The 144,179-nt window shown below is 36.4% G+C and overlaps 9 protein-coding genes and 1 long non-coding RNA gene across 17 annotated transcripts; 4 read left to right on the top strand and 6 right to left on the bottom strand.

The window, feature by feature from the left end:
• Positions 1-22,510: 22,510 nt before the first annotated feature.
• LOC126728636 (uncharacterized) lies at positions 22,511-23,128 on the top strand. Its single transcript, XM_050434431.1, has one exon. It carries the CDS (start codon positions 22,511-22,513, stop codon positions 23,126-23,128), a length of 618 nt encoding a protein of 205 aa, XP_050290388.1.
• A 5,718-nt stretch (positions 23,129-28,846) lies between these two features.
• LOC126726906 (putative protein FAR1-RELATED SEQUENCE 10) lies at positions 28,847-32,087 on the bottom strand. 2 transcript variants are annotated; one of them, XM_050432322.1, is made up of 4 exons: positions 31,940-32,087; positions 30,451-31,531; positions 29,921-30,364; positions 28,847-29,822 (listed from the first exon to the last, which is right to left on the bottom strand). In XM_050432322.1, exons 2-4 carry the CDS (start codon positions 31,468-31,470, stop codon positions 29,211-29,213), a joined length of 2,076 nt encoding a protein of 691 aa, XP_050288279.1. In that variant the 5' UTR covers positions 31,471-31,531; positions 31,940-32,087; the 3' UTR covers positions 28,847-29,210. The 2 variants fall into 2 exon arrangements, with proteins under 2 accessions (XP_050288279.1, XP_050288280.1); XM_050432323.1 differs by having other exon boundaries at positions 28,847-29,669.
• A 2,215-nt stretch (positions 32,088-34,302) lies between these two features.
• LOC126729168 (two-pore potassium channel 1-like) lies at positions 34,303-37,193 on the top strand. The gene is made up of 3 exons (XM_050434858.1): positions 34,303-34,439; positions 35,896-36,821; positions 37,023-37,193. Exons 2-3 carry the CDS (start codon positions 35,932-35,934, stop codon positions 37,171-37,173), a joined length of 1,041 nt encoding a protein of 346 aa, XP_050290815.1. The 5' UTR covers positions 34,303-34,439; positions 35,896-35,931; the 3' UTR covers positions 37,174-37,193.
• A 4,583-nt stretch (positions 37,194-41,776) lies between these two features.
• LOC126726905 (uncharacterized) lies at positions 41,777-44,147 on the top strand. Its single transcript, XR_007656093.1, has 3 exons — positions 41,777-41,959; positions 42,561-43,708; positions 43,841-44,147. It is a non-coding gene; the product is annotated as an uncharacterized LOC126726905 (long non-coding RNA).
• A 3,753-nt stretch (positions 44,148-47,900) lies between these two features.
• Positions 47,901-51,867, top strand: LOC126726904 (microtubule-associated protein 70-5). Its single transcript, XM_050432321.1, has 11 exons — positions 47,901-48,281; positions 48,797-48,882; positions 49,098-49,163; positions 49,253-49,423; positions 49,533-49,703; positions 49,784-49,939; positions 50,066-50,212; positions 50,488-50,559; positions 50,643-51,200; positions 51,273-51,421; positions 51,569-51,867. Exons 1-11 carry the CDS (start codon positions 48,182-48,184, stop codon positions 51,585-51,587), a joined length of 1,695 nt encoding a protein of 564 aa, XP_050288278.1. The 5' UTR covers positions 47,901-48,181; the 3' UTR covers positions 51,588-51,867.
• Positions 51,868-55,570: 3,703 nt separating this feature from the next.
• LOC126726903 (pentatricopeptide repeat-containing protein At4g16390, chloroplastic) lies at positions 55,571-57,954 on the bottom strand. Its single transcript, XM_050432320.1, has one exon. It carries the CDS (start codon positions 57,873-57,875, stop codon positions 55,755-55,757), a length of 2,121 nt encoding a protein of 706 aa, XP_050288277.1. The 5' UTR covers positions 57,876-57,954; the 3' UTR covers positions 55,571-55,754.
• A 14,567-nt stretch (positions 57,955-72,521) lies between these two features.
• LOC126726901 (RNA polymerase II degradation factor 1-like) lies at positions 72,522-87,527 on the bottom strand. 4 transcript variants are annotated; one of them, XR_007656092.1, is made up of 4 exons: positions 87,299-87,464; positions 86,898-86,982; positions 86,046-86,764; positions 72,522-72,631 (listed from the first exon to the last, which is right to left on the bottom strand). XR_007656092.1 is itself a non-coding variant. In XM_050432316.1 (4 exons), exons 1-3 carry the CDS (start codon positions 87,311-87,313, stop codon positions 86,109-86,111), a joined length of 756 nt encoding a protein of 251 aa, XP_050288273.1. In that variant the 5' UTR covers positions 87,314-87,465; the 3' UTR covers positions 72,522-72,686; positions 86,095-86,108. The 4 variants fall into 4 exon arrangements, 3 of the variants coding, with proteins under 3 accessions (XP_050288273.1, XP_050288275.1, XP_050288272.1); XM_050432316.1 differs by having other exon boundaries at positions 72,522-72,686; positions 86,095-86,764; positions 87,299-87,465; XM_050432318.1 differs by lacking the exon at positions 72,522-72,631 and having other exon boundaries at positions 85,932-86,455; positions 86,516-86,764; positions 87,299-87,527.
• Positions 72,629-74,218, bottom strand: LOC126726902 (uncharacterized). The gene is made up of 3 exons (XM_050432319.1): positions 73,870-74,218; positions 73,461-73,545; positions 72,629-73,317 (listed from the first exon to the last, which is right to left on the bottom strand). Exons 1-3 carry the CDS (start codon positions 73,882-73,884, stop codon positions 72,701-72,703), a joined length of 717 nt encoding a protein of 238 aa, XP_050288276.1. The 5' UTR covers positions 73,885-74,218; the 3' UTR covers positions 72,629-72,700.
• A 3,037-nt stretch (positions 87,528-90,564) lies between the features above and the next one.
• On the bottom strand, positions 90,565-124,386 carry LOC126726899 (early nodulin-75-like). 3 transcript variants are annotated; one of them, XM_050432312.1, is made up of 4 exons: positions 124,232-124,386; positions 123,771-123,855; positions 123,473-123,628; positions 90,565-91,355 (listed from the first exon to the last, which is right to left on the bottom strand). In XM_050432312.1, the coding sequence occupies exons 1-4, from the start codon at positions 124,244-124,246 to the stop codon at positions 90,856-90,858; spliced, it is 756 nt and encodes a 251-aa protein (XP_050288269.1). In that variant the 5' UTR covers positions 124,247-124,386; the 3' UTR covers positions 90,565-90,855. The 3 variants fall into 3 exon arrangements, with proteins under 3 accessions (XP_050288269.1, XP_050288270.1, XP_050288271.1); XM_050432313.1 differs by lacking the exons at positions 123,473-123,628; positions 123,771-123,855; positions 124,232-124,386 and adding exons at positions 91,644-91,728; positions 92,027-92,186 and having other exon boundaries at positions 90,565-91,508; XM_050432314.1 differs by lacking the exons at positions 123,473-123,628; positions 123,771-123,855; positions 124,232-124,386 and adding exons at positions 91,644-91,728; positions 92,027-92,186 and having other exon boundaries at positions 90,565-91,411.
• LOC126726898 (protein PYRICULARIA ORYZAE RESISTANCE 21-like) lies at positions 106,111-107,706 on the bottom strand. 2 transcript variants are annotated; one of them, XM_050432310.1, is made up of 3 exons: positions 107,533-107,706; positions 107,105-107,189; positions 106,111-106,969 (listed from the first exon to the last, which is right to left on the bottom strand). In XM_050432310.1, exons 1-3 carry the CDS (start codon positions 107,545-107,547, stop codon positions 106,254-106,256), a joined length of 816 nt encoding a protein of 271 aa, XP_050288267.1. In that variant the 5' UTR covers positions 107,548-107,706; the 3' UTR covers positions 106,111-106,253. The 2 variants fall into 2 exon arrangements, with proteins under 2 accessions (XP_050288267.1, XP_050288268.1); XM_050432311.1 differs by lacking the exon at positions 107,533-107,706 and adding an exon at positions 107,283-107,516.
• Positions 124,387-144,179: the final 19,793 nt, after the last annotated feature.

The raw sequence follows: 144,179 nt of genomic DNA, 5'->3' as shown, positions 1-144,179 counted from the left end.
ATGTGGAGGTGGTGATTACTTTATCGGGAAAGATTCCCTTCCATAGTGCCTGTGAAAGCTCAAATTTGTGTGAAAACATAAAAGCTGTTTAAACCCCAAATTAATAATTATGGCTCGGTTGATTTCACTCTAACTTAAACTAAGTGCGAAATAGAGTAAATGTGAGTGAACAAACAATATAACTACTCTAAGCTATATTCATCAAATATCAACAATAAAATGAAAGCTAAAAGAGTAGGGAAGAAGAATGTAAATACAAGATAACACTCCGATGTGTTATTGAAGAGGAAACCAAATAACTCAGCGAAAGACCTCTTCGCCACCCTCCAAGCAGTAAATCGATCCACTAGAGAATGAGTTGGAGTACACAAATAATAAAAGACCCTCTAAGCCTAGTCTACCCCTTGTACTTGAGCCCTTCAAGCTCTTGCTACCAACTGACTTGATGAAACCTTGTCTTCTCTAGCTCTCTGAATCATGCAATTCAACCAGATTGCATCTACCAAACAAATGGCTTCTTCCAATACTTCCCAGAAGCACCAAAATCTCACTTTACACTCAGGATGGATGTGGTAAGTGTTTGGGCTATCAACCTCTCAAGAATTTGGATATGGAGAGGTAGGAGTTGAGGAAAACCACAATGGATTGTGTAGAGGATTATGGTTATGACAATCTTGAACTCTCAAGGGTTATGGCTAGGGTTTTCTCTTTGAAAAACACTTCTCACAATATGTAGGTAATATGGGTATATATAGTGTGGGTAAAGACATAGTATTTCAGATATGACAAAATAACAAAATAGAATTTTTCGTGCGTATCTCGTGGGAAGGCCTTACTCATGAAATGCTCACGAATACCAGCTATCACCATCGGTCATAACTCTTTATATTCCAGTCATGTGCTGAGCACATGGCTTCACTTTGCGGGAAGTCTTCTCGCGAGCTACCTGTGAAAACTCCTTTGATCTTCAATTTTGTCTTAAGTCTTCACACTTTCTCTCACACACAACTAATACAATTAAATCCCACATAAAATGTAAGGTACATAAGATTGAACAAAATTACAATCAAATTTGGCACGGAATTACCGCCTGTATCAAACATTATGGCCTTCTTCGGCTCTTTGGTCTTCTATTCAAATGGTTTCTCCCTTGTCTCTCCCGGGGCACCTCCTTGGGCATAGTACGCTCCTTAAGGATATTGGTCGCTTTGGTTGGGCTTGGCTTGGTTAGTGGGTAGGTTAGGTCCATCAGTTCTTTGGCCCACAAGGGGTACCATTCCTGGACTCCCTACACTAACATTCTGCCAAAATAGAGAGTCATCTCTATTTTGGAGTCATACTAACTTCAAATCAAATACACTCAATCACACATCCAACTTGGAGACATCAAGGTATGATTCAAGATCCTTTAGATCATAAAGCACCGTGGAGATTGAATTAAAGGAGTTTATTATATTTTCTTTCATTGTAAAGAGTCATACAGAGAATTTTACTTGTTTTTATATAAATCAATATAAATTGATCATTTGTTAAATTATTTTGTGACCATATAATTTATCTCCTACAAAATTTGTGCATAGAACTAGTACTTCCCATGATCACACAAACTTTTTTAATTGTCATATTTTCACTCATTAAATTTGGATTAAAATAAAATTATTAAAAGTATTTTAGACAGAAATCCTAAAAATTTCATTTTAGTCCAACCTTGAAAGATTAAACGCAATAATTGAAAATTTGTGAACTAAATCTATATATATATATATAATATAATATAATATAAAAGTCAAATGTTTGACTTTTTGTTGATCATTTCTCATTGCATCACATGACTACATAAATTAATCCCACATTTACATTTAAAAATACCGAATAATTATGCCTTTTTATTTTGTCTATTGAGTTTCAATATCTGTTCACCATTTCACATAAGATTTATATATCACCTTTTCATAATTTAATTTTGTGATGATTGGAAAAAATTTTGCATGTGTTTTAAATCAAAAAATTTTGCGTGTGTTTTAAATCATTTCAATTAATCGACGGTGCTTGCGTTTGATTCTACAAGAGGATTTGTGAATTCTGCATGGTATTATGATTTCAGTTTGGCTCGTGTATGATATCTGTTTGCTACGATGATCTGCTTTGGAAATTTGCACCGCTTTGGAGATTTCCTAAGTTATTAACCATTAAGAACTTTTAAAACTATTTTGCCTACATTGGATGATTATATTATCTGTTATAAGATAATGAGGTAGATTGTCGATTAAAAAAAAAAAAAAAAAGGCAGATTTTCTTTTGATTATTGTATATTATATTTGTTTTGACATATTCAGGAATAAATGAGTTTCTTGGCCATGGTTATATTATATTTTATATTGTATTCAAGTGCTTGGATACTCGTGTAATACAAATGGCTATTATATACCTGTTTTGTTTATGAATGAATCAATATAAATTATCTTGGATGGAGATATTGATGACCACTCCTTATTTGTAGAAACACACAACGAAGTTGATTATGTTTTACGAATAGGAATTTTGGAGAAGACTCACAAGTTTTTTGTGTTTCTAAGAAAAATGAAAGAGAAGAAGTTGAGAAGTAATTACCAAATGAATATGAACCATTATTTATACTCAAAGGATTATGACCCTTCAATAAATATATTTTCATTCAATATACAATTTTTCAGCCAATAGTCTTTTTTTTTTTTTTTTTCCATTCAATAAGTACATTTTCGATCAATAGGAACATTTTCATGCAATAGGCATATTTTCAGTTAATAGAAACATTTACCGTCAATAGGCCTCTTTTCATTCGATAAGTACCTTTAATAAATATCCTGTACGGCACCGAGATCCTAGGCCCACACAGGCCCTGGGCCCAGTCCCATACAGGCCCTGGGCCCAATCCCACACAGGCCCTGGGCCGAGTCCCATACCAGCCTTGGGCAAAGGTCCAGCAGAAAGGTCCAGTTGTCCTGCGCCCTTCTTGGAGCTTCCTTCATGTACGAACAAGCGTAGGGTATTGAATTCCGAGAGGTGATCGGACAAACGTTCCCGGTCAAATATACGAACTGTTCCCGGGAAATTGTGATATTCCCAGGGAACTGAGTTGCCGAACGTAGTCGGTCAAGATGTAGCCAAGTTCCAAGATCATAAATGCTGCACCGCCCTTTCACCTAAACATCCACTTCAATCAGATAATATTGGACCTCCAGTAGCACTAACGGTGGCTGTAATCATAATTTCCCCACTAACCTTAGCTATAAATAGAAGAAAGTTGGGAGAAGAAGGGGTTCAGAAAAATTGAGAGAAAACAGTCAAGGAGAGAGTATCAACTGAGTGTTACTTTGAGTCTCTCTGCCAAGAACGACCCATTGTAGGAAATCCTTAAGCCCACTACAAATAAATTGTGAGCCCAAGTGACCTAAGGCCCAGAAGTCTTGTACTTGGTTCCTACAATTGGCGCCCACCGTGGGGCCCTCCTACGAAACTGTGGTTCGAGTGAGACTCAAGCAAGGGAGATGTCTGAGGAGCGTTCAGGGGGGCATGTTCCGAGCAATTCCTCAGGATCTTCTCGGGGATCGACGTGGAGGGAGAGAAGGCAGAAACGGTTGGAGGATAGGGAGCATCCAAGAGGAGAGGAAAGGTCCGGATTGGGAGAAGGATCGGCCCAGACACACCGGACAATTTCAGGCGTCTCAGCACATCGGCAACATGATGATAGAGACCGAGAGCTGGAGCGGTTACGCAGATTGGTAATGGACTTGGAGCTGGAAGCAAGGGGTCGGCACCACGAAAGGAACCACAACCCCTAACCCAGGAGAAACCGTGGCGAGGAGGGTTCCAGCCGATCTGTTACGCAACAATACCGAGACCGATCACGCTCTCAAGAGTCACATCGACACTCCCGGGAGACGCGTCGTAGACGGGACCGTTCCCGATCGCATGGATATGATAACCAAGGATCAGAGTCGCCAGAGGAGCGGCGGCACCACAACGCCGCAATGGACGCCATGAGTAGAGCCTTGCGGATGGCAGCCCGGTCTCTATTCTCCGATGAGATTGAACGGGCACCCATGCCGAGCAGATTCATGCGACCACCATTCAATTCCTATGAGGGGAGGACAGACCCCGTGGAGCATGTCAGTCATTACATTCACATGATGTCTTTGCATGCGCACAACGATGCATTGATGTGTAAAGTATTCCCCTCTAGTCTCGGCTCTACCGCACTGAGATGGTTCAATGGGTTGCGGAAAGGTTCTATACACAGCTTTGCCGAGCTGATTCAGGAATTCGGCAGCAGGTTCGTAACATGCAGCCGAGTGCAACAACCGGTCGACGCATTGCTTTCCATGAAGATGAGGGTCGGGGAAACCCTTCGGAGTTATGCCAGCCGATACTGGGAACTCTACAACGAGATTGGTGGAGGAAACGAGAAAATTACGGCTAGCACCTTCAGGATGGGGCTCCCCGAAGATTCTGAATTGCGGGAGTCGCTGACAAGAAGACCCCCGGAGGATATGAGGCAACTGATGAGGCGCATAGAGGAGTACAAACGCCTGGAGGATGACCGGCTGCAAAGCAGGGGGAAAGCTCCTTTTATGGGGAGATCTCGGCAAAGCATCTTGCCTCCAAAGCCAAAAAGGGACTTCAAAATGCAGGAACCAGAGGTGCAGATCGAAGGGGTTAATGTGGTGTTTAAAGAGCCCGTGCACAAAATCTTGGAACGGATAAGGAACGAGCCATTCTTCAGATGGCCGAACAAAATGGGGGGCGACCCATCTCGGAGGAACCAAAACCTATACTGCACCTATCACAGAGACAAGGGGAACACCACCGAACAGTGTAGGGTATTAAAAGATCATCTCGGACAGTTAGTGAAGGCAGGGCACCTGAAAGAGTTTGTAGCAGATTCCATTGACCGGGAGCCCGGGCAGGGCGCCCAACAGAAAAGGAACCCCCTTCCACCACCCCTGGGGGTAATCGACGTCATTCATGCCGCACCGAGAAGAGCAGCAGCGGCAAAAAGGGTAATGACAGTGGCTCGCGCGGAGGGAGAATCATCCAAGAAGAAAAAGAAAGTTGGATGGCTGGCCATCTCGTTCGGAGAAGATGATTTGGAAGGGACGATCCAACCTCACGACGACACTTTGGTGGTGACAGCCCGGATAGGCGGATTCTTGGTGAAGAGGGTGATGATTGATCAGGGTAGCGGGGCTGACGTCATGTACCCGGACCTCTTCGAAAGGCTTGGGTTAAAGACCCAGGATTTGGCGAAGTATGACACGCCATTGGTCTCGTTTAACGCGAGAGTTGTGATTCCCGAGGAGCAAATCTCTCTCCCAGTGGACATGGAAGGCAAGGAAGTTATAGTTACATTCATAGTAGTCCGATCATTCGCACCTTACACCGCAATCCTGGGGAGGCCGTGGATTCACGCCATGGGGGCTGTTCCGTCCACCCTTCACGTGAAAGTAAAATTTCCTACTGAGTATGGAGTTGCAGAGGTAAGGGGGAATCAACAGGTGGCGAAGCAATGCCTTGTAGCCGCGGTCCGGTGGGAAAAGGAACAGCTCGGTCAAGCTGAGCACGCCGAGAAAGAGACTGCATAGCAATTACAGAAACCCCGGGAAACTGGGGCGGACGTTGCCGAGGAGGTGCTGAAGGTAAGAATTCTCCCAGATAGTGACAAATATTTCCAGATAGGTACAAGCATGAATGACCGGGAAAGGGTAGAGATGTTGTTGTTCCTGTTGCAGAACATAGATGTGTTCGCATGGAACCCGTATGAAGTGCCCGGCGTAGACCCCGAGTTCATTGTTCACAAACTCAACGTGGACCCATCATTTCCCCCGAAGAAGCAGAAGCCGAGAAGAGCATCAAAGGAACACGTCGATGCAGTAAACCTGGAGGTCCAGCGACTGAAGGAAGCTGGGTTCATAAAAGAAATATTCTTCCCGAGATGGCTAGCAAACACTGTCGTAGTGAAGAAGAAGAGCGGTAAATGGAGAGTTTGTGTGGACTTCACAGATTTGAACAGAGCGTGTCCCAAGGACCCATTCCCGATGCCCAAGATTGACCAGCTAGTAGATGCCATGTACGGGCACCCGAGAATGAGCTTCCTGGACGCCTTCCAAGGCTACCACCAGATTGCCTTGGCGCCCGAGGACCGAGAAAATACAGTATTTATATCCCCGAACGCAAACTATCACTACGAGGTCATGCCGTTTGGATTGAAGAATGCCGGGGCCACCTACCAGCGTATGATGACAAGGATGTTCCGAGAAAAAATTGGATGCACGGTTGAAGTTTATATCGACGACATGGTGGTAAAAAGCAGAAAAGAGTCGCTGCATACTGAAGACCTTCGGGGAGTATTCGAGATACTACGACGACACAAGCTGCGCCTGAATGCCGAAAAGTGAACTTTCGGAGTGGGGGCTGGCAAGTTCCTGGGTTATCTGATCTCCACTCGGGGAATAGAGGCTAACCCCGACCAAATAGAGGCCGTCAATCGCCTCAAACCACCGAGCAATCCCAAGGAGGTGCAAGTGCTCACTGTAATGTTGGCCGCCCTGAACCGATTCATCTCCAAGTTTGCCGATCGCTGCCGGCCATTCTATCAACTTCTGAAGAAGTGGAAGGGGTTTCAATGGGACGAGAGCTGCGATGAAGCTTTTCGAGAACTAAAGGAATATTTGGCAAAGGCGCCGAGGTTGACGGCCCCGGAGCCCGGGGAGGATCTGTTTATGTACCTTGCAGTCACCGATCATGCCGTAAGTGCTGTGTTACTAAGGGACCGGGGAGTGCAAATGCCGGTGTATTACGTGAGCAAAACCTTGGTCGATGTCGAGACAAGGTACCTGCCTCTTGAAAAGTTGGTTTTGGCCCTGGTGCACGCCACGAGGAAGTTACCACACTACTTCCAGGCACACACAGTGTTCGTCCTCACCGAGTATCCACTGCAATCACTGTTGAAGAGATCCGACTTCACAGGACGGATTGCTAAATGGGGGACTCGGTTGGGATCGTTTGACATAAGATACTGACCTAGAACCTCGGTGAAGGGACAGGTTCTCGCCGATTTCATCGCAGAATTTACACCCAAGAATGAAGGCAAGGTAATCTGTAGTGCGGAGATTCGCCCGTGGAGATTATTTGTGGACGGCGCATCAAATGCTATGGGGGCCGGGGCTGGTATTGTCATAATCACCCCTGAAGGTATGCGACTGGAACACTCCTTCAGATTGGGGTTCAAAGCCTCAAACAACGAAGCCGAATATGAAGCCCTACTGGCCGGGTTGAGGGCAGTATTGCATCTGGGCACAAAGGACGTGGAGATCTACTCGGACTCTCAGCTGGTTGTTTATCAGATCAGTGGGGACTTCGAGGCTCGGGACCCCCGAATGAAAGCTTATCTAAGTACGGCAAAGAAAATTATCGGTCAGTTTGGAACGGTAAAGATATCCCAGGTAGCCCGGTCACAAAACAAGCATGCTGACTCTCTTGCCACGTTAGCCTCATCGGCTACCGAGGACACGTCGAGGCTTATCACGATAGAACTTATAAGGGAGCCAAGCATCTGTGTGAAGACTGCTCTCGACCAGGCCGGAGTATAGGTTGCGCAGGTGGTGGTAGCCGGACCATGCTGGATGAACCCGATCATAGACTTCCTTTCCGAAGATAAAGTTCCAGAGGATGAGGCCGAGGCCAACAAGATTCGACGAATGGCTCCCAGGTACTGGTTGTCTTCGGACCGAAAGTTGTACAGAAGGTCCTTCGCGGGCCCTTACCTCTTGTGCCTGCATCCTGAAAGAGTCAAGGAGCTTCTGACCGAGCTGCATGAAGGAGTGTGCGGCGGGCATGCTGGGGGACGATCTTTAGCACACAGAGCAATGACACAGGGGTTTTGGTGGCCACAGATGCAGAAGGATGCCGCCGAATACGTTCAGAGTTGCGAACAATGTGAAAAGCACGCCCCAATGATCCATCAGCCGGCAGGACGTCTAAATCCTGTCAGCAGCCCGTGGCCATTTGCACAATGGGGGCTTGACATCCTCGGGCCATTCCCCCGAGCAACGGGGAACCGCCGATTTTTACTGGTGGCTGTAGATTACTTCACAAAGTGGGCTGAAGCTGAAGCCTTGGCCAACATCCGGGATACTGGCGTGAAAAAATTTGTATGGAAAAACATAGTTACAAGGTTTGGGGTGCCGAATTCGCTAGTGACAGACAATGGGCTACAGTTCGACAGCAACGCTTTTCGGACCTTTTGCAGCGAGCTCGGCATCAAGAATAAGTATTCAACCCCGGCATACCCACAAAGCAACGGCCAAGCTGAAGCAGTAAACAAGACTATTTTGAACGGGCTCAAGAAAAGGTTGGATGGAGCGAAAGGAAGATGGGCAGAAGAACTACCCAGTGTTTTATGGGCCTACCGCACGACCCCCAGGAGATCCACGGGGGAAACCCCGTTTTCTCTGGCATACGGAGCAGAAGCAGTGATACCAACCGAGGTGAGCTTATGCAGTGCACGGGTCGCCGGGTTTGACCCCGTACAGAACGCCGACCTGATGATGGAGCATTTGGATTGGCTAGAAGAATGCAGGGAGGCCGCGACCGTACGTCTTGCCGAGTATCAGCAGAAGCTGGCCCAAAGGTACAACCGAAATGTGAAGGCCAGGGAATTCCGTGCCGGGGAACTAGTGTTAAGAAGGGTAGTGGGGAACATGCGGGACATGGCTGCAGGGAAGCTTGCTCAGAGTTGGAAGGGACCATACAGAGTCACAGCCATCGCAGGTGCAGGGGCCTACTACTTGGAAGACCTGGACGAGAGACCGCTCCCCCGACCATGGAACGCCAACAACCTAAAGAAATTCTACGCATAATCGTCGGTGTAAGCCAGAACTTGTATTCTATTAAGATTAAGAGCATGATGAACTTTTTTGTCTATGCTGTTTTTGACTCTGTAACCGCACACCAAGAGAATCGCCAATAAATCTCTAAGGACAGAAACCTGACCCTCGACTCGATCAATATCGCCGAGCAGGTGAAAACCTTACAAATAAATCCTAAGGACAGAAACCTGACCCTCGGCTCGACCAAAATCGCCGAGCAGGTGGAAACCTTACAAACAAATCTTAAGGACAGAAACCTGACCCTCGGCTCGATCAATATCACCGAGCAGGTGAAAACCTTACAAATAAATCCTAAGGACAGAAACCTGACCCTCAGCTCGACCAAAATCGCCGAGCAGGTGAAAACCTTACAAATAAATCCTAAGGGCAGAAACCTGACCCTCGGCTCGACCAAAATCGCCGAGCAGGTGGAAACCTTACAAAAAAAATCTTAAGGACAGAAACCTGACCCTCGGTTCGACCAAAATCGCCGAGCAGGTGGGAACCTTACAAATAAATCTATAAGGACAGAAACTTGATTCTCGGTTAAAATCAAATATCCGGACAAGTGGAAACTTTACAAACAAATACTCTAAGGACGAAAACACAATTCTCGGTTAAACCAAAACCTGATAAAAACCTAACCCTTTTACAAATACTAATTCCAATAGCGCTCTCAAATTACCCACAGCGCCGCACAACAGGTTTTCGGGGGTACCATTCTATTAAGCGGCCATAGCACTGGTATAATTCAAGCAAAACACAAATAGATATAAATTCATTCAACAAATTGAAACTGAAAAAGAAAACGGACTACTAATTAAACAAATAAAGTCAATCGTTTAGCCACCACACCCCGATGACGTGGGCAAATAAAACCAATAAATTAAAGCAATTGTTCAATCACCACATCCCGGTGACATAGGCAAATAAAACCAATAAAATAAAAATAAGCTAATAAATAAAAGTAAAATCAGCTGGGAGGTTGGGTCGGCGGTGGCACTTCTTGCTGGACGGTCAGGGAAAAATGCTGGCCCTCACCGAGAAGCTCCTGCACAGTCGGGATGCTCGTGGCCTCCATTTCCTTGGGCTCGGCGTGAGAATCGATTTGCTCAACCAGCTCCCTCATACTGGCCGTCTCCTCCTCGTCAAAAGCAGCCGAGGCGTCCTGGACGGCAGGTACAGGGTTCGGAAATGGAATTTGGCCGGGGTCTCTCAGTGGCGAATCTTCAGGAACTCCCATTGCCTGAAGAGCGGCAAACCACCCGGCCTCGAAACCCATATTCCGAGCCCGAGCCACCACCGACTCTGCGGAATTCTCGGCATCGGTAAAACCTACGTCATACCACTTTTGTTCCGCGGCCGCCAAGCCTGCCCTGAGATCGGCTATCTCCTCGGCATTGGAAGTGTTAAGGCTGATGGCTTCGGCTAATTTGACTTCCGTCTCATTTTGCTTGGTCAGGAGCTCTGCATTCCTTTTTTCGGCCAATGCCCAGAACTTCTCCGCTGCAGCAGCCTTCTTCTCAGCAGCCTCAGCAATTTTCAGCTTTTCCTTAGCCGTTTTCACTGCTGACTCCCGCGCCCCCTTCTCACGCTCGTTTTCCTCATCAAGCTCCCGTGCCCGGGCAGCCACAATGTGAGCCAGTTGAGCGGCCTAGCAAGCACGGAGGTTAGCAAAGAAACAAAAGGAAATCTATATGGAGTAGATAGACCAAAAAAAAAAAAAAAAAAAAAAAAAAATTATTACCGCAATAGCGTGCCACTCTAACCGGCGCCCCACAGACTCCTCAGACCCATCCTCGAAAGCGTGCACGTCCTCGGGAAGTTGGAGAGCTTCAGCCAAAGTTTGGGCAATACGGCCGCCCTCGCCTTTATCCCACATCCGAACAGAGGCGGTTAAGGGCAATGGCTTGCCGTCCATAAGGAACTTTGGCTCCCACGCTGGAGCCACTTGGGAGGAGGACGCGCCCCCCGTGCCAGCTTCGGTTGGCAGCTCGCGGATAACGATTCCACCTGTTGGTCGGGGAGGAGTCTGGACTGCGGCATCCCCCGGGCCCGTGGAAGGTTGCTCGGTTACTTTCTGCTTCTTACGGGCCCATCCGGACTGCGAAGGGGGAGGAGGCTAAGACGCTTGACCCCGACCCTAAGTAGGCGGGGGCTGGTTGGGCTGCCGGGCACCAGGCACGAACCGGTCGAGTGTCATGACTCTCCTTGCCACCATTCTTGCACCGGGTTGGATCGCTTCAGCTAGCAAGGCAGCCGCTTCTATTACTTGCTGTTGAGGCTCAACGGGTGGATTCTCGGGATGGGGCTGCTCTTAGGCTTGGTCCCCTTGCTGTATGGCTTCGTGAGCTCTCTCTCTAAGGCGCTGAGATACCCGTTCTGCGGACTCGTCTCGCAGGGGAGCTAGTTCGTCCGCGGCAGTGAACCGCCGACCAAATTCCCTCGCTTCCCCGGTTGTAAGCTTCGGCGGCAAAAAATTTACGTACCAGACGTCTATGTATGATAGCAGGGGGCTGTCAACTATCAGCGCCTGCTTGAAAGGCTGCCAAGTAGAATAAACCGGCTCCACTCCGAGGATCAAGTGTGAGGCCCGGAGTTGTCCGTCCCAATGCACGTATATCTCGGAACGGAGGACGAAGTTTAAATCCCTGGTGTGGACGGCTCTGAGGTCCTGAACAAACACTTTGCCGTCTGCAAAAGAACAGGTGACGCATTAGCCTTTAACAATAAAAAAATTTTACTCCAATAAGAAGAAAAGAAGAGGCGGTGGAAAGCAATTATATGAAGGGGATGGTACGAACCCACTTCACGCCGTGTAAAGGGGCAAGGGATCTCCCCGGCAAACCAATTGCTGCGCACCCTGACGAACTCCCCGGCGGAGTTCCTGTTCGAATCGGGTAGGCACGATATCAGCCGTACCCGAGCATCCCTTGTCTTTAGGTAATAATTGGTGGATTTGCTCCCACAGAGGCTGTACATTTGGTTAATATCATGGTGGTCTAACTGTAAATTAAAGGTGTGGTTCAACTTACTGACACAACTAATTATCCGATAAAAATTGGGGGAAAGCTGGTCAGGGCACAGCCCATAGTAAGTGAGTGTGCTTATCAAGAGGGGATCTACGGGGAACCTGACCCCACCTTCTAAAATGGACATCAAAGGAAAGAAGGCTGTACCCTGCCCTCGGTGGAGTTCCATATCACTCTCATGGCAGTAAGCCACGTCCACGTCATCGGGAATACTAAATTTACTCCTAAAGGTGGCCAAAGCAGCCGGGGATTCTAGAAGGTAAGAGTAACCCATCTATAAAGCCTAAAACTATAAAAGTGAACTCAAAGAAACAAAGCTGAAGGAACAGGAAGGGGAAGAAAGACTTACTTTGGGTTCTAAGGAGGAAAAGAACACTGAGCAAGCAAGCGCACAGAAATGTGGTCGGCAGAGAGTAAGCACTAAAGATCAGAGGTGAAGGAAAAATGGAATGGTGTTCAGAGAGGGACTATTTATAAAGCCAAAAAGAAGTGGGGGGAGAAGAAACGTTTATTCAAGCAATAAATGGGCACAATTTACGAGCGACCCAGCGACTGCCAAACGTAACCAATTCGCGCGCCGCTTCGGTCCACGAACCGTCAGGCAATAATGACGACTGCGCCTGGCGCCGCGAGACGGCGCGTCTTTTGAGAATATTAGTAAAAAGTAACAGTCATAAGTCCCAGACAAGAAGGTTCCCGAGGTCAAGAGGCCCAAATAACTCCTTGATTCTTCTCGGGGACCGAGTATGAATCAAGGGGGGGCTATTGTACGGCACCGAGATCCTAGGCCCACACAGGCCCTGGGCCCAGTCCCATACAGGCCCTGGGCCCAATCCCACACAGGCCCTGGGCCGAGTCCCATACCAGCCTTGGGCAAAGGTCCAGCAGAAAGGTCCAGTTGTCCTGCGCCCTTCTTGGAGCTTCTTTCATGTACGAACAAGCGTAGGGTATTGAATTCCGAGAGGTGATCGGACAAACGTTCCCGGTCAAATATACGAACTGTTCCCGGGAAATTGTGATATTCCCAGGGAACTGAGTTGCTGAACATAGTCGGTCAAGATGGAGCCAAGTTCCAAGATCATAAATGCTGCACCGCCCTTTCACCTAAACATCCACTTCAATCAGATAATATTGGACCTCCTGTAGCACTAACGGTGGCTGTAATCATAATCTCCCCACTAACTTTAGCTATAAATAGAAGAAAGTTGGGAGAAGAAGGGGTTCAGAAAAATTGAGAGAAAACAGTCAAGGAGAGAGTATCAACTGAGTGTTACTTTGAGTCTCTCTGCCGAGAACGACCCATTGTAGGAAATCCTTAAGTCCACTACAAATAAATTGTGAGCCCAAGTGACCTAAGGCCCAGAAGTCTTGTACTTGGTTCCTACATATCCCATATGAAGGGTTATGACATTTCAATAGGTACTTTTTAGTATATCCAATATGAAAAGTTATGACTTTTCAATAGGCATCTTTTGGTATATTCAATATGAAGGGTTGTGACATTTCAATAGGCACCTTTTAATATATCCAATTTGAAAGATTATGACATTTCAATAGACTCCTTTGGTATATATCTTACAACTTATTTTTTATATACTTATATATACAACACAAACTAAACTAGATACGCAACATTCTATACAACACAAACTAAACTAGATACACAACATTCTATCTCTTATTTTTCCAAAAAAAAAAGCTAATAAATAAAACAACATTGCTTTCTTCTGCCTAATAGATAAAAATTTGTACTATTCTTTCAATATCATTTTTTTAAATTATATTTTATGCATTTTTGCTTACTACTCAAATTAAAAAATAATGGGTTTTTTTCCCTGAAACTCATTTAGTAATTATTTACGTGCATTGTACGGGTTAACGACTAGTCTATATCTATATATAATATAAAAATAAAATATTTGACTTTTTGTGTCACGTGGTTACATAAATTTATTCCACATATACATTTAAAAACACTGAATAGTTGTGCATTTTCATTTATAGACACATTTTCGTTCAATATGCCCCTTTAATAAATATCCAATATAAAGGGTTATAACATTTTAATAAGTACCTTTTGGTATATCCAATATAAATGGTTATGAACTTTCAATAAACGCCTTTTGGTATATATAATTTGAAGGGTTATAACATTTCAAGCACATTTTAGTGTATATATTACAACTTATCTTGTATATATTTCAACAATTTATTTTTTTGATAACAACATACAAATCTAATTATACGCAATAACACAAAAAGATGTAATAAGAAAAAATAATAAATAAATATTGTATATATAAGAAGAAATTTACAAGATAATTAAAAACTCACAGACCAAATGTGTAAATGATGAATAATACCTGTAGGGTCACGTTTTGCAGCCCAAGCCCAAGATGTATGGGATCTTGGACCAGTGAGTCCGGTACAATAAATTTGTAGAGAGTGAGTCGAAGAGCTAGGCCTTAGTGCATGGGTAACAGTTAATATGGTGTTCATGACAATCAAGCAGAGATAAACTAAGTTTATCAAAGAAGGTTGGTCCTCGACACAATTCGAGGAGCTTTTTTTCTAGTACCTCTCGAGTGGTAGTGGTCTCCAGCCCCCCTTTAGATTGCCCCCTGCCTCCCATTTTATACTAGCTTCCCTCCTCCCCCTAACGTCCACGTGTAGATTTAGATTCATGGTGTTGATACTTGTCTCATCAGCCCCTCTCCAAAGTTGTTGGGAATGGTTGTAAAGGCTGAAAAACATGACTCTGTTAGGTACAGAGCACTTAATATAATAATGGCAGCTTTCCCTTAGATATTTTCATTCCTCCCATTATCCTTTTCTGTCTTAGTACTTATCCTATTCCATGGAATGACCCGGAGTGTCACTCTCAATGGTAGGCCCCCTTTGTCCTAGGACATACCTGGCTGAGGAGGGGTTCTTCCTATGGCCGAGGAGGGGTTCTTCCTTGGATTGGGCCCTTGGCCCAACGTATATATTGGTATGGGCTCCTTGATCTGTTACCTCCACAATAGCTTCTCGAGATTCTTCTTTTCTTCCCCATGGGAGGAAAGGAGGATCTTGATGTGATGATAATTCTTTCACGCCCATTTTACATTATGTTTGATTGTAAGATATTCTTTTAGTTTATCCAAGTTGCATTCCTGCTGTTTCGATACACGAGGTGTGCTTTTATTAAAGCCTTTTACGAAGTGACGCAAATCCAACGGTTGAAGACTGCTTTGGAAATTGAGCGAGATTTATCTCGCTTATAATTCTTTTTTTGAGATTTGGGCGAATTAATTGCCACCAGGTTTGCCTCCTATATAAAACACATGGGGGGGTCATTTTTCCTCATTTACAGATCCTTGAGTTCTGTGGGAGTTTCAACCTCTTAACTCTTCAGACGTTCCCAAGGACCCCACCAAGGTGTTGATTGAGATCTAGGGAATGAAGTGGCCAAGGATAAAGGTGAGGGTGAGGGAACCAAGCCCTTTTCAGAAGCTAAGGACGTTGCCAAGATTCAGGATGACACAGTTAAGGCAAGGGAAGCAGAGGCCAAAGACATTTCTTCCTTTCAACCGAGCAAGAAAGAAGTCTCTCTTCCTTCCGCCAAAACCTAAAGCAGGTGTAGATCACATCAGATTTTTGGTGTGACAAAATTTGGGTTTCACCTAGCGCCATGTGTCACGTGTGCGCAGATGTGGAGATGGACTAAGGTTGATCAAGCAAACCAACAAGAACGTGGGTAGGGAGGTGTTCTGTCTTTCAGCCTTGATATCAGAACATCTCATAGTTAGGAGAAGAGGGGTCCATCAAGCGCTCCCGCTTCTTCTTCTTTCTCATCACCGGTATCATCCATACTGGCTCAATTGCTGCTAGAACAAGATTATGGATCTGGCGTCTCCACTTCTTCTTTTCTTTCATTGTCGGTACCATCCGTACTAGCTCGATTGTTGCTAAAACAAGATTGTGGATTCAGCGTCTCCGCTTCTTCTTCTTTCTCATCGCCAGTACCATCCATACTAGCTCAATTGCTGCTAGAACAAGATTGTGGATTTACTGTTCCTATAGACTGCTTTTTATAGTTAGCTTTTGAAATAGGCTTGCCTATTCCCTTTTGTATACGATGTACCTTCCCTTTATTTAATAAAAAGATAACTGCATTTTATTTTACGAACCTTTCCTTTTCTGCAGTAATTGTTTCATGAATGGGTGTGTTGGTATTTTTCTTTCAAATAGTACTTAGAATTGATGCCATTGATGGTAATGAAAAGTTGTCACCCTGAGTTTATCAAAACTGACGGGTACCCGACTGCTAACTTTAAATAAGTTAACTATATAGGACTAATCAGGAAAATAACTGTGTGCTTTATACTGCGAACAGCGCGACCATCAAAGAATGTGTAATTTAAAGTAAGCAGTCTGAGGTGACCACTGGGTACAAAGGTTCTTTTCAACATTTACGATAATGTTGTAGCGTTAATTTTCCTTAAGCTTTTGGTCCGAGGACTCAGGCATGCGCTAGGTTCTATTTAAGCACTTTAAAAGTTGTCACGGAGTGTTAGCCTTCCTACATCATCTGGTCCGATGATCGAGGCATGATTGAGTTCAGCTTAATCATTTAGAAAGTTGCCAGTATGTGTTAATTTCCCTAAAGCAAGGATCCGAGGACCCGACATAGCTAAGGTTCTATTTAACTAGTTCAGAAGATTTCAGCGCGTGCTAATTTCCCTAAAGCAGGAGATCCGAGGACCCGACATAGCTAAGGTTCTGTTTAACCGGTTTAGAAGATTTCAGTGTGTGCTAATTTCCCCAAAGCAGGAGGTCGGAGGACCCGACAAAGCTAAGGTTCTGTTTAACCAGTTCAAAAGATTTCAATGCGTGCTAATTTCTCCAAAGCAGGAGGTCTGAGGACCTAACATAGCTAAGATTCTATTTAACCACTTCAGAATATTTCAGTGCGCGTTAATTTCTCCAAAGCAGGAGGTCCGAGGACCCGACATAACTAAGGTTCTGTTTAACTGTTTTAGAATATTTCAGTGCGTATTAATTTCCCCAAAGCAGGAGGTTCGAGGACCTGACATAGCTAAGGTTCTGTTTAACCACTTCAGAAGATTAGAAGATACCAATATATTCCTTCTAAAATAGAAGTTTTTGTAGGGAAATTGTGCCAACCGATTTTCCATCCATATTTTGATTCTCGATTCTTTCTCCAATGAGAATTTTAGTGAACTGGGCTACTAGACCCGCAAGAAATAGCCCCTTGACAAGTGTATGAGGCATATACTTGATATCAGAAGCCCCTAGAACTGTGCTCCATTTAGCAATCTTCCTCGCATAATCAATACTTCGAAGTGTAGACCTGAGCAGAAGCTGAGTTATGACAACAATTGTGTGTTCTTGAAAATAATGGGGAAGCTTTCGTGCAGAATGCACTATTTCCAAAACGGTCTTCTCGAGGGACTCTTGCTGATAGGAGCTTGATCCTACCATGATTAACCGTTGCACTTATTAACACACAAGCTCTTCCCATAGATGGCACCAATTGTAGGGTCACGTTTTGCAGTCCAAGCCCAAGATGTATGGGATCTTGGACCAGTGAACCCAATACAATAAATTTGTAGAGAGTGGGTCGAAGAGTTAGGCCTTAGTGCATGGGTAACAGTTAATATGGTGTTCATGACAATCAAGCAGAAATAAACTGAGTTTATCAAAGAAGGTTGGTCCTTGGCACAATTCGAGAAGCTTTTTTTCTAGTACCTCTCGAGTGGTAGTGGTCACTAGCCCCCCTTTAGATTGCCTCCCGCCCCCCATTTTATACTAGCTTCCCTCCTCCCCCCAACGTCCACGTGTAAATTTAGATTCATGGTGCTGATACTTATTCCATCAACCCCTCTCCAAAGTTGTTGGGAGTGGTTGTAAAGGCTGAAAAACATGATTCTGTTAGGTACAGAACACTTAATGCAATAATGGCAACTTTCCCTTAGATATTTCCATTCCTTCCATTGTCCTTTTCTGTCTTAGTACTTATCATATTCCATGGAATGACCCGGAGTGTCACTCTCAGTAGTAGACCGTTCCCTTTATCCTCGGCCATACCTGACCGAGGAGGGGTTCTTCCCATGGCCGAGGAGGGGTTCTTCATGGCCGAGGAGGGGTTCTTCCTTGGACTGGGCCCTTGGCCCAACGCATATATTAGTATGGGCTCCCTGATCTGTTACCCCCACAATACCGATCAAGTCTTGTGTTTAACACAATTTCATCAAATTATAAAAGCCATTCTGCCCAAAATTTAATGAAATTGCTTCCTCTTGCAAAAGAGTTAATAACAGATTGACAAAACCATTTAAATTTTTACTCGGATCAAATTGTCAATCAAATTGTTTATAAACGAATCACATAAACAAAACTAGATTCTATACCACATATTTGTTTATATGACTTTATAAACACATTCAATGAACCAATATGACACGACACCTATCTCAAAAAAAAAAAAAAAATTTGATACGGCACATTAATAATGTTTGTAATTTAATAACAATGTGAATTACCTTACATCACAGTAAAGGCAATATAGAAGAAAAATTGATACTAGGACGGAGCCAGGACTTAGAGTTAGGGGGTAAAAGTATAAATATATGGAGTATATATATATATATATATATTTTTTTTTTTTTGTGAAAGTCCAAGTAAGCATTTATTTAGAAGAGAAATGCTATTTTCACAATATTTTTACTACATTTTCACAACAAATCATAAGTGGTAGGTTATTATTGATTGTTATGAGTAGGCAAAAAAGAAATTTAAGTTGTGGATTCAAATTAGAACTAATAACAACTTACCGCATATGATTTGTTGTGAAAATATTGTGAAATTGTTGTAGACATAGCACTTCTCAATTTAAAAAGTTAAGCTTTTTTTTTGGTGTCTTGTGTGTTGTCAAATGTGTGTAGGTGTTCACTTAGACCAGTTAGAATTGGCTTAGAAATTTTTTATTTTATTTTATTTTTTGTTTGTCTTGCGTGGGTTTGTTTTGGGGTGTTGTTTGGACTTAAGTTTGTTATCGGTAAATTTTATTGTTGAGCTTATTAAATTTATTTTAGATTTTAGATCAATAAAATTTTTTATAGCCTTTAAAAAGATCAATAATATTGTCGAGAGGGAAAAGTGCAATTTTATTGAAAAAAATTGCTAAAATTAATACATATATGTATGTACTTAAAAAAATTTAAAAAAAAATTGGGAAGGGGGCGGGGGCATTGCCCCCAAGTCCAACTATAGTTCTGTCCTACGTGTCTACATTTACAAAACATTGAAAAGTCATAGTATTCATTATTATTTGGACAAGAGGACTCAGTCCGCATATGCCAAAACCCAACTCAATATCCAGCCCATAAGTTTATAAATTCATATATTATCTATTTTCTTTCCTATGTGGACTCAAGAATTTTTACCACTTTTAATAACATCTTCAAGTGGACATATTAGGAGTCAGTTTCCTATTCACTCCATACAATATTTTTAACCATATATTCCTATAAATACATCACAAACTAAACTAGAGAGGTTTGTTTAAAAAAAAAAAAAAAAAAAAAAACTAAACTAGAGTTGCATCCAATAGTTATTTCCGTGTATTGCACGGGTTAGTGACTAGTATAATATAAAACTAAAACGATTGACTTTTTGTTAACCTTTCCTTATTGCGCTATATGGCTACATAAATTAATGCCACATATACATTTAAAAACACCGAACAATTGTGACTTTTCATTTTTCAATTGACACTTTTTCAGTCAATAGGCACATTTTCATTCAATAGATATATTTTCGGCCAACAAACACATTTTCGGTCAATAGACACCTTTTAGTATATCCAATATGAAGGGTTATGACCTTTTAATAGGTACATTTTCATTCAATAGGCATATTTTCAGTCAATAGACACATTTTCATTCAATAGACACATTTTCGGTTAATAGGCACATTTTCATTCAATAGACACATTTTCGGCCAATAGGCACCTTTTGGCATATCTAATATGAAGGGTTATGACCTTTCAATAGATACCTTTTGGTGAGAACTTTTTCATTCAATAAATACATTTTCAGCCAATTAACACATTTTCATTCAATAAACACATTTTCGGCCAATAGGCTTTTTTTTTGCATATATACTACAACCTATTTTATATATACCTATATATACAACACAAACTAAACTAGAGACGTAACATTCTGTCTCTTATTCTTTCCCACAAAAAATTATTAAATAAAACAACATTGCTTTCTTCTGTTTAACTAATAAAACTTTGTGCTATTTTTTTCAATATATATTAATTTCATGCATTTTTGCTTACTGCTCCAACTAAAAAATAATATCTTTTTTAAAAAAAAACTCATTCAATAGCTATTCTTGTATATTGCACGGGTTAATAACTAGTTTTTAATATGGCTAAATTATATGGAGTAATTAGTATCTGTTTGGATACGGATGAAAACTCACGCATCTAGGTTTATGCTTTTTTTTTTTTTTTTTTTTTTTTTTACCAGCACCTCTTGCACTGTTCATAGGACATGAACAGTGCATTAAGGCAAATGTATAGTGTTTGAGGGAATGAATAGTAACTCAAAAATTATTATTATTTTTTATTATTTTCAGCAATAAGTTTTCAATTTTTAGCAAAATAAGCGGTATCCAAACAAACCATAGTAATAATTTTTTTTAAAAAAAAAAGATTGCTTCCCTGTAGTGGTCACTAATTCATAAGGTGGACCATGACCTTGAATAATGTATTATTGGGTCCATATTTTTCCATAATGTCTGCAAATATTGACCTTCCTGGGAAATACATATGAAGTTTACTCTTGACTTCACAGCAGGCACATTTTTGGTCAATAGATACATTTTTATTCAATAGGCACATTTTTGCTAGTAGATACTTTTTGGTATATCTAATATAAAGGGCTATGACATTTAACAGACACCTTTTGGTAAGTACTTTTTCATTCAATAGATACATTTTCGGCTAATAGGCATTTTTTGTGCATATATATTATAACTTATCTCATATATACCTATATATTTAACACAAACTAAAATAGAGATGCAACATTTTGTCTCTTATTCCTTCCCACAAAAAATTAATAAATAAAACAACATTACTTTCTTCTACTTAACTAATAAAACTTTGTGCTATTTCTTTCAATATCATTTTTTTTTATATAAATTTCATGCATTTTTGCTAACTACTCCAACTAAAATATAATGTCTTTTTTTTTTTTTCTTGAAACTCGTTGAGTAGCTATTCTTGTATATCGCACGGGTTAATAACTAGTTCTTAATATGGCTAAATTATATGGAGTAATTAGTAATTAAAAAAAGTAATTTAAAAAAAAAAAATTTGCTTCCCTGTAGTGGTCACTAATTTAGAAGGTGGACCATGACCTTGAATACTGTATTATTGAGTCCATGTACATTTTGCGTGTTTGCATTTGGAAAATCACATTTCGTTTTTTTTTTTTTTTGTTTTTGGTTCCAATCGCACTATTTGACCAAGTCAACTGTGAACAGCGTATGGATGCACTGTTCATGAGTCCTACAAATTTCACTTTTCAGTAACTTTTTTATTAAAAATAGATCCCACAGCACTATTCACACATTTAAAAATTGTTTCACTATAGTGTTTTCAGTTTTCAGTTTCAGCAAAAATAAGCTCAATCCAAACACACTAATGAATTTCAACAATGTACGCAGATATTAACCTTCATGGGAAATACACATGAAATCTACCCTTAACTTCATACCGTGTTATATACGTAGTATATCGTTTTGTGTAGTTTTCTGAACGCTAGAACCTTCAAGGAAAATCCTCTACAAGATTACAACGCATCTTTCTGTTTCTTTAACCTTTGATTCTTTCAATAGAGTCATATCAGCGGAAAGTTAACTGACTTGGGTCTCATGGTCATGATTGCTTAGAAAGTTCCGATTCATTTCCTACAATCAGGCATGTATGTTATCAAAAAAAAAAAAGGCAGGTATTTTTGTAAACAAAAATCTAGTGAAATAGAAGTTTTTACAACCATTATATTAGTAGTTGTAATTAGCGTATGTAAAATTTAGAATATATTTTTAATATTTTTTATGAAAAATAGAAAAAAATTATTGATTTTTTTTTGACAACTTTTTTATATTTTTCATATAGTGTTATTAAAATTTTTCTAAAATGATTAATTAATAAATATCCTAAAGGACCCATTAACATGATCAATCTGTGTTAATAAGAAAATAGTAGCTATGTTAAAGGTTTCATACTGTCTTACTACTTTAGCAAATGGAAATTTGTAAAAAGTTTTATTCCCACTCTCATTCTATGTGTATTCAATAGTCCATGAAACTGTAGAAGTTTTTAAAACTCCTATAAATAGAGAGGGGCATGAATGCCCAACCAACATATATACAAATTTAAGAACCCAAAAGACAAACAAAAACCCCTCTTTCAAGGCCATCCTTATAAGATTCTTCTCTACCTAGAGCTTTAACTTTTGCTTTACAGAAAAAGGAGAACAAACAAAGATGAAGCAAATTGAGGACCAGAAGTTCCAAACTGTTTGCAAATTCAACAAGTTCCAGTTCTTGAAAAGGACTTTGCTGTTTGTCTTCTCAGTCTCTCTAATTACTTTGTTTATTTGCTATAATTCAGGCTTCTGCTTCTTTCCTTATTTCTACAATGTCTACTTCTCCACATTCTTTTTCTCCCTATTCACCCACACAATTGAAAGGAAGTACATGTTTCTCATTTGTAATGGAATACTTGCTATTCTAGCCAAAAGCGCAGTTTCTTGCAGCTCTTCATGTACTGGGAATGATATTAGATCACTGGAGAATGTTGCCCTTGTAGCTAAGAGAGAAGAAGTAGCTGAAGCTGAAAGAGTAGAAGAACAGGAAGATGGGTCTTCAAATACAGAGAAAGAAGAAAGAGAGAGTGAAGCTTTTCCTGCAGAAGATGAAGGGATAGAGGAAGAAGAGAATGGGGTTGTGTTGAGGACAGATGGTGAAGAAGAACTTGCAGCAGCTGCAGTAAATGAAGAATTTCCTAGTACAGATGAATTAAACAAAAAATTTGAAGAATTCATAAGGAAAATGAAGGAAGAAATCAGGATTGGAGCTCAACAACAACTAATTGCAGTCTGATATATATATATATAGAGAGAGAGAGAGAGATATGTATCATACTGCCAAAATGATTTGGTCACTTTCAAAATCACTTAGTTCTCTCCTATTTATGTCTAAAGTCCTTTTTCAATGTCATTGGCATATAGCTTTGGTTTCTTTTAAGATGCCTATAAGCTCTAATGGTTTTCTTTTTCAAGCCCTTTTTCATATTATGTATGCATGCAGAGCTTTGCTTCTTGTTAAGTTCTCCTTTGTTGTAATGTAACTTAGGCTTGTAAAACGCCATGAGTCTGAATAAATTATGCTACTCTCTTCTTGTTCTTTTACTACCAAATTAGGCAAAGCAGCAAAATAATTTTAATTTCATGAAAATTAAAAAACTTAAAAACCACTAGTTTGTTGGTTATGAGATTAATTAGACAAGACAACAAATTAATAGTATGACTTGAAGAAGATTTTGAAGGATCAGGAAAATAATAATAAATTAATAAATAAACAAAGAGTTTGAAGTGGAAGATATTCCCAGTCCAGCCTTGAGCCTACCCTTGAAGACAATAAAATATTTTGGTGGACTCGTGGCCGGAGTTTTGTGGAAAATACTAGAAACGACAAGACCACGCAGGACATTTTTAGTTACTGAAGAATATATTAATACATTAAATCAAAGAGAAATGTTAGTAGACACTTTTTTTTTTTTTTTTTTCCATATTTTTCGCATCTTTAAAGGTGACGAGTTATAATAGGATCAATATCACCTCTTTTTATGTGATAAGTAAAAAAATTAATAAATAAATAAATAGAGAAAGACATTAAGGATGTACACTAACCTTTTTAAAAGAATATAACGGAACAATACAACTTTCACATATATCCATCGTTGACACCGCTTTAATACGGAGCAATAAGATGTAGCCTTAATAGCAGTGAAAATTTGTGTATTGCAAATGTGTCAGAGATAGCAATTGTTACAGGGAGCACTCCTTGAGGCAACTTATTTCACAACACAACTTATTTCACAATTTCCTCCGAATTAGAGTACAATCAATTTCACTTTTTTTTTTTTTTTTTTTTTTTTTTTTTTTTTTGCTAAACTACAATCAATTTCTCATGAATTTATTTATTGACACTACTTTTATTATGCGTCAAAAGTTATGAATAATATTGGGAAAATTTTCATAATATTATTAAAAATTTCATGTCTCAACATATTATAGTAGAAGAAATCAAATATAAATCAAGTATATACTACAGCACTAACAAGGATAATTGTTTATAGAGTTTCTTTTACTTTTTTTTTTTCATAACATAGATAATTATTTATGAAATTATGTTAGTTGTACTCATGCACAAAACTCCCACTTTTGTAACATCTGGGAGAGCTGATTAGGTAACCTACCCCCAATTTTTATTGAAGAAATTGAGTACCAAATTTGAACCCGCAACTTGTCGCTTTTGGTGGAAGGTTGCTTTTGGTGGAAGACACTTGCTTAAGGCCCGACCTCTAGAGGTCATGGTAGTGAATTATTATTTTATTATTATTAATCATCATTGATCCATTATCTCACCTCCATCTCACTCTTATGTCATTTAAGTTCTCAATGAGGTCATGGTAGTGAATTATTTTTTATTTATTGGTAATCTTCATCGACCCATTATCTCACCTCCATCTCATTCTTATGTCATTGGAGTTCTTAGTGCCTATTAATGCACTACTGTACACAACTAATTAGAGAAATGCCAAGATTTTTGTAGCTTAACTAGCACCTCTTAGTATTTCTAACAAAGACATTTAATGTTTAAATTTCTTTTCCTCTAATTATCAAATTAGAGGTGGGAGAAAAGATTGACAGTAGAACTACTTTACTGTCTATCTTTCAAAGAAGGTTTATATGATTGCACCTTTAACTATTATACATTTAGATTCACAAAAAAACTAAATATTTACCATAAATAGTTCCTATCCTTCCATAAAAAACCAGAGTATTCTTAATGCAAAAACTGTTTCCGTGAAATGATCCTTCTCTGTTTCAAATTACTCCATTTCAAAAACAAATTGGGAGAATCTTAATACCAAATTCAAGGGGCGCAAAAGTAATTGTCATTTTTTTTTTTTTGATTAATTGACTACTGCTCTATAATTTTTTTATTTTTTTATTACAGTGCTGTTTTTTAAGCATTTTGGAAACTTTTTAGCATTAGAATAATAGTAAAATAATTAGGATCATTATATTGTAACAACTTAAACTTTTGAAACAAGCGTTATCAAAGAGATAAATCCACCTCTTTTCCCCAAGGTGAATATGTGGGTTAACATAAAATTTTTATTCTCTCTCCAAAGTAAAGAGTAAAGGACATTCCATAGAAATTATTCTATTGAAACCAATAAAAGAATACTCAGATTTCAACTCCTACATAACTTTCTTAAGGATAAAGAACAAAAGAAAAAGAAAAGAATACCTTTAATCAGCTTTTAACTTTTAAGCATATAGTCTCTCGTTTAATGCACCCCCATTAGACAAATAAAAGAAACCACATCGTTGCATTTCCTTCCGACTAACTTTCCACAAGCCTCCAATTCCTTGCTCCCAAATACATCCAAATTAGACCACTAATACAGACACACATTCGTAACTTTTAGGATTCATAAAGGTGCAACCAGACATGAACCCCAGGTCAAGCCCATCCCTCCACAAAAAAAAGCTGTAGGTCCGCCTAGGTGATTAAGATGGTTCCAAAAAGCAAATATCAATTAGCCATTTCATGAAAAGGTCACAGGACAAAATTTCACATAGGAGCACTTATAATTGAGGGTTGATATTTTCTTGACAAATATCTTTCTTGGCAAATTGATATTTGTCATTTTTGTCATGTCCTATATTGTACAAACCGACCATTCATATGTCTACACTCATGTGGCTAGAAATTGGCAACTATCATTTTCATTCTTTTAAAATTTATATTTAATAACAAATATCATGGACAGGGCTTCTCCAAAAGGAGACCCTCTATTGAGTTAAGATTCAAGTTTAGTGAATCAATAAAATTGTTACCTGCCACTGCCATTCATTTATGGAAGAGAGATCTGGAAGGAGCCCAGATTGATGAGCATCATTGCAACATGGAGAAGACCAGATTTATCTGCCTGCAAGTCGGGACAAAAATTTTGGTGCTAAATAATTGTCAATGACTCTAGTATGGTGCAGCTCAACAACCATTTTAAGAGAACACAATTTTTTTATGGAAGAAACAAGGGGTTTGGATGGTATGAAGATCAGTACAATGTTACTGTCCTTATCTAAATGAGGGTAGTGAATGTGGATCCAGATCATCCAACCTGAAGTCATTTGAATTAAGTAGAGCCTCAAAAATCATTTCAGGTAAGTAGAAAAGTCAACCATTGGACAAATTAGATCAAATTAATGGCATTGGTAACTTCACATATATTGTGCATACTAACCTACCCTATCAATTTGTGATCCTTGCAGAGACATATACTATTAAAAGACTGAGACAGCAGAAAACTAATTAAAGCACTCCTTAAGGACAATAATTATCTCATGCATCCTCCCTCTTACAATGCGGGCCCTACGATCATGTGGGACCTACGCATTGTGAGAGGGAGGATACATATATCTAATGGATGAGATAATTTCTCCCTCAATGAGAACCTCAATCATGCGTTCAATTGTGAAAATTTATCAACAAATAATGGAAACTCTCTTTCAAACATCTCACCTAATTATACATCTACCAGTCTAATAAGTGAAAATTTACACCCATTATCTCTTAAATTGAAACCAACTTGGAAGGATCAATTAAGATGCATCACCCTAACATTGCAGGTAGTGCCTCAAACAAGGAAATTTACCACTTGGTCCAACTGCTCCAGAAACAATAATTGTTAAAGATGAGAATAAAATAATATAGAGAAGTGGAAGCAAAAAAGAGAGAAGAAAACGAGGGATTACATAGTTTGACCAACAACCTATATCCACATGATAAAGCCTTAGTGGCTATATCTTTAGTGTATACTCAAGCCAATAATTACAGTGAATCCTTAACAAGGTTCAGAGACTAGAAGCTAGGGTTAGCCCTAGATGGGCTTACAACATAATTGGGTTTCTTGGGCCATTACATACTTACATCAACATAAACCCGATATCTTTAACAAATACATCATCCAGACATGAGAAACTTTATCATTCAAACCATTAGCAGTTGTGTATGGACTCTGGACTGTAAATTTCCAACATGAATCTATAAACCAATCATTTTAAGATTCTTTTATGCATGGCTGGAAGAAATCGAAGAATTTCTTGGGAATCCTACAAGATCCATTCATTCTTTTTTCTCTGATAGATGGCCAAAACTTCATCTGGGTTCGAATCCTATTGAGAGGTCCACTAGAGATAAAAAATTGTTCAATAGTATGTACTACTGTTCTGGATGTTCAACAGATGAGGGCAAGTACATTCAATGATAAAAAGTCTGTTGGATATAACTTCACTCACAGTATCCTCAAACAAAGGACTATCACTCCATTCGTAGACAACAGAACATAATTATTTTATTACTGGGTAACCTGCATCTTGAAGATTATATAACCATTGCAAATAATACAAGAGCACCAGATGAAGCTATAATTAGTCAATAGTAGGGAAAAAAGAAGAAGAAAAAGTTAAGGTAAGCATCAAGGACTAGAGTATCCAAGGAAACAGGATACCTTTTTTTTTTGCTGCTACGTACCTTAGTTGCTGTAAAATCTAATTAGTTATTGGCAATATCCAAGGATACAAGAGACTTCGGAATTGAACCCTTCATGTTATTCTTATACGTCCAAGTTGAATCCATTATGTTATGTTTTAAAGGTGTTGAGAAACTATATGATATTGCAAAGGAGAGCAATTGATGGACCAAAGAGAAAAAAGTGGATTTAAGTTGAGGGAACAAAAAGAGGTAGAAAAAGGCCTAAAATAATATTAGCAGAAGTAATAAAAAGGGACATGTTAATTAAGGTACATAGAGTATGATTTTGGATAGGATAGAATGGAAGAAAGAATACATATGGTTGATTCAAATTAATCTGTCATTGTCTCATGGATATGTAGCAGATACCAGCATTTTGGGTCTAAGGCGTCGTTGTTGTCGTGTTACAAGGACAGGTGTAAAGATGAGATATTGTGGTGATAATTTTAGTCATGAATCCAATTTACAAGGAAACTTAGGCATATATGCTGTTATATATTTAAGTAAAAGAGAATTTAGATCAACATGTTCTCACATTCATTTAATACACAGTTCATCAACATAGGTTTAAACAGCATAATCATAAACTAATTAATGACATCACCAATTTAGAGGATAACGGAGTCGTAACATTTACAAGCAGCTACTTTTTACAGCATAAAAAAAAGTATTAGATGTTTGAAACTAAAATAGATGGTTAAATAAGCTTCTGGATAAAACCTCATTGGTATGCCCAATACATGATGTGTAAGAAATACAATACGAGGCTTGGATGGCAAGACATGAGTCAAGGTATATATATATATATAGATGCTTTGGAGTAGGTTGTGCCATCACGACCAATTTATTTGTCATAAGGGATACTTTTACGTCAAAAGTATGTTGAGCAAAAGACAGCATGGCTGCAGTATCAACGAAAAATCATTCTTACGCCTTAATAAATCAAGCAAACACTTATTGAAATGCACCTGTTCCAAGTTAAGAACAGTATAAGATAGAAACTATGCTTCTGCTTCATTACTAAAAGAACATTGTGACATGTTACAAAGTACACCTTCCTAGGTATATCTATTGACCCCATCTGCATTCTTTCAGCCTAATTATTCATCCAGGAAGCCACAGTCACAGCTGGCTATTGAACAACAATAAATATTGTAATATACACTTCTGGTTAACCCTTCTCAAAATGTTACCTCTTCTAATTGAAAGTTGTCAATGAGAGTCCATTAACATTTTGTCCCCCCTTTTTCACCTTCTTCAACTTTTGCTCATACTTTCTTTCACCTTTCTTTGCTCTCCATTAGATGAAAATAAAGCTGCATTTGCTAGCATGCATAGAACCCTTCACTTCAAATCAACAAGTCGGGGAAAGTGTCAAATCCATAGCAACTCCATCAATCTCTGGGAGGTTTCTGACCTCATTAAGGAGCCTTGTGAGCTCTTTAGTGAGTTCAATACGAACATAATCAGAACGCTCCTTTGTAATAGATGATTCTGAGAATAGAGTTTCAGTAAGGCAATGATATTCTTGAAACCATTCATCCTCACCATTTTGAGTACAATTATCTTCATAAATAACTGGTGAACTTTCTCGGCGCCATCTACTCAGAAAATATTTATCAGGAAGATGAAAGTAGTTTTTTACTATAAGTATCTTAAGAGCATGTCTGCACAAAATTCCTGAAGACTCAAATTCCTTACAGGAACAATGGATCTGTTCATCTTCTGGTATCCATATGACAAGATGCTCTCCATCCATCTTCTTGAAGTGGCGTACAATATATGATCCATTAGCCATCTCAGATGTTGCATACTGCATGGTCATCACCAACTCATTTTGTAAAGCATTGAAGGCAAAAGGCGTAAGAATGCTTCGTGCATGATCTTCAATGGGTATGCATGTTTTTATACGCATATACTGCATTGCTACATGTGCATGATTTTGAAAGTTAGCAGAAATACCAACCTGAAAGAGTTCAAGCAAGAGAAGCAATATCAGTGCATGGACTACAGGGAAAACATAAATGCAAGGAGAATAGGGAAAATAACTTTTAACTAATATACCTGCTCAAAAAAGCTACGCAAACATGTTTGTGCACTAAAAACCCCTTTCAAGAATGAATCTACAGACTTTGAATATGCTGTCGTTGCCATTCGAGCAAGAAAGTAACCTCTCATATAGGATAGTGCCCAAGATGCCCGGAAAGAAAAGAGTAAAGCAATGTGTTTGTCTGAACCAAGTCCAAACATGGAAAGCATTTGATTCCATCGAAGATCAAATTCATCCACAGTATCCACATGATATAACACATCAAACTCAGATTTAAATTCTGCATAGCGAGATCCAAGCAGAAGAGATAACCAACTTGGTAGTTTGGAGATAATATTCCATATAGAAGTGACATGTTTAGTGTTTGGTAGCTCACTTCTTATGGCATCTATAAGCCCAGGGTCCAAATCAGTTAGAATTGTTTGTGGACATCTTCCTCTCATGAAACGGACAAAAGTCTGTATTCAAGGTGGGAAATAATTATTGCAAGGGAAGATATATGAATACATAACTAAAACCATTATAAAGGATATTAGCAGTAAACCTGTAAAGCCCATGAGAAGGAACGGGATGTTTCATCCTGTAACAGGACACAACCAAAGAATATGGTTCTACCATGGTTGTCAATGCCAAGCCATGCTCCAAAAAGCATTCCATATGTGATCGATCGATAAGTGGTGTCAAAATAAACCACATCACCAAACATGGTGTATGCATGAACTGAGTCACCATAGGACCAAGCAATATTTTCAACCTTATCATTCTCATCCACAGAAAAATCATAAACAAAGTCTTCATCTGTTTCTTTTGTGGCCTTGCATGCCTCCAGCAGTTCCAGCGTATCATTTTCCCTTTTTTCAGTGAGCAAAGCATCATTTTCTTGAACAACCTTCTTACGGTTCTGAACAAAATTTCTGACATCCCTCTCCAAAAATGGTAAATGCCCACCTTGAATCCCCTTTTCCAACTCCAGCACCTTCACTATACGATGAATAGGAAACCCAGCTTTAGAAAGTAACAGTATGCGCTCTTGATCTGCCTCGTGAATTTTACGATAAGCTGGAAGGAGGCGTACTTGGTCATCTTCCAAAAGTTCATGGTTATGAACATTACTGAACTGTACAACAAACCACTGAGAAACACCTTCAACTATCTCTTTCGATAAATACATTTTTGCATCACATCCACATCTCACCGATTTCCTATCCCTATGGTGCTCCCCGGTAGGCTTTTTCTTTGCAGGCGCAAATCCAGAACGATAACAAACAAAGTCGCGTTTATAAATACCCAATTGCGGGCTAAGTCTTGATCTCTCTTTCCTAATTGAAAATCCATTCTTTCTAGCAAAATTGCCATAATACTCAAACGCGTCATCATCACTCTTAAACACCATTCCAACATAAGGAGCAACCATAGATTCCGATGGCACCATATCATTCTTTACCAATTGAGATGCTATGGATGTTTCTTCAGCATCACCCTCATATGAAACATAACATTTCCAATCCCCACATGGGCACTGTTGCCGCCGTATCCATATATTTTTCGACGGTAATGATGTCATTACTTACACTTGGACTAAAGTATACAGTTCAATTATGGTTACCCAAAGCCCCAAAAGCTAGCTGGCAGTACAAATTCAAAAATGGCATTAGAAACAGAAAACCAAAAGATAAAACATAAAAGGTCTATTCTTGCTAGCATAGTATATACAACAGACTACAAACTTAATACTATTAAAGCATAAACTTCAATTAAAGCTACTCAAAGCCCCAAAAGCTAGCTTGTAGTACAAATTCAACAAATGGTCTAAGAAACAGAAAATTAAAAGGGAAAACAAAAATGGGTTCTTTTTACTAGAACAAAGTAAAGAGCTAATACCCAGAAACGCTAAGATTTATGAACTACAAATGGCATGAGAAATATGGGTTTTAAGCTGCAAAGGGTTTGAAAATATACAGAGAAAGAAGCAAACAAAGTAAATGTGTAATTGAAGCATGAGTTAGTGTAAGAAAACTTGGTAAGTGTTGTACCAGTGAGAGAGGGAGGGGAAGTGCTTAAGCCCTTGTTTTTCTTCTTCTTTCTTCCCCAGGTCGAGTGCTTCTACAGTTCTACTTCTGGATTTTCCCTCTACTCAGAGTCTCTGACAAAAAAAAACTGAAACTGAATTGAAGTCCAACTCCAACTCTCACAGTGTGTAGTACGTAGAGCCGGACCCTTTTCTTTTTATTGGGCCTGCAAAGAGAAATGAGTCATTAAGACCACAGATTGGGCTTGGGTCATAGTTGTTAAACATGGACCTACCCAGCTGGTCGGACTGAAAACCCGGTGACCTGGCACTAAGATTGGTCTAGGTGTTTAAATGGATCATTTATGCACAAGACCCTGTTAAACTCAATCAAACCCGGTGGGTTTGAAGTGGCCCGTGTAACCGAAATGAGTTTTTATCACCCGATTGAGTTTGTGAAATTTGTAAACTTACATATATAGATCCACTTTATTGACTTGTTTTACTGCTTAATATGTTATAATATGATAAGGACAAAATTTATCTACAAAATTTGTTGTAGTATAAAAATACAACCTTACTCAATAAAATATGTATTACTGCATATTTTAAAATGCTAACTATTAAGTTGTATGTTCTTTACACTTTTAATACATATGTCAACTTTTGTCTCAATCGGATGTTATTTACTATATGATTTATAACCTTATGTTTTATGCACAATTTTAAATTACAAAAACTTGCAATTTAAACAATTTATTGATGACATAGTTATTGATCTTTAATTTCCAAGAAATTTTGCAAGCATGGGAATAGAAGAAGAAGAAGTAATCTAACGGTGAATTTGTTAAAATTCATATCCAATAAAAAGATATTAAGTAAGGTAATTTAAAGAGGAAAAAAGCTAAAAAAAAAAAAAAATTTTGAGATAACAAAACCTAAAGAATTTTTAAAAAAGTTCTTATCTATCGATCTATCTACCACTAAGATTATCATCCTATCAAAAGACTACTCTGTTATTATGAACCTTGATTTTGAATTATGATGGCTAGTTTAATTTAGGCATATGCTTCTTTTTTCTTTTTCTTTTTTCAATTTACATATTTATGTTTCGATTCTCAAACTTATATTTATATATTTTTATTGTAAAATAAAAAAATTTATTTAACCTTATAATTTGATCGATAACCTACTAGTTGAACTAGTGACCCAATGATCCAGCTAATAGTTGAACTAGTAACACTAAAATTTACTCCTTCTACGAGTGTTTTTGTTTATTTGTTCTTTGGTTTTTTGTGTTGAAAATGAGATAAAGTCAATATTAAAAAGTTTCAATTTTATTTTTATTTTGCATGTGAAAAAATTACAAATCATAACGAGTTGACTTTGACCTAAAAAGACCAAATAAGGGTCATAGATTTCACATTTTGTTTAGAACTATCCATGTCAACCCTACGAAAATACAAATCATATTTATACTTGTATTATTCGTTCCATTAGTTACTAGTAAGTTCCTATTCAAATAGTGTATGTAATTGTAGCCGTAAAACAAGATAATGCAAACATTTTATCATAGTTGGCATGTTCATGTGTGTATGTGTGTTTCTTAATTGGGATTGGCCCTGGGTCAGCGATTTATCTCATTAGGGTCCACCCGTCTCGAACAGTGATTAGTCTTTGGTTGAAAGTTTTGAGAATACACTATAGGAAACCAAAAAAACCATTTTCAACTGAATAGTGATCATTCAACTTTTTGGGTTGAATTAAGAATTAAATATTAGTGTTCATTTTGGAATAGTGAGTAGTGGGTTTAAATGTTTAATAAACTTGAAAGATATACAGTAAACTAGAATATTCCAAGTAAACTAGAAGATTTCAAGTTTTATCGACCACACTACTGATTCATGGGATTTCAAACTATCTTCATGCTATTTTCAAACTATCTCATGGACAATAAATAGAATAATTTAACAAAGTTGATATAACCACTTAAAACTAATAAAATAAAATAAAAAATTAGCTCCTAGTTTCAAGTAATTGTTACTTGTTAGCTTTTATGGCATTCTAGATTATAGCATACTATTTTTATATTATTAAAAGATAAAAACAGAAGAAGATTAGAGCATGCTTTCTGGATGTGACATTAGCCATATGGGCCTTAAGTAATTGTTACTTGTTAGCTTTTATGGCATTCTAGATTATAGCATACTATTTTTATATTTTTAAAAGATAAAAACAGAAGAAGATTAGAGCATGCTTTCTGGTATGTGACATTGGCCATATGGGTCTTAACAGTTGGAGGTCAAAGTCCATGTTTGGTTCTTATTAGTGGTGAGAAACTGGCCAGTTGGAAGCATCAGAGTGAATCTTGGTTCCTTTTTCTTTTTTTATCACTTTGATACTACTTTCCTGGGATATGACAGTTCTTTCGGGTCCTATGTTTCTGAGTTCTCTGTGGGTCATGCAAAATTACAGGAACATCACTTTCAAATTGAGCAATTGATTTGCAATAACGGCTTTCTCGTGTAAGACAAAATCTCCAATTTTCAATACCCTCTGGGTTCTGTTTCTATCTTTCCATAAACATTAATTCATCTAATTTCTTTTTCCTTTTTCTCTTTCTTTGTGTGAATGTTCATATTGGTATGGTGCTTAAGTTTGCCTATCTTCTTCACATATAACATTTTATTTTTATGAGTTTAAGAAATATAATATTCTAAAAGCATATTAATTCATATTCATTCTTTCTTCTATTAACTTTTTTTTCTTCTAATTTTTCAAAACAAATTTATAGTTTCTGAGAAGCCATTTTATTTGATTGCATATCTAACGAGAGAAAGTTGATTTGTCATACATGTTAGGATCCAATATGATGGTAAGAATTGCATGTTGTTTGATTCAGTTATAATGGATATTCAGTTAAAAGCCAGGGCCTTTGTGTTTCAAATAGATAATTAATGATAAAACTAGGATAAATAATGTTTGTTTTCCTTGATTTCCTTTGGAACAAGTTGGCTAACCTTCTAACCATGTTTACCTTAATTTCAATTCAAATGTAAATGTTATTAGTTTTTTTTTCTCCTAAGGTGTCTTGAGCTCTTTGAGTACTTGACCATTCCTCTTGGAGATGGTAACAAGTGCAATTGTTAACTGCAAGTGCATTTTATATGCTGAAATCGCATGGGCAGTGGCGGAGCCACACACAAAGGTGGGGGGGCCAAGGCCCCCCCAAAATTTTAAAAAATTAATTTATAGTATGTATATTATTTACATTTTAAAAAATGTAGCATGTAAAAATTGAAGTTGGCCCCCCCAAATTATGAGTTATTTCAATGGTGCTCTTAAAAGAAAAATAAATTATATTAAAATCATATAATTTAAGAGATTTAACAAATTAAACTATTTAGAAAATGATAAATTTTTGTACATGTATAATAGAAGAAATACATGACTTTTATATACTCATTAAAATTTAGAAAATGATAAATTCTCTTAGTAAATTAATTTATATACATGTGTGTGTAGAGATTTGTCTTAACTAATATATTAGCATTATAACTTGGCCCCCCCATACCAAAATTTCTGGCTCCGCCCCTGCGCATGGGGTCACTTACAAGGAAAAAATTTGCCAAACCGCTATTGAATGGGCAGAAGCATGATTGCTTTTTTAATGCTTGAATTCCAGTTAAGTGCTTAGCAATGAATATGGCAATGCAAATTGTACAGAAACAAAATAATTCATTCTCATCAGTACATATGGAAGAAATTAGTCTCACTGTTTAGGAGCTACTAGGGAAGTGAAAAGTTTTGTACATTAAATCCATTGATTTTTGGCAAGCAATGATGATTATAGTTATTAACTACTGACCACTAGAAATTAATGTAAAATGACTTATGCTCAATGATTTTATGTAAGGTTAGAGTTCAGACACATTATGTCACATGGCTAATTTCAGCTCCTTTTACAATTGTGTTCTGCAGGTTTCCCAGTCAGATGAACCTTACTTTAGTTTTCTGATGGCTTGTAATGATGCTAATGAATCATTGCTTTCAGAGTTTAGAGATCATCATAAGGAGACGAATGACCTCCAAAGAAGAAGACAACAACGTGGTAGTACTGCTTCTTTAGCTGAGACCAATCGCCCTGAAGAAAATGGAGTTGAATCTCCTTTACATCCTGAATCCATACCTGTGAAACCACAATTTAATTTCAAGCAAGTGTTCATGTGGTTGGGTGCTTACCTAGGTGGAGGCACCATTTGTTTCTTCCTCATCAGGCATCAGATCAAGGGTCAAAAAATAAATGGAATTCTTGATTCCATTTACTTTTGTGTTGTTACAATGACTACTGTTGGATATGGGGACCTTGTGCCAAATAGCATGCTGGCAAAACTACTTGCAACTATTTATGTCTTCACAGGCATGGTTCTTGTGGGGCTGATTCTTAGTCAGGCTGCAGATTATATAGTAGAAAAACAGGAAATCCTTCTAGCTAGAACCATTTACATGCGCAAAAAGGGTCCGACTGAGATTCTTAAGGAGGTTGAAACTCACAAAGTTAAATATAAGTTTATCATGGCTGGGATCCTTCTTTTTGTTCTTATAATAGTTGGAACTGTCTTCTTATTTGTAGTTGAAGAATTCAATTTTATGGATGCATTCTATTGTGTCTGTTCAACCATCACCACTCTGGGTTATGGGGATGAGAGCTTCTCAACTAAACGGGGTCGTATTTTTGCTATTTTCTGGATATTGAGCAGTACCATTTGCTTAGCTCAGTTCTTTCTCTACCTTGCTGAACTATATACTGAAAGAAGGCAAAGCTCATTCGTGAAATGGGTTCTTAAACGAAATTTGACACCCTCGGATCTTGAGGCAGCAGATCTTGATCACGATAAGGCTGTTAGGTGAGAGTCATTTGTGTAGTGCTGAACACATTAAACCTAGAGGAAGAGAAAATAACTAGCAGTAACTTTAGGTTCTTTCTTTCACCACACATGCCTATTCCCTTCTATGTAAAATTTTATGATCTTGTAAATGATGTTTTCATTAATTGGTTGAGTTTTCCCTATGATTCTTATGTGTGTCTTGTTGGTTTCTGTTATCAGTGTTGCAGAATTTGTCATATATAAGCTTGAGGAAATGGGGAAGATTAGCCATGAGGATGTTTCAGTTGTGATAGAAACATTTAAGAGACTTGATGCTGATCAATCCGGAGCTTTGACAGCATCTGATCTTATGTCATCTCAGTCATCCTAAGTTCAGATCTGACTAACACCATCCTGTTAAAGTTGATAACTCAACCCCTTTGTAGAAGGTATAATAACTATTGAAGATGTTGAGATCTTTTATTTTGTGGCTATATTTGAAAGCTAAGTGCAAATGTACCTTTGCTAGAGAAGGAATGACTGAATTGGTGACAAAACTAGTACATATTTTGGCCACAACCGCAAGATGATAAATCTGGTGGAAGATTAGACTGCTTTAAACTTCATATGTTAACTGACTTATGGAAATTCAACAACAATCAAAACGCTAAGCGCTAAAGAACTGTAAGATGGTCGACTGGTACTATTGCAATTCTGTAAAGAAAGGAAGGAGAAAAAAAAGAAATCAAAATCTATTAAAAAGAACTCAGTGAACCGACAGAATTTACAGAACCATTATTGTGGAAACTCAAGGAAATAACAAGCATACCATTCAAAATTTTCATTTTTTATGGGCATCATTTGCGTTGGGCTGAGCCCAAAAGATTAGTAATCTTGCATGAATGCATCACTAAAAAATTGCTAAACATGCGCTAATTCCCAAGTATTTGAATTCAATTGAGAAACCTAATGTACATTATACTACATCTAAGATATTGTATATATCTAAGTTTACCCTTATTGTATTACACTAATATATCATCAATCCCACCTTGATTTCATTCCATGCATACTCATTAGGCATACATCAAATTCATCTCGATATTATATCATTAATCATTTATTACTCAACTCATTAAGTCATGCATTTATAACCAAGAACCTTGTAACTCACTTGGTACTATCTAGTTATTTCTATGATAAGATAGTTGAGAAAACCTTGAAAAATTAAGTCTTTAAACTTTTCTCTCGATTATCCATGAGTTTTGCATCCCATGGAACTTTGTAGGTATTACATGGTTTCTCACTTTATATATGACTTAGTACACTTTTTCTTAAATATAATATAATATATATATATATATATATATCTCTCTCTCTCTCCAATAGGGAGGTGTGTGTTAGGATGCATGGATACTATATTTTTGCTAATGTATCCATATATGATACATATTGTACAAGTATTGTACTAGATACCTCTAAGATACATGCCTAGTTGTGTTAAAAAAAAAAAACAACAAAAAAAAACAAAACAAAAGTGCCAATACGTCTAGGATATGCCTGTGATATTGCTTGGATATCATTGTAACCCAACCCCGATAAAGAGCAATAGCACAAACTTGTAAGAATTTTTATTTATATTTTTTATATATTGGTTTCAATTTAGAACACTTATTATCTTTATTTTTTTTTTTTAGAGAAAAGATAGAAGTTATCTATTATTTACTCTTTTGGATCTTGGTTTGTACTATAAACCATCATTTAATGACCATAAATTCACTTTATTATCCATTATTGCTCTTAAATTAATATATGCTTAACAATATATGAAAAGTAAATGCATAACAATATATAAAAAATATATTTAATAAGTAATTAATTTGTATATCTGCTACATATCATACCTTAAGATTTTCAAGAAATATTATATTACCATACTCGTATCTATGCATCTTAGGTGTTAGGTTAGTGCTCAAGTCTTTTCTTTGGCATTTGCGACTTTGTATTACAGAAGTGGTTTGCTTAAAGACAGGCATAGGATAAAGCACTTTCATGCTTTTACCCAATGATCATTATTAGAGAAGGGGAACTTCCAGAGTAATAGACAAGGTAACCAAACTAGTAGGAATGCAAGTTCTCTTGAAGCATATCATATGTACAATGTATGCATAATAGAAACTTAAGATATCTTAAGGCAATCAGTAAACTCATTTCATCATGAAACAACTCATAAGAACTTGATCTATAAGGAAACATTGATCAGGGGCGGCCCTAGAAATTTTACGGTCTAAGGTGAGAACTAAAAATATATGTGTATGTGTATGTGTGTTTATGTATTTGTATGTGTATGAGTGTGTATGTGTATGTGTATATTTATGTGTGTGTATGTGTATGTTTATGTGTATGTACATGTGTGTTTATGTTTATGTTTATATTCATTTATGTTTATGTATGTGTGTATATTTATGTATGTGTATGTGTATGTGCATGTGTGTTTATGTTTATGTTTATATTCATTTATGTTTATGTATGTGTGTATGTTTATATTTATAAATATAAACACACATACACATAAACATACATGAACACAAACACAAACAAACATACACAAAACAAATAAATATAAACATACATACACATAAACACGCATAAACAAATATAAACAAAAACAAACAAATATAAACACACATACACATAAACACACACACATTAACATAAACATACATAGATATAAACACACATACAGACTGAGAAAAATTAAACCTTCATATAGATTGGAAAAATTGCAAACTAACACCAATCCTCAAATAATTTCGTTAGTTATTTTGGTGTGCTAAATCGAGTTTTTATGTGTGTTTATGTTTATATTTAAATTTATGTGTGTGTATGTTTATATTTATGTGAGTTTATACGTGTTTATGTATATGTGTTTATGTTTATATATATGTATATTTATGTGTATATGTATGTATGTTTATGTGTATTTGTATGTGTATATGTATGTGTATGTGTGCTTATATATGTATATGTGTATATGTTTATGCGTGCTTATATTTATATATGTTTATGTGTATGTATATGTGTTTATACGTGCTTATTTATGTGTATGTGTATGTGTATATGTATATGTATGTGTATGTGTATGTGTATGTGTAGGTCTCTTTGTCTTTTTCAGATTCAGGTGAATTATTCTGATGCAATTGTAATTAATGACTGAGATTAAAAGTTGAAAAAATAACTGTCAATCTCAACCATTAAATAAAATATATTAAAAGGGAGTTAAAAAGTTAAAAAAAAGGAGTAAAAAATGTAAAAAAAAATATCTACGACAGTGCACCTGATCTCAGTCCGTCTTTCTTCTCTTACCATTTTTCTTTTCTTCTTTTTTACGTGATGTTTTGTTCTTCTTCTTTTTATTTCTCTTTATATGTCGCCTAGGCTAACAGGAGAGGAGTGAGCGAAAGCCACGTCAATAAAGAAAATCGAAGATTGTGCTGCCGAGCTAAAGACTATGAAAATCTCTTCCTCTCAACTTAGACGATCCTTTTAGGTGAAATTGTGGCTCACGAGACTTCACCGGATTATGGTGTGTAATTTTTGGTTATTTATTTATTTGAGATTATGAAACAAATAGTTTTTATATTCTGCTTACCCTTTCTATTTTTTTAAAACACTTTTCTAGGAAATACCATTTTTTTTTTTTTTTTTTGCTTTCAGTCTATCATTCTTGCTTGTAGTATGTGTTTGATTAATTTGGATCTAAAATTAGTTCAACAAGATGATTCTTCTTCTAAAATATAATAACAAAACCAATATATATTATTTTAACGGTGGGTTCACTTTTAGTGTTTTTATTTTGTGATTTTGGTTGTTTTGTGGGTTTTGTGCTTTGATTACGATAGGCGTGATTTGATTTGTGATTTAGTGGGCTTCTGGGTTTTTGTTGCGATTTGATTTTGGCTGGCTTTTGGCCGTGGTGATGGTTGTGATTTGATTTTGGCTAGATTTCGACAATGGTGCGTGGTTGGAGGTAATGAGCTTGAAAAGCTTCGGCCATGGAGGTTTAGAAGGAGAGCTTGGTGGTCAGCCATGGAGGTTTAGAAGGAGAGCTTGGTGGTCAGCCATGGAGCACAGTGTGACGTGGGTTGAGGTAGAGAGAGGATGAGAGGGAAACAGGGGCAGCCCTAGACATTTTGGGGCATAAGGTGAGAACTAAAAATGGGGTATTTTTTATATTTATATATTAATTAAATTAATGTTTATTTAATATTTTTATATTATATTTTTCATCATTATTTTCATTTTCTTCTAAATTATTTTGAAGTTCATTATGAAGATTTTTTGTACTGCAAAATTGAACATAATTTTCTTCTAAATTATTTTGGTGAATTTCTTACTCATTTGTGATATTTTCATCTAAATTTTGTGTTATATTTTGTTTATTACTAATAACAAATTTATTCATTGATCCTTTTTGAGACTCAATTAATTTTTCTTTTTTTTTTTCTTTTTTTAAGTTTTTCATATCCAGATGCATATTTTCTAATAGACATTTCTAATCAAACAATATATTTATAAAGACTAAAATAAAAACTAACTTTCAAGTGTAGAACAAATGAGAAATAGAACTTGATTTATATAAAAAATATTGTTGTAGTTTCACTGAGCAATAACAAGTTTTTAGCAATCTCAACCTACATAAATTAAAAAAAAAAAAAAAAATAAGCACAAGTATAACAAAAATTTAAGCACAGCCGTAATACTGACACAAGACTTATTAATAAGACCCATCCAAAAAAAAAAAAAAAAACACAAAACAAATCCTATCTATAACCAAAAAAAAAAAAAAAAAAAAAAAAACTTGAAGGCCCAAACTTAACGCCCAGTCCAGGCAGCCATAATGATAAACTGATAAGTGATAAACAAAGTTACAAAACCAGCCAGGGACAGGGAGGGCCCAAATAAGCAAAGTTATCTTAAGTTCTTAACAAATACTAAAATGGCCCAAATATTTATTATAATTTTATACCTGATTCCTGAACCTCAAAACCTGATACGGTGAGGTGAGCAGTTGAGACTTGAGAGTGGCGGAGAGCAGAGAATCAGAGAGAGGCTGAGGCGGTCCAGCTGGAGACTGGAGACTAGAGAGAGGCGGAGAGCAGAGACTAGAGAGAAAGGTAAAATTTTTAGGGTTTTGATTTGTGATTGTTTCGTGGTTAATCTCTTAGACCGGATTTGTAGTTTATCTGTTTGTTTTTTGGTCAATGATTTTGTTTAGAACCAATGTTTAATAGGATTTACCAAAATTTTTTGTTTTTTTGGTTAAAAGGATGTGCCACATTATTTTTGTAATTCATTTGAAACTACCCGGTTGGTTCTTTTCTAAAATTTTGGGACTTGGGGGCCTTAGGCAATTGCCCTGACATTGATTCGCAGTCTCAAAGGACAATTTTTTGAGATCAATGATTGAAACTTGAGACACCAACTTCTTGCCCACCAGAATTCTTCCTATGATTTAATTCCTATATTAAGTTCTTCTCAAAACTAGGAGCCCATCACAACAACCCAATCAATCCATTAAAAGTATACAACAAAAATGATAAAAGAAATGGTGTCACAAAGTAAATTTCTCAGGCCATAAAAGTTGGTCATGTACATAGAGAACCAAACTGTCTTTCATTTATTATTACCAGAATTTACATTGTCACTGTCATCCAAGTTACTTTAAGATTTAGGGGGGGAAAACAAGGTGGGAATTTGAAATTTCTTTTCTTGCAGACAATGTTACAGAGAAAATGAGGTCATTGATCAATGGATACTAAATCTATATCTGAACCTCATAAGTTTACGCATGATATTGAGGCTCTTAACTATGTTCTGGCTGTCCTCCGACATAATCTAGAATTCCTGCGCCTGCTTTTTCACCATGAGCTTCATTCGAAAACTGGGATAGACCACCAAAGGCTATTAATGCCATCAACAAAACAGCTGTAGATGCAAAGAGAGGCCAAAAGTAGGCCAGGATGGTGAGAAGCCGAGGAGCTGCATACAATAGTAAGGAAAGAACTAATGGAACAATGGCTGCTATGGTTAAATGATATCTGTACTGCAGAAGCTTATCTGGGATGTCCATGGCTTCTTGGATTATAACTATAACCCCACAGAGAGAGAGAGAGAGATTGTGATTATATATCCTTTCTTGAGGTTCTCTGTTGGGGAATATGGTTATCTATATATATATATATATATCTCTTCCTAAGGTTCTATGCTGGAAATGATGGTTTCAATAATTTTATAGTTTGCTTGGCCTCTACTTATTTTCATAGTACACATGGTTTCCCAAAGTGTCCCCCCTTAATTTAACTAATTATTCTCTGATTTACAAATTGATATGCCAAACCAATAAGTCTCTAGACTCTAGTCTAGAGTCACAAATTCCACCCCCCACCCCCCTCTCCAATTTTTCACAACCATTGAGGTGGCAAGAAATTTGTTGTGAAAAATATTGTGCATGTAGTACTGCTCATGGCAAAGGATCACATGGTTAAACTAGTAAAACCATAAAAGATTGTCAAACTAATGTCATTATAAGTTAGACCAATTTGTAAGGGGGCAGCAAATGCAATCAGATCATGATTTTAGTATTCTTTTAGAAACACACACACAAGGGAGAGTCAGAAAGCAGTACAGTTGGTTCGAGTCCTCAATGATCATGCCTCATGTAACAGAAGTTACTTGTTTAAATCAATCCAACCCCCTTTCCTTAGCCAAAAACTCACTCATTAATAACATATAAAAATAAAAACCTTTTTATGCCTAGTTTTTACTCTAGTTAATTTGTCAACATTGATTGCCTAGGGACAACTGCAATTCAGAAATTTGGAAGGGCAGATTAGTCATTGCAATGGATCTAATGGAATGTTTTGGTAAAGATTCTTTATTTACTTGATTGCTTTGCTGCCTTGTCCATTTTCAAATGGTCATTTTTCAATTTAAATGAATATTAGAAGTTAGGCAAGGAATAACTTTTTTTTCTCCTTTGTATTTATGGAATCCAGGAAAAGAATTAGTTGATCAAAGAAGAATACATGGAGAGTTATCTTGGCAAAATTGATTCTTCTTTTGCACTTTGTTTAATGAAAAGCCAAAAAGGATAACTTCTTCAAGGGTTTCTGGAAAGCAAACAGTTTCTCTTTCCCATGCCATTGGTAGATTCTAGTCAAGGGATAATATAATAAAAGCCTTGTAGGACATTATTGATTTTTTGTTACAAAGGAGAAAGTGTAACTCTGGTCGGTTAAGATAATAGCCAAAATTCTCTTCAGATGTGCAGCCAAATAGATTCTTCTGTCCCATGAAATTAATTTTATATTTGGAACGATGATCTCAATCCATTGCAGTCAATAAGGAAAATCATGGTATAATTACTAGTTACTAATACTTTTTTTTTTCCTTCTTTTTGCTGAATAGTCGCTAGTTACTACTTGCTATAACTTTTATAGGCACATAGGATGTTGCTGGGATCTCTAATTGGGCTTGATTGGACAGTGGACAATAAAAGCCCACCATGGCTTTTCAATGGAACTATGGAAGAAGCATAGGACCTAAATACAATTAACTACCTATTCTTATAACTCAATTGGAATGAACAAGCCCAGGCCAATTGGGTAGTGAAGATAGTATGGGCTTAAGTTAGCCCCTCCACAAGTTGGACAGATATAAAATCCACCAGCCCAACTCGAAATGTTTTGGGAGACTGAGACTTGGAGAGACCAATAGGCCAGAGACAGATAATTTTTTTGGGCCAATCCAAAGGATTCTGAGACTTAAATTTACTTTCATCATTGTTCATTGTTCATTGAATTGCTACAAAGGGTAAAGTTTGGTTTACCGCCTTTTAATTGGGAATCTTTGTCGTCTTAAGATTCGAAGAGTTGTTTACTTCAAGATTGTCTTTTTCCACATTATAGTTGTTGCTTTACTGTTGTTGTTGTTGTTGTTTTATGGAAAATGAAAAAGACCTATGAACTAATTTGACCTAGGCATAGCTGCAAAGAAGCTTCTTAAATTAGTTCATCGGTTTCATGACTAAATATAGGTTTAAACACTTAGCAAATAAATTGCTTTTGTTAAATTGCTTATGCAAATAATTGGTTTAAACACTTAAGCAAATAATTTCCAAATGTTTTTTTTTGGGTGGCCAAATTAGAGTTCAACAAGAAGTTCAACATAAATGCGATTTTGATGACTTGTGGCTAGGGAAATAGCTAGAAATTTTTGTTTGAGAGGCCAATTTATGATACTAATTTATTAGCTTATACAAACTTTCATAAATATGCACAAACACATACATCTATACACATATAACTTAGTATCCTTCATAGTGAATCCTTTAAAGTTTTCATTTTTAATATAAGTTACCAAATTGTCTATCAAAGTGAGTAAAAAAATTTCAGTTGAACTAATGAAGTATTCAAAGACATGAATGATCCAAAACTTTAACAACACAAGAACACATTTTACAATAAAAAATAAATGTGAGAAATTTTTTTTTTTTCTATAACTACTAGATCAATTGGACAATTTTTTTAAGAGCATCATTGGACTAGCTCAAATATTTGGAGGTGTCAAGTCCTATTTTTGTAGGCTAATAATTAAAATGTTAAATATCTATATATAGTATTAAAAATTTTTAAAATTTCTGGCCCCCCACTCATACAAGTAGCTCCACCCTTGCTTGTGGTACTTTGGCTCCCAAATTATTCATTTGAATTTATCATACAAGACATGGAAGGTCCTAGTTTTCTTTTCTTTTCTTTTTTTTCTTTTTCTTTTTCTTTTTTTTTTTTTTTTTTTTTTTTTTTTGGAGAAGAAGGAAGGTCCTAGTTCAGGGCTCTATAACCAGCTGCAATTGCCAATTAAATTAGCAAAAGTTTGAGTCTATGAAAACCTAATAGAGTAAAATACTATGATGCCTTTCTTTTTTATATTATAATCCTTCTATGAACCTTTTAGATGATCAATGGTCCCTCCATCTCAACCATTCCACAAAATGTACACCTGGGGGAGGCACCCTTTTGAGGACTAACACGTATTCTATATATGACATCATTAAAAATACTCTAAAAAGAGTTATTTTAATCTACCTACTCAAACCAATAAGGAACACAAAATAAACAGAACAACTCAAGGCTTAGCTTGATCCCACTTTCACATCACTTTCACAGCTACTTTGGTCAGAAATTTAACCAAGAAATAATCAATATATAAATCCCCAAAGCTTAAAATAATCAAGAACCCTTTTGACTATTTTGGTGGTATTTGGGGTTTAGTTTTGGTTTTTTATTTTTCACTATTTTAAAGGGTTACTTGGTGTTGGTGAGGGTGGTGAAGTCTTCCCTTTGTCGTCTAATCAAACAGCTACACCAACATATACCCTAAAAAAGAATTTGCCAAATGGCTAAGTGTCCAAATGCTGCTGGAGCTTCATATAATTTTCGTATATACAATAATGCTTTTAAGCAAAGATGAATGGCTCCATCTACACTAGTGAATATGTTGTTCTTTCAAGCCACTTTTAGTTGGTCCCTTTCAATCAAGAGGTCATCAAATACCTCATTTTCTTAGTTTTATTCAAAAATTGTTTGAGTGACTTCCACCAAGTAGAAAACCATAGCCTTTTAAAGACTGATTTAGCGCTTAAGCAATTGAGTTACTCCAAAACAAGAGCTTTCCATCAATATATTCAGATAATGACCAGACCCACACTGCTCCTTCTTATCATTTGCAAAGGACTCTAGCAGAGGAAATGGATTTTTCTATGATATTGGATATACATTACTATGTAATTAAAGTCTTTAACACATAAATAATAACAACAGTAGAACTAGACCTATCATCAACCACTTTCATCTAGATAAGGACAAAAAAAAAAAATGCATGTTTATCTCACGGATTTTATTCTTTTTTTCTTTATGATTTTTTTTGTTGATGATAGGAATATTACCAATTTTAAGGCTCAAAAAAATAAAAAATAATGTGTCAACTTTAAAAGTAAGTAAGACAAACAATTCTTTGACAATTTTATTTACTATTATATATTTTTTATAAAGATGAAATTTCATTAAGTTGAATGAAAAGGGATTACATCGTTTGAGAGAGCGTGTTCTAAGAAGCAAGAGCTCTCCTCAATTCAAGTAACATAATGAGCTAATTGGTTTCCTTTCCTTTGGGTATGTGAGACCTCAAACTGACGAAACTCATGCGAGAAGTAGATGATTCCATAGACAACCAAGGCTATTGATGATGGAGGGAGAGATTTTCCAGTGAGTGCCAATGAAATCACAAGAGAATCACCTTCAAAAAATTATTTGAAAATGTTTTTTACTATTATATTATTAATGTGTCAATTTGTAAGTTTTTTATAGTAAAATTGGTAGTAATTTTAAACTATATTTTTAGTAGATTTGTATTCTATCTTTCTTGTTTTAATTTTTCACATATTTGGGTTTTATTTATCTAATCACGTATTAGTTTGCAACTCAAGTTGCAACACATGTAACCAACTCATCCCTATCCCTTCGATCCTTCTCTTCAACAATGTAAATGGGCATACCCATTCTTAAATAATCAAATATAATAGCCTTTTACTTTTTATATAATATAAAAATTAAATAGGAAAATCATTTCTACTTCAAAAGTTCAAATGAATTAATTTCATTATTCAAATTAGATATTACAAATTTTAAAAGGCACTATGTTACACCATTTAAAATTTGAAATAGTATGACATCATATTTACAATTAAACATAAAAAGATATATATTCTTAACCATCAAATACACTATCACCCACCACATAGATTAGATAATTAAGCATTTCACATTTGTTTGTTCCTATATAAAATTGTAATTTAAAACATTTATATGCAGCTTGCACTAGAGTAGAGTCATCATCACTTAGAACCATTGAAAAGGAAAGAATTATATATATATATATATATATATATTTTAATTTATTTATTTGGAAGAGAGAATATCTATAGGTTATGGATTAGTTTAAGATAGTGAGGTTCAAAATAAAAATGATTATAAGGAAGAAGTAACCGTTACTGTAAAAAGGAGGGAAGAGAGGAGCCAAAACAGCCGACTAGGCCGGCTTATAAGTCATGAAATGTGCCTTTCAATTTTTTGCTTCACAGCAAGGGAAAGCCATCCCTCTCTTTGCGGTCAATTTCCTTGAAATATATGTCTCTTCCTCAGATAGTCTGTCATTCAATCACCCATTAAAACCCTTTAAAACCCACTTCTTTGTTCTTATTCTTGTACTTGATTTTTTTGATTTCCTTGAACTTCCAAGCACAAAAAAAAAAAAAAAAAAAAAAAAAAACAAAACCAAAAATGGTGAGCTATGAAGAACAAGTTGCATGTGATGAGCTCTCTCTTTCTCACCCAGACCCTCTTGTGTTAGAGCTCAATCGCCTCCAGAACCTACTCAAAGGTTTCTCTCTTTTCAAAACAAACACACACACACACTGACACACACTGCCTAACACGACATTAAACTTGTTAATGTGTCCATTACTACAGTGAGTTCAATAGGATCATTGAATTGGATGTTCAGGTTTTTGGGTCTATCTTAGTTCTGCTTTCTGATTCAGTTCTATGTTATCCTAGAGTTCATACGTATTAAGGACCAGTGTTGTGGTTCGTGTGATGCTGCCTGTACTACATGCACAAGTTTCTTCTTTTTCCCATGAGTTTTTAGAGTTGAACTATGCCATTACTAATAAATTCTTGCTTTTCTCTATGTATCTCTCTTAGTTTTTTTTTTTTTTTTTTTTTTTTTTTTTTTTTTTTTTTTTTTTCACTATTTTACTCTATTCTAAGGGCTCGTTTTCAAAGCTTATTTCCAATTTATTTAGCTTATGGAGTATATAACCACCTCAAAGCATGATTTCCTTTTTTCTTTAAAGAAAAAAAAGAGCTTAGGCATTTCATGATTTGAATGTTCAGAGAAGGATAGGGAGTTGGGGAATGCTCAAGGTGAAATCAAGGCATTGAGAGCCACTGAAGCTTTGAAGGATAAGGCTGTAGAAGAGGTAATCAAAAAAACATATGCAAACATTGGCACTCAATTTCCACACATTTGTGCACATTAACAGGATATGTTAATCTGTGCTATTATTTCACATTTCAAGACCAAAATTTTGTAGTACTAAGTACATTTGGAAGTTTTTGGTTTTGTAGGAAGAAACTATTTTTTAACAAATTTTCACTACTAAAATTCTGTTTGAATTTCATTAATTTTTTCCAGCTCAGAAATGAAGTTGATAAAATGGAAGAGAAACTCCGAGTTACTGAAAATCTTCTTGACCATAAGGTATATTTAGCAGTCACTAAATATTGTTTGGAATTATGGTGTGTTTAAATGTGAGATACTTCATTGTGTCAAAATCTGATGAAATGCAGAATCTTGAAGTCAAGAAACTAACAAGTGAGAAGAAAGATGCATTGGCAGCACAGTATGCTGCTGAAGCAACACTAAGAAGGGTGTATGCAAACCAAAAAGAGGATGATTCTCTTCCTATAGAATCAGTCATTGCTCCTCTTGAGGCTGAAATCAAGATGTACAAGAATGAGGTAGGTGATGAAATTTATAAGGAAATTGCTTTTAGAAACCAATGCAATATACCAACTTTGTTGATAGCTCACAATGCATACATTTTTCCTTCACTCTTGGCCTTTTCAGATTGCAGCAATGCAGGAGGATAAAAAGGCTCTGGAACGTCTCACTAAGTCAAAAGAATCTGCCCTGCTTGAAGCAGAGAGAATTTTGAGAAGTGCTCTAGAAAGGGCTTTAATAGTAGAGGAGGTTCAAAATCAAAACTATGAATTGAAGAGACAGATAGAGATCTGCCAGGCATGATTTTGCATCAGATGCTTTTTTTCTGATCAAGATAATGAAGAGTAATTAACCCAGTTTATACATAACACATGCAGGAGGAGAACAGAATTCTTGAGAAAACCAATCGCCAAAAGGTTTTAGAGGTTGAAAAGCTGAGCCAAACCATTCAAGAACTTGAGGAGGCTATTCTAGTAGGTGGGGCTGCTGCTAATGCTATACGTGACTACCGGCGGCAAATAGAAGAATTGCATGTATGTTTCATAGATATGTGGTGATTTCAAGTGTTCCACTGAAAATTTATTTACCAAGTCTTCTGATGATTTCGATTTTTTGGATTTTGTTCAAATTTCTAACCATGGTTTTGTCCAACTTCTCAGGAGGAAAAGAGAACACTGGAAAGGGAGTTAGCAAGAGTCAAAGTTTCAGCAAACAGAGTTGCAACTGTGGTGGCTAATGAGTGGAAAGATGAAAATGACAAAGTAATGCCTGTCAAGCAATGGTTGGAAGAGAGAAGAATTCTGCAGGTATTTTCCTTTCCCATAAAATTATAGGAAGCCCAATATTTTTTAAACATTTTCCACTTTAAACATACCCTTATTGTGAATGTGGGACTGATTCTGCAGTTTTAATTAGCTAGCTAAATCCATACATGATCAAAGATATTTAAAAACAAGAACAAAAAGATCATTGAAGTATAAACAAGAAAAGCAATGTTAATGTTAGAACTCAAGTAAATATACAGATGAAGGCATTTGTTACATATATTTTCTGTTTGATTAATCGTACCTTGCAAATGTAGGCAGAGATGCAGCGACTGAGAGACAAACTAGCCATATCAGAGAGAACAGCCAAGGCAGAAGCACAACTTAAGGTGAACATATAATTTCCTATCTTCTTTTTTCTTTTGATCTCTTAAATCTGTAAAATATCTGTACTAATGTGAATTTAATTCAGGATAAATTAAAGCTGAGACTTAAAATAATTGAAGAAGGTTTGAAGGATTCCTCGAGTTTCTCAATCAACCCTAACAGATTCTGTAAGTCCCCAAAAACAGAAAAGTCCAGCAACATATTTGGCTTTTTAACAAGCAATGGTGGACTAAGAAAGAGGTCTACATCCCAGCCAAGGGCTTCTACTGTCAGTAGAAGCTCTCCATTGCAAAACCCCATTGTAGAAAATGAAATAGCCAATGTTACTCTAGAGCTCAAACAAGCAAATAACTTGAAAAAGAAACATGCTTCTGGAGAAAATATGCTGAAAAAAAGTATATGGGCATCTAGAAGTAAAGTTGTTGATAGCAATGAAAAGGAGGACACAGATAATGATGAAACAACAGCCTCACCAGAAAGAAAATCCAAAAGTGGAGGCGATGAAGATCCACAAAACAAAGGAAGTAATGAAGATGTGGTCTCAGGATTGCTGTATGATAGACTTCAAAAGGAAGTCATCAACTTAAGGAAGCTTTGTGATGTGAAAGAAAGTACTTTGAATACTAAAGATGAAGAAATAAAGGTAATGTATAAGAAACTATGCTCTCTCTCTCTCTCTCAGAGTATTGATTGCATGTGGTAAAATTCCATGCAGGTGCTCATAAAGAAGGTTGATGCGTTGACAAAAGCCATTGAAGTAGAGTCTAAGAAAATGAAGAGAGAAGCAGCAGCTAGAGAAAAGGAAGCTGCATCAATGAAGGTGGATGATAATAGAAAGAATAGACATGCAAACTCATCTACAAGGTTTTTTCCTCTGTTTACTCAGCATTCTTGGTACAGCTATTACTAATTTAGCCTAATGCATTGAAACTCCTAGATGATTTAAAGATGACTTTTGCATTAACTTTGGCTGTCAAATATTAAACTTCTTGTGGTTTCCAATTGCTGCAGGGTAACAAAAGCATTGTGAATATTCCCTACATTGGAGAAAGTTGAAATTATGAGGAAATCTGAAATCATTTGATTCATCAGCCACTTTGTGTGATTTTCAAATGTAGATACACAAACGAAGTTTAACCAAGATAGTTAGAAGAAATAAAGGTCTGATTAGAATGGGGGGAATTGACTTTGTGATGTGTTAGATTTGTTTTGTCTTCTGTGTGATATTGTGTAAATTGTATCCAATATGGTTTTGCTTCCATACTTGTGAATAGTAAGAAGGAAATGAACTTTCAACTGCCTTTTTTTTATGGACCGAAATGGTGCTGATTTTTTTTTTTTATTAATGACTTACACACATAATGAGTTTTTGAACTCATGATCTCACCTTCCATACGCTCTTGTGGAAAGAGGAACTGCCATTTGAGCCAGGACTCAATGGCAAAATCATGTTGAATTTGAAACATAATTGAAAACTGCAACTTTATGATAAATTTGGGAAATGAGAAATCATTTGACATAAATAAAAATCAGACTTTCAAAAGTTATGTGAGCCTAAATGAGAAATCTTGACAAGATGCTGAAGTTTCTAACATGAAGATATTATGTATCAACAAAACACATTGGGAAACCCAGTCCTTATAACATTTCTTATAACAAAGTACTTGAAAGCATACATTTTATAACCTTTTTATGAAACTAAATACTCTCACTGGATTTTAGTCTTCCTGAAATTTTTTATAAGGCATTTGCTACATACCCGCATGCTCCACAACAAACATGTCTTCTGTTATGGTAACTATGGCATTAAACTTACCCAGAGTCAGAAAATATTCATTCCATGAATTTAGGTAACAAAGCTAGAGTCTGGCTGGCCTCTGAAGTTGCTAAAGCAACTCTTCTGTATAATAGCATGGGTGCCACAAAATCATGGAAGTGTGAAATTAATACAAAGATACAAATGATTACGAGATTCTTTTGAACTATGTAATATACACATCTATTGTGAAACTAATACTTTTGCAGAATTCTAGTGAGATATACTACTGTCACTTGTTACTCTATAATGACAAGTCCTATGGCTTTCGTAACTAGATAGGATGGAAAGCAATCCGTACAACAATTGTAGCAAGAAACAACTGTAAAACGTCATTAGTTAACACAAGCCACAAGTCATATACAACTGTTGTAATTGATTTGGTAGGAAAACACATTTTACATGACTGTCATAGCTTGAAACAACTGTAGCAAATTGTAGACAGAAAATACAACTGTCATAAACATATTCTACATCCTACACTGAAAATTTTCCCTACATTGCTAGAACAAAAAGAAGAAATACATTGAGAAGTCTGAGAATCCCGAACTGCTGTTCTCTTCACCATTGTTTGATTGAAATATATAGTTATGTGCTATATATACAATTTCCATGGAGAAATGGTTATGGCACAACTAGTTAGAAAAAGGAAGAAAGATACCAGAAGTTGTCCTATCACTCATCTCTGTCTCACTTGAAATAGAGTGGTTAAGACTGTGTTTCCTGAATCTGATAGTGTACAAAGTTCCGTGTCATTTAAAATTTTAAATAACATAGCTTTAGATACACCTTTAAATTTGTAATATCTAATCTGAACCATCATATGGATCTATTCCAAATGAAGAGGATGCTAATATACCTCAGGAATGGTAGTTAAGGATGGCTGCCATTTCTGACACCCTTCTCCTACTCGAAAGCCCCCCAAAGATCTGACTGAAATTTCTTCAGACGGGAACTTCTTTGTGCTTCTTAACAGTAACTGAAACTGTTCCTTAGTCACTACAATCTTTATTGTCATTCTCTTGCCAGTTTTGTGGTTGGCCGTTTTCGAAGACATCCATGGGTAATTAGGCTGTGTCAGGAGTGGTACAAGGTAATAAACCTCCCCTGGTTCTAGCCTAGTGTTGGGTGGCAATGGTGAATAAGGCTGGGCATGGTGCACCAGCTCAAAGCCATTGTAAGGACCAGAAGTGATCTTCTCAACTGGTGTTGAAGCATTGAACTCTTTCTCTCCTCCATTAAAGATGAGAACTTTGATCTTCTTCTTTTGTGAATAGGACACTACATCCATGCAGTTTCCCATTGTGCTTGAAAACAAACAAATTAGGATCATCAATTTATAATTTGGCATGGCCATATTTCAAGTTGGAGGCAGTTCAACGTGCAAACCAATACCACCACTACCTCATTATCAGTTCAATTTTTATTTATATAACCTTTCTTAGTTGCCCAAGTCAAGGGTAGGGATTTTCAAGTAAGCCCCCTGCCCACATGAAGAGATCCCACTATTTTCATTTTGATAATCTTGACGTCAACAAAGTCAGAGGTCTGTGCGTTTTTTTATTGCAGTCCTTTATCAAAGAACATAATATTTATTCAAATGTCAAAAGCCAACTTTTTGTTTAAGTAGAATTTAGAGTCAATTTTTTTTAAAGCGTTTAGTAGAATAGAAGCCAACGAATTTAGGGCCACAAAGGAAATTGCCCTGGTTAAGTCAGAGTCAGAAAAGGTGCGTAGCTGAGGTTCATGCACCGAGGCCAGTATCCTCTCCTGTGGTGTTACAATTATCTACAATATAAAATCATCCAACTGACTTTAGACTTTAGAGTTTTGGCAATAAAATCAAAGTGAATTCGTGACTTTGCATTAACAGATTTGTTTCCTTCTACTCAGTTTTTATACAGATTTATCATCTTCATCTCCATGCTATGACCAGGGGTGTACTTTCAATCTACCAACCTGACAAACAAGATCAAACCCAACCTAACATCACAACTAGGTTTTTTGTGGGTTGACGGGTTCAGTTGGGTTAAAATTTTATTTTGAAGATTGGGTAGGATCAAATTTAGGTTGACAAATTTTCAACGCAAGTAAACCCACACTATTAATAGTTAAAAATATATATATATATATATAATTATTTAAAAATTTTAACTTTGAGTTGTTTAGATTTTGGAATTTAGTTTAACTTTGTTGGTTTAATTTATTTGGTATTTTCACTATTTTGAGACTTAATTATGATGAAAATTGAAATATTAGGCTTAATTGTGTAATTCGTACTTATTTCTTGAATAAGCTTAAATAGTTGGATTAAAACCCAAATTTTTTTTATTTGATCAAGCAAAATAGTCTCAACCCAACCCAACTCAATACCTGATTGGGTTTGTTTTAGAGTTACATGAACTGAATTTGGTTGGAAATTTCTTAAACTAATAATATCGTGTTGGGATTAAAACTATTCCAAACCCAACCTAACCCATGCACACTTTGGGATTAGGAAGTGAACAGCCCAATACATTGTGCAAGACAAGGGAGCATGAATCTCATGGTCCCGCAACAAAATGTCATTTGCCAAGTTAGTCAAGGGTGTAATAATTCTTATAAAAGATCTGAATTTTTTTATCAAGATTTTCCTGAGAAAAGATAGGATCACATACCCCAAGAGATGTAAATCTAATCATAAGAAATGTGCGAAATTGAATATCTAAGCTGATTAAATCATCTAAGTTCTTCAACAATGTTTTGTTAATTTGTTTATCTTCTTGCCAATAGCTTACCTACAAGTATCATAACCTTGTGCTTGTAAACTACTTCCTTCCAATTATTCAATATATTCTTTTATAAAGTCCACAATGATATAGGTCAAAGGATATTTGACACATCCTGCATTAACAGAACAGAATTCAAAATCACATCTTTTCGGCTGTCCATGGAAACAACACCGGCAAGGCACCAGTAGCTTCAAGTCTCGAATCACTTATTACCTCTCCGTCTTTATCTTCCATTATCCCAGCAACAGCTTCTTCCCTTTTTTTTTCTTCTTTTTTTTATTTTTTTTTATTTTTTGCTTGAAAAATAGTAAAATACAAAACAATACTTTCCCAATTCCCATGTAGCTGTTCCTGAATTTATTCAATCATGGTCCTATAAGATCTGACGTATAATGTATTAAGGGATCAGAGTACAACTATAGGCAATTTTATCAAAAAATTCTTAAAACTTCATTAACTCTACAAGAGATTAAAGTATAAATAGATTTCATCGTCTAATATCATCTCCTCTGAGAGATAAGATCAAAAACAAATAAAAGAAGCATTTGAGAAGCAGCACATACCACTTCTAAGCATTACATATCAATGAGAAGAGCAGTTCATAAAACACCTAAGCAGCAACTAATCCAGGTGAACTTCTAGACTCTAACCACGATTGGGCCGCAACCTTTGTAGTCAAAAACCAGCCAACCTTATCTGGAGCCTCATGGAATGGAGCATTGAGTTCCTTCAAATGTGACTCAAAAACAGCTGCTAATCCCTTATCTGAGTACTTGTGCTTCCCATGTCCAGTATTGATTCCAAGCAACGGAGGAAGCTCCTCCCCAGATTCCAATGCCTTAGTCAAATCATTTATCCATACATGTAATGCAGTCAAGGCTGCACCAAGAGAGAGACCCTTTAGATATAGAGACCACTGGGTTGAAGACCTAGACTGAATATCTGTGTATATCTCAAGTGTAATCCCCAAGTCTAGTAGCTCACATGCTCTCTGCAACAGATCTAGTTTGACACAGATATCAATTAAGCAATTGCAATATGCCTTCCTTACATCAGAACCAATGGAATCAAAGAGTTCTGATGATCCCCTTTTAAATTCTTCATCATTATCTTGCTCCCCCACCAATAGTTGTACCACATGACCAAGCTTGGAATCAGCCTTCTCAACACAATCAGTAAGCTTACTAAGTTCTTCCTTTGGTGTTTGGGTCATGACATTCAGAAGACAACAGCAGAAGCGTTCATCTGGAGTAATTCCCAACTCCAAGAGTCGATGGAATGTCCTCACAACATCATCAGTACGCTGAGCTTTCCCATAACATTGTATGAGTGATGTCAGAACAAAGATGTTTGGCTCAAAACCTGCTTCGAACATCTCATTCAATGTCACCTCAGCCTCTGAGACTTTACCACTGCAGGAATATATGGTAATCAAGGATGAAAAAGACCAACTGTCAGGCTTGCAGGTCCCGGAATTTTTCATATCTTCAACAATCTCAACAGCCTCATCAACATAGCCAAGATCAGCACACATAGCCAAAAGAGTGTTGTAGAGAACTATAGTCAACTCCGCCCCCTTCTCCTTCATCTCCTTATATACACTAAGCGCATCTTCACCATATCGAGCTCTACCATAAGCCCGTAAAAGAGACGCATATGTCCCGAAATTCGGCAAAAATCCATTTTTTTTCATCTCTCTGTAAATGATCTTAGCTTGCCAAGGCCTCTTAGCTCTTCCCATTGCATCAATCAAAGTGTTATATATAACCAAGTTAGGCTTCACACCAAGAGCTTTCATCTCTTCATAAACATTCAAGCACCCATCAAAATTTCCCGACGTTCCATAGATTTTAATCAATGTTGAGAACGTCACTGGATCAATACGCCACTTTTGAGTTCTAGCTTTGTCATACAAACTCAAAGCCATATTAACATTACCAGCCCGTCCATAGGCGTCTATCATAGCCGAATACGTAACACCATCAGGAACACACCCAAAACTGGGCATCTTCTCAAACCACTCGACAGCCTTATGTGGAAATGAACATAGCCTAGCACAAGTAATCATAGTCGAAAACGTAGTGTTAACAGGCTTAACTCCTCTCTCAAGCATTTCATCAAACAGCTTCTCTGCTCTATCAAAATCCCTACACTTTCTAAACACTTTCAAAGTCACATTATAGAGTATCACCTCTCTACTTAGTTTCAACCTTTGTTGAAAGTACCTAAGTGCAAGGTATGCAGTTTCTGGATTCACCATAATATTAATAATAGTCACAGCATCTTGTTCTAAAATTCTATCACCTAAACCCCTAAGAACTTCAGCAACATCTTCCTCATTTGGACTACATGAATTCAAAGACTCAGCCATTTTCACAAGAGAAGCATACCTTGCATCATAGGAATTCTTGCGAAGCTGTGAAGCTCTGGAGCTTTTGGGATTGACCCAGATATAGTTTTTGGAGGAGGACCCCGATTTCCCATCTGGGTATTGAGAATCATTGCCCTTTGAGGGGTTTAAGTTCTGGGTTTCTTGTGGGATTGGGTCTTGTAGAGAAACATGGGTTATTTGAAGTAAGGTTTTTGGTTGAGATGGGAGAAGAGTGGGCTTGAAAGAGTAGGTGAAAGTGGAGGCTTTGGAACCAAGTTTTGGTGGAGAGGAAAGAAAGTTGCAGAGAGGTTGACGGTCGTGGAAAAGGGAGGAAGGTGAAGAGCAGAGATGGTAAGCCATTTCCCTCTCTCTTTGCTCTGTGTTTATTTTGGGGGGCTGAAGGGGTTTAGAGGGAGGGAGGAGGCCTTATCAAGTGAGCCGTTTATGAGCAATTTATTTTTCACTATATTGTCCTTAGTTTTATAACTGCAAGTGGGCCAAAATAGGGAATTAAGCCCATTTTCCTAACTATTTAGTTTGTAAGCACGGTTTTGAAACTATATTTTTTAATAACATCTCAACTATAAGAGAGCGATTTTAGGCTATAAATCGAGTGTCAAAGGGTTGGTTTACATGTTGTGATCAAGTTTGAGTTGGCAGTTTTGTCCACTTGGAAATCAAGTCTTAGAGACTCGATTTTCATACCGACCATTAGAAGCTCAATTTCCGTGTTTTAAGATTCCACGTAGACGCCACTTGGAAATCGAGCCTCAGAGGCTCAGTTTGCTAAAAGTGAAACCGAGTCTCAGAAACTCGATTTTTAAATTGTGGTCAAAATGTACTCCACGTGGCTGATCATGTCTGGGTCCCTATAGATTTGGTTTTTTTTTTTTTTGGGTCTCTCGGGTCACACATTCAGCAGTTTTGTCTTCCCCTCTCTTACTCCCTCTCTCTCATACAATCCCAACACTCATTGTAGTCTTCCCTCTCTCACTCCCCCTCTCACTCTCATACAATCCCAGCACTCACATTGCACATCCTTATGTCAAGTAAGGGTCTCACTCTCTAGTTGGTTGTTTAGTGTATATAGTGTTAGTGGATTTTACTAAAGTTAGTGGATTTTGCTAGTGTTAGTGTATATAGTGTTAAGATATATTTGTATCATGACTTTTGTTGTTTGGTTTGATATTTGTCTTTAGTTTTTTTGTTTTTTTTGTTTTTTTTTTTTTGAGTATGAAATTATAATCATTGATATATTTGTAGTTAGGTTTTTATCATGGGTATGTATCATGAATTTCTTTTGTTGTTTGGTTTGATATTTGTCTTTAATTTTTTTTTTTTTTTTTGCTTGAGTATGAAATAATGATTGATATACTTAAGATGTATTGTTGGTAGTATTGTTAGGTTTTTAATGATTGTATTGTTGTTTTTGATATTTGTCTTTAATTTTTTTTTGCTTGAGTATGAAATAATGATTGATATATTTAAGATGTATTGTTGGTAGTATTGTTAGGTTTTTAATGATTGTATTGTTGTTTGGTTTGATATTTTTATTTATATTTTTGTTAAAGCTGATTTTGAAATTTTGTAATAGGGTGAGTTTTGTCTTTAGAATTTTTTTGTAGTATGAAATGATAATGATTGTGTGTTTGTATGTGATGTGGGGTGAGTATATGCAAATGTGGGGTGACAAGTTGTAATTTTTGAACTTTGAGTAGATAGAAAAGGCTTTGCAATTGATGTTAAATGAAAGAGATAAAAATATGTCACTAACATATTATTACACTTGACTCTAATAGGTTCACAATCTCTGAAGAATATTGATATAAATGTATACTACGGTGAACCACTACTTCTAGCCCTTTGAAATCAAATGAGGACATTTCATTGATCAACCAACAAACAAATAGAAGTTCAAATATTTTGTGCTAACTTTATATTTTGAGAGAGAGAGAGAGAGAGAGAGAGAGAGAGAGAAGAAGAAGAAGAATATATATATCAGGATCCATTATAATTTTTAAAAATATCAAAGATACATAGACATGGCCCTTCATTTAAGTATTACCATCTCAACACCTTGGTTACTAGCATATACCAAAGCATCTGAAATGATAAAAAAATAATAATAAAAAAAAACCCTCAGTTTGTAGATATAGATGTAGAACCTCAGCAATTCAACCATTAACGGTGCCCTTGAAGGGGACTAGGGGATGGATGTGGGGTGGGTGAAGGGATGGTGGGACTAAGGGATGGATGTGGGGTGGATGGAGAGGGATTGGGGGTAGGGACAACCCAAGGGGTAGCAACAAGCGAACATCCAGTAGGAGCTGTGCTTGTGCTTGGGCTCTCAGTAGTGCTTGGCCTCTGAGTAGCCGCTACCGCAGGAGTAGCTGCGTCCTCATTTGGGGCCTCAGGGTCCGGAGGTTGTACACGGCCAATCTCATGCACTGCATTCAACACATTAATAATTTCCTTATGGTCCTCTGTGCCCACTGGGTGACGGCTCAACAAACAGAGGTATTCTTCAATCTGCATATGGAAAAACCAAGTATATTAGTAATGCAATACCAAATCAACAATGCCAATGAATAATAAAATAAATATTGGTTCTAAATTGGTTTTGCCAGCAATAATTGCAAATTATAGGAAGACCAAGTGTTACCTTTGACTAAATTTAAATTATCTTTTCTATTAAAGATGTAGCTAGCAGATAGCGTAGACAAAAATGCTAATTAAAAATTCAAATGAGCAGAAAATTAAAAATGATAAAAATGGGAAGAAGAATGTATACCATAACTCTAAAGGCTGAAATAGGAAATATGACCTTAGAGCATTTCAAATTAGATTTTTAAATCAACAAAGTTCTCTATAAGGAATCTTAAGCAAATAACAACTTTAAAAGGGAGGTTTGATGCTAAACAGACATTGGACCACATATCTCATGTTCTCTAAACAGTGGTTTCATGCTAAGAAGTACGGTAAGATGTAGAAGACATGGAGAAGTTACCATTAGAATCAATCTAGCACCGAGGACATCGATGAACCTCCGAGTTACCCTTCTGAACTAATTGAAGTACTCATGCTATGGAGGCATATTACCAAGCACTGCAGCACGATTACCCCACCCTATGATATGCACATCATGTTTCTGCATCCAATCAACGCCGACCTTCCCTCTCAAATCAATGGCATAAAGCATGGTGTCAATGTCAACGTTGTGGGGAATTTCTTGGATCATCCCAAATTGACGAACGACATGATCCGGTGTATGTTTCTCTACTAGGTGGAAACATACAAGCGGTATCGTTGCCGTCCACATAGCCCTCCCTACAACGCACCACGGTGAGAGGTCCTCTAATTCGGCTTCATACAGCTGCCACACCACCTACAACAGCCCAAAAACAAGTACGCAACACATTAGGCAACTATGTTTATATTTCAAAGTTCACCAAACATATAGCTTGTTCCGAAACATGTTAAACAAGGCATTTTCATACTTGGCCTGACAACATTAAAGCTATTTGCTGGTGACACCTGTCCCTGAAGATGTGGGCGGGCCTGTTTTTCTTGTTTGGGACCCACAACCACCTACAACAATCAAGAACAAGGGATCAATATCTAGAACTTTCCTACTAAGATAATGTTATGATTAAAAATTTTATGTTGACATAAATAATTCTTAGAAGCCTTTAAAATAAATAAATAGAATCAAGTTACATGATTGTGGGCTTAGGTAATGATCACATAATGAAAGAATCTGTGTATGAGGTAGAGACTTACTTTAGGGACAGTGGACCACGCATTGGAGGACCATAAGCACCCACTGGCGGGCCACGCTCAACTGCCGGGCACAAATAGGGGAACCTAGCCCATGCCCAATACTGGACCAACAGTAAGCACCCATCAATCTAACTGGCGTCCTTATAGCTTGTCCTGCAAAACTCTCGGTACAACTATGCAAGGCAAGCACTTCCCCAACTGTACCTTCGTGGGTTGCGAAGATCTTCTAACCGTTGCACCCACATTAGATACACCCTATCGCCGGATTTGTCCATGAATATTGTGTCCCCCAGTAGCGCTAGGATGTAGCATTGTGCGTACTTATGTAGCTGATCCTCTTCAGCATTAGGTGGCAATGGATCAGCAACTTGCTCCAAAAGCCGTTTGATAAGAATCCTCTGGCCAGTAAGTTGCTTATGCTCTTGATTTATAGGTTGAAAGCTAAGGAACTCCTGGCACACATTCACCCAATCTTTTTGCGTGCTCCCTGTTATAGTGTCACCATTAACAGGAAGCCCGAGAAGAACCTCCACATTCTACAATGTGATGGTGACCTCACCATGTGGCATGTGGAAGGTGTGAGTCTCGAGCCACCATCGCTCCACTAAGGTCGTTATTAGGCCATGGTCAATCTCTTTACCCAGTTACCTGAGGAGTCCTTCCAAACCAAGTGCCTTAATGATGTCAACGACTCGGTCGACCACCATTGGCTCTCGATTGGAGAACTCTTCAGTATGGCTATGGCAGGTAAGGGACCCTGGATCCTGCACAAAACGAAACCATGGATTAACATATGACAGCAAGTGCATATACATTGTATGAATTAAATGCATGTATATTCGTTAAAATCTTTAGTGCTGTGTTTTACTTGCCCATTCCAAATAGCTTCTGACTGATGGGTGGGCTACAACTTCAACACCGACGCGTCAATAGGGCCAGGCTGCGTATGGTCAATCCGTCCAACATTTGCAGCATCCATACTGCACAAGAATGAGAAGCAATTAGCATGTAATAGACATGATTGAAAAAAAAAAAAATCTAAGAAATATTCTCAAAAAACAACTACCAATCATCACTCCACTATAATTGACATTTTAAGTTAGACAAAAAGGATTTTTCCGGAATAGATTTATGCCCGAGTATTTTTTCTATTGATCGGCAACAAACTTTAACTTGATCGTCTTAAACCAGGTAAACATACCATTCTACACATTGCAAATAAGCCGCCAACTTATTCTTTCACTAAGGCCCACCATCTCTATATTCTAAAGAGCCCACAAGTTATATCAGACAACTTTTTCCACAATTCCAACAAGAGTTCTAACACCAACTACTGGAGTGCCCTTAAAATTTTTAAAATCAATGGAACATTGAAACAATGTAGAGCAAGCTAAAAAATGATGGTGAAGTGATTTGATAAAGAACTACTGTTCATACAGAATTGCCCTTTAATTTCTCAGAAATCAATAGAGCACATACACCAAGTCGATTGCCTTGACATGCTAAGGGGGCAAACATCATTGCAAAGGCAGAGTAGAATGAACAACAATTAGAACACCATCTAAAAAATTGTTGACTCTTATGAGTAAAAAACACAACAATAGCTAACAAATTCAGGGGATCTATGACCTGATTGGAACAGTTTTGTTTTTCTAATTGTTAAAAAAAAAAAAAAAAACCATGAACAGGAACAACAACAAGAACACACAAAAACAAAAAGCCCTACTTTTTGAGAATAAGAACGACAAACTGACTTCTATTGTTTCAGTCATTAAAATGTGTTTGGACAGATCCAAACTTTTAAACTTTTGTAAAAACAAAAAGTACAAACTTGGAAAAACAAGTGGTAGTAACCAACATTAAAACTTTTTTGAAAATAAATAGTAAAAAACTTGGAAAAACAAGTGAAATTAACAAACATTAATATTTACTGGTTGTATCCTTGTTCTAAAGCCTCTTGTTGCCTCCATCATTACGATATTAGTAAGAGAGTAGCTTAGTTCAGTCATCAACATGAAATTACTTCAAGTCAAAAATACAATACACACAAAACATAAATAATCAGTTCATACCTTAGTTAAATATTCAAATTATATTAAAGTTGGTTCAATAAGTGCAGTAAAAATAACGCAATGAATTTCGGGGGAAAAAAAAAGTAATGCAATGAGTAAAATTTTGATTCTGCTAATTAGCACCCAAAAGTTTATGACCTATAGCATTTAATTGACAGAGTTTTCATGTTATTAGTGAAATCTAACCAATATTCATGATAGCAATATTTAATGGTCCTAATAAAAGATTGCATTCTTTCTAGTAAGTTCTAATAAACTCTTCTCCAACTATGGTCAAATGCAAGGTTGAAGCATGCCCATCTTTCTAGTGTATTAATTATCATGTTTGATGACCTTTTGCAAGAGTATAAAGCACAATTAAATCATAAAATGGTGTTCTACAAGGCAGTAACACATCTCTTTCTGTAAACTAGCAGGGGCTACATTGCTCAAGGCTCAAGCTCTTATCCTACATTCAAGTGGACCATCATCCTCTTCTCCTAGACCTATGTTCCAGGGAATAAGTTGCTTGGGCACCCTCTCTAGTCTCCTTTCTTCAGTCTATTCTCAGCAACTCTCCTTTCTACCTTTCTCATGCTTTAAGAGGAGAAATTTATTAAGGTTTACACTACATGTTTGATAGATTTTTTCACAATGCATTATTTTATTGCCCACTAACATAGCCATAAGATCAAGACACTCACAGAATACTAGCAATTTTGCAGGTTTACTGATTTTTTTTTCAATAAGTAGTAATTTTGCAAGTTTACCGACAAAAGGACCGATCAAAAAGTACAAGCTGAGACTAACTGGTACACAAGGAGGCCTAACCAAGAATGAGAACTACAAGAGGTGGATATGCATTACAAATGATATTGAATGCAGAATACAGGAATAAGCACCACTCATGCATTCAGAGGTCTCTAAGTCAATTACCCATGGTAAGGACATGTAAATGGTTACGCAAACAGTAGTAACAAGAATAGCATCAACAACCATAAGTAGATCAACAGTCTTTTTAAAACATGTTTCTTTTAAATTCCATAGTAGTATAAACCATAGCGTCTTTGTTTAGGACAGTACTAAAAGAAACACATCATTTAAGCACCTAAACTTGTTGATCCACATGCCCTGACAATAAACATGTGGTTGAGCATGTGAACACAGTATGTTTGTTTAGCAAGATCACATATACTGAAACCAATTCCCTCTCAATAAATTAGCCTCTTGGTCATCAATATTAAGGTTAAATGTAGCACACAAACCACCAAAGACCATGTAGCTTGAACAAGGGAATTAAGAACATGATCTTGGAATGGTAATATGTTCACAACATGATCTCGAGTATGTATGGTTGTTCATATTAAGTTTTATGCCAATTGGAGACTTTTAAGTAAGTTAAATTAAGTTCACAAGCAGACTGATTTACATTAACTTGAATCTCTAAGAGTAATGAAATACTAAGAAATTAGAGACTTAAAGCAGACTGATTTACATTAACTTGTTCATTTGATGTCACTATCCATTGATATGTGTTTTAATACTTGAGCAAATTTATTATGGCTTGATTCAATGGTTTAATACCTAAAAGAAACACATGTACTTCAGTATCCCAACAAGTATATAAATATATATATATATATATATATATCTCCAATTTCTCCATTCTTAGTAACAATTTACCATAACTGACCAAATCAAACTTAGATCAAAGTAAATTTTGATAAAAAAAAAAGCACTAAAATTAAATCCTCAGCAAATATAAACAAACCCAGAAACATAATCCGATTCCATAGCAAATATAAACAAACCTAGAAATCAAGAAACATAATCCGATCTCAAAAAACAATAAAGCTTTGATCTTTTTTAACAGTTCTATTAGAAATTCAAAACATAAACCAAAATAGAAAAAAACGAATTGAAACCAAAGTTTCTTTGATTTTTCCCATTGTTTCTTGGCAACCAAACAGTGAAACACACTTTGAAGCGACTCACCTTTTTTTTTAGTTTTGAGAGACCGCGTAGACTGGAGGAACTCAAAACTCTGTGAGTGAGAGTGGAGACTTTATCAAAGCTCTATACACCTCATTGTGGCTTTATCAAATCTTTCGGGGAAGGTGATGAATGTGAAATAGACTGAGTGAGAGAAGAGGGTGAGTGAGAGTGGAGAGGGTGAGTGAGAGAGGCGCTGAAGTGTGAGAGTGAGAGGGTGAGTGAGAGTGTGAGACTGGTCTGTGTGAGAGAGACGGTGAGTGAGAGGCATTAAATTTGAAAAAAACCCTATTTGAAACCGAGTCTTAGAGACTTGGTTTCCAGGTCTTCCACGTGGTTCAACCATGTCACAGCCAGATCGCCATGTGGACACCACGTGGGAAATCGAGTCTCTAAGACTCGATTTCCAGGTAGACCTCAGGCTAGGTTAGATTTGATCAAAACATGAAAACTGAGCCTCAAAAACTCAATTTATAAGCCCAAAATCGAGTCTTTGAGATTCGAGATGTTAGTAAATAATATAGTTTAAGAATTGGGCCTACTAACTAAAAAATTGGGAAATCATGGTTAAATTCCAATTTGGTCCTTCATGTGTAGCTACAAACTTTTTTTTTTCTTTTATATATATATATAAGATAGAAATTCTACTCTATCCTAATCTAGTATGTGTGTATGAAACTCTCTCTTGGAAACTTGAACTCCGGCCTTTGTTCTCCACACCCCACAAACACTTATACTTGTAGAGTGACCATTGTGCCAAGAGTGTGCGGTGGTAGCTTCAACCATTTTTGAGTGAGGTAGAGTTGTGGGTTGCAGTTAATTGACTTAATTACTGGTAATTTTTTTTTTTTTTTGTCAAATAAGATATATGGGATTCAATTCATGGCTATACAAAACAGCAATTATCAAAAGCGGACATCTACTATATCATATTTATCAACCAAAAAAAAGCGAGGCAAAGTTGTCCATTTAGCATGGGATTTGGGTTTTTGTTTTCATTTTTTTGGTTATAATTTGATAGTTGATGGGTTTAGGGGATTTAAGTCGTGGATGTTTTTGTTTGGAAACACTTGGAGATTGACATTGAGCTACAACTTACAAAGTTTTTGGCTATCTTTTTAAAAAAAAATACTTTTGGTAAATGCATCAACTACAATTAATGTTTCACAAAATAAGACCTAAAAAATATGAGAAAATTTGTACCAACCCGGCCTCCCTTGAATGAATGAATGAAAAAAAAGGCTTTTTAAAAAAATAAAAAAAAAATTTAAAAACCTTAATTTCCAATTAGACATGGTGTGGACACTAAAATAGGAAATTCTATATTTTTTTGAGCCTTTTTTTCAGTCATTTAAGAGATATTAGTGTAAATAGTTTGCATTTCATGAGAGGAGAGTGTCTTATTTCTAGAGAAGAGGTAAGCGTAATAATGAAAAAACTGCATTGGAGGTTAGTGCAATTGTCCCCTTAAAAAAAAAAAAAGGAATGGCCTTTGTCTTATAGTGTGAATGTTGGAATACTTGAAATTTGTTAACTTTGCTATTTGTTGCAATTTTCTTTTAGCTGTTGAACCATTGGAAATTGGATGTTGATAAACTGTCGACAATAGGAACTGTTTTTTTTTTTTTTTTTTAATTTATTTATTTATATATATATATATAAATTAAAAAGAGATGTCAATGGAATTTTATTTGTCACTTAAATTGCTTTTATGAAAATAAATATTGAATTTAATATGGCCTTGCACACTTATATGATGAATTTTTATGGGTGTGTGGCCATTGTCATGTATCTAGCTCATACATTAGGATTGGGGCATGCAAATAAAATGGCTCTAAGTTTGATCTAAAGGGATTATCGTAGGTTTAATTATTAGAGAAGTAATAATTACGGGCCCATTTGTTACCGTTGTTTAAACAACAGGTTTTAGTGTTTAAACAATATTACATGTATTTTCACATATTTTTTCATCACATGTATTTTCAAAAAATACAAATTACATTATTAGAACAATATTACCAAACAGGCCCTACATGTTTTGGAATATGTTTTGCGATTTTTTTTTATTACAATGTTTTGCGATTTAGAAGTTCGCATTCTTGTTCTTTTCTTTTTTGGACCAAAAAATGTTTAACATTCTAAGGTTTAAGGTTTTGAATTATAACTCTTCTAAAAAAAAAAAGTTGTGAATTATAAATGTGATTTTTTTTTTTTTTTTCATTTTATGCTAAGGGTCCGTACGCTTATATCTTTTGGGGACACAGATAATATTATCCTTTTTTTCTTTTTCTTTTTTTTTTTCTTGAAGGATAATTTTATTTATTTATTTTGTTAATGAATGATAAAACTTTATTAAAACCACGACAACGGGCACAGCAGAGGACCGTGGCACGAATGAAGGATGGGCTACGGAGTATCCAAATTAACATCAAACGGGCCAACAAAATCAAAAGTCAGGGCCCAACGAGCAAAGAGATTTGCCTTTGCCTCTCTAAAACCCAAGGAGAAAGAGAAACTGGGAAAGCCTCCAATGAGGCAGTGATAGATTCACTTTCTACACAAATCTTACTCAATTGCCTGACTTAATTCAAACATTTGAGTGAGCAGAGTTGTGGGGGTTCCTGTTAATCGTCTAACTTAATTCAATTGGTAAAATCTGTGTCATTGAATAAGAGATATGGGTTCGATCGTTGACTACACTAAAGAGCAATCATCAAGAGTGAATGACAACTTTATCAAATTTATCAACAAAAAAAATAGCAAGGCAGGTTTTTTTTTTTTTTTTTTTTTTTTTTTTTTTTTTTTTTTTTTAAATTGGAGGATAGGGATTTAAATTGTGGATGTCTTTATTTGGAAACACATAGATGTGCCAATTGAGCTACAACTTACAAGACTTTTGACTATCTTTTTCTTTTTCTTTTTTTAATTTTTGGTAAATATATCAACTGCAATTTTTTTTTTTTGGAGAAACTATCAACCGCAATTAATGTTTCACAAAATTACACTTAAAAAATAGGAAAAATTGCATTGACTGAAATTCTATATTTAGGTGAATTGGACAACAGTTTAAGTAGAGGATAAAATATGAAATTCTATATTTTTTAAATCCTTTTTTTAATCATCTAAGGGATGTTATTGTAAATAGTTTGCATTTCAAGAGAAGTGAGTCTTATTTCAAATTAGATGGGAGATAAGTGTAATAACGAAAAACCGCATCAGAGGTCAATGCAATTTTCCCCTTAAAAAAAAAAAAGTAATGGCCTTTGTCTCATAGTGTGAATGTTAGAATATTTGAAATTTGTTAACTTTTTGCAATTTTCTAGGAATTCTCTTTTAGCTGCTGAACTATTGGAAATTGGTTTTTGATAAACTATAGACCATAAGAACTGTTTTTTATAAATAAAATAAAAAGAAATGTCTACGGAATTTTATTTGTCACTTGAATTGCTTTTATGAAAATAAATATTGAATTTTAATGTGGCCTTACACACTTTTACAATGAAACTTTAAGGGTGTGTGGCCATTGTCATGTATCTAAGTCATGCATTGGGATTGGAGCATGACAACAAAATGGCTCTAGATTTGATTTGAAGGGATTATCATAGATTTAATTGTCAGAGAAGTAATAACTACATGTTTTAGGATATGTTTTGTGATTTAGAAGTTCTTCTTCTTGTTCTTTTCTTCTTTTTTTTGGACTAAAAAATGTTTAACATTCTAGGGTTTAAGGTTTTGAATTATAAATGTGAATTTTTTTTTTGGGTGATTTGAAGTTAATGGATTAAAATTTTCACTAGAAGATGAATTGTAATGTTGCAAATTGTGTAAAATGCCATGGCTTGTACTATATTTAAATTCAACTAGTGACCCATATTTTGGTAGGATGTTGATCCTTGAGTTGATTATGAATGTAAGTGGCAACAGATTTTATTTTGAAAGACAATTGTATTTTGAAGTTATGACTGTGATTACGGTTGCAGTACCAATGGTTCAATGTTGATAGATGGTTAGGGATTATAAAATTGTATGGTGCTATGAGTTTTGGGTTATTGGATTAACTCTCCAATAATCAAAAAAATTATGATACTTTTACCAAGCTAATTTTAGAGTAGTCTACTGGAAATTTTAAAAGGTTTGATAATTTTTATGGAGATTATCTTCTCTAGCCTTATACAACCACAAACTATGGTTTCATACTGGATGGTAAAGTTATGAAGATTTGGATTTATTTTACGAGTTCAATAAAAATATCATTGTGACATAATATAATACCTAAAAGGGTAGGGATGATCAAAATTCTATTTAATCTTATATAGTGATTAAGCATGATTGAGGAAATCTACAAGAGCGACAATAAGAAAGTTCGTAGTTTGTCAATCGATAGGATAATGATTAATGACCTTATGGGATAGAGGCAAAGATAAAACATCCATGATCTGACGTTTCCTCGTCTCATTATCATACCTAGTAGATAGAAGTCATAAGCATGATTAGTTCATTAGAAATTGGAGTAAGCGGCAAACTAATAGTTGAAGGGATTGTTTCAACATAAGCACCGATATTTGCCGAATGATGATGTTTTGTTTTACACAATAGGTTATTCTTATAGTGGATTAAATTTTCCAAAAACTTATTATGAATATAAAAAGTCTCACCAAATCTACTTGGCCATTCTCTGCTCTTTTTCTTTTTCTTTTTTTTCTCTTTTTTTTTTTTCAGATTCTCCGACACCTTTGCCTGGGCATAGTACACCAATACACTTTTTTGCTAAAGGGCCGTACACTTACATCTTTTGGAGACACAGATAATATTTATCATTTTTTAAATTATTTTTTGTGCTTGAACGATAAACTTATTTATTTATTTTGTAAGTGAATGAATGATAAACTTTATTGAAACAACGACAAAGGGCACAACAGAAGACTATCCTCACAGGCACGAATGGAGGATAGAGGGTCCAACAACATCAAAAGTCAAGGCCCAACGAGTTAGATTTGCCTCTCTAAAAGCCCAGGAGAAGGAGAAAGCCTTCACTGATAAGTCTCACTTTCTACACAAATCTTTGCTCAGTCTCTGCTGATTTGCTAATTGGATCAACCACTTGTTCAAGGATAGATAATATTATTTATTTATCCTTGAACAATGTTAGACCCATCTAAAAAAAATTACACAATTTTTTTCATAATTTATTGAAATGGTAAGTAGTAATTTGTGCAACATTATTTTTACATAAATTTACACTGTTTTTATTGTAATTATTATAAGTCAATTATACTTCGTTATCTCTATAATTATCAAAAGAAAAAGGCCATGAATTTTTTATTTATAAATAAGATAGAATTTCAATGTATGATGCGGACTCCATGATAATTGTCTTTTATCAATATATTACTAATTAACCTAACTTGAAGTAAACGAAAATTTATCAAATTGTACTATTTTAGTGACTAGACTTATTTGTATATTGACGGTAATTCGACTACCGCAACCCAAAATTTTGGTACATGAAATTCCACTAACTAGTGCTTTAAGAAAGAAAAGAAAAGAATAAGCAACACAAAATTGGAAAACAAATATGCAGTTAGAATAAAAAGAAGCAAAAATATCCGTAGTTTTTATAACTGGACCGGCCAATTTGAACGGGTTAACCGAGACTAGAGGTCAAGCCAATTTTTTAGACCTATAAACCAACCAGTTCAGGGGTTTACAGTTTTTTTTTGGAAAAATCTTGATAATTACACACAGCTACACATGCAACAAATTCTATTTGACACGCTAACCATATAAGCAAGTTAGTATGTTGTGTTCTAAAGACACTAAGGGTGTGTTTAGATATCACTTATTTTGCTGAAAACTGAAAATACTGTAGCAAAATAATTTTTAAATGTGTAAATAGTACTGTGGTACCATTTTTTAATGAAAATTTGTGTGAAAAAGAGGTTTGTGGGTCCCATGAACTGTTCATGGGACCCACTAACAGATACATTTCAGTGCAAAATTTGCTGGTCAAAGAGGTAGTGGGTCTTGTGCACAGTGCACGAGACCCACTGACAGACAACATCCCACACGAAAACACTGCTCTCAATTAAAAAAATAAAAATAAAAGGAAAATGCAAACATTGCCCGGAAACGCAATTCATACGCTACCTAACTCTTATATTTATTTTACGTATAGTGAATAAACTTTTTTTTTTTTTTGTCATAGTTTGATCTCAATCTAACCTCAAAATCTTGAATATCTCGTTTTGTGGTTCTTTTCTTGTTTGAGTTTCAAACCATGACAATATCCAAAGCAAACAATGAACAATAAACAATAGGGATTTTACATAATTAGCTATATATAAAAGGTTAAGGTTTTGGGTAGAGAATCGCCAATGCCACCACCACTAGTATTGCCGACAACAACTTTGGTGATGACATGAGCCAAATAGCAAAACTCTCTTGTCGACAACCTATTAAACCCATCTTCCCCAATCCTTCCACCCTCTCTCACAGCCGGCCACCACTTAATCATAAATGTTGTTGTACTTGAATGGTAAGATCAACGACAGGACCACAAAGTTCAATGATGCAACAATTCAATTAAGATCTTAATCATTGAATTGTTGCATCATAGAAATCCTCTCTCTCCTCTCTCAATCGGTTGCGATTGTGTTTGATATATTTTGTTGATGTATGTGTCATGTTAACGTTAGTCAATTTAAAAGGTAGACTAACATAATTATCAATTTGACAAATTTGGGAAGTTCAAATCGAAAATTGGCTATTGGCATATACAGAAAGCAAAAAGAAGGTAAGTCCTTTCATACCAAAAACGAGCAAAGAAATTGATTGAGGTCCAACCAATTGCGTGAGGTAATGTAACATAAAATTAATTATTTTTTTTGAGAATAACATAAAATTAATTAAGTTCGTTGACTACTATTATTTGGCCAAAGAATGTGCACCAACTAGCATACTTTGAAATTGGCGTATGCAGCCATCCATGACCCTAACATGAAGAACTCATTACGGTTTTAGTTAAAGCAGGGGAATCCAATGTCGGCAGTACATATTGGAAGATGAAATGATTAATAGAAGCTTTTTTTCTTTTTTTCTTTTATTTGAATAGAAGCTTTTTATTATTTGAAAAAATCATTACAACTCAAAGTAACACTAAAATGAACAACAAATTTTCCCTACCGACAGTAACCGAACCCATATATTAATATCCTTATTATTATTAATAATATATAATATTTGTTTGTAATCCTATAATTCAAACCCAGCCAACTGGAACCATGTGAGACATAGGCAACTAGAACATCATCAACATCATCATCATCATCATCATCATCATGCTATGAAGGTTCCATTTTTTTTTTACATGATGGAGCATCCAGAGGAATTTTCTTCACCGAAGTAATCACATGGACTCACGTAACTACTTCTATACCCACCACCACCACCACCACCACCATAACTATCATAAATGGGCCTTCCATAGTAGCCATCATAAGATGGGGTTGGCCTACCATGTCCAGAATAGCATGGGCCCCCACCACGACCCTCATAGCATTCAGTGCAACAAGTCCCAAATGGAACCGGGTAAGCCAGTTGTGGTGGACATGGAGGTGGACATTGTGGTTGTGGTTGTGGTTGTGGTTGTGGTTGTGGTTGTGGTTGTGGTGGTGGTTTTGGTTGTGGTTGTGGTTGTGGTGGTGGTTGTGGTTGTGGTTGTGGTTGTGGTGGTGGTGGTGGTTTTGGTTGTGGTTGTGGTTGTGGTTGTGGTTGTGGTGGTGGTTGTGGTTGTGGTTGTGGTTGTGGTTGTGGTGGTGGTTTTTCTTTTGGTTTCTCCTTAGGCTTCTCAATGATCTCAATGCTCTTAACGGCACAACCACCCTTGCAAATTATCTTTTGCTTAATCTTTTCAGGAGAGCAACATACCACTTTGATTAACACACTGTTTTCCTTCTCGTTGTATACCTGGTCTTGTATTTCTCTTGTTCACAAAAATTACCAACACATAATAACTCAGTTTTCTTTTTTAGCCACATAAAAAAAAACACAAACCTGTTCATTCGATCATCTATACATTAAAAAAGAAAAAGAAAAAATTGAACTTAAGAAAAGAGAGACTCACGAGGGATTCTACAAAGCACTTTCTTGATCTTCTTGTAGCAGCGACTGCACTGAAGGTCGACCTTGATCATCATAAATGTTGTCTTCTATAAAAAGCAAATAAATTTTGGTATATATATAATCCATATTTAAGCCAAAAAATACAAAAGCCAAAGAACAATTATGAGCAAAAAAGAGAAACTTGGAGATGTTGCCGACAGAATAATCCGAAAAAAAACAGTATCAGGTTCTGACATAAACAAAAAGAGTTTCTGCGAAAGAATAAGCGGTAGAAGCCAAAAACAAAAGAGTAACTTTTGACACAAAATCCCCACCAAACACAAAAAAAAAAAAAAAGAAGAGACTGGAAGGGCTATCATCAAATGTGTATTAATCAAAAGGAAAAATGATTACGGCTAGAATTGACAAACCTTATCCACCCCCATGGCTGTGCAGCTTTGAATTCAGATCTCAAAACTCAGACCAAAAAAGTATTGAAGGGGCAAACACTGCTCGATTGAGAAATCAAAGTACATGTATAGTGAAGAGGCCACGAGATGAGTTAGAAAGAGTAGCACATATATTATGCCAAACCACATCTTAAGAAGACGTGAAAACGTCATATGTCGTACGTCTACACCCAATGGGATGCGGACTCGCGGGCTTTCCCTTTGAATTTTCATGCTCCATCAAGATTAAAGAACTTGTCGTTATGTAATTTGCAGGGTGTGGTTTTTACACTTTTATTTTTGTGATTGCTGACACTCCAATCTATATCATTTTGCATGTTCTGGATCTGATTGACCCACCTCACCTTCCATTATCAAGGAAAATAATACTAAATTACTAATAATAATAATAATAATAATAATGGGCCATGCACCCTTAATGGGAACCCTACATGTGTCCCCAACCCCGAAGCTTCTTAGAGTATTGCTTAAGTTTGGGCCAGATCTGATCTATCATCACAAGGTACTGGATCAGATTGTACAATCACCAGTTTCACCCAACCTCTTGATTTTATGTTTGTGCATGCAGTCAGAATTGTCCAAAATTGTTCGGCTAAGCCTAACCGTAACCTTCTATTTATCTCTTCTGAAAAAAATAAAAAAATAGAAAACTGGTTGCAGGGTTTTGCAGCTTGAGAGCATTTAAGCAATCATAACTCCTAACAAACTCCGCCCATTCTAATCAGATCTGTGGGCTCATCTTCTAGACTGGTCCAATCTAAATATGACTTTAGTAGTGTTTTTGTTTTATTATATTTTATTATCTCATTATTTAATTATTATTGGGAACGTAATAAAAGTTGAAGACCACACATTATTTATTCTAAAATTTTAGTATACCATAAAAAAATTTAAAATTTTAGTAAGTTCTCTAATTAGATATCTATGTGCAATAAACTCAACTAATAAAGTTTTCCTATAAAAAAAACTAAGAAATTTTTTTTAATTAAATAAGAGGATTGAGTTTAAATTTTGCTACAATCTTCAAATAATAATAAAGATAAAAAACGATCATTATAGTGAAAGCATTCACAACAAAGATCGTAAACGCTATAAATACTATTTTTTATCATCTGAAACTATAAAATCTCTCCATCAAACATGCTATACATTCAAAAATTTACAACCTTGCTACAGTGCGCTCTCAAGAGATGAGAGCGCACTGTAGCTCAAATCTTATAAAAAAAACAGTTTTTTTTTTTTTTTAATTTCTTCTCTCATCTCTCTCACTGTACTCTTCTTTCTTTTTCTCTCGCTGGGGCCATCAAAGCTTCTGTCATTTCTTTTTTCCTTTTCTCTCACTGTTCTCACTTTTTTTTCTCTTTTCTTCATTCACCAGCATCCACAATTGAAAACCACTGTTGTAGTGGTGGTGTTGATTTTTTTTTTTTTTTTTTTCTCGATGGTGGTGGTTTTGGTGGATTGTTTAGTTTTTTTTTTTTTTTTGGAGGTAGCTTGTGATTCTGATGGTGGTTGTTTTGGCTAGTGATGTTGGTTTATTTTAATGGGTTTTGTGGTGGATTGTTGTGGTGGTGGTTTTTTTTTTTTTTTTTTTTTTGGTCGTGGGTTGTGGCTGCCATGGTGGTGCTAGTGGTGGTTCTAGTTTGTGGGTTTTGCTTGCTGTTACTACCGTAGGTCTTGGGTTTGCGGGTTTTGTTTGCCGCTCTATCCTCCGCCTCCCTCTCTCAAGTTTAGTTTAGATTTTTTTTTTTTTGCTATGGGGTTGATTTTTGGATGGATGCTGATTGTGGTGGTAGTGGGTTGGCCATGGGTCTAGGTTTGCTGGGTTGATTGTGTTGAATGTTTATGGTGGTGGTGGCTAGCCGTGCTTGTGGCTTTGACTGGGGTTACTTAGATTGAGAAGAAAGTGGTGAAAAGTAGGATTTTGAAAATAAATAAATTGTGAGCCCAAGTGAGTTAAGGCCTAACAGCCTCACACCTGGTTTCCACAAAAATGTTTAAGAAATACTTATTTTGTATGTAGTATTTTGTTAAATATGAAATAGATGTTAGTTTTTACTTTCATAAATTTTTTTTTGGTTTTAAGCTTTAGCCCCCACCAGGTATGAATCCTGGTTCCGTCCCTAGCCTTGCACACTTAGATGATGAATTTTTATGGGTGTGTGGCCATTGTCATGTATCTAGCTCATACATTAGGATTGGGGCATGCAAATAAAATGGCTCTAAGTTTGATCTGAAAGGGATTATCATAGGTTTAATTATCAGAGAAGCAATAATTATAGGTCCGTTTGTTACCGTTGTTTAAACAACAGTTATTAGTGTTTAAACAATATTACATGTATTTTTACACACTTTTTCATCCACAAGTATTTCCAAAAAATACAAATAAAATTACTAGAACAACATTACCAAATGGGCCATACATGTTTTGGAATATGTTTTGTGATTTTTTTTTTTAATTACAATGTTTTGCGATTTAGAAGTTTGCATTCTTGTTCTTTTCTTTTTTTGGACCAAAAAATGTTTAACATTCTAAGGTTTAAGGTTTTGAATTATAACTCTTCTAAAAAAAAAGTTGTGAATTATAAATGTGAATTTTTATTTTATTTTATTTTATTTTTTTCATTTTATGCTAAGGGTCCGTACACTTATATCTTTTGGGGACAGATAATATTATCCTTTTTTTTTTTTTTTCTTGAATGATAATTTTATTTATTTATTTTGTTAATGAATGATAAAACTTTATTGAAACAACGGAACGGGCACAGCAAATGACCATGGCACGAATGAAGGATGGGCTTCGGAGGATCCAAATTAACATCAAATGGGCCAACAAAATCAAAAGTCAGGGCCCAACGAGCAAAGGGATTTGCCTTTGCCACTCTAAAACCCAAAGAGAAAGAGAAACTGGGAAAGCCTCCAGTGAGGCAGTGATAGATTCACTTTCTACACAAATCTTGCTCAATTGCCTAACTTAATTCAAACATTTGAGCGAGCAGAGTTGTGGGGGGTTCCTGTTAATTGTCTAACTTAATTCAATTGGTAAAATCTGTTGTCGTTGAATAAGAGATATAGGTTCGATCGTCGTCTACACTAAATAGCAATCATCAAGAGTGAACGCCAACTCTATCAAATTTATCAACAAAAAAAATAGTAAGGTGGGTTTTTTTTTTTTTTTTTTTTTAGTTGGAGGATAGGGATTTAAATTGTGAATGTCTTTATTTGAAAACACATAGATGTGCCAATTGAGCTACAACTTACAAGACTTTTGACTATCTTTTTCTTTTTCTTTTTTTAATTTTTGGTAAATATATCAACTGCAATTAATGTTTCACAAAATTACACTTAAAAAATAGGAAAAATTGCATTGACCTCTATTGAATATATGAAAAATATGAAATTCTATATTTAAGTGAATTGGACAACAGTTTAAGTAGAGGATAAAATATGAAATTCTATATTTTTTAAAGCCTTTTTTTTAATCATCTGAGGGATGTTATTGTAAATAGTTTGCATTTCAAGCAAGGGAGTTGATTCCGTACCGTACCAGCCAGCAATCCGGTACGTTCGACCCCCCTATTTCATACCGGAAAAAATACCAGGTGTACCGGCCTCATACCGGCCTCGTACCGGCCAATTTCGGGCAATACCAGCTGGTACAGAAAAAAGTTTTTTTTTTTTTTTTTAAGTTTTGTAATTTTTGAATTTTTGTTAGGGTAGAATGGTAACTTATTTGCATTAACTTATTAGTATTATTTGTTTTCTTAGTATGCAATGGTAACTTTTAAGCTTTCTATTTTTTTTTTCTTTTAATTGATACTAAAGTCTAAAACCATGAATAATTAGTTCTGAATTGAGAAAATGTTTTACGGTAAACTTTTATATTTATTATAATATGTATATACACATACACATACATACATACATATATATATTTATTTATTTATTTATTTATAAATATAAAAAATAGCGATAAATCCGAAACGGTACACCGGTATTGACCGGTATTTGAAATATATCGTACTGCTGACCAAACCGGTACAACCTCCGGTACGGTATTGACGCCCTTGATTTCAAGAGAGGTGAGTCTTATTTCAAATTAGATTGGATATAAGTGTAATCACGAAAAACCGCATCAAAGGTCAATGCAATTTTCCCCTTAAAAAAAAAGTAATGGCCGTTGTCTCATAGTGTGAATGTTGGAATATTTGAAATTTGTTAACTTTTTGTAATTTTCTAGGAATTCTCTTTTAGCTGTTGAACTATTGGAAATTGGTTTTTGATAAACTATCGACTACAAAAACTATTTTTTATAAATAAAATAAAAAGAAATGTCAACGGGGTTTTATTTGTCACTTGAATTGTTTTTACGAAAATAAATATTGAATTTTAATGTGGCCTTACACACTTTTACAATGAATTTTTAAGGGTGTGTGGCTATTGTCATGTATCTAAGTCATGCATTGGGATTAGAGCATGACAACAAAATGGCTCTAGATTTGATTTAAAGGGATTATCGTAAATTTAATTATCAGAGAAGTAATAACTACATGTTTTAGGATATGTTTTGTGATTTAGAAGTTCTTCTTCTTGTTCGTTTCTTCTTCTTTTTTGGACTAAAAAATGTTTAAAATTCTAGGGTTTAAGGTTTTGAATTATAAATATGATTTTTTTTTTTTTTGGGGTGATTTGAAGTTAATGGATTAAAATTTTCACTAGAAGATGAATTGTAATGTTGCAAATTGTGTAAAATGCCATGGCTTGTACTATATTTAAATTCAACTAGTGACCCATATTTTGGTAGGATGTTGATCCTTGAGTTGATTATGAATGTAAGTGGCAACAGATTTTATTTTGAAAGACAATTGTATTTTGAAGTTATGACTGTGATTACGGTTGCAGTGCCAATGGTTCAATGTTGATAGACGGTTAAGGATTATAAAATTGTATGGTGCTATGAGTTTTGGGTTATTGGATTAACTCTCCAATAATAAAAAAAAAAAAATTATGATACTTTTACCTAGCTAATTTTAGAGTAGTCTATTGGAAATTTTAAAAGGTTTGATAATTTTTATGGAGATTATCTTCTCTAGCCTTATACAACCACAAACTATGGTTTCATACTGGATGGTAAAGTTATGAAGATTTTGATTTATTTTATGATTTCAGTAAAAATATCACTGTGACAGAATATAATACCTAAAAGGGTAGAGATTATCAAAATTCTATTTAATCTTATATAGTGATTAAGCATGATTGAGGAAATCAACAAGAGAGACACGAAGAAAGTTCGTAGTTTGTCGATCAATAGGATAATGATTAATGACCTTATGAGATAGAGGCAAAGATAAAACATCCATGATCTGACCTTTCCTCGTCTCATTACCATTCCTAGTAAATACAAGTCATAAGCATGATTAGTTCGTTAGAAATTGGAGTAAGCGGCAAACTAATAGTTGAAGGGATTGTTTCAACATAAGCACCGATATTTGCCGAATGATGATGTTTTGTTTTACGCAATAGAGTTAGAGCATCCACATCAGTCCATGGATACTCTTGCAAAATACATAAAGCATACCTTTTTACACATTTTGGCCAAAAAAACACCCACATCAATGGGTGTAAAATTGTGCAAAATATACACCCGGCTGTGCAAATGAACAGTAACCGTGTAAATATACACGATTACTGTTCGCGTGTAAATGATTTTTTTATTTTATTTTCTCTCTCCATCAAACTACTTCTCTCAACCATTACAACAACCCAACACGCCAGAATAACCACCCTAGCATAGAGTATTAACCAAAATCAACTGAAAATTAACCTAAAATCAACAAAAAATTTTCCCAAAATCAACTGAAAGTTAACCCACACACATCCACACAGACAAATCAACACAAAGATACACTTGCTCAAAAAAAAAAAAAAAAAAACACAGAGATACACAAACAAACCCAAACGGACAAACAATAAAGAGAGATCGGTGCTTATCGGAACGTTCGGTGCTTGACTGGAATGACCGGAGCTCGTGAGTCTCGCTTGATCGGAGCTCATGGGTATGGGTCTTGCCTGATCGGAGTTACTAACTAATCGGTGCTTGTGGATTAGAGAGATAGATCGGTGCTTGTGGATCGGAAAGATAGATCGGTGCTTGTGGAGCGTGGATCGGCCGGTGAAGAAAGGATCTGGGTCGTCGGAGCTTGGTTTGTGGATCAGCCGGTGAAGAAAGGATCTGGGTTGCCGGAGCTTGGTTCGTGGATCGGCCGGTGAAGAAAGGAACGGGTCGTGGAGCTTGGTTCATGGATCGCCGGAGCTTGGTTTTTGAGAGAGAGAGAGAGAGAGAGAGAGAGAGAGAGAGAGAGAGAGAGGTGATCTGTTTTGAAAAGAGAGAGAGAGCGCGCGTTATATAGGTAAAGAGAGTGGAGAGAAATAATAAAAAAATTGAGAAGAATGAATATTTTATTAAATATTCTTGTAAAATAGATAAACTGATGTGGGTGTTTTATAAAAGTGATGGTATAAAATAAAAAGAGTAAGTTTCTTCGTGTAAAATAAACAAAAAATTTAGAAGAACTAACGTGGAAGCTCTTATTCTTATTGTGGATTAAATTTTCCAAAAACTTCTTATGAATATAAAAAGTCTCTCCAAATCTACTTGGCCATTCTCTGCTATTTTTTTTTTTTTTTTTTTTTTTTCAGATTCTCCGACACCTTTGCCGGGGCATAGTACACCAATACACTTTTTTGCTAAAGGGCCGTACACTTACATTTTTTGGAGACACTGGTAATATTTATCATTTTTTAAATTATTTTTTGTGCTTGAACGATAAACTTATTTATTTTGTTGGTGAATGAATGATAAACTTTATTTATTTATTTATTTTTGATGGGACAACGACAAAGGGCACAACAGAAAACTATCCTCGCAGGCACGAATGAAGGATAGTGGGTCCAACAAAATCAAAAGTCAAGGCCCAACGAGTTAGATTTGCCTCTCTAAAAGCCCAGGAGTAGGAGGAAGCCTTCACTGATAAGTCTCACTTTCTACACAAATCTTTGCTCAATCTCTGCTGATTTGCTAATTGGATCAACCACTTGTTCAAGGATAGATAATATTATTTATTTATCCTTGAACAATGTTAGACCCATCTAAAAAAAATTACACAATTTTTATCATAATTTATTGAAATGATAAGTAGTAATTTGTGCAACATTATTTTTACATGAATCTACACTGTTTTTATTGTAATTATTATAAGTCAATTATACTTCGTTATCTCTATAGTTATCAAAAGAAAAGGCCATGAATTTTTTATTATCTTTTATTTATAAATAAGATAGAATTTTTAACCGTATGACGCCCACTCCATGATAATTGTCTTTTATTATTGGACTATATTACTAATTAAGCTAACTTGAAGTAAACGGAAATTTATCAAATTGTACTATTTTAGTGACTAGACTTATTTGTATATTATCTTGTAGTGTCAATTCATTCGTAGCCTAAACAAAAAATTGACAATTCATGAACCAAAAGCCCGAGGATTGGTCTGACACTCTGCCTTGGTCACCTCAATCAGTTTAATTCTCATTGCTTGAATCACTGGTTCATTGTATTTTCATAGGCCACATGATGAAATGAAATGGACGAGACTTATTAGAGTGATACACCTTTTGATGGGAAATGTATCTGATAATTAAATTGATTTTTATAATCAAAATAGTATAAAATTTCTTCATATGAAAAATACTTTTGAATTTTTATTATATTTCAAATAGGCGCAGTGAGTTTTAATTGATCAAATTTGTTGTTGTTGAATAAGATAATTGTAATCGAATTTTGCCTATAAAAAAAAAAAAAAAAAAAACTATTAGTGTCTAAACATGTTATAGTAAAGAGAATCATCATGAAATTCACACTACAATTCCAAATTATATGGTATCTAATAAAAAGAAATGGGTGCACATGAACAGCCAAACTCATAAAAATAATGAAAGAGGACTAGAAGGTGCAATATGCCATATTTTTAGCATTTTTCCTTGTACAATCTGCTTTATTTTAAATTATTGCCCTCCTGATGTGATATATTTTCTGTCGTTGATTATAGTGGAGCCAAGACTACCTTGTTATGTAACCTTCGATCAGTCCTATTGTCCAAATGCTCCATTTGATGTGGGGTTGGGGCCTCCTTGCTTTGTTTCTGTTATTAGAGCCGAGGCTCTTTCCTTGCCTGTGTAGTTTTGTTCCTTAATAAAATTGCTGGTTCATAAAAAAAAAAAAAAAAAAAAACTATTATCATTTAAATCTAATTAAAAAAAAAGTTTATAAACGTGTTGAAATAAAAAAGCATATCTTGGTAAATAGGAAACCATTTGATCATTCAAAAAGCTGTAAATAGGAAACTATTTGATCATTCAAAAAGCTGTAAATTTCTTATAAGCCTACTCCATAGAGTGGGCATAGGAGATACTGTGTCCATTCAGAGAGAGCCAAAGTGATTTTGCTTTCTTCCAAATCACACTATTTTGATTCATTTTAATGGTACTAAATTAGCCAACTACCATCTTTCCAATCTTTCTATACATATGTGAATCTGGTTGGTAGAGGTAGAGCTGTTTGTTTTTCTCCCCCTCCTCTTGTTTCCTTTGACAAGTGATGCTAAAGAAAACTTGTAGACCTTTTTCATTAAAGGAAGAAAGTAGCACAAAAATATAGTGCTAAATGGTGCTTTGCTTTCTAGTGGCTTTATAGAAATGATTTATGTGTCCTTTTAAAGTTTAAAGTCATGTAAAAGTTGGATAAAGGGACAATGTTACAAGGGGCTCATATATATAAAAAATTTCTGGTTCAATTACATTCTTGACCAACAATGCCCAAAAAAAAAAAAAAAAAAAAAAAAAAAAAAAAAAAAAAAAAAAAAACAATGCCCAATTATTTACATCAAAATAGATAGCTTTCGTTAGGTGTGAGTTTCAATTAGTTTAATTGGTAAATACTCTTGTCTTTGAATAAGATATTTGAGGTTTAATCCCAACTAAACCAAAAATCAATTGGTATCATTAGTCTAATGGTAAAGAGCAACTAGCGAGAGCAACGTTAATTATCTTAAAAAAAAAATTATAAAAGAAAAAAGAAAAGCTTTCTGGTAGGTGAAGCAACACCAGAGTCCACTTTGCCCAGTCCCCTTCACTTTTGTTTACCTAGATTTATTAGTTTCTTTTTCATCTTTTCTCTTTTGGCTTTTCAAAAGAGATGTAAAGAATTTGCGTTACACTTATTTCAACTTTTTGATCTATCATAGGAGTACATGGTTGCTTACAGCTCAGCTTTCAATAATCTCTTTCTTATCCACATCCTTCGTTGCAAAGAAAGTGAATTTCATAATTCGCATATATTTCTAAAGGTAATTTTGTGTAAAGATAAAGATTAAGAGTTAGGTTGTGACTTGTAAGTGTATGATTCATGGAGTCAATTTTTATTTTTTTTGGGTTAGAAAAAAGCCAAGCTCATCCAATAGAGAAAGTAAAGCTCATCTAATAGAGAAAGTAAATAAGTGGTCCAAACTCGAGCTCACTCTTTTAAGTAAGAGCCAAAAGTACTACTAGGCCAATTTTTGGAGTCATTCTTCCAACCTATTTCTAAACATCAAATATCATTCATTTTTTATGCAGGAGAAGGAATTTGGTAATATCACTGAGATATATCATACCACTTTCACATGGGAGTGGGCGTGATATATCTCAATGACAAAAAATAAACATTAATTTATGTAAAGGAAAAATTGCCAAAGAAGCAACTTAAATGTTCTTATTAGGGGGTGGAAACACTTAAATTGTACTTTGGTATAAACAATTTAAAAACTTTATAAAAAAAATTATTAAAAAAAAAAAATGACACACACACAAATAGCAACTACTATACGTATGTGATAAGAAAGAACTTATGCTTTTGAGTGCCATAGTGATATTGATCTAAATAGTGTGCAGTTTATAGTAAGCTCTATCCTTTTGTAACATGGTCTACAATTTGTAATGTTGATGACATCTTCTTCACCTCCTTTCTTTCTTCTTTTATTCTATTTGAGGAAATGGGTGAAGGATTGCTTCCTTGTTATTTCTTTTGTGTGGCAAATTCAGGAAAAATGCTAGGACATACCCCTAAACTTTGGGGTAGTGGTCTTTTAGCCAATTTGTTCTCTAAAGTTTATACATGTGTCAAATTGATAATTTTGTTAGTATGTCATTTAAATTGTCTAACGTTACTCACTTGACACTAACATGGACAAAAATTACTAAACACAATTGCAACAGAGAGAGAGAGAGAGAGTGAGAGTCTCTTAATCGAACCATTGCATCACCAGACTTTGTGTTCCCATCGCAAATCTGTCCATTTGTGGTATTGATGGTAATTCGACTACCGCAACCCAAAATTTTGGTACATGAAATTCCACTAACTAGTGCTTTAAGAAAGAAAAGAAAAGAATAAGCAACACAAAATTGGAAAACAAATATGCAATTAGAATAAAAAGAAGCAACAATATCCATAGTTTTTATAACTGGACCGGCCAATTTGAACAGGTTAACCAAGACTAGAGGTCAAACTGAGTTTTTAGACCTATAAACCAACCAGTTCAGGGGTTTAGGGGTTTTTTTTGTGTGCAAAAACCTTGATAATTACACACAGCTACACATGCAACAAATTCTATTTGACACGCTAAACATATAAGCAAGTTAGTATGTTGTGTTCTAAAAACACTAAAGATTGGTTTGAATACTACTTATTTTACTGAAAATTGAAAACTGAAAATACTGTAGCAAAATAATTTTTAAATGTGTGAATAATACCGTGGGACCCATTTTTAATGAAATTTTGTGTGAAAAAAAGGGGTTTATGGGTCTCGTGAATAGTGCATGAGACCCACTGACAGATACATTTTAGTGCAAAATTTGCTGGTCAAAGAGGTAGTGGGTCCTATTCACAGTGCACAAGACCCACTAACAGACAACATCTCATGTCAAAACACTGCTCTCAATTAAAATAAAATAAAATAAAAAGAAAATGCAAACACTGCCCAGAAATGCAATCCATATGCTACCTAACTTTTATATTTATTTTACGTATAAGTGAATAAACAAAATTTTTTTTTTTGGTCATAGTTTGATCTCAATCTAACCTCAAAATCTTGAATATCTCGTTTTCTGGTTCTTTTCTGGTTTGGGTTTCAACTTTCAAACCATGACAATATCCAAAGCAAACAATGAACAATAAACAAATGGGGACTTTACATAATTAGCTATATATAAAAGGTCAAGGTTTTGGGTAGAGAATCGCCAATGCCACCACGTAATCATAAATGTTGTTGTACTTGAATGGTAAGATCAACGACAGGACCACAAAGTTCAATGATGCAACATTTCAATTAAGATCTTAATCATTGAATTGTTGCATCATAGAAATCCACTCTCTCCTCTCTCAATCGGTTGCGATTGTGTTTGATATATTTTGTTGATGTATGTGTCCTGTTAACGTTAGTCAATTTAAAAAGGTAGAATAACATAATTATCAATTTGACAAATTTGGGAAGTTCAAATCGAAAATTGGCTATTGGCATATACAGAAAGCAAAAAGAAGGTAAGTCCTTTCATACCAAAAACGAGCAAAGAAATTGATTGAGGTCCAACCAATTGCGTGAGGTAATGTAACATAAAATTAATTATTTTTTTTGAGAATAACATAAAATTAATTAAGTTCGTTGACTACTATTATTTGGCCAAAGAATGTGCACCAACTAGCATACTTTGACATTGGCGTATGCAGCCATGCATCCATGACCCTAACATGAAAAACTCATTACGGTTTTAGTTAAAGCAGGGGAATCCAATGTCGGCAGTACATATTGGAAGATGAAATGATTAATAGAAGCTTTTTTTTTTTTTTTTCTTTTTTCTTTTATTTGAATAGAAGCTTTTTATTATTTGAAAAAATCATTACAACTCAAAGTAACACTAAAATGAACAACAAATTTTCCCCACCGACAGTAACCGAACCCATATATTAATATCCTTATTATTATTAATAATATATAATATTTGTTTGTAATCCTATAATTCAAACCCAGCCAACTGGAACCATGTAGGCAACTAGAACATCATCAACATCATCATCATCATCATCATGCTATGAAGGTTCCATTTTTTTTTTACATGATGGAGCATCCAGAGGGATTTTCTTCACCGAAGTAATCACATGGACTCACGTAACTACTTCTATACCCACCACCACCACCACCACCATAACTATCATAAATGGGCCTTCCATAGTAGCCATCATAAGATGGGGTTGGCCTACCATGTCCAGAATAGCATGGGCCCCCACCACGACCCTCATAGCATTCAGTGCAACAAGTCCTAAATGGAACCGGGTAAGCCAGTTGTGGTTGTGGTTGTGGTGGTGGTGGTGGGTTTTCTTTAGGCTTTTCAGGCTCTTTTGGTTTTTCCTTAGGCTTCTCAGGTTCTTTGGGCTTTTCTGGCTCCTTTGGCTTCTCAGGTTCTTTCGGCTTTTCCTTCGGCTTTTCAGGCTCTTTTGGTTTTTCCTTTGGCTTCTCAGGTTCTTTTGGCTTTTCCTTCGGCTTTTCAGGGTCCTTGGGCTTCTCAGGGTCTTTTGGTTTCTCCTTAGGCTTCTCAGGATCTTTTGGGTTTTCCTTTGGCTTCTCTTTAGGCTGCTCAATGATCTCAATGCTCTTAACGGCACAACCACCCTTGCAAATTATCTTTTGCTTAATCTTTTCAGGAGAGCAACATACCACTTTGATTAACACACAGTTTTCCTTCTCGTTGTATACCTGGTCTTGTATTTCTTTTGTTCACAAAAATTACCAACACATAATAACTCAGTTTTCTTTTTTAGCCACATAAAAAAAACACAAACTTGTTCATTCGATCATCTGTACACTAAAAAAAAAATTGAACTTAAGAAAAGAGAGACTCACGAGGGATTCCACAAAGCACTTTCTTGATCTTCTTGTAGCAGCGACTGCACTGAAGGTCGACCTTGATCAACATCAATGTTGTCTTCTATAAAATGCAAAGAAATTTTGGTATTTATATAATCCATATTTAAGCCAAAAAATACAAAAGCCAAAGAACAATTATGAGCAAAAAAGAGAAACTTGGAGATGTTGCCGACAGAATAATCAGAAATAAACAGTATCAGGTTCTGACATAAACAAAAAGAGTTTCTGCGAAAGAATAAGCGGTAGAAGCCAAAAACAAAAGAGTTAACTTTTGACACAAAATCCCCACCACACAAAAAAATAGAAGAGACTGGAAGAGTTATCATCAAATGGGTATTAATCAAAAGGAAAAATGATTACAGCTAGAATTGACAAACCTTATCCACCCCCATGGCTGTACAGCTTTGAATTCAGATCTCAAAACTCAGACCAAGAAAGTATTGAAGGGGCAAACACTGCTCGATTGAGAAATCAAAGTACATGTATAATGAAGAGGCCACGAGATGAGTTAGAAAGAGTAGCAGTGTGTAGCACATATATCATGCCAAACCACATCTTAAGAAGACGTGAAAACGTCATATGTCGTACGTCTACACCCAATGGGATGCAGACACGTGGGCTTTCCCTTTGAATTTTCTTGCTCCATCAAGATTAGAGAACTTGTCGTTATTTAATTTACAGGGTGTGGTTTTTACACTTTTATTTTTGTGATTGATGACTCTCCAATCTATATCATTTTGCATGTTCTGGATCTGATTGACCCACCTCACCTTCCAATAATTCCATTATCAAGGAAAATAATAATAATAATAATAATAATATAAGGCACTGTACATGGTTTGGTCAGTGCAATTATGGGCCATGCACCCTTAATGGGAACCCTACACGTGTCCCCAATCCCCAAGTTTCTTAGAGTATTGCTTAAGTTTGGGCCAGATCTGATCTATCATCACAAGGTACTGGATCAGATTGTACAATCACCAGTTTCACCCAACCTCTTGATTTTATGTTTGTGCAATTGTGCATGCAGTCAGAATTGTCCAAAATTGTTTAGCTAAGCCTAACCGTAACCTTCTATTTATCTCTTCTGAAAAAAATAAAAAAATAGAAAACTGGTTGCAGGCTTTTGCGACTTGAGAGCATTTAAGCAATCATAACTCCTAACAAACTCCGCCCATTCTAATCAGATCTGTGGGCTCATCTTCTAGACTGGTCCAATCTAAATATGACTTTAGTAGTATTTTTGTTTTATTATACATTATTATCTCATTATTTAATTATTATTGGGAAAGTAATAAAAGTTGAAGACTACACACTATTTATTCTAAAATTTTAGTATGCCATAAAAAAATTTTAAAATTTTAGTAAGTTCTCTATTAGATATCTATGTGCAATAAACTCAACTAATAAAGTTTTCCTATAAAAAAAATAATAAAGTTTTTAAAAAAAAAAAAATTAAATAAGAGAATTGAGTTTAAATTTTGCTACAATAAACAAACAATTAAAGTCTTCAAATAATAATAAAGATAAAGAACAATCATTATAGTGATTATAGAGTGAATGCCATATATTAAAATTATATCTTATCTACTCTTAAAAAAAACCTATCTTATTTATATATTTTTTAAAAAGACATGAATGATAACACTTTAAAAAAGGTATGTTACATTTTCAACCAAGGTAGATTCAAATTTAAAATTAAGTATAATTTTGCTAATTTAACATCGAACCATATACTTTTAAATTTTATCAACTTAAATCCCTGAAAGAGTAAAATTCAAATTTGAAATGTCCAAAGTTTGAATTTATATGATTTAGGTAGCGTTTGGATTGCGTTTCTGGGCAGCGTTTTAGCGATTGCGTTTTTTTTTTTTTTAATTGAGAACTGTGTTTTCACGTGAGATATTGCCCGTCAATGCACGGGACCCACTACCTCTTTGACTAGCAAATTTTGCACTAAAATGTGTTTGTCAGTAGGTCCCGTGTACTATTCACAAGATCTACAAACCTTTTTTTTTTTTTTTTTTTCACACAAACTTTCATTAAAAATAGGTCCTATGATACTATTCATACATTTAAAAATTATTTTACTACAGTATTTTCAGTCTTCAGTTTTTAGCAAATTAAGCGGTATCCAAACGGACCCTTAGTACAATTATAATATTTAATTTCAAAGTTTATTTTAAAACATAGGATATAATTTCAAACAATCCTTAAAACATATGGTTGAAACTTGAAAGTTATATATATATATATATATATATATACACACGTGTGTGTGTAAAAACCTGGATTGAGGGCAGGTAGGGCCACTAATGGTCAAACCGAAGCATGCTATTCTTAAAAAATTTTCTTGGTAAATTACAATATATGGGCCTAGGCCCAGCCCAGCTACTTTGCGATAAATGTTTTTCTACATTAACTTCCTTGTACTGTTGTGCATAATATATATTTATATTTTTCCCACATAGACATTTCGTAGTTATCTAAGGATAATAATAATTTGGTAATTCAATTGATAAAATATTTTATAGTTAAATAAGAGATTTGAGATTCAATCTTCGTTTACACCAAAAACAATTAGTATCTTAGTTTGATGATAAAAAGTTATTATTAAAAACGAATTTTATGGATTGAAACTTTTTATTAAAATAATAATAATAATAATAAACTAGTGTTTTTGGACTCTCAAAGTTGGATTTGGAGCACCCCAAATCAAAGAGTTGAAAGAGGGATGAGGGATCTCAAATTAGAGTAGCTATCTGAGGATAATATTAAACCACCCTTGCAAATTATCTTCTGCTTAATCTTTTGAGGACAGCAACATACCAGTTATACCACTTTGATTACCATCAAGTTTTCCTTTATGTACTTTATCTTATATTTTCTTTAAATTTGTCTTATTTCTAGTATTACTCCATTTTTTTGAATCTTTTTAAAATTAGAGGAAAAATGTGAAAGTAATATATATTTTTATATCTCTAAAAATAAATATTTATATATAAAATAAAATCATTTTTTGCCCTCATATTTGGGAGAAGGTATACCTTGCATTGAGTATATGCTCCAAGACCTTGGCCTAACTTATACCCAAACTTGAGTATCTCTTTAGCAGCCATTAAAACTGCTGTGGTCCATCTTGGATTAGCCTTAGAAGTATTGTGGATCGTAGAAACTACCTCGGAGCTGTGAAAAGATGCTTCCAAAAAAGCATTATCATCAATGTAGGGTATGGACAACTCTTGAGAAATAGTCTTGGGCTCCTCTGCCATGATGGTCACCAACATATTCTCAAATATGAACTTGAGTTTTCGGTGGTCACCAATGAATTCTCAAATAAGAACTTGAGTTTTCGGTGGAGGGTAAATGGAACTGCACCTGCTGCGTGCAACTAGAGTCTCCCCAAAAGCATGTTATACAAAAAATCCACTTTAATCACCTGAAAATTAACCATGAAAAATCTCGAGCTAACCTCAATCATTATGCTGTGTGAGGGAGGAAACATATACGCGATGCAAGGTATATTTTTCCCACCTTAGGGGAATTCCACTACTAATGGGTCCTAAGCGGCCTAGGTGGCCTAATGCAAGAAAGAAGTCATTAAAATGAGTTAAAACGGGAAATCAAAACAGCACTGTACACATTGGAGAGGGAATGATTAATAGAAGGTTTTTAATATTTAAAAAAATCATTACAACTCAAGTAAAATAACACTAAAATGAACAATCATTTGTCACCAACCATGCACACTTATTAACCAAACCCATATCATATACATCCTACAAACCAACAAAAGAAAATTCAAACCCACGCGGACCATGTGACATATATAGCCATAGGCAACTAGAGTCCAGAACATACTTTTTTTACTTGCAAGTAGCCAACCAGAACATGATCACCATTATCATCATCATGCATGCATGCAAATTCCCAATTACATGATGGTGCATGAAGTTTCTTCACATCGACTCACATAAGTATAACAACTCCGATACCCGCCACCATAACTATCATAAATGGGCCTTCCATAATAGTAGCCATCATAACATGGGGGTGGCCTACCATAATGGCATGGCCCCCCATCTCGACCCTCATAGCATTCCGTACAACACGTCCCAAACCCAACCGGGTAAGCCGGTACAGGTACCGGAACCGGCACTGGAACCGGTTTTGGTGTTGGTGGTGGCCTACCAAAACCATAAATGCATGGCCCCCCACCACGACCCTCAGAACATTCCGTACAACACGTCCCAAATGCAACCGGCCGTACAGGCACACAAACCGGTTCAACAGGAGGCTTTGAAACCGGTTCAGTATCTTCTTTTGGTGGTGGCTTCTCCTCAGGCTCAGCAGGTTTTTCTGGTGGCTTCTCCTTCTCAGGTGGCTTCTCCTCTTTCTCAGCAGTTTTTTCTGGTGGGTTCTTCTCCTTAGGTGGTGGCTTGGTCTCCTCAATCTCTTTGATCTCAATGCTCTTAACGGTATCACCACCCCTGCAAATTATCTTTTGCTTTATCTTTTCAGGACTGCAACATACCACTTTTATTATCACCAAGTTTTCCTTCTCCTTGTATTGTTGGTCTTGTACTTCTTTTGTTCACAAAAATTACCAACACGTAATAACTTAGTTTTCGTTATTTATTTATTTCTTATTTAGCCACATAAAAACACAAACTTGCACATTCATATATACGCTAAAATTGAACTTAAGAAAGAGAGGCTCACGAGGGATTTGACAAAGTAATTTCTTGATCTTCTTGCGGCAGCGAGGGCATTGAAGGTCGACCTTGATCCACATAAATGTTGTTTTCTATAATAGCAGAGAAATTGTAAGTATATATGTTATCCACATTTAAGCAAAAGAGAATAGAAAAGCCAAAGAACAATTATGAGCAAAAAGAGAAACTTGGTGATTTTGTCGCTGGAAGAATCAGAAAAAACAGTATCATTAAATTTATAGCCCAGTCCCACATGTGAAAATTTTAAATAAGATAAGAGGGACATAAAGAATTAAACTCAGATATCATATTAAATTAATCATTTTTTCAAATTATAAAAAAAAAATGGTGAATATGTTCATTTGATTAACAATTACAAAATTAACAAACCTTTTCCTCCGCCATGACTCTATAGCTTTGAATTGATATCTCAAACTCAACCAAAATTACAGAAGGGGCTAGCACTGCTTGATTGAGAAATCAAGTTCAAGTATGAAGAGGCCACGATCGTTAGTGAACACAGAGTACATATATTATGGCAAATTAAGTAGACCTTAAAAAGACTTAAAACGTCATATGTCGTATGTCTAGACCCAATGGGAAACGTCATATGTTGTACGTCTAGCCCAATGGGAAGTAGACATGTGGGGTTTTCTTAATTGAATTTCTTGGTCTATGACTGTCATAAAGTCTAGATCCATTGTCGTTCTTTTATTTGCACAGTGTGGTTTTACTTTTATTTTTGTGATTGCTGACTCCCCAATCTATCATTTGCATGTGCTGGCCCCGATATATTGACCCACCTCCCCTTTCAATTTTCCTACATTACTAAGGAAACTATCAAAGTGATCAAGAAAAGAAGAAAGACATTCACCCCCCATCCCCCCCAAAAAAAAGAAAAAAAGAGAAAGACTACACTGCCAAGAAGAAATTGTAAAGAAAGAAGAAAAAGATAAACGACATAAATGTGTACTTTTTGTTTTTTTTTTGGGAGGGAAAACATAATTCATTTTATTAAGAAAAATTAGCAATGTTAGCTTGGACAACAAAAAGAAAAAGTAGTGAAACATTCTTCAGTCACACAACAAAATCTAAAATACATAAAGCATATCTAGTTACATTATGAACAACCTTATTACTTTATCTTTTTACATTAGAGTAACGTAATTGAGTAAAAAATCTAGCGCAAAATCATACATCATCAATAAGCAAACTATTAGAAGACAAAAACAAACTATCGTTGATCAGTGCTGTCAAAAGAACTTGAGAATCTCCTTCTAAGACCACCTGATTGAATCCCAAATCTGCAGTAAACTAAAGATCCGATGATGCTGCCTTCGCTTCGATCTCTAGTGGATTGTAAACCTGTGACAGTTGCCGAGATAAAGAGGCCATCACCGATTCATGGGCATCACACAGTACCACTCCAATCCCTGACTTATGCTCCTTTGTGAAGATGGCTCCGTCAAAGTTTATCTTTATCGTGCCCGATTGTGGAGTTCGCCATTGACCCCGTGTCCTAGGAGGGAGAGACCGAGGGGCTGGCTGTACTAACAAAAATACCATCAATTAAATCATGATTCCACTGCCTAGTCGAAACATCAATGAGAATTTCTACTTTGGCGTCAGCCAATGACTCAAGCAAATGGGAGAGAACCTGAGGTGGATTTTTCCTTAGTAACCAAAAATCCACCATCTACATCCCCTTAGAAGTACATCCCGACCATGTAAGATATTGGTCCAAGCATACAATCCTGATCTAGAATTTCTAGCTTCCTTGATAGAGCAATTAGGGAAGAACCTAGCCTTGAAACCCCTATAAAATAGATTTTGTATTTTTGTATTTTTTGTGTTTTTGAAGAAGAGAGACATAAAAGTGAAGCAAATTACATATTTAGTCATATTTTAACAGAGATGGGTTATGAAACTCTAATTAAGCTAACCTCAGGTAGATAAAGTGTCAAATTTTAAATTACAAGTAGCTAACTTAAATTTCAACTAAACCACATATGAGTAAGTTGTATTTACCCAAACCTAAAATATTGTCAAACAGGTTTTGAATGCTAAAAAAAATAAAAATTTGTTCTTGAGAGAAATTTCTCAGAACATCTAGAAAAACAAGTTTTAAAAGTATAAAATTGAAAAAAAAGAAAAAAAAAAGGCCTTTGCTTATGGAAGATTGTGTCCTATGTTCGTATATTTATCTCTGTTCCTATTTTTATCTACTTATCTTACATGATTATTAAATTTTCTGTAGTTTATTGAATAATTCATTTTAATGTTATCTTAATGTCATCACATTCCACTAGAAAGTTGAGATTAGCTTTAGAACTCTCTCTCTCTCTCTCTCTCTCTCTCTCTCTCGTAGTGATGATATAATATACTCCCTCCGTCCCACTTTATTTGTCCTCTATTCCATTTTAGGATGTCCCAAAATATTGTCCTGTTTCTAAAAATAAAAGTCATTAATTTACAAATGTTCCTATTATACTCCTATTAATTTACTAATTCAATTTTTTGATAAATTTATTTAAGGGTAATTTTGGAAACTTATATATTTTTAAAAGGTAGACAAGACAATAAATGATGTTCCCTTAAAAAATTTGACTTTTCAAACAGGACAAACAAAGTGGGACGGAGGGAGTATTACGACAGCGACCCTCAAAATCTCTCCACTGGCACTATTTGGAGACATCATTAAGGGGGAGATGTGGAGCATTGATTGTTAACAAAAAAAGGCAAGAGAAAACATTCATTATTAAGCTTTGAGAGTACAAGAATGTATCATCATTAAATAACCAAAACAACCCAAATGGTGTGTAATGATAGACAACGAACCACAACTTATTACTTCACTGATGTGTAATGATAGAAGTATTTGTAATTGTAACAGTTAATTTTTATTTTTTGAGAAGATTTTTAACAGTTATTTTTCTTGTTAAAAAATAATTAACATGTACTAGTCTACCATGACTTATTGACATTAAGTACAGCTTCACCCTTTAACACATCAAACTTTACATCAAGAAATTCACTTCCAAATGCCCGTAGATGAAACCAAATAATATTTATTTGACCTCATTTTGTAAGGATAAATCCATTGAAACTTATTACTTAGGCCTGATTGCTTGCCTTTTTGGTTCTAATTGTCAAGCTTTTTGGGTGCAGATGCTTTATTTTGTGCTATGTTGACAGCAATTTTGTTGCCTAGTTTGGATCTTAATGAATAAGAATTACATTGTGCTGGATTAGGCTGTCCATGTCTAAGAATGTCCAATATCAAGACCTATTTTGATCACTTACTATCATCTTATTAATCACATTGCTTTCACGCCAAAGTTGGTAGGGCATAAATCTATTTTATAAACTTTTTTTTAATTACTTATGTGGTGGGCAGTTATTAGTAATGAAAAGGGAAGTCATACTACATGTACAAATTATTTTACAATATTTTTACAAATGATCATTTTGAAAATTTTTTACTGGTTCTCACCTGGATCTACTAGTAACACAATATTTTTACTTACCAATAACCACCTACCACATCAGCAATTTGTAAAAATATTGTAAAATAGTTTATGACTTTAATCAACATTTTTACAAACTATCAACCTGAAAAATTCTTACTGGTTTTCATATGGGTCCACTAGTAACACTATCTTTTACTTACCAATAATCACTATCATGTCAACATTTTGTAAAAAAATTTTGAAAATAGTTAATGACTTTATCATTTTCCTACACAACCATGCATAGTACACGGAATAAGAAAGGAAGACATTGTAATAGTAACTTCTTAGACGTGAAGTGCAACACCATATTCATGTTGGGATTTCATTTCATTTTATTTGTTTTAGGAAAATTTCATTTTGATATAGAGAATCTTAATAATCATTACAGTTTTTAAAGGACCACTCACATTTATAAGTTAAAAGTTGTTGCAATAGTAACTTAGTGTGTATTTGGGTTGAGATTAAAAATTAAAATTATTTCATTATTTAACTTATTTTTGCTACTATTCATGGGTCCCATTGCACTTTTTGGCACTGTTCATGAGCCCTACTGTAATATTTCAATTAACTTTTACCTTTATTTATAATACTTTCAGTAATAATTTTTTAGTTTCAGCAAAATAAGCGGTATCCAAACACACCCTTAAAATATTAAATTATTGAATTAAAAATAATTAGCTTCAATAACAATAATTAGGAAAATTTGTTGCAATAACTTAAAATGAAGAAATCATTGCAATAAATTGATACCAATTATTTTTCAATTTATTGCAATGAAAATTTAGAACGATAGCATATTGCAATGAATTATTTTACAATCTATTGCAATGATAAATATGAAATTGCAATGAAAATATCATTGCAATGGTCTGATATTAATTAATTCACAATCTATTGATTTAACAAGTCTGATGTAATTATCTATTACAATGAAGATATTGTTGCAATGATTTGATTCAAATTATTTGCAAGAGAAAATTGATAGCTTATTACAATGAATTGTTTTACAATCCATTGCAATTACAAACATGAAATTGCAATGAATCTATCATTGCAATGATCTAATATTAATTATTTTACAATCTTTTGATTTAACAAGTTCGATGTAATTATCTATTACAATGAAGATATTGTTGCAATAATTTGATCCAAATTATTTGTGCCAATTATTTGCAAGAGAAAACACTCATTATTAAGCTTTGAGAGTAAAAAAAACTATCATCATTAAATAACCAATACAACCCAAATGGTGTGTAATGATAGAAGATGAACCATAACTTATTACTTCACTAACGTGTAATGATAAAAGTATTTGTAATTGTAACAATTAATTTTTATTTATTGAGATGATTTGTAACAGTTATTTTTCTCGTTAAAAAATAATTGGCATGTGCTAATCTTGTAACATTCCGACCCAACTTTATAATTAAATTATGTGTTTAAGTGGTTAATAACTATTTTAAGCCACTTTCTTTTTATAATTAATAGAAAAGTATTTAATAAACATATTATTTTATAATGTCTTTGAATAAGAATTGTAAAGATTATAAATAAGTGAATGACTAATTGTATTATAAAAATATACTAAGTATCAAAGTATGTACAAAACTATATTAAGTGGTTAAGTTATTAGATATATATATATATATATATATAGTGTTGGTGTTTAATTAAGTATATAAATGTAAGGGTTTATATGCAAAGTTATTTTACTATTTGGGCCTATCTTGAATATAAGGTTATGGAGGGGTGGTAAGTATATTTTGGAAAAGTGATAAGGGTGAGTCATCAGCCCTTTTTTCCCTTAGCATGCACGTGCCCCACCCAATTTATTTTCCTTGACTTCTTGGCTGCACCAGAAACTTCCTTGGTCCTTCTTTCTTTGCTTCTTTGTTTTCTTCCTTCTTTGTTCTTATTGGCTGCACCTTATCTCTTCTTTGACTTTCTCAAATAAAGTAGAAGACTCAAGAAGCTCACTCCCTCTTTCATACCCACGGTCCAACACCAAAAGAAAGAAAAACTCTCAACTCTCCTCTCCCTCTCACACCTACAGGTCCAGCAGTAAGAAGGAAGCTTCTTTCAACTTTCTCAAGCTATCTACCTCTCATACTTTCGGGTCCAGCCACTAGAAAAGGGAAATCTTTTCATGCAAGATGATTCTATGTCTATTTTCCCTTAAGAACCATAAACTTGGTAAGGGTTTTAGCTACTCTCATCCAGGGCCGGCCTTTCCACTAGGCGAGTTAGGCAATCCTAAGGCCTCCAAGTGGAAGGGAGGCCCCAAAATTTTAGAAAAGAAGCAATAGTAGGAATATATATATATATATATATATATATTTGGTTTCAGATGAATCTAAAAAATTATGGAACATCCTTTTGACTAAAAAACAAAATTTTTGTTATACCCAGTTAAACATTGGTAGCACAAAAAAAAAATTTTGGTCTAAATAAAATCAATTGTCCCAAAAATAACATCATTATCCTCTAGATAAACCAAAATTCAACAAAATAAACTACAAATTCGGTCTAAGAAATTAACCACAAAACAATCAATAATAAAAACAAATAAAAAAACCTCAAATCCCTAAAATTTTTACTGTCTCTTTCTCATTTTTTTTCTCTAAACTCTTGCTCTTCGCCTCTCTCATTCTTTCTCTCCACTGTTGCTGGGCCTGGCTGCCTGGCTCAAGCTTCCTTTCCTCCGCCGTTGCCGAATGCCTTTTTTTTTTTTTTTTTTTTTTTTTTTTTTTTTTTTTTTAATTGCTGTCAATGCTGTGCTATGTTTTGATTATGGCTGGGTATAGTGGGTAATGGGTTTTGACTTTTGAGCTTCAGGTATAACACTGTAACTAACTAATAACTTATAAGGCTTACGCTTGCTTAGTTACACTATAACTAATAACTTATAAGGCTTACGCTTGCTTAGTTACTTTCCATTCTACTTTGGCTTTGTTAAGAGGGCTGGGCCTTGCTGCGTTTTTATTTTTTATTTTTGTTATAGGTGTAAATGTAATAGGATTTGTTTTAAGTTTTTTGTGGGTGGGTCTTGGCAGGTTCTTGGCTAGGCTGGGCTTGTTTTTGTTATGGCTGTGACTTTTTTTTTAAAAATAAATTTTAATATTGTGTTTATATATATATTTTAGTGATTGGTAATATAATAATCTTTATTTATGCAGGTTGAGATTGCTAAAAAATTTATTATTATTTGGTGAAACTATAACAATACTTTTTATATAAATCAGGTTCTATTTCTCATTTGCTCTACACTTAAAAGTTATTTTTTATTTTAGTCTTTATAAATATATTGTTTGTTTAGAAATGTCTACAAGAAAATATGTATCTAGATATGAAAAACTTAAAAACAATATTGCTAAAAAAATATTTAAAAAAATATTAATTTAATTAATACATAAGTATAAAAAATGCCCAATTTTAGTTCTCACCTTAGGCCCCAAAATGTCTAGAGCCTCTCATCTTAGAATCCATGATTTCTTCAAGGAATTTTAATAATGGTATTTGTGGTTTATAAAATTAGGAAACCAGGAACTTGTGAGTTTATATATATATATATATATATATATGCTGTTTTAAGAAGCTTTGAAGCTGTGTTGGTGATTTGTTGAAGGTAAGTTAGGGTTTTTACTAATTAATGATTGTATATGATTAAGGAAGTAAGAAAAAGTTAGGATAAGTACTTTTGATGTACTGCTGGGATTTTTGTTGTATTTAATTTTTCTATAAATAGTTAAATGACTGTATATAAGTGTTTTCTAACATGTCTAGTGAGTGTATAAAAATCCCCATATGAAAATACCATTGTTTGATAATTGTTTGTGAATTTACAAAAATATGTTTCAAAACTGTCACTGTGATAGATTTTGTGTTTATGCATGATAAATTATGTATTAAATTGTATACAGTGAATTTGGATGCTAAGGATATTTCTTATGAAATCTATGACACATATGGTTGTAATGGAAGTGATTTCACAGCATTTATATCAATATAAAAATAATGGTTTAATTTCTAAGTTGCATGAAATTCTGTCAGGACAGATTTGAGCATGTTGTCTTGTATGATTTTTAGTAAATTATGGTTTCATGATTTGACTCTGAAATTGATATGGTATCAATTAGACATCCGTAGGAGTCGCTCTGTAAATTGGGATGAAAATTGAATGTGTTTAAATAGCCCATTTGTATTTTACAAATGAGGCATATGCTGTTAAAATGAGTAGTAAACAATAAATGATAACTCTAACTTTGAGGATTTAATTCTAAAGTTAGGGTAAATGTTTTGAGTTATAATTTAATATGCTTATCTTTTGGTATGTCTAGATTATAGATAAATTTTGTGTAACTTGGTTTGAGGTTTAGTACTCAAAGGAGGGGTTCTAAACCATGCGACAGTTGTATTCATGAAGCTGTTTTGTTCATGCTGTATGTTGCGTTGTGTAAGTTTATGTATGCACCATTGCTTCCAATCTCAAACATGTTTTGAATTGATTTTAAAGCTGATTGACATGATCTGAATGTGAACATTAAAACAATGGTTTCTCTATGATTTGGTACATCATGTTGTTTGATGAATGTATATTGTGTTTGGGGAATCTCATTGAGGTGGGATTAGGATTTCCTTGGTTTTAAGATATTGGTTTTGAGATGAATGTGTAAGTTTATGATAACGAATAATTGATAGTAATAAGCTTTGATATTTGGTTTAGGTGTTACCAGCCCCAGGTTTGAGCTCCTTCACTTTAGGCTCTCGTTTTCTCTGCTTTTAGGTAAGGGATAAGTTATATGAGCATTTGGTAAGTCATGAGGTTATTTTAAAGTATATTATGCATTAAAAAGTTTTTTATTAGAGATATGACATATAATCATGTTTTAGACAAAGATATGTTTGTGAGTTCTCAAAACCTTATGTATATGATTTAAGCATATTAATGTCATTACTAATTTCACGAACATGATGTTTAAAGAAAACAATGGAAATACTTTTATTATGAAATGTTATGCAAACTATGAATTTCAGTATGATGTATAAGTATGAAATATTTTCGGGTTATGCCCTCTGATGATCTAAACTCTACCAGTAGAAGTTTAATTACTGGCTTTCCATGAAAAATGTTATCTGATTGGCCATTAAAAGTGGGATTGGCTCTGCTGTACCCTCCCTTGTTGGTTACGGCCAACTTGTGGAGGAAGTTAACCGACCCCTATGGTTGAAGATATGTATTATGATGTGATATCAGGAATACCTGGCATTGTAGGGAATGCTGGATGCCTAGCACAGTGATGTTAGAAGCCTTCCAAATAAGTACAGACTTATCAGATATGGATTAACTAATATGTTATGAACAACTATATTATTTTATTGATCATGAGAGAATGATGTTGTTTAAATGCATTATGAAAGGCTAAAAGCTTTCATGAAAAGAAGTTTCTGATGAAAAGAAAAGCTGTTCTTTAATGATTAGAGTTTCTGAAGTTCTGTTATGCTTTAAAGATAAAACTTCTGATGAAAGTACAAATTTATGTTTAAAAGTTATCAGATATATGTTATTTATGAAATGTTAAGTTTTATAACTATGAAAGTTATAATATTTTATGAGAAGAAGTTTATGAAGAAAAGTTTTATTATTCTTTAAGATGTTTCGAGTTTAAGACAAAGTTACCAATTATCTGATTTAAGTTAAAATTATTATGTTGTAATGAGAATATATATGCATAAATGTATGTATGTAAGTATATGATTTTAAATAATCAATATTATATTTGGTAACTTTGTAAGAAATGAAAGAAGTTCAATCCGAAAGGTTTTGAAAATATTGTTCTAATAAGAAAAATGAGAACAATTATTTACCGATGAAAAGCGTATAAGTTATTATTATGAATAGTATAAAATACTATGCATGAAAAAATATTCTCCTATCTGAATATTCATAGAATGAAATGATTTGATTTGCATGCATCCTTATTAAATTCTCATATATCTTACCTTTACTGAGCTGTGTAGCTCACCCCTTCCACTCTTTCAATCAACAGGTTTTAGTTTGGAGCAGACGGAGCCTTAGTCGAGTTTTGGAAGGAGCTGGTTTTAATTTTAATGTATAGATCCCAAATTAGTATTTGATGTTTAGCTTTGTAGTATTGTGTATTTTAGGATCTAATGAAAGTTGTGTACCTTAAAGTATTAAGAGATGTATTATGTGAAATTCAAAACTTGAATAACTGGTGGATTGTGTTATCGGTTGAAGTACAATGTAGATGCTCTGAATATCAAGTAAAAAGTTAGCTCAAAAAGTAAAGAAATAAGAATGTAAAGAAAGAGGGAAGTTTTTGTAAAAAGTTTAGTTGGTTCTTGTTAATACCAGGTTTAGGCTTGATATTAACATGCCGGTCATGGTCACAAATTCGGGTATTGGGTTTGGGACGTGACAAATCTACCATGAATTATTGACATTAAGAATAGCTTCACCCTTTCACACATCAAAATTTACATTAAGAAATTCACTTCCAAAATGCCCGTAGATGAAACCAAATAATCTTTATTTGACCTCATTTTGTAAGGAGAAATCCGTTAAAACTTATTACTTAGGCCTGATTGCATGTCTTTTTGGTTCTAATTGTTAAGCTTTCTAGGTACAGATGCTTTAATTTGTGATATGCTGATAGCAATCTTGCTGCCTAGTTTGGATCTTAATGAACAAGAATTACATTGTGCTGGATTAGGCTGTCCAATATCAAGACCTATTTTGATCACTTACTATCATCAAGTAGTTATTAAGACCTATTCTCTCTTACTTTTCACTCTCTCTATTTTCTTTCTTTCGTCGGTACTGGTACATATCATGAGCTCCTCTCTTTCTCTCTTTTCTTTTTCTTTCTTCATCTCTTTTGCCTTTCTTCTCTGGTGCTTCTCCTTTATTTTCCTCTTTGTGAACAAATGGAGTCGCCAAATAGTTTAGGTCTAGGAACTATATTGGGTCTTTTGGGCTAATCACTTACACACATAGGTCCACATACCAAATGATGGGTCCAGAGTTTGGGTATAGCTTGGGAAGGTATTAGGCATCCAAGACCGCCCGGCTTGTGGGCTGACCTCCGTTATGTGTTGTTAGGCCATATTTAATTAAAGCGTTTATTAAGAGAACCCTAATCCTTATCCTAAATATACATCATGCATTTAAGGAAATAACACACACAACATGTTAGAAACATATTACAATATAAAAGGAAACAAATAAAACACAATCATACAAAATAAAATAAACATGGCAAGCTGATAATTAAATAAAACACACAAGGAAAGAAAATCAAATAATCTAAACATGGAAAAAAAAATACTCAAACAACATGGAAAATAATAAAACACCAATAATTAAATATCACACCACAAAAAAAGGAAACAAATAAAATACAAGTCAATCATATTATACTAAAAAAGAAGAAGATAACAATTAAATCATACACATAAAGAAAGATTATAAAATAAACTAAACATGGCCAAAGATTCAAACAAACATGGAAAGCAATTAAACCTAAATAATTAACCTAAAATAAAGTCAAACGGAACTAAATAACATATGGAAAATGATCAAAGATAATAAAAACAAGATTTTTCCTAATTTGGATTTGGGGTGCGTGCACATACTTAAGTATGCACGCTTACATGAAATATGTGTACGCTGCCTTTAATACAAATTCAAAAAACTACATTTTTAGAGATTTAATCAAATAAACATATAACATGTGAGATCAAACAAGCGTGTTAGAAACCCTAAAAAATTAAAATAACATAAAACAAACATCAATATAAACATATTGAGAATCAATATAAACATAAAGAAGATAAAACAAACATCAATATAAAACAAATATCAATATAAACATAAAGAAGATAAAACAAACATCAATGTGTTTAGGATGGTAGAATAGTGGCCTCTCTTCATCCCAATTTCCAGTGTTCAATTATGGGCAAACATGCAACATCATATATTGAGAATCAAATCAACTTGAAATTTTGAGAACTTATCATAAAACTCAAACCATTGCAAACCACTTTATTGATGAATTAAAAGAGTACAATAATTAAAAGACTCGCTGAATTGAAACAACAAAGACATACTAAATTGAAATAACAAGGACACTTCCGAATTGAAAAACAAACTGAAATGAAAGACTCTTGTGCATGCAAAAACAAAGACTAAACTTCTTGATCAATCAACTCCAGGTAGGAGGAGGCACATCATTGTAGTTGGGAAGATGATTAGTCTTGATGTTTGGGAGGTTGATGGGTGGCTTAGGGATCTTGTCAGATTGAATGAGGTCTTCAATGTCATGGTGAAGACGAGTGCACTTATCAGTAGAATGACCATGGTTCTGATGGTACTTACAATACTCACTTACATTATAGTTTGGAGCAGACGTGTTTGAAGCATACCTTACGAGATCCAATGGCTTGATAAATCCTTTGGTTAACAAAGTTTCAAGTGCTTGGGATAAAGTCATTCCCAATGGAGTAAGCTCTCTTAGAACATTAACAGTATTAACTTCACTTGTCTTACCACCATTGTTACCACTATTACTTGAATTTCCTACCCCAAACTTCTTTTAAGGTTTTGCATCACTCTTCTCAATAAGTCCACTATTAATAGCATCCTCAACTTGTATACCAACATCATACAAATCCACAAAAGTCTTCTAAAGAATTGGTGCAAGTTGGCGCCCATAAGTAAGCAATACATTCTTCATGACCATCCTCACTTGGTTTTTCTCACTAGGACGATTAGGCGTTTTGGAAGTTTTTCTTCTCCACCTCATTAGAAAATCAGAAGTCTCTAAGGTTCACATCCCATTGAACATTGTATGAATATTGTTGTGCAAAAGCTTCAGCCATTTTGTTCCAATTATTCATCTTAGCATTTTCCAATGAGAGATACCATTGTAGGCCTACACTACTAAGAGTTCAAGGGAAACACAAAATGATTTGCTCCTTGGTAAGACCTAGAGGCTTCATGGCAAGAACATATTGCTTCAAATGATTCTTGAGATTTCTAGTTCCATTAAAAGAATCCATCCTTGGCATCCGGAACTTTGGGGGGAGTTGGACATTGGAAAATGGGCACAATCCCTCAATATCAAGCATGTAGTCCTCCATACCTTGGGATCTCTTAAGCATACCTTCATCTTCTCAATTTCTTAACTCACCTCTTTGGTTTCCTTTGACTTTTCTTTCTTCTTAGGTTCCTTGTTGATCTTAGCCCCTTTTTCCTCAAAGCAATCATCATCAAAGATAGAGTCTTTATCTTGAGGTTCTTCCACTACCTTCTTCTTCTTTCCTTGAGCACCCTCAAGATAGTGAAACCTCTCAACGATAGTAGCAGTCATCCTTGTCATCATTTCTTCCATTTTCTTGGTCACTTGATGCCATTTGGTCAACAGAAGTAAGATAAGTTCTTATGAGGCGATTATCAAAAGTTCGAGACTAAGATGGTTGTGCAAGATTCTTTTTAGGAGTAATTTCATTTCTTCCATCTTCTTCAAAATATCTTGGTCACTTGATGCCATTTGGTCAACGGAAGTAAGATAAGTTCTTATGAGGCGATTATCAAAAGTTCGAGACTAAGATGGTTGTGCAAGATTCTTTTTAGGAGTAATGATGGGTCACTTACATTGGGGCCACACCCATGGTGGTGCAGTGGTGGCTGTGGGTTGAAGAGAGGGAGAAGAAGAAGATAGAGAGACAGAGAAGAAGAGAGGCTGTGGGTTTGGTGGCTTAAAGAGAGACGGAAAAAGAGAGAGAACATAATAAATAAATGAGTCGTGTTTAGCTGTGTTGTGAAAAATTAGAGCATTGATGTAAGGTGAGTTGTAAAATGGTGAGTTAAATAAGATAAAGTAGCTTTTTTCTTGGTGCTAAAATCTAACTTTCTAACACCACTAATGCTTGCATTGTGCATGATGTATGTATATATATATATATATATATATCTGCTCGCCCCTTCCGGTGTGATTGTCACAATCCATGTCACCTAAGGCAAGCGATGCCTAATTTCTGCCGTGAAAGTAAGGTGACATCTCGTTGGATTTTTGCTATGAAAATCTAATACTTTACTTGAAAGCCTTAGAAAAGTATAGATTGGGGCCACACCCATTTAAAAGCCAAACCTCAAAAGCCCCCATGCATGCAAAGCCCCGAAAGCCAATGTCAAAATCATGTTTTTACTATCAATCTCCGAAAATTAAGGTTTTATCAAAACAAAGGACTGTCTTTGGACAGGCGTTGTGGGGTGCTTAACACCTTCTCCACACGTAACCAAACTTCCAAACCTAAGAATCAAGATTTTTTTTTTGCCATCCATATTAGATTAGGAAAAATGACAGGTGACCAATCACACCTTAAAAAAACCCAATGATTGGTGGCCGTTTCACTTACTTTTGGTGATTCTCTTAAAATTTGGCCAAAATTCCTACCACACCTTCAAAGGTAGATAAATACCCTCCTCCACCAAGAGAGAGAGCACCTAGAACTCTGCGCAAACCACGCCACACATCACACACGCGCACACTTGCAGCTCCATATTTCGAGAGGGGCCTTGTGCGCGCAAGAGTTGTTGCCACGGCGGGTGGTCCAACAAAGGCTCGTGGCAACGGTGGCGGTTTTTTCATCCCGTTTCGATTGAGGCCAGGCGTTGACAAAGTAGAGGAAAAATGTAAAGGTAATAATTTTTTTCATATCTCTTTGTGTGTATATATATTTGTAAATGTTGTTTTTTTAAAAATATATTTTGCCGTAGGGGGCCCTAGGCGGCCTAATGCTTTGGGCCCTGCAGCAATCATCTATGACCCTTTACAGGAAGAACTCATTAAAATTAATTAACACGGGAAATCAAAAGTAGGCATTACTGCTTAAAAAAAAAAAAAAAAAAGTAGGCATTACACATTGGAGAGGGAATGATTGATAGAAGCACTAAAATGACCTACCACATTTATTAAACAACCCATATATACATCCTGATTAATCTTCTTGCAAGTAGGCAACTAGCTAGAACATGATCACCATTATCATCACCATGCATGCATGCATGCAAATTCCAATAATTACATGATGGTGCATCCAGAGGAAGTTTCTTCACATCGACTCACATAAGTATAACAACTCCTATACCCGCCACCATAACTATCATAAATGGGCCTTCCATAGTAGTAGCCATCATAACATGGGGGTGGCCTACCATGACCATAATGGCATGGCCCCCCATCACGACCCTCATAGCACTCCGTACAACACGTCCCAAACCTAACCGGATAAGCCGGCACAGGTATAGGAACCAGCAGTGGAACCGGTTCAGCACGAGGCTTTGGTGTTAATGGTGGCCATGGCCTAGTACCATGACCATACAGGCATGGCCCCCCACCACGACCCTCATAACATTCCGTACAACAAGTCCCAAATCCACCCGGCGGTACAGGCACACCAACCGGTACAAGAGGAAGCCTTGAAACCGGTTCAGGGTCTTTCTTTTGCGGTGGCTTCTTCACCATCTCAGGTGGCTTCTGCTTCTCAGGCGGTTTCTGCTCCTGAGGCGGCTTCTCTTTTTCTAGTGGCCTCTCCAGCTCGTCATCGAATCTCACGCGTTTCGGCTTCTTCCCTTTCCCAGGTGGGTTGGTGTTCCTCTCAATCTCTATGATCTCAATGCTCTTAATGGTATCACCACCTTTGCAAATTATCTTTTGCTTTACCTTTTCAGGACTGCAACATACCACTTTTATTACCACATAGTTTTCCTTCTCGAAGTATGCCTGGTCTTGTATTTCTCTTGTTCACAACACATATATATATATATATATGTACAATAACTCAGTTTTCTTTTTTAGCCACATAACAACATATATATATATATTTATGTATGTATAGATAACTATCGTTTACTTAAGAAAGAGGGACTCACGGGGGATTTTACAGAGCACTTTCTTTATCTTCTTGCGGCAGCGATGGCATTGAAGGTCGACCTCGATCCGCATAAATGTTGTTTTCTATAATAGTAGAGAAATTGTAAGTATGTTATCCATATTTAAGCCAAAACATAATAGAAAAGTCAAAGAACAATTATAAGCAAAAAGAGAAACTTGGAGATTTTGTCGACAGAAGAATCAGAACAAACAGTATCAGGTTCTGACATGAAAAAATAATGATTGTGCGTGAATGAATTGCGAACACGGGAAAATTTTAAATGAAATATAACGTGTACAAAGTGACATAGGTGATTGAATCCATGACTTCTTGTTTTGATATCGGAATATATTGATAATTTTTTTTTAAATTTTAAAATATTAAAAAATAGTAAATTTATTCACTTAATCTAACAATTTTACAAACCTTTTCCTCCACCATGGCTCTATAGCTGTGAATTGAGATCTCAAACTCAACCAAAATTACTGAAGGGGTTAGCAATGCTTGATTGAGAAATCAAGTTCAAGGCTTCAAGTATGAAGAGACCACGAGAGTTAGTGAACAGAGAGTACATATTTATCATGCCAAGCCACACATTAAGAAGTCTTTTTTTATATTATTTTTGACTTAACACCTTAAGTTAAGATTTAAGAAGACTTAAACGTCATATGTCGTACGTCTTGATCCAATGGGAAACGTCATATGTCATACGTCTAGCCCAATGGGATGTAGACACATGGGGTTTTTTAATTGAATATTATGGTCTATCATAAAGTCTAGAGGACAATAGACCCATTATTGTTATTTTTTATGAAGCCATTATAGTTATTTTATTTGCAAAGTGTGGTTTTACCTTTATTTGTGACTGCCGACTCTACAATAATCATTTGCATGTGCTGCCCTGATTGGCTTACCTCACTTTCCTCCAACTTTCCCATATTCCTAAGAGCATCACCACTAGTGCTAGTGGAGTAAAAACGTGTATGATACAAAAAGTGACAAAATTTACATAATTTTTCTTTAAAACTATCCTCATAAGTGGATGTAAAAATATGTATATTTACATCTTTGTTAGAGCAACCGTGTAAATATACACTATTATTATAGCGGTGTATAACAATAATTTATTATTATTTTTCTCTCTCACCATTCATATTCTCTCTTTTTCCCAACAGACACAGCAACCTAGCAAAAGAAACACAACATTCCAATGGATACAACAATCCAACAAAAGAATAAAAGAAGAGGAGGAGAAACACTCAACTACCAACCCAAAACCACCCAACCACCACCACTGCAACCTATTTCAATAGTTGATAATCCACCACAAAAATCGACCCAAAATCAATAGAAAATCCAACTCAAAATCAAGCTAAACCCACCTGAAAACCTAACTCATAATCAACCTAAACTCTTCGGAAAACTCATCCCAAACCCAAACCAAAATCAATAAAAACCAAATCTAACAGAACCTATATGAAAAATCCAGCAGAAAATCCACATAAAAAAACCCAACAGAAATTAGTCGGATCTGCTGCCATTACTGCCGCCGGATGTACCTTGTTGCTTCCCCTATCTGCTTGCTTCTACCGTTGGCGAATCAACCTTGCTGCTGCCGGATTTGCTTGCTTCCACCGTCGGATCTTCTACCATGTGTGAGTTTTGGGTTTGATATATGATAGAGGAAGAGAATCCAGAGAGTACCAAACGTGTTGGTTTGAGACATGAGAGATGAAGAGAGTTGAGGGAGTCCTAGAGGCAAAGAAGAATTGAGAGAGAAAGGGAGAGATGCAGTTGAGATAAGGTTAAGATGAAAAAGATATGTATTAATCAAAAGGATAGATATTAATAAAATAATAATAATAATATTATTTAAATAAAATAGATGAACTGATGTTGATGCTTTAGAAAAGTGGTAGTGTAAAATAGAAAAAGTAGGTTCTTAGTGTAAAATAGACGAAAAATTTGATCAGATTAATGCAATTACTCTAAGGAAACATTATTAGTTTGGTCATTGTTCATAGTTAATTTGGTCAAGTACAATTTAGCATAAAAAAAAGCATCAACTATTCTAATACACCAAAGTTTTACTTGATGAATTATTTAAAATACACACTACATCACAAATTTTCTTTTTAGATTACAACATATTAAAATAATCTAAAAAACACCTCAAGTATATTAAAAAATTAACAAAACAAAAACCAAAAACAAAATAAAACACAGCACCACCATCCATTACCCTCACAACCCTCCACCACCACTAGGGACACCAAGACCACCACATAACACCTAGAACCAAACCCACCACATCAACACCACAAAACCCATCCTAAAATCAAAAACCAACAACCAAAATTATATCTAACCAAGCCATAGCACCACCGCTGCCACAACTAACAAGCATTGCCCAAAATCACCAACACTACAACTCCTACCCCCTACCAATGCAAGACTCAAATAAAAAAACCTATTCAATCTTAATAGCCAAAATCAAATCAGAAAAGCCAACCCTCCCTCCTTCATGGCCATCACTATCCACGCCAAGCTAAGCTCCAACTCAACCAACTCATAAAGCCACTGCTTGAGAGAGAAAGAAGAGAGGGGTGTGAGTGAGACGGCAAGTGGACGGGCGAGACAATGATGAGCAAGATGGTGAGAGGTTGAAGGTTGGTTTGAGAGAGAGAGAGAGAGAAAGAAAGAGAGAGAGAATAAGCTTTTTATTTTTACAATTTGAGTTTGTATCGTTCTACTAGTAGAATGACACAAATGCACAGCCACAAATGCTAAATACTTTTGGCATGCTAAATATATATTATGCTAAATTTTAAGAATACAATGCTCGGGCCACTAATGGTCAAACCCGAGCATGGTATTCTTTAATTTTTTTTTCTAAGGCCTAGGCCTAGTCTAGCCACTTTGCATAAAATCTTTATGTACATTAACTTCCTTGTACTGTTGTACATAATATATATTTCTATTTTAACCGCAGAGACATTTCGTAGTTATCTAACGACATTCTTATCAAAGGTGCTAAAAATGCTAAATGCTATTGTAGGCTCCAAAGACGGGCTTGCAGGGCCAAACCGCTATTTTGGGCTCACAATCTATTTGTGTGGTGGGTCTGGGTATCCTACCTTGGGTTGTTCTAGGCTTAGGGACCCAATGGGAGCACTTCCCTCTCTTTCTCTACGTTTTCTTCTTCTCAAACTCTTTCTTTCTCTCTCCTTTCTTTTCCCAAAATTCCATCCCTTTCCCATTCCTTCATTTCTCCTATTTATAGCCCTTGTTAATGGGGTGATCATCATTATCTCCTCCTTTAGTGCAAAGAAAGGTCCAATGTCGATAAACTTAAGTGGATTTTTAGGTACAAGTGGCTTTGGGAACGGTTCCCTTTGCAACAAATGTGTTCGGCAGCGAAGTTTCCTAAGGTTCTGCCAAGCACTTAAATGGCGATGTGACCGGGCACGTGTATAGAGCTCGAAAATGATTTCCCAGGCAGCATGCAAGCGGGGCGTCCACTGTCCGCTTTCCAAGTATCCGAACAACACCCGATTTAGACTAGTAGTTATTGTGGGCTTGGGCCGGGGCTTTTGTTGGTGAGAAGGTTGGACCCCCGGCCCATATCATTAATTCATGGCCCAAGGCCCAAATGAACCTAGACGCTAGGTGCTGTATAATAGCCCCCCCTTGTTTCGTTCTCAGCTCCCGGGGACGAATCAAGGAGTCAGAGAGGCAGTGATTTGCCCAAGAAATCCAACGAATGCATTTTGGGCGGTTACAGCGGTCCATAAATGCGCTCCTCAAAAGGCGCGTTGCTTCGGACCCTCTGGTTCTGCCATCATTATTACCTGGCGGTTTGCAAACCGAGGCGCGCGTGTTGATTGCTCTGGGTATTTCTAAGGTCACTCCCTTTTACTTCATCATTGCTAATTAATGTTAATTATTGGTCACTAACCGATGCTTTTCCTTAACTCTTATAAATAGTTCACCTTAATCCATTTTCTCACTTTTCATTCTCTGTTCTTCCGAAATTTCTCTCTGCCGAGCATTCACCTGCATTCCAGTCCACTAACCCAAAATCCTCCTCTCCCTTAGAGCTAGAAGTAAGTCTTCTTCCCCTTTCCTTTGCTTTTATTTCCCTCCCTAGAGCTCTTTCTAATTTCTAGGCTTAGGATGGGTTTTGCTTATCCTTTAAATGCTGGAGCCCCCTTAGCCGCTTTTAGGCAAAGCATTAGCGTCCCTGATGATGTGGAGATGGCGTACTACCATGAAAGTGAGATCTCCCTCCACAGAGGGGCAAGCATGGCCTTTTTCCCATTGATGTCAGTCCTAGAGGGCGGGGTTAGGTTTCCCATAGACCCGCTTTTACTTAACACCCTTATATATTACGGATTGAGTCCCGACCAACTTCCCCCAAACTTTTACCGGTTAGTGAGTTGTGTGGGTAGGCTAAACCAAACGTTTGGTTTGCAACTAGACCACCACGACGTAAACCACATGTACAGCCTTTGTGGAAAGAAGAAATCAAATTACTACTTAAAGACTAGAGATACAAGGGTACGACTGATTTGATGTTTGCCGGACTCTAATAGGAATTCCGTCGGGGAATATATCCAGGTGCGCGACAATTGGTTTGCCGGTGACATCCCTCCCCCTTTGTCACGGCACGAAGTTGGATCGTTCTAACCTTTAATTTTTCATATCCCTTCCATTCGTAACTACTTTATTTACTCTAACTCTGACTCATTCTCTTTTGCTGCAGACGGTTTAGTGTTCACCCAAGATATAAGAACTGTTCATGTTCGGGACCTGAATTTTGTGCTAAGGTCCGAAATATTTGTGCACTGGAACAGACAACTCCGTGCGTCTCACCTTATTCTCGGCGTTGATTCGATGTACTCCACTTGGCAACCTTTCTGCCAAGCCCTCATCGTTGATAGTCCGCTCCTTTCTTACATAGACGTTCGGCACGTGAACTTCCTTCCTCCCAGCTTTACTGAAGGCGAAGCTCGCGATCTCGGCCTGCGGTACACCTGTTCGGATGAACTTGCGCCTATAATGGACAAATCAGCCGAAGCGGCATCCAGATATCTCCGGGAACGTGCTCATGAGGTAGTTCAACGTGAAGTTGTACCAGCCGAACCCGAGAATCTAGTTCAAGTAGTCACACAAGAAGCCACAGAATCTAGTGACTCTTCCCGGACACACTCCGTTCCCAAAGACATGGTGACTAGAAGGACCCTGACCGTCAGCCGTTTCATTCTTGGGGCAAGCCATGCCACTCAGCAGTAGCAGCCACCTCAAGGGCGCGTCCTGGCTCTTCCCGCTCATCCTCCACCTCCTCCCCCTTCCGGGTGGCAACGTAAGAGACAAAGGGTTGCCGATCTACCCTCCACCGGCCCGGGAGAGGGTCAAGTCCAAATTTCCCACCAACCTTCTCAGGGCATCACTATTCGGGAATCCCCGACCCAGGTTAGAACGAATGTGGCCTCATCCTCCAGACCGGCACAGTTGTGGCAACCAACATTCGAGCTAGATGGCATGCCCCTCCCGGCTAGTGCAAGCGTCCAGGCATGGGAGAAAGGTAAAAGGGGCCGTGTTGCCTAAAGCTTGGTCCACAGTCTCCTTTTACCGGAGGACGTGAGTGCGTTTGCTGATGGAATCGATGAGTCCATGGGGAGAAGACTCCAATGGCACACTATCGTAGTAAGTTCTTTTCCTTTGCACTCTTATTATTATTTTTTATTTTGCGCACATTCTTATTTTTTCCGTGTTCGTTGTTCCTTTAAGTTACCGTGCGTGAATAATGTTGTCTTTAACAGGCCGCTCAGCTAGCCCATATCCTGAACGAGAGGGTGAAGGACCTTACCGAGGAGGTTGATCGGGAGAAAGCTGGCAGGGAAGAGGCTGTAAAAACGGCTAAGGAGAAAACAAAAACTGTTGAATCAGCCGAGAAGAGGGCCGCTGCTGCGGAGAAATCCCGGGCCTCGACAGAGAAGAGATCGGCGGAGCTGGTGGCGCGGCAGAATGAAACGGAAGTGAAGCTGGCCGAGGTAGCAAGCTTGAACTCTACCCTGTCCGAAGAAGTTGCTAATTTGCGGGCGGCCCTTGAAGCTTGTGAGAGTAAATGGTATGACAAGGGGTTCGCTGATGCAGAGAAGGGCATGGAGCCGACAGTGATGCAAGCTTGGCAACTATCTTTCCAGGAGGGCTGGATGGCTGCTCTACAGGCCTTAGGGGTGCCTGAGGACTCTCATCTTAGGGACCCTGGCCAGATTCCCATTCCAAATTCTGCCCCTGCCGCTCAGAACCCAGCCGGTCCAAACGATGAAGAGGAGACGGATAGCTTGAGGGAGCTGGTGGAGCAGATTAATGCCCACGTGGAGATGATCGGGACAAAAGCAACAAGCAACTCTCCTACTGACGGCCCTCATGGTAAAGATGTTCATCCCTAGCCTCCTGTACCTGATCAACATTCCGCCGAGATGACCTCCGAGAGGCAACCTGTGGATCTTTCCTCCTGACCGCCAAACCTTTTCTATTTTACCTTTATTTGCTTTCATTTAACAGTTTTTTATTTTAAGTTGGTTTGCCCATGTCGCCGGGCTGTGGCGACTAAACAGTTATTTTCTGGTTTTTTTACTAAACAGCTACTTAATTTCTGGATTTGAACTTAATGTCACCGGGTTTTGGTGATGAAGTAATTGATTTATCATGCTTAGTTTTGATTTAGGTTTATTTGCCGATTAGTTACCTTAATCGTTTTTGTGACTATGCATGTATATTTTAACTTTCTTGTGCATGCTTTAAAGTTTCTGGTAATGCATGTATCACTAATGTACAGGGTGATGAGAAATCACTGGTTCGGCCAGATCCGATGTTTATTGTGCCAGAAATTGACGGATTTAAGTGAAAAAGTTACCGGAATCTGGAAAAAGTGGCCAGAATCTGGAAAAAATGGCCGGATTTTAATGGACGTCGGATGGGTCAGGTTTCACGGGTTTTAGAGGAAGAGATCCGACACCCGACCCGCTGGCGTCGGGTTTTTGGAGTTGGGACCCGAGCCTGACCATCGGAGCCGTCGGATCGAGTGATTCCAGGTCGGGTCCGGGCGGGTTGGGCAGGTGGGCGGTTTATTTGGACAGCCCTAATGGATGGTCAATGATAAAACTTCCTAAGATTATAAGCATTCCAAGGTCAGGGCAACGGTATTTCGTTCATGTCTTCCAGATAATATGCCCCCTGCACCTGCAATGGCTGTAATTCTGTACGGTCATTCCCAAGTTTGGGCTAACTTCCCGGCGTTTGTATCTCGCATGCTTCTTACTGCCCTTCTGAGTATCAGGTCTCCGGCGTTGAATTCTCTCACCCTTACATCTCGATTGTAACGCCGGGCAAACTTTTGTTGATACTCTGCTAGTCTTATAGAAGCTGTGTCTCGATATTCTTCAAGTAAATCTAGGTGCTCCATCAGCTGACCATCGTTTTAAGACGTATTGAATTTTGAAACTCGTGCACTACATAAGTTGACCTCAGCTGGTATCATGGCTTCAGCCCCATACGTGAGAGAGAATGGGGTCTCGCCCGTGGACCTCCGAGGAGTTGTCCGGTATGCCCACAAAACATTGGGTAGTTCCTCGGCCCAATTGCCCATTGCTCCTTCCAGCCTTCTCTTCAAGTTGTTCACGATTACCTTGTTCACGGGCTCAGCCTGGCCGTTGCCCTGGGGATATGCTGGAGTAGAATACCTGTTCTTGATACCGAGATTGTTGCAAAATTCGCGGAAAGCTCGGCTGTCAAACTGCAGCCCGTTATCCGATATAAGGGAGTCCGGAACCCTGAACCTGGTGAATATATTCTTCCATACGAACTTCTTCACATCTACGTCCCAGATATTGGCTAGAGCCTCTGCCTCTGCCCATTTGGTGAAGTAGTCGACGGCTACTAAAACGAATCTTCAATTACCCGTTGCTCCTGGAAAAGGCCCAAGTATGTCCAGTCCCCATTGTGCGAAGGGCCAAGGATTGCTCATCGAGTTCAAATGCCCGGCAAGCTGGTGTATCAAAGGGGCGTGCTTTTGACACTGCTCACACTTCCGAACGTATTCCGCGACATCTTTCTGCATCTGGGGCCACCAGAATCCCTAAGTCATTGCCCGGTGTGCCAATGACCGTCCCCCTACATGATTGCCGCATACCCCTTCATGCAACTTGGCCAGGATTTGGCCTACTTTCTCTGGGTGTAAGTACAAAAGATATGGTCCTCCGAATGACCTACGATAGAGTTTCCGGTCTCTGGACAACCAATACCGGGCAGCTACCCTGCGGATCTTGTTGGCCTCCTTCTCATCATCCGGAATTCAGTCATCGGCTAAGAAATCTATGATGGGATCCATCCAGCTCGGTCTAAGTGTTGTAATTGTTGTGACTTCGACTCTTGCAGCCCCCTCATCTCCTGCCACCTTAATGCTGGGCTCGGGGACGAGTTCTACTTTGATAAGTCGGGGAATATCCTTGGCAATTGTCGATGCCAGAGTAGAGAGAGAGTCGGCATGTCTGTTCTGTGCTCGGGCCACTTGACTCACCTTCACCGTACGAAAGCTGTCTATGACCTGCTTCACTAAGTCTAAGTATGCTTTCATCTGAGGATCTCGAGCCTTAAAACTACCCTGCACCTGGTTAACTATGAGCCTTAAATCCGAATAAACTTCTACATCCCGGGCTTCTAACCTCGAGACTGCCCTCAGTCCGGCAAGCAAAGCTTCATGCTCTGCCTCGTTGTTGGAGGCGTTAAATCCCAATTTGAACGAATGCTCCAAGAGAATTCCCTCCGGGGTAATTATGACTATCCTGGCTCCGGCCCCTTTGGCGCTGGAAGCCCCATCCACATGTACCTTCCACAGGCGGTGTTCCAACTAACAGACCATCTCCCCTTTAGGAGAGAATTCTGCTACAAAATCAGCTAATACCTGCCCCTTTACTGAACTTTTCGTCTTATACCTCACATTGAATGCCCCAAGCCGTGCCCCCCATTTAGCTATTCGCCCCGTGAAATCAGACCTTTTCAATATTGACTGTAGGGGATGTTCGGTCAGCACATATACGGTATGAGCCTGAAAGTACTGAGAAAATTTCCTGGTGGCATGCACTAGGGCCAACATCAATTTCTCCAAGGGCAAATACCTGGTCTCGGCGTCGACTAGGGTCTTGCTAATATAATACACGGGCTGTTGTACTCCACGGTCTCTTAAAAGCACAGCACTCACAACATGGTCGGATACCGAGAGGTACATGAACAGTTCCTCTCCGGGCTCTGGTGCACTCAACATCGGCACCCGCACTAAGTACTCCTTGAGGTTCTGGAAAGCCTTTTCACATTCATCATCCTATCGAAATCCCTTCCACTTCTTCAAAAGCTGATAAAATGGACGGCAGCGATCTGAAAATTTTGAGATGAACTGGTTGAGAGCGGTCAGCATCCCAGTTAACACCTGTACTTCTTTCGGATTGCTTGGCGATCGGAGACGCTTCACGGCCTCTATCTGGTCAGGATTGACCTCTATCCCCCGACTGGTGATCAAGTACCCCAAAAATTTGCCAGCCCCCACTCCAAAGGCACATTTTTCTGCATTAAGACAATCTATGCTTCTACAACACCTCAAACACCCCCCGGAGATCTTCTACATGCCGTGCCTCTTGCTTGCTTTTTACCACCATATCGTCTATATACACTTCGACCGTATGCCCAATTTTATCCCGAAACATCCTTATCATCATCCGCTGGTATATCGCCCCGACATTCTTTAGCCCAAAAGGCATCACAATGTAATGATAATTAGTATCGGGGGATATGAATGCAGTTTTCTCCTGGTCTTCACCGGCTAGGGCAATCTGATGGTACCCTTGAAAAGCATCCAGGAAACTCATCCTCGGGTGCCTGTAAGTGGTGTCCACTAATTGATCAATCTTTGGCATGGGGAACGGGTCCTTTGGACATGCTTGGTTCAAATCAGTGAAATTCACACAAACCCTCCACTTGCTGTTCTTCTTCCGGACAACCACGGTATTTGCCAGCCATTCCGGGAAAAATGTCTCCTTTATTGCTCCTGCTTCCTTCAGCTTCTTTACCTCCTGCCTTACTGCCTCAACATGGTCTTTGACTGACCTTCTCGGCTTCTGTTTCTTTGAGGGATATGAGGGGTCTACGTTAAGTTTGTGGACGATAAACCCGGGATCGACCCCGGGAACTTCATAAGGGTTCCAAGCGAAAACATCCATGTTTTGAATCAGAAACAGCAATACTTGGACTCTTTCCTCATTACTCATGCTTGCTCCAACCTGAAAATATTTATTAGTGTCCGGCAGTATTTTTACCTTTACCAACTCCTCAGCGCAGCTAGCCCCCATTCCTTCTCAAGGCCCTTTTGATTGCTATAAAGGGTTTTTCCGGGACACATCTTCCCGTTCAACATGCTCTTGTTCGGACTGCCCAGTCCCTTCGTCTTTTATCAGTTGTCCGGTGATTTCTCCCTGACCGACCTGATTCCCCCGCTTCCAATTCACTACGGCGGTAAGGCACTGTCTGGCCGCTTGCTGGTCTCTTCTTATCACGGTGACACCTTGCTCGGTTGGGAACTTAATCATTACATGTAGTGTTGATAGGACAGCCCTCATTGAATGGGTCCACGGTCTTCCTAGAATGGCAGTATACGGGGAAAATGAACTTACTATTGTGAATGTCACTGCCACCTCTTTCCCTCCCATAATCACGGGAAGAGAAATTTGCCCCTCAAGAATCACTACTTTGCCGTCGAACCCAACCAAAGGAGAAGTGTGCTTCAACAGGTCCTCTTTCCTTAGCCTGAGTCCCTTGAACAGATCAGGGTACATTACGTCGGCCTCGCTTCCCTAGTCTATCATCACCTTTTTTACTAAGAAGCCGCTTATCCGGGTCGTGACCACTAATGCGTCATCATGTGGTTGGATCGTCCCCTCCAAATTGTCATCGTCGAATGAGATAGACTCTCGTGCAAACTTCATCTTCTTACCCGACGACTGTAGATCCGGGTTACCCTCTACCGGTACTACTGTCAACACTCATTTCCTCCTTCCTGCAATGAGCTTCTCCTGGGCAACATGGATTACTTCAATCACCGCTATAGGGGGTGGGACTGGGTTCCCCCTTTGTCGAGTATCCTGTCCTACGACTCTGTCCCCCGAGTCTAGCACGAAATCCTTTAAGTGCCCGGCCTTGACTAATTGCCCAAGGTGATCCTTTAATACCCGACATTGTTTGGTAATATGACCCTTGTCCCGGTGATAAGTGCAGTACAGATTCTGATTCCTCCTGGATGGGTCCCCTCCCATCTTATTCGGCCATCGAAAATACAACTCGTGTTTGATCCAGTCAAGAATCCTGTGTACCGGTTCCTTAAACGTTACATTCACTTCTCCCATTTGTGCGGCCGGCTCTTGAATCATCAGACCCCCCCGAGGCCTGAACAGGAAACCAGTCTGCCGGGGACGATTCATCATTGGCGCTTTACCTTTGTTCTGCAGCCGGTCATCCTCTAATCGTTTATATTCCTCGATGCGTCTCATAAGCTACCGCATGCTTTCAGGAGGCTTCTTGGTCAACGACTCTCGTAGCCTGGAATCCTTGGGCAACCCCATCCTAAAAGTGCTTGCTGCGACCCTTTTGTTATCCCCACCTATCTCATTGTATAGCTCCTAATACCAGCTGGCGTAACTACGGAGGGTCTCTCCCGCCCTCATTTTCATTGAGAGAAGCGCATCTACTGGCTGAGGTACTCGGCTGCACGTCACAAACCAAACGCCGAACTCCTGAATTAGCTCGGAGAAACTACGTATGGATCCTTTCCGTAATCTGTTAAACCACCTCAAAGCAGTTGGTCCCAGACTTGAAGGAAATACTTTGCACATCAGCGCATCGTTATGAGTATGCAAAGACATCATCTAAATATAATGGCTGATGTGTTCTACGGTTTCAGTCTTCCCGTCATAGCAGTTGAATAGTGGACGGGTAAACCTGTCTTGCATCTCAACTCGCTCGATTTCGTTCGAAAACGGTGACCGAGTTGTTTTTCGTAGAGCGCGACTCATGGCATCCATGGCAGCATTCCGAGGTCGCCTTTCTTCTAGGGAGAGTGAGTCTCTAACTTGATTTTCCCGAGAATGTGAACGGTCTCGGCGTTGCAACGATTCCCGGGAGGGAGACCGGTTCCTATTTCGTCGAGACCCTCTCGAATGCGAATGGTCTCGATATCAATGGGATTCTCGGGAATGTGAACGACTTTGCCGTAGTCGAGGTCCGGACTGATTAGATCCCTCTCCGTATCTATTTCCCCCAATTCCAACCTCCTGTTGCCGGTCATTTCTGTCTCCTCTCCGGCGCCTACCTCACACCTCCAACTCCTACCTCACACCTCCAGCTCCAAACCCCTGACTAGTCTGCACAGCCGTTCAAGCTCTTCACCTTATTCCTCCCTCTGCCTACGTCCCGTAGCACTAGAAACCGTTCATTGGGTTTGGTACAACCCCTCTCTTGTGCTGGACATTTCTTCTTGTTGGTTGTAATCCCTATCTTCTCGTTCTTTCTGTCTGCGCTCTCACCAACTTGACCCCCGAGAAGACCCTACGGATCCGGTTTCAGCATGGTCCCCCGAATGTCTTTTAGACATTTTCCCAAGCTCAAGTCCCTCTAGAACCACGACGTCGTAGGAGAGCCCCACGGTGGGTGCCAATTGTAGGCTTCAAAGACGGGCTTGCTGCCAATTGTAGGCTCCAAAGAAGGGCTTGCTGGGCCAAACCGCTATTTTGGGCTCACAATCTATTTGTGTGGTGGGTCTGGGTATCCTACCTTGGGTTGTTCTAGGCTTAGGGATCCAATGGGAGCACTTCCCTCTTTTTCTCTACGTTTCCTTCTTCTCAAACCCTCTCTTTCTCTCTCCTTTCTTTTCCCAAAATTCCATCCCTTTCCCATTCCTTCGTTGGGGTGATCATCATTATCTTCTCATTTAGTGCAAAAAAAGGTCCAATGTCGATAAACTTAAGTGGATTTTTAGGTACGAGTGGCTTTGGGAACAGTTCCCACTGCAACAAATGTGTTCGGCAGCGGAGTTTCCTAAGGTTCTGCTGAGCACTTAAATGGCGATGTAACCGGGCACGTGTATAGAGCTCAGAAATGATTTCCCGGGCAGCATGCGAGCGGGGCGTCCACTGTCCGCTTTCCAAGTATCCGGAAAACACCCAGTTTAGGCTAGTAGTTATTGTGGGCTTGGGCCGGGGATTTTGTTGGTGAGAAGGTTGGACCCCCGGCCCATATCATTAATTCATGGCCCAAGGCCCAAATGAACCTAGACGCTAGTTGCCGTATAGCTATTTTTTAGCACCTCAAATGATAAAAACACACCTACATGAAATATGCTAAATCCTAAAATTTTTAGCATTGAGCTATAGTGAGCTGTTATCAATAATAGCTCACTGTAGCTGGATTGTAAAAAAGAAAATGTTTTTTATTCAACCCCAACGTCTCTTTTCTTATTTATGTCCTTCTCTTTCCTGTCTCACTTCTCACCTCTCTCTCTCTCTCTCTCTCTCTCTCTCATTTGATTTTGGGTTATGGATCGTGGTTAAATGGTCGTGGGTGGTGGCGGTCAGCGATTATGGTCCGACGGGCATAGGTCATGGGTCTAACGGTCCGATGGTTGTGGTTTTAGTTCCTATGGGTTGTGGGTCACAAGTCTTCACTGATCTACTAGATGAGGGGTGTGAGTCAAATCCGGTGGTAGCGTGATGGTGGGTTGTGGGTTTAGGTCGTAGTGGGTCTGGGGTGTGGTGGGTCGAGGTGTAGTAGATCGGCGTGATGGGTTTGCTTTTATGGAGGTTTGTCATGGTGGGTTGAATCCGAGTTGAAAGGTTGTTGTGGTGGGTTTGTGTGTATGTGTGTATGTGTTTTGCTTGTTGATTTGAGTGGCAATGGTGGATTGGGATGTGGGTTTGCTGTGTGTGTATTTTTTGCTTGGTGGGTTTGCTGTGTGTATGTGTTTTTTGCTTGATGGGTTCGTTGGTGGCGGCGATGGTGGAGGGTTTTTTTTTTTTTTTTTTTTAACTCTCTGTTGTGGTGGTTGTGGTATGGGTGTTGGGTTTTTGGTGGGTGGTTGGGTGGTAGGTTTTGTGGTGACTATTGGTAGGGTGGTGGCTGGCGATTCTGAGAATAATTGGATTGAGAAAGAGAGAGAAAAAGGAGAGAGAGACAGGGAGAGAGAGGAAGAATAAAAAAATGAATAAAAATAATAAAGAAAGAATATTTAAATGAGGTGTTAAAAAAATAGAAGTTTTGATGTAAGGCATATTGTAAAGTTACATGTTATAAAGTTGGGATTTTAGATGCTAAATGCTAAAATTTTTAAGATCTTTGATGGGTATGCTCTAAGGATAATAATAAACTAGTGTTGTTTCAAAAAAATAATAAACTAGTGTTTTTGGATTCTCAAAGTTGGACTTGGAGTACCTCTTTCTTTTTTCTTTTCTTTTTTTTGGCTGAGATGAAAGGACTTGGAACACCTCAAATCAAAGAGTTGAAAGAGGGATGATGGATCTCAAATTAGAGTAGCAATTGAGGATAATAATAAACCACCCTTGCAAATTATCTTTTGCTTAATCTTTTCAAGATAGCAACATACCACTTTGATTACCTCCAAGTTTTCCTTCTTTTTGTATACTTAATCTTATATTTTTTTTAAAAGAATTTGTATTATCTCTAATATTAATCAATTTTTTGGGTCTTTTTAAAATTAGAGGAAAAATGTGAAAATAACTTTTTTTTTATATCTCCATATATATATAAAAGAATTTTTTTTCCCTCGTATATATTTGGGAGAATATTGTGTACCTTGCATTGGGTATATGTTGCAAGACTTTGGCCTAACTTGTACTCAAATTTGAGCATCTTCTTAGCGGCAATCAAAACTGCTGCGGGCCATCCTAGATTAGCTTCAGAAGCATTGTGGATCAAAGAAACTAGTTCGAAACTGTGGAAAGATGCTTCCTAAAAAAGCATTTGCATCAATGTAAGGTATGGACAACTCTTGATAAATAATCATAGGTCCCTTCCAAGATGGTCACCAACTGTTCTTAGAAATGAACTTAAATTTCCGGTGGAGGGTAGACGAAATTGCACCTGCTGCGTGGAACCAGGGTCTCCCTAAAAGTACATCATACAGAAAATCCACTTTAATCTCCTGGAACTTAACCATGAATAATCTTGAGTCAACCTAAATCATTAAGCTGTGAGAGATAAAAGAAACATGTATCTAATGCAAGGAATATTTTTCCTACATTTGAGGCCTTTCACTACTAGTGGGCCCTAAGTGGCCTAATGCAAGAAAGAATTCATTAAAATTAGTTAAAACGGGAAATCAAAACAGTAAACTATACACACTGGAGAGGGAATGATTAATATAAGGTTTTTAATATTTAAAAAATTATTACAACTCAAGTAACACTAAAATGAACAACCATTTGTCCCCAGCCGTGCACGCTCATTAACCAAATCCATATAATATATATCATACAAACCAACAAAAGGAAATTCAAACCCACGCGGACCATGTGACATATATAGCCATATAGGCCACGAGAGTCTAGAACATATTTTTTTACTTGCAAGTAGGCAATTAGAACATGATCACCATTATCATCATCATGCATGCATGCAAATTCCCAATCACATGCTGGTGCATCCGGAGGAAGGTTCCTCACCGAAGTAATCACAATCACATCGATTCACATAAGTATAACAACTCCTTCTATACCACCCTCCACCATAACTATCACAAATGGGCCTTCCATAATAGTAGCCATCATAACATGGGGGTGTCCTACCCTGACCATAATGGCATGGCCCCCCATCACGACCCTCATAGCATTCCGTACAACACGTCCCAAACCCAACCGGGTTAGCCGGTACAGGTACAGGAACCGGCAGTGAAACCGGTTTTGGTGTTAGTGGTGGCCTACCAAGACCATAAAAGCATGGCCCCCACCACGACCCTCAGAACATTCCGTACAACACGTCCCAAACCCAACTGGGTAAGCCGGTACAGGTACAGGAACCGGCACTGGAACCGGTTTTGGTGTTATTAGTGGCCTACCAAGACCATAAAGGCATGGCCCCCCTCCACGACCATCAGAACATTCCGTACAACAAGTCCCAAATCCAACCGGCCGTACAGGCACACAAACCGGTTCAACAGGAGGCTTTGAAACCGGTTCAGTATCTTCTTTTGGTGGTGGCTTCTCCTCAGGCTCAGCAGGTTTTTCTGGTGGCTTCTCCTTCTCAGGTGGCTTGGTCTTCTTCTCAGTCTCTTTGATCTCAATGCTCTTAATGGTATCACCACCCTTGCAAATTATCTTTTGCTTTATCTTTTCGGGACTGCAACATACCACTTTTATTACCACCAAGTTTTCCTTCTCCTTGTATTGTTGGTCTTGTACTTCTTTTGTTCACAAAAATTACCAACACGTAATAACTCAGTTTTCGTTATTTATTTATTTATTATTTAGCCACATAAAAAGTAAAAACACAAACTTGCACATTCATATATGCACTAAAATTGAACTTAAGAAAGAGAGTCTCACGAGGGATTTGACAAAGCAATTTCTTGATCTTCTTGCGGCAGCGAGGGCATTGAAGGTCGACCTTGATCCACATAAATGTTGTTTTCTATAATAGTAGAGAAATTGTAAGTATGTTATCCACGTTTAAGCAAAAGAGAATAGAAAAGCCAAAGAACAATTATGAGCAGAAAGAGAAACTTGGTGATTTTGTCCACAGAAGAATCAGAAAAAACAATATCAGGTTTTGGCATGAAAAATTAATGATTGTGTTTGTGAATGAAGTGCGAATTTATTCATTTAATTTAATGCAATTGAGTGAGAGCTCAGCCCCACACGTAAATATTTTAAATAAGATAAGATGGATATAGAGAATTAAACTTAGAATATTTTTCTCTCCTATGATATTAGATTAATTATTTTTTTTATTAAAAAAAAAATGGTGAATTTGTTCATTTAATATAACAACTACAAAATTGACAAACCTTTTCCTCCGCCATGGCTCTATATAGCTTTGAATTGATATCTCAAACTCAACCAAAAGTACTGAAGGGGGCTAGCACTGCTTGATTGAGAAATTAATTTCAAGTACGAAGAGGGCAGGAGAGTTAGTGAACACAAAGAGTACATATATTATGGCAAATTAAGCAGACCTTAAAAAGACTTAAAACCTCATATGTTGTACGTCTAAATCCAACGGGAAACGTCATATGTCGTACGTCTAGCCCGATGGGATGTAGACAGGTGGGCTTTTTAAAAATTGGATTTCATGGTCTATCATATAGTCTAGACCCATTATTGTTCTTTTACTTGCAAAGTGTGGTTTTACTTTTATTTTTGTGATTGCTGACTCTCCAATCTATTATTTGCATGTGCTGGCCCTGATATACTGACCCACCTCACCTTTCGATTTTCCAACGTTATTAAGGAAACTATCAAAGTGATCGAGAAAAGAAGAAAGACAGCACTGCCAAGAAGAAATTGAAAAGAAAGAAGTAAAACGACAAGAAGAATGTGTAAACGACATAAATATGTACTACTTTTATATATATATATATATATATATATATAGAACATAATTCATTTCATTAAGAAAAACCGGCAATGTCAACTTGGACAAAAAAAAAAAAAAAAAAAAGAGGTGGAACATCTTCCATCTACACAACAAATCCAAAATACATAAAGCATGTCAAGCTAAATTATAAACAACCTTATTACCTTCTTTCTTTATATGAGAGTAACGTAATTGAGTAAAAAATCTAGTGTCAAATCGTACATCATCAATAAGAAATCCATTAAAGGACAAAAACAAACTGTTGCTGATCAATGCTATCATAAGAACCTGAGAATCTCCTTCTAAGACCACCTAATTGAATCCCAAATCCGCAGCAAACTGAAGATCTGATGATGCCGCCTTTGCTTTGATCTCCAGTATATTGTAAACATGTGACAATTGCACTAGATAGTTGGGACAAGCTTTAGCAGTTGCTCTCTCTCTCTCTCTCTCTCTCGTAGTGATGATAAAATATATTACGACAGTGACCCTCAAAATCTCTCCACTGGCATTGTTTGGAGACCTTATTAAAGGGGAGATATGGAGCATTGATTGTTAACAAAAAAAGGGTAAGAGAAAACATTCATTATTAAGCTTTAAGAGTACAAGAATGTATCATCATTAAATAACCAATACAACCCAAATGGTGTGTAATGATAGACAATGAACCACAACTTATTACTTCACTGACATGTAATGATAGAAGTATTTGTAATGGTAAAAGTTAATTTTTATTTTTTGAAAAGATTTGTAGCAATTATTTTTCTTGTTAAAAAATAATTAACATGTACTAGTCTACCATGACTTATTGACATTATGTATATTTTCACCCTTTCACACATCAAACTTTACATCAAGAAATTCACTTCCAAAATTCCGGTATATGAAACCAAATAATCTTTATTTGACCTCATTTTGTAAGGAGAAATCCATTAGAACTTATTGCTTAGGCCTGATTGCTTGCCTTTTTGGTTCTAATTGTTAAGCTTTCTGGGTGCAGATCGATGCTTTAATTTGTGATATACTGATAGCAATCTTACTGCTTAGTTTGGATCTTAATGAACAAGAATTAAATTGTGCTAGATTAGGCTGTCCATGTCTAAGAATGTCCAATATCAAGACCTATTCTGATCACTTACTGTCATCTTATTAATCACATTGCTTTCATGCCAAGTTGGTAGGGCATGAATCTATTTTATAAACTTTTTTTTTAATTGCTTATGTGATGGGTAGTTATTGGTAATTAAAAGGGAAGTAATACTATATGAACAAATTATTTTACAATATTTTTACAAATGATCGTTTTGAAAAATTCTTACTGGTTCTCATCTGGGTCTACCAGTAACACAATATTTTTACTTACCAATAACCAACTACCACATTATTAATTTGTAAAAATATTGTAAAATAGTTTATGACTTTAATTTTTCTTTCAACATTTTTACAAACTATCAACCTGAAAAATTCTTACTGATTTTCGTATGGGTCCACCAGTAATACTATCTTTTACTTATCAATAATCACCTACCACATCAATATTTTGTAAATAACAAAATTGTAAAATAGTTAATGATTTTATCATTTTCCTAGAAAAAAAAATGTGATGTCAGTGGTAGAAAGCAAAAGAGAGAAATGCCCATCAGAAGGGAAAGACTCAGTAATTTCCTACACAACCACACACGGTCCATGGGATAAGAAAAGAAGACATTGCAATAGTATATGCTTAGACATGAAGTGCAACACCATATGCATGTTGGGATTTCATTTCGTTTTATTTGTTTTAGGGAAATTTCATTTTGATTCAAAGAATCTTAATAATCATTATAGTTTTTAAAGAGACCACTCACATCAATAAGTTAAAAGTTGTTGCAATAGTAACTTAAAAATCTTAAATTATTAAATTAACAATAGTTAGCTGCAATAACAATAATTAGGAAAATTTGTTGCAATAACTTAAAACGAAAAAATCATTGCAATAAATTGATACAAATTATTTTTTTAATTTATTGCAATGAAAATTTTTATTTTACAATCTATTGATATAACAAGTTTGATGTAATTATCTATTACAATAAAGATATTGTTACAATAATTTGATCCAAATTATTTGTGCCAATTATTTGCAAGAGAAAAAATTCATTATTAAGTTTTGAGAGCGCAAGAATGTATCATCATTAAATAACCAATACAACCCAAATGGTGTGTAATGATAGAAGATGAACAACAGCTTATTACTTTAGTAACGAGTAATGATAGAAGTATTTGTAATTGTAACAGTTAATTTTTATTTTTTGAGAAGATTTGTAACAATTATTTTTCTCGTTAAAAAATAATTGGCATGTACTAATCTACCATGAATTATTGACGTTAAGTATAGCTTCACCCTTTCACACATCAAACTTTACATTAAGAAATTCACTTCCAAAATGCCCCTAGATGAAACCAAATAATCTTTATTTGACCTCATTTTGTAAGAAGAAATCCATTAAAACTTATTACTTAGGCCCGATTGCTTGCCTTTTTGGTCCTAATTGTTAAGCTTTGTGGATGTAGATGCTTTAATTTGTGATATGCTGATAGCAATCTAGCTGCCTAGTTTAGATCTTAATGAATAAGAATTACACTGTGCTAGATTAGGCTGTCCATGTCTAAGGATGTCCAATGTCAAGTCCTATTTTGATTACTTACTCTCATCATTTAGTTATTGAGACCTATTCTCTCTTACTTTTCACTTTTTCTCCTTTTTTTTTTTTCTCTTTTTCTTTTTTCCTTTCACTGGTACTGGTACGTTTCCTGAGCTTCTCTCTTTTCTTTTTTCTTTTTTCTTTCTTCACCTCTTTTGTCTTTCTTCTCTGGTGCCTTTCCTTTCTTTTCCTCTTTTCTTTTTTCTTTCTTCACCTTTCCTCTCTTCTCTCTCTCTCTCTCTCTCTCCCTCTCTCTCTCTATGGGTTTGGTGATAGTGGTTGATTTTGGGTGTGGTTTTGTGGATTTTGGCTATGGTAGTGGTGGTGATTGATTTTGGTTTTGGCTGACTTTTGTGAGTTTGGTTGTGGCTTTGGTGGCAGTGATTGATTTTGCCATTTTGGTTGTGGGTTTCTTGGATTTTGACGGTGGTGGTGGTGGTGGTGGTTAATTTTGGCTTTGGCTGTGGGTTGGATTTGGGTTGAAATTAGGTTGTGGGTTGTGTTTGATCTAGGAATGGCAATGGGGTGGGACGGGTCCGAAGGATGGGGTCTTCGCCCTCGTCCCACATGGTTTTGTCTTACCCCATTCCCGTCCCGCCTTGTAAAACTCTAGTTCTTGTTAATTTGCCTACAACTATTACAATTGTTTTTAATAAAACCTCTTTCGTTAATTAAAAATATACTTAAAATTACAAATAAATTTATCCCATCAAATCAAACTAATTTTGAGCAAAAATTGAATAATATTATTAAAGTGTTTAACAAGACAATATCACAACAAAGAAAAAAAAAATCTTATAATACAAAATCAATAATTTAATAGTATATAAATTTGTTTATAATAAAGACAAAAGAAAATGTTAAAATTGGTATCTTATTTCCAACATTGCTAGAGAAAAAAAAGAACCTGAAAGCCTTGTTGGGTAGAATAAAATAAGTTGATGATGTGTTTAGGGTATGAAAAATTTACAATTTAACTCTTATCAACGTGACGTGGGGTGGGGTGGGGTGGGGCGGGGTCGGGCAGGTTGGGTCTAAAAAGTCTAAAGCCATCCCCACCCCACCCCGTGGTGCGGGGCTAGAATCTCGCCCCATCCCCACCTCACCATCTTTGCAGGTTGCAAAAAACCCGTGTGGGGCAAAGCAGGGAGGGGCAAGTCAAGCGGGGTGGGGCGAAATTGCCATCCCTAGTTTGATTTTATAAGATTTTGGGTTTTGGCTGTTTGATTGGATCAGATTTTGGGTTTTGGTTGTGGGTTGTGCTTGATCAGATTTTGGTTATGTATATTCATATGTGGGTTTGTGTTTGATATGGATATGGGTTTGGTGGTTGTGATGGTGGTGTAGTGGTGGCTATGGGTTGAAGAGAGGGAGAAGAAGAAGATAGAGAGACAAAGAAGAAGAGAGGCTATGAGTTTGGTGGCTTAAAGAGAGAGAAAATAATAAATAAATGAATTGTGTTTAGTTGTGTTGTGAAAAATAAGTGCATTGATGTGGGGTGAGTTGTAAAATAGTGAGTTAAATTAGATAAAATAACTTTTTCTTTGTGCCAAAATCTAATTTTTTTTTGGGGATAATTGCAGTTAACCCACCTATGATTTGGTCAGTTTTAACTAAGCCTACCCGTAGTTTAAAAAGTATCACTTAACCCACTTGAGGTGTCCTCCATTAGACATCCGTAACCTAGCTTACCATTTTCCGTTAGAAAAACAGTGGTAAAAATGTCTTTTCATTAATATTTTATGTCTCTCTCCTCCCAAAAAAAACTTCTTCAAATGTCTTTTCAATTGTGAAAAACTTCTGCAAATGTATGAACAAAGGCAGCAAAAAAATGTTTTGGGAGGGTATTGGGTAGTCACGGCATTGGTGTGGATTTGGGTGTCCTCAGTTGTGATTGTTTAGGGGAAAAAAAAAAAAAAAAAAACAACAACAACAACAACAACAACAAATTAGGAATAAAATACACCAAAGAGATGTTTTGAAGCTTTCAATCTAACAAAACATAACCCAAAACTAAAGCAACGCCACCTTACATTTTTTTATGTGTTGTTTGTCTACCAAGAGGCTTTCTTAATACCAACAAGGGCACCTTTGCAAAGCATTATGACCCACAAACCCAATCTGCACCACTAACCCCCATCCACACCACTAGCCAAGCACTACAACCCACAAACCCAAATAAAAAACCACATCTCATCAAATACACCCCAAAAATCCAAATCCAAATACATAGAAACAACCACCCTTTCCAAAAACCAGCCAATAGATAACCCAAGAGTTCCAATTCATCACCGTGAACAGATCAATACACTTTTAGTCCCTACATTTTGAAGTTTTTCCATTTTAGTCCCTACATTTTATTTTTTCCACTTTTAGTCCCTAAAACCAATTTACGCTTTCCGTTTTAGTCCTTAAAGCCTCATTCCGTCACCAATTAATGGGGAAACTGACGGGATGAATAAAATATTATTTTTTTTACACGCTGGTGAATAAAATAAGGAAGGAATGAGATTAATAACTCACGTGAGTGTCACGTGAAGCACTTATCCTCAATTTACCTTCCACTAGCGCGCAGGTAATGAGATAAGTCCAGCCCCCACACGTGTGTACTTACCCACCCCTCATCCCTGGTGTGCACCTTTTCTCCCAAATCAAACTTAATCCCTAGCCTAGTGAAGTGAAGCGAAGTGAAGCTCTGCCTCTGCCGAAACGCCACCATCATCAAGCTAAGGAAAAATCACACTTCTCTCTCAAACCACCATCATCATCAACCATCTCACGAAAAATCTCACTTCTTTCACGAAGCCCATCTCTGAAAGAGAGACACTAACTTGATACCCACACGAGAGACACTTCTTTCTCAAAGCCCATCTCCGAAAAATCCCACTTGATACCCACACTGTGGTTCCTGGCAGTGGAGAAAATGAAAGCTTAGAGGCCTCTGTCTTTGTGAAAAGGTCTTCTCTCTGTCCTTATTTATAGCTTTACAAGAAGCTTGTTGGCTTTTTCCTAGTAGGGGCCACAAAGTTTTTGTATATTTTGGCTTTTTGACTGTTTGTTGGTCTTTGTCTGCATGTATTTGTTTGTGGTTTACATTGTGGTCCTTGTGTTCCCTGAGTATGACAAAAGTGCTTTCTCTGTTCCTTTTAGTATGACAAAATTATTGAAATGTTGTATTGTTAATTAAATATTTGATTAAGTGTTGTGTTGCCTTTTTGTATATTTTGGCTTTTTGACTGTTTGTTGGTCCTTGTCTGCATGTGTTTGTTTGTGGTTTACTGTGTGGTCCTTGTGTTCCCCGTGTATGACAAAAGTGCTTTCTCTGTTTCTTTTAGTATGATTTTTACTTAAATATTTGATTAAGTGTTGTGTTGTCTGCATGCATAATAGAATATTTTATTAGGAATGAGTGTTGTTTTGTTAAATATAATATATATTTTATTATGTACCTAGCATTGTTTAATTGGTTTTGGTGTTATGTTGCATGCAGAATGGATAACCTATTTAGTATATCCGTGCATCATGGTGGCCATTTTACTGAGAATGGTCGAAAATATGTGGGAGGTGCAGTAGATATAGTTGATAATTGTGATCCTGACAGGTGGTCTAAGGTTGAGATAGAGAGTATATGTAGGATTTTGGGTACACGTCTATTAGCAGGCTGTGGTATAAAATGCCTGGAGTAGACCAAGAACTGGCAGACTTCCATTTGATTGTTGGTGATAGTGATGCCATGTACCTGACAGAATTAGTGAGGAGTCATCAAGATATTCATGTGTATGTAGAGCACCCAATACATGAGCCTATATTAGTTGATGAGGGAGAGGATGCTAGTGAGGGTGTGCAGCCATTGGCATTGGAGCAAGACTTTACAGGTTATTATGACAATGATGATGGCAGTGAAGATGATGGGGATGATTTTTATGATAGTGATAGTGATGACATGTATTTTAATGATCAAACTTTTAAAAATGAGGATGAGTTTGAGGTTAATATTGGTGTTCCTACTAAGGTGGCTGCTTCTCAAACGGGTTCAAGAAGAGTAGGTAAAGAACCTATCACTGAGCATCCACCTGAGGTCATTGATATAAGTGATAGTAGTGATAGTGTGGGAAGTGATGGTGGGGGAAGTGGCCTAGAAGATGATGTAGAGTTGGGTCATGGTGTTAGGGACTTTGTTGAGGATAGTAGTGACAGTTGGGATGGTAAGGATGATGTTGAAGTTAATGAACCAGGCCAAATGGGTGCTGGTATAATGAATTCTGATTATGAGAGTGAGGAATTGCACAGTGTTGTAGAATCATCATCTGATGATGAGTTTGGGTATGATAGTGATGATAAGTCTGAGGATGATAACAAGACACATGTGGGAGATGAAAGGGAACAAAAAAAAGAGCAAGTGAGAAAGTTCCCTATGTTTAAGCCAGTGGCTAAGGCTGAGCATATTTATTTTGAGAAAGATATGTTATTTACTACACCTAAGCAATTTAAGGAAGCGATAACAGATTATGCAGTTTCTGGTGGATGGGGGATCAAATTTGTTAAAAATGATCTACAAAGGGTAAGAGCTGTATGCCAAGAAGGGTGCAAGTTTGTTGCATATCTAACAAAGGTGCCAAGGGAGAGGAGCTACCAATTAAGGACTTTGACATTGGAACACACCTGTTCTAGAACATATAAGAATCATAGATGTACTTTATCATACATTGGGAAGAAGTTGATGAAGAAGGTGAAAAGACAGCCCGATATCAAGCTGAAAGACATCCAAGAGGCTGTCCATGACAAGTACACCCTAAACATAAGTGTAGGAAAAGCAGGTAGGGCTAGGGAAAAGGCTCAAGAATATGTTGAGGGGGCTTATAGACAACAGTACAACCAGCTGTGGGAGTACTATGAGGAATTAAGAAGAGCTAGTCTTGGTAGTACCATCCTTATGAAGGTACATACCTTCCATGATGGTGATTTAGCGGCTGAGATGGATTTAGTGTGTAGGGTGCCTTATTTTGAGAGGTTATACATATGTTTGGAGGGCTGCAAGAAGGGGTTTTTGTCTGGATGCAGGCCATTCATTAGTTTGGATGCCTGCCATTTGAAGAACAAGTCTGGGGGACAGTTGATTACTGCAGTATGTAGAGATCCTAATGAGGAGTATTTCCCACTTGCATATGTAGTGGTTGAGGATGAAACCAAGGACTCTTGGACTTGGTTCATCAATTTGTTGCTTGCAGACATAGGTCAGGATAGGAGATGGGTGTTTATGTCAGACTAGCAAAAGGTGTGTAATTTATTCTTTATTTGGTTATTTTTTTTTCTTCATTTACGCATTGTATTTATCTCTAAGACAAGTTAAGGACATTGGTACTGTTTGTGACAGGGGTTGGTGCATACTTTTATTGATAACTGGCCACAGTATGAGCATAGAATTTGCTGTAGGCACCTCTACAACAACTTTAGGAAGAACCATCCTGGTGTTCTGATTAGAGAATTCTTTTGGAGGGCAGCCAAGGCAACTTATATAGAAGAGTTTGATAGGGTGATGGATGAATTGAAGGGCATTGATGTTGATGCACACGGCTGGTTGGATGCTCATTCAACAACAAAATGGGTCAAACACATGTTTAGTGAGGATGCCTTGACTGACACTATAGTAAATAATATGTGTGAGAGTTTCAACAGTAGGATTCTTAAATTCAGGTCTAAGCCTATTATTAGCATGGTATGAGTCTTTGTGATTACCTACATTTAATTAGGTTCATTGTTTGGTACTGTTTTTAGTAGATTTTGCAATTAATATCACATGTTTTATTTTACTTGTATGTTTTGTTTGATTTCTGCAGCAAATTTCTGCTGCAATAAAAATTTCTATGTCTTTCGAACAAATTTCTGCAACAAATTTCTGCAGAAATTTGTTGGATTGCTGCAATACAAATTTCTGCTGCAATCCAACAAGTTTCTGCACAAAATTTCTGCAATACAAATTGCTGCAGCAAATTTGTTGGGTTGCTGCAATACAAATTTCTGCTGCAATCCAACAAGTTTCAGCACAAAATTTCTACAATACAAATTGCTGCAGCAAATTTGTTGGGTTGCTGCAATACAAATTTCTGCTGCAATCCAACAAATTTCTGCAATACAAATTTCTGCAACAAATTTTGCTGCACACAGTCACAACTCACAGCACACAGCACACAGTAATTTGTCACAAATTTCTACTGCTTATTAATAGTACAAACACTTACAACAAACACAGTAACAACTCACAATTTAGTAGATTTTGCAATTAATATCTAATGTTTTATTTTACTTGTATGTACTTGCAGCTTGAGTGTATCAGGCTGTATATCATGACTCGGTTTCAAGAGAACAGAGAGAAGATTCAAAGAGTAGAGTCAGATATTTGTGCCAAGGTTCTGAAAAGGTTGCACAAGGAAAAATTGGCAGCCAATAGGTGGGTAGCTTGTTGGGCAGGACAGACCCAATTTGAAGTAAAAAATGGTCTGCAAAGCTTCACCGTTGACTTGGCCACAGCACACTGCAGCTGTAGGAAGTGGAATATAAGTGGCATACCTTGTGCTCATGCAATCAGCTGCATATTTTTTAACAGACAAGATGCTGAGCGGTATGTTCATCCATGTTACCATGTCTCTACGTACAAGGCTTGCTATGAACCAATCATAACACCAATCAATGGAGCCAATATGTGGAGACCTAGTGGTGTTACCCCAGTTCAGCCTCCCATCAAAAGAAGACCACCTAGCAGACCAAAGAAGAAGAGAGCAAGGGAACCTAATGAGCCAACAAGGAGAGCCGGCATCTCTAAGCAATGCAAGACCTGTGGTAAGTTAGGGCATAATAAAAGAAGTTGCAAGGGTGAGATTGGAGGGAACTCCACAAATAGAACCGATTCATATAAAAAGGTAATATATGTGAAATACAATTGTAGATGAGCTTGTCATAGTAATTTATTTGCTTGGCCCCAAAAACAAAACCAAAAAAAAAAAATTATGGCCGGTTGTCATTTACATTTTACAGTAAACTCATGCTTACATATGTGCTTTTCCATGACTCTCATTAGCCATTGCATGCCCTGTGACTTGTTCATAACATATCTGATATGCATGTTAGAGAATGGCTTGCTTTGCTAGACATTTATTAAAACAGATTTTTCTAATCCTATGAACACAGCATTAATCCAACTATTAGTTGCTGTTTGTAGGCCAGCATGCATAGCTTCAGCTCCACTCCAGCTTCACCACCTCAGTCTAGCATGCATAGCTGAGCCACTCCAAGTGCACCACGCCAATCCAGCAAGCCCAACTTCAGGTCAGGTGCACCATCTCATGCCAAGACAAGCTCAGCCACTCAATTTGCACCATCTCAGACCAGGATGCACCAACCCAGTCCAAATGTAACACCTCATGCTAGGACTAGAAGCACATATACCCAACAACACAGCTTCACTGAAGCTGCACCACACTAGTCAGGCAGCACCACACAGAATGTACGTGCACATCAAAACTCCAACAGCAGCAACCCAAAGCTAAGGCAGAAAAAGGCAAGGGTGGTCACATCAGAGACTGTAAAGGCTTCTAAGAATGCATCCAGATACATGGAAGCAATCAGACATGGTGGAAGTCAATCATCATCTGTGCATGGTCCAAGAAAGTGAAGAGAGCACAAGTTCATTTTTTTTGCTTGTTTTGTGTAGTTATGGTGATAGGGTTAAGTATGGAACATTGCCCTTTATTCTGTAGAAAGTGGTAACTGTGACTGTGGTCTAGTGCTGATATTTGTAGAACTGACTGTGTTATGATATTTTGTAGTGTTGTTGTAAGTGTTTGTATTTGTTTGACTGTGTTTGCTGTAAGTGTTTGTACAAATTGTGACTTAGTTGGCACAAGCTGAAAGTTGTGAGTTGTTACTGTGTGCAGCAGAAATTTGTAAGTGTTTGTGAGTTGTTACTGTGTGCAGCAGAAATTTGTAAGTGTTTGTACTATTAATATGCAACAGAAATTTGTGAGTTGTTACTGTGTGCTGTGTGCTGTGAGTTGTGACTGTGTGCAGCAGAAATATGCAGTAGAACTGTGACTGTATGCAGTGGAACTGCAAAAATATGCAGTAGAAATTTGCTGCAGAAATTTTTTTTCCAGAAATTTGTTGCATTGCAGCAAAATTTGTTGCAGAAATTTGTATTGCAGAAATTTGTTGGATTGTGGCAGAAATTTGTATTGCAGCAACCCAACAAATTTGCTGCAGCAATTTGTATTGCAGAAATTTTGTGCAGAAACTTGTTGGAATGCAGCAGAAATTTGTATTGCAGCAATCCAACAAATTTCTGCAGAAATTTGTTGCAGAAATTTGTTCGAAAGACAGAAATTTTTATTGCAGCAGAAATCAAACAAATTTTTGCAGAAATTTGCTGCAGAAATTTGTTGGTAGAAATTTGCAAAAAGTTTGGTTCATCAAGTCTAGATAGTGTGCCTTAAGTCAATCTGTCAAAAGATTTGACCACCCTGAATATATTTGCAGTTTGGCACACCTGGCTCTGTGGCTGCCATGGAACATAGCAAAACAAGGCATGCCCAACAGTGGAACCAGAAGGGTCACCTGGCCTTTGTCTATCTATCCCTAATATTGGAGTCTGATGCTATATAAGTTGCAATACCCAAAAAGACAAAACAATATAATAAGATTTATAAACTTTTTGGATATAGCTGGGTCAAAACTCTTTAATTCATAATCTATTCTTTTTGTGGCTTTGGGATTGTTTTTTGTCACATTGGTAACATTTGGAAACATTGGTACTGTGCCAACATGCCTTGAATTGTCATCATTTACTCTCTTTGACTTTGAAATTATAAAATTTCATATTCACATCTCTTTTTTCCAATTGGTTATTTAACTTTGTATTTTTTATTTTATTAAACTGAAACCAGTATGAACAAAACACATTCCAGCAGCCCCACATTTCATTGATGAATACTAAACAAATGTCAAGCACACACAAATTCCATATCATTCAATGTGGGGAAAGAGTTACAAAGGAGAGAAAGGATCATTATTAATATTTTACCATTGAACAACACAGTTAGAAAACAGGGGTATTCATTTCATTCCAGGAATGGTACAAAAAAAAAAAGCCAGCAGGTGTTTCCATGCTAACTGCCTAACCAAAAAATTTACACACTGCCAGCCTGCCAGCCCTATGCATAGCAATTACAGGATATTGAAACTCCCCTATCTATGTAACATGCTAACCAAACATAAACACTTCCACACTACCCAGTTGCTGCCTAATCAAACTTCCACTACTTGTCTAACGACCCATACAATTAAAGACACAAATCCCACATATCACCAATAAGAATGCCAAAGCCACAGTGTAAAACTTCTCTCTCCTGTAGCATCTTGCAACCTCAGCCTCTAGTCTGATAATCCGTTGCCTTTGCTCTGGGATGAGCACCTAACCACGTTCACATATCTCATCATCACGCCATTGGAAGAATTTGCACTTTCGCCCAACCTGAAATGCAAACCAATTTCTTTATCCATCAAGCTACTTAATGACCAATAAGGACTGTATAATACAATTGCCATGAAATTGAAAAGGAAAATATTCTCCACTTGCAACAATTGTCAAGGAAAATAATACAATTGTCAACAAAAGGGGAACATTCCCCAGCTAATTCTATAAACATTACCATACTGATGATAATTCTCCACTTGCACACTGGTTTCCTCTTTATAAGTACAAACATACCACTAACACTGGAAAACTAACAGATATATCAACACAATTCCCCACCATTTTTTACACCACCAAACAGCTTAGTAAAACAAGAAATGAAAAAACCCAAAATTATTCCTTCCAAACCCAAGAAAACGAAATAAATGCAAAACACGAAAACCCCAATGCAAAACACAATTCCTCCCTTTCTCTTAACCCCAATGAAATAAAAATAAAAATAAAAATAAAAGCACGAAAACCCCATGATTCAAAATCAATTTTCCTAGATTTTCCCTTGTTTTATCAGAAAATAATAGACATTGGAAAAAAAAAAAAAAAAAAAAAAACCAAAAACAATGAAGAGGAAGTAAACCCCATCTCACTAAAACAGAGTAACATCAATAACCCACCAACAGTAACAAAGCTTGCAGTACCCAATAGAAAAAACATGATTAATTAAAAAAAATAATCAAATATTGAAATACCCAGTAGTTTATACAGCCATAAAACCTTCTGCCAGGGTTTTCTGGTGTCCACGAAACCACTAACACTGGTTTTTCACCACAGTAGCACCTAAATGGAGCTCTCCTTCTCAAGCTTGAACTGGATGAAACGCTTGCTTCCATCTGATCAGGGACTTCGAAATGGTTGAAGATCTTGAGATGGTTGATGATGATGGTGGTTTGAGAGAGAAGTGTGATTTGGCTGTTTCGGCAGAGACAGAGCTTCACTTCACTTCACTTCACTAGGGATTAAGTCTGATTTGGGAGAAAGGTGCGCGCCATGGGTGGGTAAGTACACACGTGTGGGGGCTGGACGTGTCAAGTGCTGTGTGATTATCTCATTACCTGCGCGCCAGTGGAAGGTAAATTGAGGATAAGTGCTTCACGTGACACTCACGTGAGTTATTAATCTCATTCCTTCCTTATTTTATTCACCAGCGTGTAAAAAAAATAATATTTTATTCATCCCGTCAGTTTCCCCGTTAATTGGTGACGGAATGAGGCTTTAAGGACTAAAACGGAAAGCGTAAATTGGTTTTAGGGACTAAAAGTGGAAAAAATAAAATGTAGGGACTAAAATGGAAAAACTTCAAAATGTAGGGACTAAAAGTGCATTTACGCCTTGTGAAAAACTTCTGCAAATGTATGAACAAAGGCAGCAAAAAAATGTTTTGGGAGGGTATTGGGTAGTCACGGCATTGGTGTGGATTTGGGTGTCCTCAGTTGTGATTGTTTAGGGGGAAAAAAAAAAAAAAAAAAAAAAAAAAAAACAACAACAACAACAACAAATTAGGAATAAAATACACCAAAGAGATGTTTTGAAGCTTTCAATCTAACAAAACATAACCCAAAACTAAAGCAACCCCACCTTACATTTTTTTATGTGTTGTTTGTCTACCAAGAGGCTTTCTTAATACCAACAAGGGCACCTTTGCAAAGCATTATGACCCACAAACCCAATCTCCACCACTAACCACCATCCACACCACCAGCCAAGCACTACAACCCACAAACCCAAATAAAAAACCACATCTCATCAAATACACCCCAAAAATCCAAATCCAAATACATAGAAACAACCACCCTTTCCAAAAACCAGCCAATAGATAACCCAAGAGTTCCAATTCATCACCGTGAACAAATCAAGACAAAATAAAAGAACACACAGCCATAGAACCACTTGGAGAATGACGGCAATGAATAGAGACCTAGTAAACATGAATTCAGTCATGGCAGATCGGTGGAGAACGAACTTCAATTGTGGGTTTCTTGTAATGAAAAATATAGAAAGATGAGATCAGTTCAAGCGGCACAACCAACAAAGACTATCAGAAGTGATAAACGGCAGAGCAACCAAGCTAGTGCTTAGTCATGGCTACTTGAGATGAGGGAGTGAGAAGAGAAGAGAGACAAATTTGGTTTAGTTGAGAGAAAATAGAAAGGGAGAGAGGGAGAGATAGAAGGAGATTTCTAACAAATGGTTGTGAGGAAAAGACAAATAGAAAAAAAAAAAAAAAATCTACTCACTTACTCTCACATGAAAGGATTAAATTAAGGCTGGAATTTGTTTCATTCTTGATTCTTGTCACTATTGTTAGGAAGAGCTTTGAGGTTGAAATGAGAATATTAATTTTATAAAACCCTAACTTTAGATCTTGATTTCTTTGTTTTTGTTATTTATTTATTTAATTTTGTTTTGTTTTTAATGGTGAAAATGGTGAGGTGAGTTACAGATGTCTAACAGAGGACACCTCAGGTGGGTTAAGTGATACTTTTTAAACCACGGGTAGACTTAGTTAAAACCAGCCAAACCACAAGTGGGTTAACTGCAATTATCTCAAATTTTTAACACAATTGATGTTGATGTTCTTAGTTTCTTTACTCTTTTATTTATTTATTTATAATATATATTTACCATGAATTTGTTTCTCTTTTCTTTTTTCTTTTTTCTTTCTTCACCTCTTTTGTCTTTCTTCTCTGGTGCCTTTCCTTTCTTTTCCTCTTTTCTTTTTTCTTTCTTCACCTCTCTCTCTCTCTCTCTCTCTCTCTCTCTCTCTCCTTTTTCTTTTCTCTATTTCTCCATCTGTGGTTTTGGTGGTAGTGGTTGATTTTGGGTGTGGTTTTGTGGATTTTGGCTATGGTAGTGGTGGTGATTGATTTTGGTTTTGGTTGACTTTTGTGAGTTTGGTGGCAGTGATTGATTTTACCATTATTTTGGTTGTGGGTTTCTTGGATTTTGACGGTGGTGGTGGTGGTTAATTTTGGCTTTGGCTGTGGGTTGGATTTTGGGTTGAAATTAGGTTGTGGGTTGTGTTTGATTTAGGGATGGCAATGGGGTGGGGCGGGTCCGAAGGATGGGGTCTTCGTCTGTGTCCCACATGGTTTTGTCTTACCCTATACCCGTCCCGCCTCACATGACGGGGAAAATTTTCTTGCCCCATCCTCGCCCTTTGGGGCCCCGCTCCGCCTTGTAAAACTCTAGGTCTTGTTGATTTGCCTACAACTATTACAATTGTTTTTAATAAAACCTCTTTCGTTAATAAAAATATACTTAAAATTACAAATAAATTTATCCCATCAAATCAAACTAATTTTTAGCAAAAATTGAATAATATTATTAAAGTGTTTAACAAGAAAATATCACAACAAAAACAAAAATCTTATAATACAAAATCAATGATTTAATAGTATATAAATTTGTTTATAATAAAGACAGAAGAAAATGTTAAAATTGGTACCTTATTTCCGACATTGCTAGAGAAAAAAAAGAACCAGAAAGCCTTGTTAGGTAGAATAAAATAAGTTGATGATGTGTTTAGGGTATGAAAAATTTACAATTTAACTCTTATCAACGTGGGATGAGGTGCAGCGGGGATGGGGTGGGGCCGAGCAGATTGGGTCTAAGAAGTCTAAAGCCATCCCCACCCCTCCCCGTGGTGCTGGGCTAGAATCTCGCCCCATCCCCATCCCACCACCTTTGCGGGGCGGAGAAAAACCCGCATGGGTCGAAGCAGGGAAGGGCGGGTCAAGCAGGGAGGGGCAAAATTGCCATCCCTAGTTTGATCTTATCAGATTTTGGGTTTTGGTTGTTTGATTGGATCGGATTTTGGGTTTTGGTTGTGGGTTGTGCTTGATCATATTTTGGTTGTGTATATTCATATGTGGGTTTGTGTTTGATATAGATATGGGTTTGGTGGTTGTGATGGTGGTGCAGTGGTGGCTATGGGTTGAAGATAGGGAGAAGAAGAAGATAGAGAGATAGAGAACAAGAGAGGCTATGGGTTTGGTGGCTTAAAGAGAGACAGAAAAAGAGAGAGAAAATAATAAAAAAATGAATTGTGTTTAGTTGTGTTGTGAAAAATAAAAGCATTGATGTGGGGTGAGTTAAATTAGATAAAATAGCTTTTTCTTTGTACCAAAATTTATTTATTTTTGGGATAATTGCAGTTAACCCATCTGTGGTTTGGCCAGTTTTAACTAAGTCTACCCATAGTTTAAATAGTATCACTTAACCCACTTGAGGTGTCCTCCGTTGGACATCCGTAACCCAGCTCACCATTTTCAGTTAGAAAAACAGTGGTAAAAATGTCTTTTCAATAATATTTTATGTCTCTCTCCTCCAAAAAAAAAAACTTCTGCAAATATCTTTTCAATTGTGAAAAACTTTTGCAAATGTATGAACAAAGGCAGCAAACAAATGTTTTGGGTGGGTATTGGGTAGTCATGGCATTGGTGTGGATTTGGGTGTCCTTAGTTGTGATTGTTTAGGGAGAAAAAAAAAAGGAATAAAATACACCAAAGAGATGTTTTGAAGCTTTCAATCTAACAGAACATAACCCAAAACTAAAGCAACCCCACCTTACATTTTTTAATGTGTTGTTTGTCTACCAAGAGGCTTTCTTAATACCAACAAGAGGGCACCTTTGCAAAGCATTACGACCCACAAACCCAATCTCCACCACTAACCCCCATCCATACCACCAGCCAAGCACTACATCCCACAAACCCAAATAAAAAACCACATCTCATCAAATACACCCCAAAAATCCAAATAAATAGAAACAACCACCCTTTCCAAAAACCAGCCAATAGATAACCCAAGACTTCCAATTCATCATCATGAATAGATCAAGACAAAATAAAAGAACACACAACCATAGAACCACTTGGAGAACGATGACAATGAATAGGGACCTAGCAAACATGAATTCAGTCGTGGCAGATTGGTGGAGAAAGAACTTCAATTGTGGGTTTCTTGTAATGAAGAATATAGAAAGATGAGATCAGTTCAAGTGACACAACCAACAAAGACTATCAGAAGTGATAAACGGCAGAGCAACCAAGCTAGTGCTTGGTCATGGCTACTTGAGATGAGGGAGTGAGAAGAGAAGAGAGACAAATTTGGTTTAGTTGAGAGAAAACAAAAAGGGGGAGAGGGAGAGATAAAAGGAGATTTCTAACAAATGGTTGTGAGGGGCAAAAAAAAATTCTATTCACTTACTCTCACGTGAAAGGATTAAATTAAGGCTGGATTTGTTTCATTCTTGATTCTTGTCACTATTGTTAGGAAGAGCTTTGAGGTTGAAATGAGAATATTAATTTTATAAAACCCTAACTTAAATTCTTGATTTCTTTGTTTTTGTTTTTGTTTTTGTTTTTTTTTTTTAATGGTGAAAATGGTGAGGTGGGTTACCGATGTCTAACGGATGGCACCTCAGGTGGGTTAAGTAATACTTTTTAAACCACGAGTAGGCTTAGTTAAAACCGGTCAAACCACAAGTGGGTTAATTGCAATTATCTCAAATTTTTAACACCATTGATGCTGATGTTCTTAGTTTCTTTACTCTAGTTCATATATATATATATATATATATATATATTTATATATATATTTATTTATTTATAATATGTATATATTTATAATATGTATGTATGTACAGAAACAGTCTAGAATCAATAAGATCATTGATACATTTCAGATATTTTCTCAATTCTCTCTTTGAAATTTGATAGAAACTAATAATAGTCTATCAGACATTGTAGATAGTTTGGTCAAGTGCAATTAGGCCCATGCATCCGTAGAGTATTAGTATCAGCTATTCTTAAAAAAAATCATATTTTAGTGGTGCACAGCCAGAACAATTGTAGTTGTTGTTGTAGTCGAATGATGAGATCAAAGGCAAGCTCACTAAGTTCAGTGACGCAACAATTCAATCAAGAGATCCTCTCTCTCAATTGGTTGCAATTGTGTTTAGTAATTTTTTTTAATGTGTGTGTCATGTTAATGTTAGTCAATTTAAACAATAGACTAATAGAAGTGTCAATTTGACACATTTGGAAAGTTGAAAGACTAAATTGGCTAAAATAATATATTTAAAAAAAAAAAGAAAAGGTTTGTCCTTTGCCACAAATGGGAAAAGAAATTGATTGACATCCAACCAATTGTGTGAGATGTATATAAAATTTATTATGTTTAGTAGCTAATATCTTTGGGCCAAAGCATGTGCACCAACGAACATACTTTGAAACTTGCGTATGCAACCATTTAGGACTGGCCCAACAAATTTGGAGACCTAAGGTGATAGCTTAAAATGGTCTTCTTCTTTTCTTTTTCTTTTTTTTTTTTTTTTTTTTTTTATCATTTAAAATAATATTTAACTAGTATTTTACTTCATAATTTTTTTTTATAAAAAAATATCTATTATTCTTACTTTTTAATATGACTATTATTTTTATTTTTTTGGTCTTATGAAAATGATAAAAGTATAACAAATATTACTACAAATAACTTACAAATTAATATAGTAATAAATGTGACTAATTGGTGACAGTTTAAGAATATAATAAATGAGTATTTGAATGAACGATTTTATAAATTTTATGATATAAGGCTTACAAAAATGTATTACCAATTACAAAAAGTAATTTAAATATGCATTTTTTAGGTTGTTGAAGTCCACCAATTATATTTATTATTACATCAATTTGTAAATTTTATATCGTAAAATTTATAGTATTTCTAATATTTTCTTATTTTGAATTTTTTTTATACAAAATAGAAATTCTACTATAATTTAATTTAACTGTATGTGTGTGTGAAATTTTCTCCTGAAGACTTGAACCCCAGTCCTTATCCCCCTCTCAACTTCTTGTAATTTATGACAAATTTATTTGTAAGTTCTATATATTTAAATTTGTATTATTTTTGGCATTAGTTAATTTTTTGAGTATTCTAAAGAGTGAAGGAAAAATTTAAAAGTATTAATATTTTTTTTTTATATCTCCGTGTGTAAATATATATATATATATATATATATATCTGTAAATGATATTTTTTTTTAAAAACATTTTTTGCCGTAGGGGGCCCTAGGCGGCCTAATGCCTAGGGCCCTACAGCAATCATCTATGACCCTTAACAGGAAGAACTCGTTACAATTAATTAACACGGGAAATCAAAAGTAGGCA

This window comes from Quercus robur, chromosome 5 (assembly GCF_932294415.1).
Source record: "Quercus robur chromosome 5, dhQueRobu3.1, whole genome shotgun sequence".
Classification (NCBI taxonomy): Eukaryota; Viridiplantae; Streptophyta; class Magnoliopsida; order Fagales; family Fagaceae; genus Quercus; species Quercus robur.
This window is presented reverse-complemented; position numbering and strand designations above follow the sequence as displayed.

Excerpts from the sequence above, each read along its gene's own strand:
- LOC126729168 (XM_050434858.1), top strand. The coding sequence starts at position 35,932 with ATGGCTTGTAATGATGCTAATGAATCATTGCTTTCAGAGTTTAGAGAT. Across the intron at positions 36,822-37,022 it reads GATCACGATAAGGCTGTTAG|TGTTGCAGAATTTGTCATAT; the intron begins GTGAGAGTCATT and ends TTCTGTTATCAG.
- LOC126726898 (XM_050432310.1), bottom strand. Across the intron at positions 106,970-107,104 it reads AGTGCTCTGTAAAATCCCCC|AAATACAAGACCAGGCATAC; the intron begins GTGAGTCCCTCT and ends TGTGAACAAGAG.
- LOC126726904 (XM_050432321.1), top strand. The coding sequence starts at position 48,182 with ATGGTGAGCTATGAAGAACAAGTTGCATGTGATGAGCTCTCTCTTTCT. Across the intron at positions 49,164-49,252 it reads AAAATCTTCTTGACCATAAG|AATCTTGAAGTCAAGAAACT; the intron begins GTATATTTAGCA and ends GATGAAATGCAG. Across the intron at positions 50,213-50,487 it reads AAGAGAGAAGAATTCTGCAG|GCAGAGATGCAGCGACTGAG; the intron begins GTATTTTCCTTT and ends TTGCAAATGTAG.
- LOC126728636 (XM_050434431.1), top strand. The coding sequence starts at position 22,511 with ATGAAGCAAATTGAGGACCAGAAGTTCCAAACTGTTTGCAAATTCAAC.
- LOC126726901 (XM_050432316.1), bottom strand. Across the intron at positions 86,765-86,897 it reads AGTGCTTTGTGGAATCCCTC|AAATACAAGACCAGGTATAC; the intron begins GTGAGTCTCTCT and ends TGTGAACAAAAG.
- LOC126726899 (XM_050432312.1), bottom strand. Across the intron at positions 123,629-123,770 it reads ATTGCTTTGTCAAATCCCTC|AAGTACAAGACCAACAATAC; the intron begins GTGAGACTCTCT and ends TGTGAACAAAAG. Across the intron at positions 91,356-123,472 it reads TGAGAAGAAGACCAAGCCAC|CACCTAAGGAGAAGAACCCA; the intron begins CTGAGAAGGAGA and ends AGACCAAGCCAC.
- LOC126726903 (XM_050432320.1), bottom strand. The coding sequence starts at position 57,875 with ATGGCTTACCATCTCTGCTCTTCACCTTCCTCCCTTTTCCACGACCGT.
- LOC126726902 (XM_050432319.1), bottom strand. Across the intron at positions 73,318-73,460 it reads AGTGCTTTGTAGAATCCCTC|AAATACAAGACCAGGTATAC; the intron begins GTGAGTCTCTCT and ends TGTGAACAAGAG.
- LOC126726906 (XM_050432322.1), bottom strand. The coding sequence starts at position 31,470 with ATGACATCATTACCGTCGAAAAATATATGGATACGGCGGCAACAGTGC. Across the intron at positions 30,365-30,450 it reads CCTTCTCATGGGCTTTACAG|ACTTTTGTCCGTTTCATGAG; the intron begins GTTTACTGCTAA and ends CCTTGAATACAG. Across the intron at positions 29,823-29,920 it reads TGCGTAGCTTTTTTGAGCAG|GTTGGTATTTCTGCTAACTT; the intron begins GTATATTAGTTA and ends GAACTCTTTCAG.